The sequence below is a fragment of the Rhinopithecus roxellana genome, chromosome 5 (genome assembly GCF_007565055.1).
Source record: "Rhinopithecus roxellana isolate Shanxi Qingling chromosome 5, ASM756505v1, whole genome shotgun sequence".
NCBI lineage: Eukaryota > Metazoa > Chordata > Mammalia > Primates > Cercopithecidae > Rhinopithecus > Rhinopithecus roxellana.
The window spans coordinates 143,896,453-144,040,631 of record NC_044553.1 but is presented as its reverse complement, the minus strand read 5'-3'; the positions used below and the strand labels follow the sequence as shown (position 1 = coordinate 144,040,631).

General features: G+C 39.4%; 1 protein-coding gene across 2 annotated transcripts; it reads right to left on the bottom strand.

Moving 5' to 3' along the window:
• Positions 1–23,270: 23,270 nt before the first annotated feature.
• Positions 23,271–121,283, bottom strand: FLRT2 (fibronectin leucine rich transmembrane protein 2). 2 transcript variants are annotated; one of them, XR_004057455.1, is made up of 3 exons: positions 117,437–118,098; positions 27,291–30,042; positions 23,271–25,313 (listed from the first exon to the last, which is right to left on the bottom strand). XR_004057455.1 is itself a non-coding variant. In XM_010378214.2 (2 exons), exon 2 carries the CDS (start codon positions 29,677–29,679, stop codon positions 27,697–27,699), a length of 1,983 nt encoding a protein of 660 aa, XP_010376516.1. In that variant the 5' UTR covers positions 29,680–30,042; positions 120,894–121,283; the 3' UTR covers positions 23,271–27,696. The 2 variants fall into 2 exon arrangements, 1 of the variants encoding a protein (XP_010376516.1); XM_010378214.2 differs by lacking the exon at positions 117,437–118,098 and adding an exon at positions 120,894–121,283 and having other exon boundaries at positions 23,271–30,042.
• Between the last annotated feature and the right edge of the window lie 22,896 nt (positions 121,284–144,179).

Sequence of the window (144,179 nt, the reverse complement as noted above, 5' to 3'; positions counted from 1 at the left end):
AACTTTGAGACATTTTCCTAAACAATTGATTAATCAACAAAGATAATTGAATTACAAGAGTTTAAAGCTGAATATTAACTTAAAATTACATATAAAAGAATAAGGGAGGCAACTAAATCAGTTCTTAGAGGGAAATCTATAGCCTTATATTAAGAAAAACAAAACAGGCCAGTAGCTCAGGCCTATAATCCTAGCATCTTAAGAAACCAAGGCAAGAGAGTATCACTTGAGCCCAGGAGTTGGAGGCTACAGTGAGCTATGATGGTACTACTGCATCCTAGACTGGATGACACAGTAAGACCTTGTCTCTTAAAAAAAGAAAAGAAAAAGAAAATTTTAATAATTATTCCAAAGAATATAGCTAGCTAACACTATTCAGCATGTATAGAGAACATGAACCAATAAGAGAAAAAATGAAGAAAATCATGAACAGATAATAAACAAATAAAAAAGAAATTTAAACACAACAGGATCTGGGGAAGTACAAATTAAAATCAAAATGAGACTCCATTTTTATCACTCACATAAATACTTAAATGTTTTGCAATAGGAAATGGCAAGCATGTGAAAGTGGAAACTCATATTTTCCCAGTAGTAAAGAAAATTGGTACACATTAGAGAACAATTTTACAATATTTAGTAAAGTTCAAAATGAAAATTGGATGTTCAATTTTAGCAATTCAAATTCTAGATATACTGTGTGTGTTTAGGAACGCTCATACCTGACACCAGAAGACATTAAAAGAGTGTTCATTGAAGGATAGTTTATGATACTAAAAAATGTAAAACAGTGGGAAATGTTCATCAATATAATACAGTAAAATTAAAATACCTATATATTTTAAATATATATGTATTTATACAATAACATATTATAATGTATTGAAAATGAATGAATTAAAGGAGCATGGAAACATTTCAACAACAGGATATTGAGCATAAAATAGCAAAATGTAGAATGATTCATTAAGTTTGAAATTGTATGAATACATTTAAAACATGTAAAATAAGACTATACTGTACATAATACATTTGAACGTAGTAAGTATTTGACAAAGCAAAGAGGATAGTGTGACAGGTGAGGGGCTCAAGGGCTTCAATTGTATTTGTATTTTTTAATGAATAAAAGCAATGAAGCAAATTTAGGATGATATTAAGTTCAGACAAGGCTGGTTAATGTGTACATGAGTGTTCCTTTTATTACTTTGTTTACTTTCTTGTGTTATTAAAATATTTTTAACAAAAAAGAAAATAATGAAATAATATAGCAACAAACTTTATAATCATCTAGGACAGAAATGTTTCATTCTTCTTCAGAATATGAAAAAGTATTTTATGTGTATAAGATGTACATTAAAAAACACAAGTAATTTATTGCCTTTACCCAAAACACTCTCTCTCCTTTGAAATTAGTTGATACAACTCAGGTAAAGAAAAAAGAAGAACTCACCATTGACACAAAAATATTAATGATATACGGTTCATTAAATTTTACAGTGAAAAAAAGTGTGGATAGTAACACAAATTCCAATATGAAAGAATTTATCTTACAATCCTTTGCCTAAAATCAATACAATCAAAACAACATTCTCGTTTTGATTCTGAACTTTGTGTTTGTTAGGATCAATCTGGCATCATCTTTGCTCATCATTGAAAAACTTAATCCAATATATTGTATGCTACTGATAACAAATATGGTTAAGGAGTTCATCTGAAAAAACACTCTGAACAATTTTGAATTAAATTCTGCCCCAAGACACACATATCCATCTTGGTTCCTGATTATCTTCTTGTTTTTCAAACTATTAAAGCACACAAACCAAAAGACCAATGGATGCAAATAAGAGTTACAGCATCTGCAACAGATTTTATCTGCTTCAGGCTAGTTCTTTCAATGAGCTATCACATCATCAAAATTTGAGTCAAGTGATTTCTACTCAAGTAAATTGTTACCTGGAATAAATACATAGGGGCTTTCTGGAGGAAACCGTAGAAAAGAAAATTAATAGTTTGTAAATTTCCAGAGAAATACCATTTGACCCAGCCATCCCCTTACGGGGTATATACCCAAAGGATTATAAATCATGCTGCTATAAAGACACATGCATACGTATGTTTATTGCGGCACTGTTCACAATAGCAAAGACTTGGAACTAACCCAAATGTCCATCAGTGACAGAATGGATTAAGAAAATCATTTCTAAAAGGTATATTTTTACATGTATGCTTCTGCAATCAGACTACAGAAAACTGATGCTCTCCCTGTTGATCTTAAATTATATTGAGGTAATAGGCATATTGACAGGGAGAGTATCAAAACTGGAGCATTGCCTGTAGCCAAAATATTTTGCATGGGTGTTATGATGCAAAGGAATTGGTAAATTATAATAGATCAGTGAATTCTGTGACTGCTCACACATGGTTTAAAGTCTATTCATTCAGAAAAATGTTATTAAATTCCTCTTATGTGCCAAGCATTGTGCTAAGTACTTATCAAAATAAATTCTTAAATTCCTGGATCTTATCACTTAATGGGAGACAGGCATTAAAAACACAATCACAGAGGTAAATGGCCACTTAGAGTTGACATCATTGGTGGAGTCCTGTGGGCGGTTAGGGTGGCAGACAGGACATCTCATCTGTGTTTGGTAAGAGGTCCAGTTCAGGAAATAAAACCTACCTAGTTATTTAGGGAAAATGGGCAATTATATACTTAGAAAAGTATGGAAGAACTAAAGGAGAAAGAAAAGGGACTGCCAGTGGAAGTGTTAAGTTCAATAGCACATCTGAGTGATTTCTCTCTGGGAATCAGGAAAACACAGCTGCACCGTATAGCCACCATCTCCACCTCAACTTCCCTTGACACTCATGTCTTAGTAAACTTGCTAACCAAACCAGCAACACAGAGATGGCCTCTGCCTCATTTTTGCCTTTCAAAATATATATTTAATGGGAAACCTCATTACTATTCCGACCTCTACCAACAAGGGACTCTGGGAAATGCACTTGTGGGCTTATAGCTTCTTTAGTACAAGATGACCCCTAGAAGGATATGAAAATAGATGCCAAATACTAAATCCAGTACAGTGCACACTTTGTACCTAGAACTTAGACTTGAAAAAAGTAGCAATAACAGCATTCACCTGCCTAACATACAGTAACTATTCCTTATGCAATTAGAATTAGACTTACACTGTCCCCAAATTTTGTTAGTCACTGAATTCATAGCTGGGTTTTCTTTAACCTTCAATTCCAATCATAGTTTCAAGCTGACAGTCTGTAACTTGAGGGACAAATTACAAATGTATCCCAATTTTTATAAAATTGTAGGGAAAAAGAAAGAGGTGAAAAGTCAGTACATGCATAACAAGACAAGGAAGAGAACAGGAGTAGTTATTAATTTCTTATTCTACAACTGGCCGTGAGATCACAGTTGTTTATGACACTGTCCTCTTCCCATTTCATAGAACTTTTGACATCAGCTAGCACTGTGACTAATTAGAGCTCTGCCCAGCAGGGTGACCCGAATCCTAATTCCTGAGGGGTTTTTATCCTTAGTGGTTCTGCCTGTATGTGATTGTGATAGTTGTCCATTTAACTTTTGACAGAAAAGCATGGAAGTTCTTAGAGATGCTTCTGTAAAATTCCCTGGGTCCCATACATACATCTCCTTGTCTGTAGGAACAACTTACTCTCCTTAATAATCAGGACCAATTGTTCCAGTTAATACAGATAACTTCTTTGCTTATAGGCATAGAAAGACCAAATTATTCAGTGGTAATCATGGAGTTCAAAGGAATCATTGTTGTGTCCTCTTGGAAGAGAAACATTCTTCCTTTGACTAATAAGATTTCTAAGCCATCATATCCCAACATCATGTGGATAGAGAGCTAAATATTGTGAGTGATGCACAGGTGAAAAATGAGTGTTATCTCTCCCAGTTCCATCCCTTGAGTTTTAAACACATATAATTTGGTATAATTTACATATATTGTACTGCTGGGCAACATTCAATTCTGCTATAGAAAACAAGAAAACAAAACTCATACATTAAGTAAGTTAATAAACTATAAGGCATATTAAGCAAAGGTAAAATGTATGTCTTGTGCATACTAAACATAGATAGAAAGGAAAGACCAAAAGATGCCTAACATTCATAATATACTATGTATACATGGGGTACCTCAGGTACCTTCATACACTACATGTACACGAAGCATAAGGGATACTAAAATTCTATAAGGTTGTGGATCAGTTGCACATTAGTGACATCCATCCTGAACTGACATGCACTTTGTCTAAGAAAGAGAAACAAAATTCATAGCTGTTCATCAAGTAATTGGGAAGCTATAGCTTTGGCCAGCTGTGCATGTATGTGTCACTGTGTTTCTTGGACAGAGTATGTTGATCCCAGGCAACTTCCATATCTTAAGGCCCTTCCTTAAACTTCAGTTCTAGTCCACATAACCATGCCATCAGAGAGGAAGCATGATAAAGTCAAGAGACAGAACCAACCTGGCCAACATGGTGAAACCCCATCTCTATTAAAAATACAAAAATTAGCTGGGCGTGGTGGTGGGCACCTGCAATCTCAGCTACTCAAGAGGCTAGGGCAGGAGAATTCCTTGAACCTGGGAGGCGGAGGTTGCAGTGAGCCAAGATTGTGCCACTGCACTCCAGCCTGAGCGATATAGCAAGACTCCATCTCAAAAAAGAAAAAAAAAAAAATCAAGAAGCCCTGAAAGAGAAAGGCCAAGGAGGAAGATTATCTGATTCTGAACTCAAGATTCAAGTACTATGGTTCATTCTACCCACTTTTACCTTCTTCTAAGAGGATTGCAAACCTACCTCATCCTTTCCTCCCTTCCTTCTCGTGATTTGTTTTAAACTGATTCATAAACCATCTGATTTCAGTATCTTAATTTGGTCTGGGAGCTTCTCTGTCCAATGACATCTGAGATTACCATGAGCTTAGGTAATTCCTCACATCATATTTAACTACAGACAAAAAGGGCCAGGTATTGGCCACTAATTCAGATCATACCTCTTATTCTGAATGACAGTGTCCTCAACTTCCAATGACAGCTTCACCCACGTGGCACTCTAACTGATTTTTTCACAGTCCATTATAGTATTTTTAAAGGCTGGTTGCTTCAGGCCACTTGTGGTGCGTGGTAACAGTGACTCTTATTGGCTTGAGTTCATTTTCTTAACCTCCGTGCCATAAACAAATCCACTGTTTAAAAGCAATATTGTATGGTTCACCATAATAATGTCCCATTAAGTAAGTAAACAGATGCAAAGGCATGGTTACAAGGCAGGTAAATCTATATACAGAGTAATTTTCTATTTCAATATGGATAGTTGTCCTTTGCATAAGGGAAGAAGTCCACTGTCATCACCTGCCATTAAATAGATTGCTGAACCTCCTAGTGAATGGTGCAATATGAGGGTATCAGAAATTTGGCTCTTAGGTACTCAGTATTGACTCTACCAGATGAACTATGTTGTTGAATGTATATGTTACCAACGTCTTTGCTATCATAAACTTCTCATTCATGAAGTCATTGAGCAAGACATGGGGAGGGTGGCTGGGAAAAGAGACAGCTGACATTCATATGATAGATGACCTTATCTACTGAATCACTGAAAGATTCCTCAACTAGGGAGGTCTTCTGAAAAGAAATTACATGTGGCATGAATATTCTCATAGGTTCTGCCACTCATAAACAATCCTTAACATATATTTCTTCCCTAAGTCTCCTTATTACCAATCATCCAAATTGTATCCATGCTTAGTGAAACTTTTGTTTCCAAGCAGAGTGAACAAATAGATGTACCATTCAAAGACCTGCTTACTTGGAAGTTTCTTCTTCTCTATTCTCTGAAAAGCAGGTATAGGTTGAAGAAAAGGTGGCAATTCAGCAGTATAAATTTATGTGGGAGGGTGAACACCTGCTCAAGCAACAAATGGAGCACTCAGTGAATCATATATATATATACACACACACACGCATATATACATATATACATATATGTATACACATATATACACATGCATACATATATACATATGTATACATATATAATTTTTACTTGATGTAGGAGTTCTTCTGCCCAAGCTCAACTTTATGGTTGATCAAAACACATGATTATAATTGCAGTTGCATGACTACCCGGGATCCAGTGGCCAATAGTTTAGCCTCTTTCAGCATCATTTCTATTAGTATAAGACAAGAACTGTCCCTGACAAGGAGATTAATAATCTAAGAAACAAGATGTGATTTTGCTTCAGAACCACAGAGGTCTACACTCTTAATTTCCTACCAGATTGGCAAGGTTTTTACAAACTGCATGACCATCTGCCTGAAACACTTTATGCACCGTTGAATTTGCTGAATCATTGTAACCAAGTAGCAAAGACAGCAGCTTGGATCACAGCCTGTAAAAGCTAGAGAGTCTACTCTTCCTCAGGAACAAACCAAATTCACAGTTTTAGGGATTACTAAGTATTGAATCAAAAGTATCAAAGCAGCACATCTAAAACTAGTATATGTTGTCTGCAAACATCCAGGGAGCCCATCAAGAACAGGCCCAATTTCTTTGGAAAGGATTTCCAGACATGCCTGACTAAACTCCCAGAAATTTACAAAAGGTGGCATGTCCCTGAGTTTTATTGAAAAATTTATCTTACCTTCTTGAATGCATGTGAATTACTGAGCTTTCTAGGATATCTTTTGCTTCCAGTTCTTCCGCTTCAGTCACATGATGTTATTAAGCTGTGGACTTGTGTGACAACCTCTGGTATAAGACAATCAAGGTCACTGGGAGTAATTTGTGATATCTCCATGGGCCATGTTAATGAAAGTGAAAGCAGACTATTATAATGTTCTTTGCCTACTGAGATAAAAAGAAAGAAATTTCTAAATTGATAGTTGCATTGGAGATACCACAGCTCAGTCGAATTTGTTTCAGTAGAAACCATATCTTCCACAACAGTAGCAATTGGAATTACCACCTGAGTAAACTTACATCAATTGTATATTCTCCAAAACATAGCCAACTTCTTCAGAGATTTTTAAAAAAGCAAGTTAAATGAGGATATCTTAGAAATATCCCCTGCTGCACCTTGAATCTGGGAATTGTGTGAGTGTTAATGATACTATATTGTGCTAATTAGTCTGGCTTCAATTGCCCAAACCTGCGTCTTTCCTTCATTTGTACAATTCAGGTACAACTTAAGTTGGCTGAACATCTATATTATTCATGAAGCTATAATGAGCAATTATCCATTCTTGAAAACAGGTTAAACCCAGTTTCCTACTACTATACCTTGGATGCTTATAATAAAAACCACATCCACTCTGCTGCAACTGGAGTAAATGTTGTCATTTGTTCTCTGTCACTCCAGGATTCCATCATCCCTACTTAAACAGGGAGCAGATTGTGTGGGCAGCATCTATACTTTCATCTCTATCTAAGAGAGGAGTGTCCTCATCAATGCATTAATAAATGCCTTAGTTAAAGAAACACCCTCTGGCCGGGTGCGATTGCTCACACCTGTAATCCAGCACTTTGGGAGACTGAGGCGGGTGGATCACCTGAAGTCAGGAGTTTGAGAGCAGCTTGGCCAGCATGGTGAAACTCCATCTCTACTAAAAATACAAAAATTAGCCAGGCGTGTTGGCCCACACCTGTAGTCCCAGCTACTTGGGAGACTGAGGCAGGAGAATCGCTCGAACCCAGGAGGCGGAGGTTGCAGTGAGCTGAGATCATGCCACTGCACTCCAGACTGGGTGACAGAGAGAGACCCTGTACCCTCTGAACTCTCTGATGAGATGTTTTTAGACATTAAAGTGAATCACATCATGGGTCACTCCAATGTCCATATCTCCCAGTTATGGACTGTATACTTATGTGCCCCTAAATTTCGTATGTTTATTTTATTTTATTTTTGAGACAGAGTCTCTCTCTGTCACCCAGGCTGGAGTGCAGTGGCCGGATCTCAGCTCACTGCACGCTCCACCTCCTGGGTTCACGCCATTCTCCTGCCTTAGCCTCCCGAGTAGCTGGGACTACAGGGGCCCGCCACCTCGCCCGGCTAGTTTTTTGTATTTTTTAGTAGAGACGGGGTTTCACCGTGTTAGCCAGGATGGTCTCGACTCCTGACCTCATGATCCTCCCGTCTCAGCCTCCCAAAGTGCTGAGATTACAGGCTTGAGACACTGTGCCCGGCAATTTCATATGTTGACATCCCAGCCTCGAGTGGAATAGTGTTTGAAGATGAGGCCTACAGGAGGCAATTAATCCATAAGCATGGAGTCCTCATGATGAGATTAATGACCTAATAAAAAGAGACAGGAGAGAGCCTTCGGAAGGCAGTTGTTTACAACTCAAGAAGAGGAGCATCACCAGACACCAGATCTGGAGGCACCTTGATCTTCGACTTCACAGCCTCAAGAATTGGAAGTAATAAATGTTTATTGTTTAAGCCACTCATTCTACGGTATTTTTGTCACAGCAGTCCAAACTGACTAATATACACCCTATATTTCAGATTCTACAATATGGCAAGGCTCTGGTATATGTACCCATATTGACTAATATGGCCCAATCTGCTTATGATTTTTCCTACCTGGGGTACCTCCTTTTGAGTCTGCTGCCATACATAGTCCGCAGATTTCTCCTGATTAAAAAAAAAACAAACCATTGCCATTTGTTGTTGTTATTTTAGCCTTTACTTCCCAGTTTATACTTCATATTTAAGCCCTACTGAGACACTGGGAACCAACTCTAACTCCAGACCTGGAGGCAGTGAGGTGATCAGAACAAGCTATTTTACATTAGTTAGCTCAGGTGAGTTAGTTCTCCCCACAAAGGCAGAATCAACCTTATATAACAAAGATGAAGGAGTTCTATGGCAAGGAAGGCTCACCGGACTTACTTGGGGGTTCAGTATAGTCAGAATACTTTAAACCTACCTAACATTCCCATTATAATGCTCTTGGTTTCTGATATTTCCCACTCAATGCCCTAATTTTCACAGGGAAGACCTGGTGCGGGGGTGATTCAACTGAAATTATATTTCAGCAACAAACAAGATGAGACACTGTGTGCCATTTTCTCTTTTTTTTTTTTTTTGGTCAACAGCAACCTTAAAACTATAAGAAATAAAATAATGTGGGACATAATCATAGATGCTCCTTGGACCTCTGACTTGCTTTGAGCCAAGTATTTAAAACTCTGAATTTGTTTTTTTTCTTTCTATACATGCTTCAGCCTGCCTCACAATTATCATTCTCATCATAAAATTCTGAAGCAATCACATTGGCCGCCAAAGCCTTGGCTTTAATGGGCTCTTCATTCCAGGTGATCTCAGGTAATAATTTCAGTTGCTGATTTTTTTCTCGTTGTAAGTCAAAAGATTATCGGTGACCCATTAGGCATGAATAGGACTGTCTCTTCTTTCAAATTCAGCCAGTTTAGGTAACCAATATCAAATGTATACCCTTAGGTAAGTAGACTCTACCATCAGTTTTAGTATCAAATACTTAATCCAACAAGATAAAGTGCAGGAAACAGAAATTATTCCAGTTATTCAAAGCAGGAGAGGTATTTAATATAGTATTAGGTATGCACAAAATCAGTGAACGAATTGGACAGGGGAGGGGGATAAAATCAGGAACTACCTCTTAAACTGTTGCATCCAAGGACATACTACAGTAGCCCTTATCCAGAAACCAGGTCTCTCCTGCTACTATTAATATCACCCCTGACTTCACTGAAGGTAGTGACCAGACACTAAAACACTGATTATGGGCACCGTGCCTGACTGTTTCTTGGGCCCACGACTGACATTAGTAAGAAGAGAGCCTCCACTTCACTTTCACCTTGAAAATTTTGCATACGTGCCTGTAATTGGTAGAACCTAATTTATACGTAGAATTCAAACATAAAGGAGTCCAGCAAATGTGATCGATTCTGTCCAGAAAGGAAGATATATAGAAGGAACTGGGAATAATGAATACCATTAAGCCATATCCAGGGAAAAAGCTGGCCCTCACAGCTTTCCACCCTGGCATTAAATACCATGCTCTCTTTTTTAGCCTTTAGAGGCCATTAGGTTTTAAAGTCCTTCCCTATTGTTAGTTTTCACTTTCGTGGGTTTTAGCAGAAATAAGTCATAGACTAAATACTTTGTGGATGGGATTAGAATAATTGCCACCCACATTATGGAGAACTGCACTAGATGTAGTACATGCTTTCTATGCATTTTAACTCATTAAGTACTCATACCAGATCTACAAGGAAATTATGGCTACAGTTTAAGCAACTTGCCCAAGGTCACAGGGAGGAAAGGCCAGAAGAAAGTGAGGTCAGGATTTTCATGTAGGCAATTCAGCTGTGCTGCTGAAAAGCCTAAGGTGGGATCTGTATTTTAGAAATGTTTGTGTACACCAATTCTCTCAAGCGATTTAAGAGAGGAATAGGAGGCAGTTTCTAATGATGTGTTTGCCACACTATGTGGCCTCTGTTCTACTCAGGGAGATCAAATCTCTTTGCAGAGATGCTTGACTCTAATAGCAAAGACTGAGCCTGACCAGTGAGAATCTGGCACCTGTATGGAATACTCACAAAGCATATTTATTCAATAGTAAAAAATTTATGACAGCAAGTGGTTCTATCATGGCAGAGACCTTGATGAGAGAACGTAGTCATTATTATTATTATTAAATAATTCTGTGTCTCCTAATTTGCTTCTGGCTCCCAGAAGTCTCCCAGTGGCTTTCCTATGAATTAAACAATTAAAGAAAACCTCTCAAGATAGTTAATACTTGCTATGTATATTGTAGTGACCAAACTTTACTTCCCAAGGAAAGCTTGGTCACAATCTGCATTAAAAACTAATAACTGCATGATTCTAAATGTAGTCAGCAGTTTGGAAGGGTCATTACTCCACTGATTGCCTTACTGTCCTGATAAAATATACAGTTTTGGAAATAAAGTATTCAGGTTGGCCATTTCCAGATTTCCTTTGCTTTATCTGCAGAAGGAACCACTATAAGCTCACAGCAGAGTCCACACTAGTCAAGCAGTTAGATTATAACAACTGTTAAGAATTTCTGCTAGTGAAGCACTATGGTGAGTTGAGGGAAAACAGCCTGATTTGAAATCCTAATCCCGGTGTTTCAAAGCTCATTCCACCACTTATTGTAAGAGCTTAGCCAGTCCTTTCTGGGGGCTTCACTGTTTCCATCTTTAAAATGGGCGATGCATATAATAATAGCAATAGTCTATAAATATAAATTCTACTAACACACACTCTAATTTTAGCCAAACTCATGAGAGGAAATTCAGCAGCTATCCAAGAAGATTGAGACAAATCAATCATTGCTACCATCATTTGGGCTCGTTAAAAAGTAGCAGAAGGCCGGGCGCGGTGGCTTAAGCCTGTAATCCCAGCACTTTGGGAGGCCGAGGCGGGCGGATCACGAGGTCAGGAGGTCGAGACCATCCTGGCTAACACAGTGAAACCCCGTCTCCACTAAAAAACACACAAAAAATTAGCCGGGGGAGATGGCGGGCGCCTGTAGTCCCAGCTACTCGGGAGGCTGAGGCAGGAGAATGGCGTGAACCCGAGAGGCGGAGCTTGCAGTGAGCTGAGATCTGGCCACTGCACTCCAGCCGGGGCGGCAGAGCGAGACTCCGTCTCAAAAAAAAAAAAAAAAGAAAAGAAAAGAAAAAAAAAGGTAGCAGAAAATGGACACAAGTCTCAGAATGACCGGTGGGGCCCCTTCTACTTGCATTATAGAAAGTAAATGTGGTTCTTTGAATGCCTAACGGCCTTTAATACTCATCCGCTTTTTGCGCATCCCGGTAAACTACTTTCAAGAAAAGCTGCTTATTTTAAAATCATAAATCACTTCACAAAGAGAATTCAATTCTCTTTTACTCCTGTCAAGATTTTGTCAAGTTAACGAGAAGGCATGCTCATAAACAACTTGCCATCTGGTTAACTGAATTTGTCAAGGAGAAGGAAACAGGACCACAGTGAATGAGAGTCATCACTTCCCCAGCTTCCAGTCAATCACTGAGAAAATCTGTGGGATCCCGCAGGTACCCTTAAAATAACCGGATCATGAGAAAACATTGTTACAGAATAGAGACTGCCTGCTCCAGAAATTCTTTTGGTTTCAGTTTAGTTTTTATCTATCTACGAGAGACGATACTTATCCTAATGCACCAGTCGTTGTGATTGTCATTTTCTTGGACATTTTTATTTTCAGATAGAGTTGATAAACTTGGTTTCACTGGGCTTCATTCAAAGAATTGATTGTTAGCTAACTTTTGTTTGCTTTTTTGCACTGTATGTTTTTTAATCTTTTATTTTTAGCATATACCAAGGTTATTTGACAGTCATAAGAGAAGGGGAAAAAATTCAGCACTGGTTAATCAAAATAGATTTGCAGACATGCAGCAAACTCTGGGCCTCATATATGTTCAGGTGCATCATTTAAATTCATGGAATTAGAACAGTCGGTGGTTATAACACGAATTAATGTTACTGTGCTCTGCTCAATAAGTACAGAAATCCCTTGGGCCCAGCCTCACACCTTCACATAATTACAGTTCTATTGTTGGAGGAATTCAAGACAGCCTCAAGAAGAAGTGTGAAGTAGGCTGTAGCAGGTTGGGTTCCCAGGGAAACGGACTCTGAGACAGAACAGCATACGAGAGGCTTACTTGGGAGGGTTTTTGCAACTGACACCTGTGGAAGGCTAGGAAGAACCAGGACTGGTAGAGGGAGAAGTAAAGCCATGATGAAATCTCAAGGGAAAACTAAACTGAGCCTGCAGCCCATCAGAGCAGATCTGAGCTGGAGTAAGATGTCTAAGACTTCCTACCCCAATATCTATCAGTCATCAGGAAGTGTTGCCTGGAGAAAAAGACAGAACCATGGGAAATCACTCTCTTCAGCCTGGACAACAGGCAAGGGGCTAACAGCAAGGCTCTCTGCCAATAGAACCAGACCACTTCCAAGAATGCCAACCACACAGGCAAACCTTGCTCTCCCCAGTGGCATCTGTCCATCGTAATGGCCCATGCTCCAAAGTCTTCCATTTCTCCTTTCTCTGTCCACACTCAGTTGTCCTTTATCCCATTCTCTACTGGCAATTGTTACATTTAGCATAAGCCATCTAGTCCCAGCTTCCATCATAATGGTTACTAAACATTTCGTGTCTTGAAAATCTAGGTAATGTGTATACATTTTGGTAGTGATGCCTGGTATCAAAAGAATGAGGATAATGGTAGGCATTTCAAGCGTAGTGGAGGATGGTGGAGCGGAGTAAGGACAAGAGAGAATTTAAATTCCCTTTAAATGACATCACTATATAGTTTCATATAATTAACCCTATTATTACCACCGGTGGGTGATTACAACGTGAAAAATTATCAAGAGTATGTCCCCTGCCAGCTATTCCAGAGACATCCACAGAAGCTCCAGAGGAAACTATTGTGTTTCAAATCTTCCTTCAAGACAAGTGATAGATGGACCTACCCAAAGAATATGACAGGAATGTTGGGTCCACCCTCAAAGCTACATCACTCCTGATCACACGAGAAGGCACCCTTCTCTGTCTGAGATACTCATGGAAGAACAGACCGGAGAATGTTTGCTGTCAGTGCAGGAGCATGGAAAATCACTTACTTCTACCAGGAGTGACAGACAATTGTGGAAAGAAAGAATATTGAATGGAATTAATGTAACAAAGCAACTGTATATACTAGACACTGTGCTAGTAACTTTAAATGAGTCCTCATACCAACACTATGGTGGGTGTTTTTCTTATACCTTTTAAAAAACATGAAACCAAACATTAAAGAGGTGAAGTTGGTTGACTAGAGAACACAGCTGGTAAGTGAATGAATCAATATTTAAACGCCAAAGCTACTGCTTTTCCTACCATGTGTATGCCATGGTGATTCTTAAATGAGTTTTAATTACTGCAGTTTAACTTTCTAATACTTACGGAGATAATATTTTCAACTACTTGTTAATGTTTTTAATAACTTCTTGGTCTAGATGAAAATTTTTTATAGTTTATAAATTACACGTGATTAGTTAAATTTGTACCCATGCCAGAAATGATTTGTACATGTAAAATGTGTTTACATTTATCTCCAAAAAACATGTTTGTTTTTCCCTAAAAATGTATGTTACACCACTATTTACTTGCCCACTTTGACTACCGTTTTGTAAAACGTGTTTTTTTTGTTTTTGTTTTTGTTTTGTTTTGCGTGTTAGAATGTTAGTCTTCTTTTTTTTTTTTTTTTTTTTTTTTTTGACACGAACTCTTGCTCTGTTGCACAGGCTGGAATTCAGTGGCGTGATCTCAGCTCACTGCAACCTCCGCCTCCTACATTCAAGCAATTCTGCTGCCACAGCCTCCCAAGTACTGGGATTACAGGCGCCTGCCACCATGCCCAGCTAATTTTTGTATTTTTAGTAAAGGCCGGCTTTCACCATGTTGGCCAGGCTAGTCTCAAACTCCTGATCTCAAACAATTCACCCACCTCAGCCTCCAAAAGTGCTGGGATTACAGGCGTGAGCCACCGCACCCGGCCAAGAATGTTCATAATTTCGTATAAATATTTTATTTGCCTTTCTTTTTCTTTTCCTGAAGATGGTTTGTGGCTTACTTTTCAGTTTATACTGGCTTTTTAAAACAGATTTCCTTTGGAGTAATTCTTTCAATGGTGACAGCTGTATTTACTGAAATAAAATGTTTCAAACATGTCTCTGGAAGTTTGAAGTTCTGTCACTATAGAAAATTAGTTAAGGTTAATAAGAATATGATTTTTTTCCCCCACAGGTGACTTCACCTTTGATTTTCCTACATTTAAGCAATGTTAGTGATGTTCTTTAAACTGCCAGGTAGATTTTCAATGTTTGCGATACAAATACCGTTAAATACTTTTATTATATTTACTTTGATAAATTCTTTTAAAAATACTATTTTAGTCCTTTATAGAGGTAGCATAATATTTAATACTAATTTTATAAAAATAATTATTTTACTAATTTGGTTGCATTTTATTAAATTCCCTTTACAGAATTAATGAACTTTTAAAGATTTCATAACAAACTAATTGATGAGAATCATAAATAACAGCTTATGAAAGAATAGATAATGATACCTCAATCTGAGTCCCAAGGACCACTTTCCAATTACACAATTACAAGTCATTAATTTAAAATACCAATCATTAGACTATTATCAATTATTGGAAATGTGTACTATATAAACATTACATAAACATCTTTAATAAAGCCATGTTGATTATATTCAGGTGTATGATGTGATGAAACAAAGCTAGTGTTCAGTGGCAGATATTCTTAGGAAACCACTTTAAAAACTAAACATTTTGAAATTAACATTCCATTGCTACCTGCTAAGTAGTGGTTTTATAAAAGTATTGAAGGTCCGGGAAAGAATAATTTCCTAATTATTCTAAAAACTTGTCATCTTTCTTTTTTTAAACCATAATTGTACATTTGTTCAAGATTCAGATAAAAGTGGCAGGGGTCAGGGTTAAAATCTGTTCTACTCCATCAAAAATAAACCACATTTATTATTTAATATTTTCTAGCTATTCTTATAATTCCTTTTCTGTCAAATATTAGGGTTTAATAGCTATTACATAAAGGCTTGAAAAGATAAAATATTTAATATTTTAAGAAACTTTTTTATACAATTTGTATTGTAGGACACTATATCTTTGATAATTTTTACTGAAATAGAGTATTTTATAAAGAGTCTATTCAGTAATATAGTTTGCATTTCCTTGTTTTGAGGGAGAAGTGATTGAACTAATGAGTTTTGTTTTCACTCCCTTCTCTTTCTATTCATTTGTAATTTTTCAGTCATAATGCATTTTAATATATGCCAACCACTGAAGTGAAGACGACATAAATTATCTCATCAAATCCTTAAAAGTATTAGTACCTCATTTTATATATGAGGAAACTGAGGCTTAGGGACATGAAATAATATCACACAGATACAAAGTCGCAGTTCTTTGTGATTCTATAACTCCTGCTTTTAATGGTTACGCAGGTTGCTTCCCAAACGTAACAAGTTTAAGTTTATTTTAACTAATAGAAACATGTTAGTCTTTATATTCAAGTCAATGAAACTGAGTGTTTATGTTTGCTCTATCTATCCTATACACATCTTCCTGAATTTTAAAAGAACGCAGAACACAAATCAGTCCAATAAACTAAATCTAAACTACATAGAAAATGAACAAGCATAAAACAGAATTTAAGGTCCAAAATAACTTGGGAGATCAACTAAATTTCTGTGCTTTTGACTATAAGAAACAAGCCAGAGAGAGAAGTGGTCTTACCCAAGATATAAAGGGGATTTGAGTTATGTAGCCCAACTGTTTGCACACTAATTCCATATATTTTCAGAAAGCAGCTGACATTCATTGAGCATTTTATATGTGTCTGGCACTGTGCAGTATGGTTACTGTTGAGGTGAGTATTGTTATTAACCCCTGTACAGATGAGAAAATTGAAGCACAAACATGTCCAAGAACCAAGGTTAGTATGAGCCAGGGTTTGAGTTTAGCTGTAGACAGCACTGGACGCAGAATTTAAAAGATTCATCATGTTTGCATAATATAACTTCCCATCCAATACGCTACGGTCTTAAGAGACACTGTTGCTCTCTATTAGATATAACTGGCCTCCATTACAAAACAGCTCACTTCCTGCTTCTTCCTTACTTCGGATACACTAGTAAAGCATGCTGTATTCCAACTAATGAGGGCAGATAATTGTAAAATATTTAACAATAGGATAGCTGAGGCCTACCAATCAAAACAGACACTGGTCCAAACAGAATAGAGATTAGCAGTAGACCACAGGAATGCCAGTACCCATTGATACTTGCCAAATAACTGTCCTGAAACCAATTAAATCATGCAGTCAACGACTGAGAAAGTATACTTCCCCCATCATCAAATATCTGAACTTCTGCATTTATTGAGCAAGGAAAGACATAAATAGAAAGGAAAACAATGCTAATACAGACCACAGTGAGTGAATTGCTTTGAGACTATTAACTACTACAAAGTGTACAGAAAGAAAACAACATGACCCAGCTGAAGAGGATGCATGCCTGTTAATAACAAACAGATTACAAACTTAATAACGATATCGATTGTGAAAAGTAACTGCTTGACAGGTGGTAGACTATTGCATCTGCATTGCAGAGACATTAAAATGTTCTTCCATTTGACTGCTACCATCCCCACTATCAGCAAACCAAGTGTGGATTTAGATGCCGTAATTGGTGGTGTACTAGAATCAGATAAAACTGTGTCTTACTTAAAATTATAGATTTCTGAAACAGAACATCAGAAATTTATTACTTTTTTTTTTTTTTTTTTTTTTTTTTTTTTTTTTTTGAGACAGGGTCTTGCTCAGTTGCCTAAGCTAGAGTGCAGTGGCACAATCAGAGCTCAATGTAACCTTGATCTCCGGGGCTCAAGTGACCCTCCTGCTTCAGCCTCCCAAGTAGCTGGGATTATACGCACATGCCACCACACCTGGGCTAATTTTAGTTTATTTTATTTTTATAGAGATGGGTTGTCACTGCATTGCCCAGGCTGGTATGGAAATCCTGACCTCAAGCAATCCTCCCATCTTGGCCTCCCAAAGTGCTGCGATTATAGGCATGAGCCACTGTGCTCAGCTTATCTTGATTTTTAGTATTTTGATTTCCAATGCCTTCTGAATGCTTGTTCCTGGGGCTCTTTTGACACCCACATATTCTGAATTAATTTTCAGCAATAACCATACCTACGTGTACTCTACCAGATAGAATATAACTACATCATAAAGAAGTCTGTTCTCTTTCTGTTCAACAATGTTGTTCAATGATCCCACTCACCACGAGAAAAAAGGCCTGCCATGGTTGCGCGTTAGCCCATGGCACCTCATCTTCTCTACTATTTCCCCCAGAAAGAATAGAAAATAATGAAAACCTTCCTGACAGACTCATCTTTATAATGGCTGTGCAAATTATTGAGTGTAATGAGGAATTCTGTGTGCTAATTACCTTTAAATAGATCATCTCTACATGTAATTCTGACCTTAATACATGAGAAATTTGGTTTTCATCATAAAAAGGTGGCAATCTGTCACCATGTGCTTGTGAATTACATCTGCATGAAAATAACATGTCAATAATATGTCATTTATTCAATGTATACTCAGTCCCAGATACTGTGTCAACTACTATACATGCCTTTAATTCTGACAACCACCATATGTGTTAGACACCATTGTCTCCATTTTAGGAAAATTACACTGATAACCATAAAGTGTAAGTTATTGCCAAGGCCAATTGGCAGGTCAGTGGTTGAAGCTGGATTCCAAAATAAGTCAGCTTGATTTCAAACTGATTTCTTAATAACTACCACTCTCCACTCCCTTCTTCTTTAGGAGCATATCATTTCTAGGAAAGATTATTTATTCTCATGGCAATAACCAAGAGAACACGACATGAACCTTTAAATGATATATGCTATATTTTTATATGGGATATGACATAGTGAATAATGACTGTCTCTTTTGATTTTGCTGATGAAAAAAAATCTCTCTGCTTTTCACATGCAAAGAATTCATTTTGACTAGCAAACTGTCAAAATGTTTAACTGTGTGTCTACTTGTGCTTTGTGGACTTTTCATGATGGTGATATTTTGTTGCAAGGTGATTTTTTTTTTTTTTTTTTTTTTAATGAGTCTCACTCTGTATCCAGGCTGCAGTGCAATGGCATGATCTCGGCTCACTGCAACCTCCACCACCTGGGTTCAAGCAGTTCTCCTGCCTTAGCCTCCTGAGTAGCTGGGACTACAGGCATACACCACTAAGCTCAGCTAATTTTTTGTAGTTTTAGTAGAGATGGGGTTTCACCATGTTCGCCAAGATGGTCTCGATTTCTTGACATCGTGATCTCCCGCCTCGGCCTCCCAAAGTGCTGGGATTACAAGCATGAGCCACTGTGCCTGGCCTTAAGGTGATTTTTAAAGACACCTTTTTGTATGCTTTTCTGTAAGTTGATTCAGTTTTGAGTTTGTCTGCAATATATAAAAAGGATGTTCTTACCTGGCGCAGTGGCTCACGCCTGTAATCCCAGCACTTTGGAAGGCTTAGATGGGCGGATCACCTGAGGTCAGGAGTTCGAGGCCAGCCTGGCCAACGTGGCAAAACCCGTCTTTACTAAAAGTACAAAAAATTAGCCTGGCATGGTGGCGCATGCCTATAGTCCCAGTTACTCAGGAGGCTGAGGCAGGAGAATCGCTTGAACCCGGGAGGCGGAGGGTGCAGTGAGCCGAGCTTGTGCCACTGCACTCCTGCCTGGTGACAGAGTGAGACTTCAACTCAAAAAAAGAAAAAATAAAAAGATGTTATTCAAGTCATTTTAATTGTTCTCTCAGCATACCCTATGAATGTAGACATATACTGATTTCATCTAAAGCTTTCAAATCACATGCATGGCTACCAATCATAAAAACATTTCTTTTAAAAATGTTAATGAGTAATCAAGAGATTTTAAAGAAAATATATTTGTTTGTTTTTTTCTTGTAAAATGCATACTGTGGTGTTTGAGCAAGGCTAATGTTGCATAAGTCAGAACTCTGCAGCTCTTTCTGGGGCTTAAAAAAAAAAAAAGCCATCTGGCCATAAGCAACTGACAGAGTGGCTCTTCCCCTGTAGCTGAGCACCTACCAGGGCCTGGGCATGGCTCTCAATACTGGATGAGGTACAACAATTTACAGAATACGTTCTCTCTCTCTCCAGGGACCCCAGTGTATAGGCATGAAGCAGACTCACAAAAAATTACAATATATAGATGCTAAAAATAAAAGTATTTTAAAGTTGTATTAACTGCACAAAGGAGTCAGATAATTGGCAGGTGTGATTCCAGCAGCTTTGGAAGATAGGAATTTGACTTGCATCTTAAAGGATAAATATGTCATCAGGCAAAGGGGAATGTCATAGGATGAAATACCTTCAGCAAATATACAGTGGTCTGAAGGAGCTTGAGATCCCAGGAAGATAAACTGAAAGCATTTTGTTTGTTCATGTCATATATATATATATATGGACACACATATATACACACACACATATATGTATATATACACACACACATATATATATAATCTAGAGCATGTAATGGAGGAGACAATATTGGTAAGGAATGTCGGAGCAACGTGCAGTAGGACACATATGGCACACAAAGAATTTGAATTCTATCTTGCAAGCAATAAAAATGCATATTTTGCAAGCACTACAGTACCATTCCTTATAGATTATGATTACCACTTGTCCTTCAATGTGTTGGAAAGGCTAAATTAGAAAAAGACTAAAGGAAGGGTGTTAACCAAGTCAAGCGTCAGGGAACCGAGAGGAGAAAACACAGTTGAGAGACCACACTAGTGCTGGAACTAGCAGAATCCTAGGCTGATTATTTAAATACAGCGGTGTGAGTGCTCAAAGAAAGCAAAGAGGAAGAAAGAGTCCAGGCCCAGAAAGAGTGTTAAAAACCAGCAGCTTCCAAGAAAGACTTTTGATGTGCAAAATTTAACTCTCCTGGAAAACATTCTTATTCAGTACCAGAACGTACCAGGCCTCAGTAAATATTTGCTGAATAAAATCAAAACCAAACCAACAAAGGCCCATCCTATCCCAACTAGGGAGTTTAGAAGACTTTCTGAGCCAGCATAGTTTTATATTAAGAAAAGAGTGACCCAATACGGAGGTTTATTATGTCATTGAAATAATAAGAATTCCCCTAAGGATATATTGAGGTTTTCGTCTAGTTTAGACTTCATACCAAAACAAACAAACAAACAAAAATATGATCACCAGTTGGTGTATGTGTGCTAAAATGACATATAGTTTGGGGTATTACCGTTAAAAACTTTTGTATCCTTAACTTTCAGTAGAGCCAATGAAAATAAAGCTTATATAATATCCCCTAAAGCACACATTTTTATCTATGTTATGGAAAAAAAATAAGAGCATAAATTTAGAAGCCAGCTTACCAATGCCCTAATAGATTGTGACATATGTGCTTTTTCAGCGGAATCTACAAAATACTTAGAGCAACATCTCAAGTATGAAACAAATTCATTACTAAAAATAACCCAACTCAAGACCTTTTAATGGCTCTTTGAGCTCACCCTATGGGTATAGACATATCTTGATTCCATCTGAAACTTTCAAATCAGATAAGTGTGCAGCCATCAAATAATCACAAACAGAATTTTTTATAAAAAGTAGGAATGGATGACCAAGGGCTTTAAAAGACAGGAATTTTGAGGTTTCTAAAATTTTCCCTTGATTTGCCATAATAATATATGCATCCACTGAGAAGTTGTGATAGCTCCATCATGAAAAATCTGAAGGCTAGTCAGTCTCAAGGATGGTCAATTTATTAAGAGGCAGGAAAACAATTAAAAGTCCATGGAGTTATGCTCAGGGGTAATTCCTCACTCTGCCATTTATAGGATTTGTAGCTATAGACTAATCACTTAATTTCTCTTGAAGCTAAGTTTTAAGATCTAAAAATTAAAATAATGCACCTTACAGGGTTATTTTAAAGACAAAATGCAAACATATGTTATCACAGTTTGCACAAGGTCTTATATAAACAAAGGTTGTTAGTAATTCTCAGGTGTCATTATTACTCCTTTAGATTGATTTCCATTGAGATGCTCAATAAAAATTTGCATGTGTAATTACCAAATACAATTTCAAAGTTTTCAAATACTTGGAGGAAACTTGAAAATTTAATTCAAAGTAAGTTCTGACTTTATCAATGTACTCTCTCATTGCTGCATCTATTAAAAACCAAGAACATCTGACATATGACAGGTGCATCAACCTTACCAACAGGTAGAAACATTTCTTTTGTCACTTTAGATGTTCTGTCAGTTTAACGAAGTAGTATAAAGTAATTACACAGGCTCTGAGACACTGGAATGCATTAGAAAAAGTGTTTATTACCTAATCTGTGAGTTCCTTAATGGCTCCCAGACATTTTTCTCTGAATCCCCAGAAGACCCTAACATAGTGCTATACAAAGTAGATGAATAGTAAATATATCAGATGAAGAGATTTCTTCAGGGACATAGTGAGGGAGATTTGCCTGATTTGGCTAAGAACGCATTTCATTATTCTGTGAGGCCTCTGAACTCAGCCTGGTGTTTGGAACAGAGTAGGAAGACACTAACAAATTATTTTTGAATGAACGGTATTTTTTGACTAATGGTTTAGTCTGCACAGAAAAAGGTCTGTAACTCTTGGCAAACCAAGAATAGCATGGATGTTACTTTACATTAATTCTCCAAACGTAATATGAATTACCTGTTAGCACTGTCTTTCATAGTCGATGTTCCAACAGAGATTCTACAAACAGGTAATACTAGTTAATTGAAATGTCATAGATTTGTTTCCTGATTCAATCTCTGTCAAATACATTATGAATACAATGGCCAAGAGGGGTTAGCAAAAGGGGTTCTGAAAAATCATGAGACTAATCAGAACAGAACTTGAGCATGGACATACATTTCCATGAGTGCCTATTGAAAGGATGGATGGATGTGCTATAAACTCAGAAGCAGAAAAGTACTATGAGAATTCTTAAAGAAAACTGACATTTAAAAACAACAATGTGGCTGGGCATGGTGTCCTATGCCTGTAATCCCAGCACTTTGGGTGATCGAGGCGAGATGATTGCTTGCATCCAGGAGTTTGAGACCAGCCTGGGGAACATGGTGACACCTTGTTTAAACAAAATTTAAAAATAAAAAATAAAGCCAATAGCATCTATTTTGAATAGGGGAAAAGACTATTCTGATAAGTACAATGTCATTTTCTATATCCTAAACAACATAGATTTCACTAATATGAAATAAGATGCTCTGTGTATGTGTGTATACCTAAAAGGTATTCATAAGAACACACAATTTAGTTAGGAAATTTAAAAGAACATGAGGATTTCATATAAACTCCTCACACAAAAAGGATCAAATGGCCTTTAGAAATGGAAGTCATCTTCATGACAGGAGAACACAAAAATCCTATTACCTCCTTTATTCCTGCCCTCCTGCATCATTTATTCTACATTAACAGCACAAGTATTGACTGTATCCCAATGAACTTACTCAGATAAACACAATGTGGTTTTCTTTTAAAATAAGACTTTACTGAATATATCAACAAGGTACTGTATAGTGTAGAGTGAAGTTTGTCATTAACAAAGTGTGCGACATGGTAGGTCTCAGAGGATGTGTGATGCAGAATCTTCCAGCCCGTTGTCAGAGAGAACACACTAAACAGAAACCAGAAGCAAATCAGCATATGGTTCAAACAATGACAAATCATCAGGTTAACTTTCAGTGAATATACACTAGTCCTATGAGGGACACACAGTTGGCAATGCCTTCACCTTGCCTTAAACGGTTATAAATCTTACATTCCAGGGACACCTTTACAAATGCCCCCGTGTATGTGTGTGTGTGTGTGTACATGCATGTGCATGTTTGATATTAATTTTAAAATACTTGTTGTGATGGCCTTCCTTTGTGCTCTTCTGGTGGGTGTGCAGCTAGAAAACAAAAAACTATAGTAAGAAAATTTGATATGTTATAACAATGGTACCAGACATGTACAAAACTCTTTCTCCACAGTGACAAGCATTCCCCATTGCTGGTAACTGTCTTTTGACCCTGCTGAAGAAATCAGAGAAGGATGTAGTTATGCTTTCTTAGCATTTGTATTTTGACTTTAGAAAGAGCATCAGGCAAGGTTTGACAAGACCAAGAAAAAGACCAAGAACTGTTTTGTTCTGTGTAAGTATCTTTTTTCCGTTTGGGGCACTGTTTTCTGCTTTGCTTTCCCCTGCAGCTGGAATGGTAAATCGTGAGCAAAACTGCTATTCTCATGTTCTAAAGTAAAACGTAATGTCTCCTTGTTATAGGTTAGAGAAAAATGCTGTAAGCAAAGATGCCAATGGAAATTAACCACTTCACTTTTCAAAAGCTGCAATGGCCTCTGCAGCTGAGGTCCAGCGATCAAGTGAAGCATCCATTCCCTGTGGACTACAATATTGCCTCGTGTTCTGAATAGATGCTTCAATCATGGTATGAAGTTGTCCTCCCTGGTGGGGAAGGAAGTTCTGATTTGTGTGAAATGACTAAGATTATTATGATAGGTGCTGGTAGAAAACGAAGTTGTAATATGAGCTACTTCATTAATACTTTTTACCAGACAGGTCACATTATAGTTTTTGTTTGTAACCTCAGGGAGAATGTCTAATATATTTTCAATGAACATCCAGATAATTAGAAACTGCATTATTTCTCACAGGGGAGAATGTTTTCCATTTGATACACAAGGAAAATAGGCAGGGGATACAATCCTCGTATCTGCCTGCGATTATCCCATGCAGTGGGCTGCTAATGCATCTGATGGTGTTTGAAGGTAGCCCAGAGTCTCTCTATAATCAAACGTATCTCCCCAAACAAGCAGGTACTAACAACTACCCTGGCTATAGATAACTGTCAATATATCCTTGTGATCGTGACTATGCCACTTCCTTTTCAGTGTCTTCTGTACAGTGACAGTTACCGGGCTCTGAACGGGATGAGATTCTATCTGAATCACCTTATTTGGCCAGGCAGCATCAAGCTCTTTATTGGCCAGTGAACATGGATTTTTTTCCATGGTCTTGGCCTATACTCTCAACCTTGACTCTTGACTAATCATCTCAAAATACATGATAATGACAGCAAGAGAGGCCCAAACACAAAGCAGGTATTTCTGCAAAAATACATTCCCATGACTAAAAATGCCAATCAAAGCAGAATCCCCAGGGACAGTTGTTTGGCTATTTTCGTAAGACACATTAGACATCACAGATTCCATCATGTGCTTTCTATCCTGGTGCAGGTGAGGCTGTAACAAATGGGAGACGGATTTTAATCTTAGCAGTCTTTGTCGTGTTGTACACAAGATGAAAATAAAGCCTGTTACTAGGTTCAATCTCTTCAGGAACACCTCCAGCAAAAGGGACCCCGTCAGACCACCTGAAGCATTGCACATGACTGTCTCCATTGTACTACTTAAGCCCCAAATAATTCTGTGAACTCCGTAAGAAATGACAGGAACCTCTTCATCCTTGTTTTTCCTAGCCCAAAGCGATTTCAGCAGCCAGAAATCCCACTGGGGGTGAAACATACAATATACATAAATGAGAATGATTATTTTGTGAATAACAGAAATAAAAACCCTCAAAAGTCAAAGTACCATCATTTGAATGCACAATTTTATCTACACAGCCAAGGGGAAGAGGACAGTAGAAGGAAATTATCCAGCTAAGTACACAAAGCCCCCAGGTCATTGTCTTGATTTTAGATGTCTTACTGCTACACTGATCACCTTCACAGACTCTTTTCCCTTCACTGTGCGGACCTAACTTTAAAAAAAGCAACAGCCAAAACCCTCTAGCTAATAGACTAAAATGGAAACCAGAGTCACTTTAGAATTAATTTAAATTAATTCATAGCTAAGTTCAGCTCTACTGACTGCACAGTTTCAATTCTTGTGTCTAACATACAGCTGCAGTTATATTTTTCTGCTTATTCTGCGGGAGACGGGAGATTAAAACATATAAGTTGGGCTATATTATTAAAGAAAATAAAGCTCTTACTATAAAGAAAAAGTTGCATAGCATTTTATACCTAAACTTTTACAAAGAAGACACATCACAGTTTTATTTTGCTGAGAGAGAGAGAGCAAGTAAGATGATGGTGACATTTACTTCATGGGTCCTTATAATAATGGCCAGTGGTAAAAGAAATATGCATCACAGAGTGAAATGTTTAAATTTGATTTTAAAAAGATTTTTTTTCCAAGGGAGTAGTTTTTGATAATGTATGTGATCCATAGCCCTTCTCTAAGGACGGCAAAGATTAAACTATGTGTTTTATGAAGATGTTGCCTCAAAAGTATCTAGAATTAAGCAAGGACATCCCTCTCTTTTCTATGCCCTGCTCTGCCAGGATTAGGGGAACAAGCCTTCACTCTCTGACTTGTTTGCTTTTCATGCGTTGTCCTGCTAACAGAAGATTGATGATCCCTCCGCATTTGCCAAACTAGAGGAACATCCACGACGGAAAAGGAACAAATAAAATTTCAAAAGTGGAACAGGATCAAAGTCAGTACAAGGTGGAAACCAGGTATCGCTTTTTTAAAAATTAATTATTTTGGCCAGCTTTGATGTGTCCTTACAGAATTATTAGCAGTGAAAATTAGTATGCATTTAAAAATGTATAAGTACATATGGATATTTTGTGCAGCCAAGACTGGCATCCATAATTGTCCTTGAAATACTGAGCAGAGGGAGAAAAACGAAAGTGTTATAAACAACTAATTATGAAAATATATGGGAGATGATTGGAAGACAAGAATTTGCAAGGGGATAAAAGATATTACTTCAAGCTATTTCAACATGATACTAACAAAGTCAGCTGACATAACAGAACCAGTGACCAGTTGTTTTTGTCTAAATAGCAGTAAGGGTAATTTTTAAATAAGTCATTGTTGTATTTTCAAAACATTGATCACCTGTTGGTCTAAATATCATGTTGACATAGCCTCAGTGAATCTACCCAAATAATTCTCATTATCAAAAATAATTCCATTCAATATAATTCTTCCCTTAATTTTATTAGCCTCTTCTAAAAAATTATTCTAGAATATATCTCTGTTGAATGTGATTCAACCTGACATATGATTTGAACAGTAACACTTTTAAAGGGAGTTTTCTTGCTACAACATCAGACCGGTCCCTGAAGATGACTGAAATCAGACTCAAGTCTCTAACTCTGTTATCACTTAGGACCAGGGAAGCATGAAGAGTGATTTTGAAGTTCCCAGTCAGAAAGCCAACCCCTGAATTTTTAGGTCTTTTCAAATCTCATCTCAATTTTCTTGATTCTGTCAGGCCGGGTTAATTTATCTCACGGGAACTAGCTTCCTCCTGGTGCTTTCAGCATTTCCTGCACTGGGTCAAATCAGGGTAACTACCTCCATTATTACATTATAGAATCTTTTTACCTGTCTTCCAGACCTGGAGGTATAGGAATAGTGTGAAACTATCTGGGCCATTTCTTGTTTCACCCATATTATTCCTCTTACCCTGATGAGTCCATTTAATCTGCCCTTTCATCTGACCACCAGGAATTTATTCTGACAGCTTCAACAGCGAAGTGGTTGATGTGTATCCTAAGGAAGAATCACTCGTTCTTTTTGCCTTGGCATTGGGTTCTCATTGTACGACCCTGTACAGTACTTCAGCAACTATTTTTTTTAAGTTTTAAAAAGCAAAGAGTTACAAAACTGTTTGTAATTAACTTGAAATAGAAAAGATAGCACTTTTTTAAAATCCCATTATATAGTACACCGTATAAATTACAGAGTATTCAAATGCACAAATGCATCTGTGTAACATTTATCAAATGTAATCTGCGTGTCTTTACGTGCACACACGAGTGTGTTCTCAAGAGTCTAACTGTCCGCCTTGATAACGCTGGGCCTCTGGCTGTCACGTATGGCAGTGCTCTAGGTCTGGCACGCTGCTGTTGCAGTATCGCATGTTGTTGGGGATATGGCAGTCTGTGTAATTAATGCCCCCATTTGGGGTGTAAATGGGCTGCAGTCTGAAATCTCCTTTAAGGAGTTGATCGTTATTTAAGGAGACGATCTGAAAACTGGTTTCTGTCATCTCCAGGATGGAATTGTCCTTCTTGGTGCCTGCCTCGCAATAATCATCTTTCCGCCGGCCCCGGTTGTATTTCCACTTCTGGGAGGTGTAGCGCCCCTTTTTGTGCATGTGCCAGCAAAAGACGCTGAGCAAGACCACGAGCACAAATATCACCGCACCCCCGATTAAGCCCGCCAGCAGAAAGGGGGAGCCCATGCTGTGGGACGTCGTCTGCTCATGACTGGATGCTGTGTTGCTGCCGTTGTTCAGATAGGAGGCGTGAGTGGTGGCCTCTGAACAAATGGTGTCTTCTACCACGCGGTAGTTAAAAGCATCCAGTGGCACCAAACAAATCCGATAGGTGGATCGGGGCTCTAGGTTAACCAGGCTCAGGTGTTGCTTCTCACCGCTGACTATGCGCTCCTGAACGATGCCCCCTACTAAACTGTGGCCCATTTTCACCCATGTGAGTTTGTATGCCATCACGGTGAAGAGAGAGAGCCAGCTGACTTGAATGGAAGTATCATTCACAAAATGGATAGAGAGCTGGATCCGTTCAGAAATAGGTGGGGTCACTCTTTCTCTGCCATCCCAGTCAGGAATCGTGGGAAGTTTCGATGTGGTAGGAGTTGGAGGCGTGTGGCTTCTGCTAGGGTTTGGAACAGAGAGGGTGGGAGGCTGAGTGGTCGGAGAAGCTGTACTCGGGGCTGGGGTGAAGAGAGGCAGGCCGGGGGTCGTGGTGGGACAGGACAAAAGATTCATATTTAATTCCCTGACGGCCATCCCCCGGACTTGTTCAGGACCTTGGCACATGAAACCCCGCACGTTGAGAGATGAAGGGATGTATTTGAGCCATTCCGTGACCCATTTGATACTGCAGTCACAAAACCAAGGGTTATTCCGCGCAGTGAGCTGCTTCAGGTTGGAGAGATTATCAAAAACCCCTTGAGTCAGCATCCGCAGTTGGTTGTTGGATATATCCAGCCGTTCCAGCTTACGCAGATTTGAGAAGGCTGTCAAAGGAATGTGGTTTATCTGGTTGTCCTGCAAATAGAGCCTGATCAGATGTGTACCTGGGAGATCGGGAGGAGGGTGGGACAGCGAATTACGGACGATTGAAAATTCCTTGAGCTTGGTGAGATGGCTGAAGGTGCCGTCGGCGATACCCTTGTTGGTCAGGAGGTTCCCGTCCACAATAAGACGCTCCAAGCTCGTGAGATTCTGGAATGCCATGTCGGATATGACAGCAATTCGATTTTCATCCACCCTTAGCTCTTGCAAGTCCACAGGAAGCCCCACAGGCACACTGCTCAGGTGATTCTTAGACAAAAACAACAATTTGAGGCTAATAGCCTCCCGGAAGGCCCCGTCTTCCACCCCCACTGTGGATATGGAGTTGTCATCCAGGTGCAGCTCTTCAAGCTTCAAGAGCTGGGCAAGAGCAGCCCGTGAAATGGTCTGAATATTGTTTTCCTGCAAATGGAGAACTCTGACATTCTTGGGAAGGTTCATGGGGAATTCGTCCAGTTGGTTGCCGTACAGGTAGACCGTGTGCACCGACTGTACATTGTGCAGTTCTGCAGGAAATCCAGCATTATTAATTTGGTTGTTGTGGAGGTAGAGTACGGTTACGCCCTCCGGGATCCCAAGAGGCACTGAGGTCAAGCTTCGCTCATTACAGTAGACAAAGTTCCTGTCGCAGCGGCACACACTAGGGCAGGCCAGGAGTTTGGACACCTGTGAGTAGAGCCCCAGGGAAATGATAAGCCAAGACTTCAGGAAAAAAGCCCCATGGCTGGGCCACTTTGTGGTCTGTAGGCCCATTTCTGAAGTACGGAAATAAAATACAATGTAGTGGGAAAAAGAAAAAGAAAAAAAAATAAACAGATAGCAAAATCAAAATGACTGGACCGGGTTCTGCGGAAGTCCAGAACTCTAGCTAGAGGGAACGTCCTGAAGGCGTATGGTAAAATAATCTCCCTGCTGTCCTGGGTTTTATCAGCCTGTGTTGCCCTCTTTGCTGCTGTCCTCCATGTGCAAAAAATTCAACAGGGAGAATTTTTCCACACTGGCAAGAGGTGATGGCAAGTTATCAGCCGTGTCAACACAAGGCAGAATTCTCTTCTTTTGTAGGTCAAGCCAGCCTTGATTAGCCTACGAACTTCTTGGTTAAGCTCAATCTGCAATCTGTTGTAGGAAAGAAAAGAGGAAATGGTCAGTTAAGGGCAGTAATGAAAGAAGTGCCAATATGACCCTGAGCCTTTCAAAAACAATGAGATTGGAATGAAATGTTGAGAGGCCAGGGCTGGCATTAAGTGGAATTTCAAATAACAGTAACTTAGTTGAAAAGGTATTCAAGAAATAATTAACATAGTATCTTCAAAAGGACATCATGCTGTTACTTGTCACTATCAACCATCGTATTGTGAATTTATCAGTACCTTCTCTTTTATCTATTCTTCATCTATTTGCATATCCAAACACTTAATTACAACAGGCACACTGCTGAATCCACTCAATCAGTTAATGATAATTATCTACAAATCCTACTGGTCATAGACTTGTTTCAAGGTAGAGGTGATGACTGACAGCTAGCAAAAGTGAAGGGGAAACTGTGAAGCCCTGCATAGTTATATATTTAAAAATGCAAAATAGAGACTAATAAAGTCACTTAAAAAGATGCATCCTTACTGAAAAATTATTCCAAATGCATTGTATTTCCAAATACATTTACTATATATGAACTTTCATATACAATGTTATAAAAAAGCTGTAGCTGAATTAGTTGCCATTTCCTTTTAAAATGTATTTTAAAACTCTGATACAAAAACTTATTCATGCTTAACGGAAAATTTTAGAGAATAAAATATAAAGAATATAGTATGAAGGTGATAAAGATTATTCATTGTATTATCACCCAGAGATAATTGATCGATTTGCTTACTTTCCTTTTTTCTATACATATACTTAACAAAATTGGAATCATTATTTATTTTTCTTTTTGTTACCTAACATATGTCATGACCACATGACCACGTAATTTAAAAAAATCAAATCATTCAAAGAAAAAAAATTCAAAGAAAAAATTTTTCAAAGAAAAAAAAAGTAGTATAAACGTAGTGAACAGAGGCATGTATGAAGGCAGAGAGACTTTTTTCTTTTCCACTTCTTGTCTCCCTTCCTCTTTATCTTCCTCCAAAATAGCTTGCACTCGAGTCACCGAGGAGAATGACTAAGCTCCAGCCCACAAAACATCTCCACTTATCTCCTCCTTCGGGACCTCTAGGTCCAGATGAGATACACCATTGTGATCCCTTGAAGAGTTGCCAAGCTCACGACTAGGGGTAAATTATTTTTCAATAGCACCACCTTCTTTCCGTCTGTGCTTTCCTGCTTTTATTAGAGGTCTTTTAGTAAATTTTGAAATGACAGAAGACACAGTTGAGGAAGTCAAGGCAATCCACAGATAGTAATCATGCCTTCTTGCTCCAGAAAGTATTTCATCTGTTTTTAGATTAGAGAGGTAAAGAAGTTAATTGAAAGGTGCCAGATTTGATTTCCCTACAAAATAAGCTAACATGATAGGACGCGGCAAACTGCGAGTCTCTTAATTCTCAGGAATATGAGGAGATTGAAACAACTTACATCTGAAAGCACAGAGGAACTACTTGAAATTGTTCCCTTAGCTATCTTTAGAAATATAATTAAAAAAGAAAAAAAGAACACTGGAAATGTTATTTAAGTGTCGAGGATGTTGTAAATATGTTCTATAATTTAAAAGATTGTAAGCCATCTAAAAAAATGCCTTTGATGACCAGAAATGGTAAAATTCATTTTTTATTGTTTAGGAAATATAAAGTGGGTGGGAGGGGATCTTTTTCCAGGTAAAAGGAGAGAGATATGATGCTTTATTAAAAATCAAGCATGCCAGGGCTTGATTTCACGTGGTGGCTTACACCTGTAATCCTAGCACCTTGGGAGGCCGAGGCAGGCATATAGCCTGAGCCCAGGAGCTCAAGACCAGCTTGGGCAACAGAGTGAAATCCCATTTCTATTAAAAATTAGATAAATTAGCCAGGTGTGGTGGTGTGAGCCTGTAGTCTCTGCCACTCTGAAGGCCGAGGTGGGAGGATCGCCAGAGCCCAGGAGGCAAAGGTGAGTCAAGATCATGCTGCTGCAGTCCAACCTGGGTGACAGAGCAAGACCCTGTCTCAAAAAAAAAAAAAAAAAAAAAAAAAAAAAAGTCAAGCATTATTTAATTTTTTACAAAACCTAATATACATTTTGGTGCTGAAAAGGATGCCATTCCTTCCAAAAGAAACTTCTCTATAGACTTAAAGAATAATTTATGTAACTGAGGAGGCATAGGAAAAATGAGTTTAATGCAATCAGCCTGATGGCATCCTTAGCTCAAGTTTCAAACTATCTTAATGTTCCCTAGCATCTTGGTACTCAAGTGTGGTCCTTGGTCCAGCAGCATGAGCCTAACCTGGGGAGATGGTAGAAAAGCTAAACCTCAGGCCCAGAATCTGCATGTTAGCGAGAGCCGGGGGTGGGTGCATTCAAATTTGTGAAGCACCATGAACATCTTATTTAATCATTCATGTTTTAATTTATTAGATTTAAAATAGATGCAAGAGCATGTCACATGACTCTTTTGAGAAGAGTTAAGGCATAAGGCATACTAATCACTTTTGTCCCCGGGAGACAGTCTCAAATAACATCTTATATGTAAATTACATCTTTTGGGTGGAGCAGTGCGATGACTATGTATGACACTTGGCCTTAACAGAGAATGTTTCTCTGGATGACAAGTACTAACGTCTAGTAGGACCTTAAAGAGCTACTTGTCATCACAGTAGCCCACTTCTGTAAAACATTTAAGAATAAAAAACTGTTCAGTTCTATTAATAATTACTTCCGCAAGAGCTAGGAAAGTGAGACTAAAGAATCAAATGTAATGTTTTTGAGTATTCTACTGGAATCTTCAAAGTGTGATAGAAACAACCACGGAAAAGAATGTCCTAAGGTAGAAAAACAGCAACACCAGGGTCTTTAAGTTCCTATATGAAAAGAATAGATGCTTCTACGTTGTCTTATAGGCCAAGTATTAGGGGCTAAGAAACAATCAATACTTGAAGATGATGGTGTTTGCTTCGAGTTCATCAGCTAACAGCCTCAAGGACATTAACACTGGGAGTCAACCAAACACTCAGGGATGGGCCTAGAAACTATTATTATGCATCCAAACTGTAAATTTTCCATTTCCTGAACTGTGTCCTCTGCAAGGAGAGAATAGGTCCCCATCAGCCAAGACTTTGCCCCAGGGCCTTGCTCTCTTGCAGGCATATTTTACTCATGAGTGGTTCTTTTATAATTATATAAGAAGATGATGAGGTTCTGAAGAAAGCTCCTAATAAGATTACATGGGGCAAACTGTCATGTTCATACACCTTAATAGGAGAAACGTCCCAGCTACACCACAATGTGTTGATCGGCTATGACAAGTTCAATTTTGAATGAAAACAAACTCTCGGAGCTTTCTTTGACCTTCTTGGGAATCCCACAAAGTAACAGCATATAGCAGATTTGTTCTATTCCGCGTATCAACAACAGCTTACACCTATCAGTGAATGCACTGTATTTTTCTTTCAATCAGTACAAATATTAGTAAAATTGCAACCACCTAGGCCATAATGATTCCTTTAAATTAAAATTTTTAAATTTAAATTTTCTTTGCATTTCCAGCTGTGGTTCCTACTGAATAATGAAGATAGAGATCCTTTTAGACTTTAAGTTGGGGGCCATATTTACAGAGAAAGAAAGTATAATGGTCAACAAGTATAGATCCTGAGTTCTCATCCTACTTCTATCACCAAGTAGCAGCAGGATCTTGAGTACACATTTCTCTTTTCAAGTCTTAGTCTCCTTATCTGAAAAATGATAATAATGGTTCCTAATTCACAGCACAGTTGACAGGGTTAAATAAAATAATACTTGTAAAAAATTTACGTCTGTACATGGCAAATGCGTAATAATGCTGATTATTCTCTATGTAATTGTTATTATTAATGATATCCAAAGAGGTGAACTCCACTGTTTAGAACAAAATAAAATCAGCCTTGACCTGCCAAGCTTTATGCACTTGCAACCACCCCAGTTTCTCAGCCTAAGCACTACTACATTTTGCAGCTGATAATTCTGTGCGATGGGGCTGTGGTGTGCATCCCAAAATGTCTCCTGATGTTGCCACATATATGTCCCCTGGAGTGGGAAAATCATCCTCTGTTGAGAATCGATGATCTACACACACCTTCTTACAAGTGCTTTAGAAAGTTAGCATTATTGTCATAATTTTCTAGAGAAAACTAAGATAAATTTCTAATAAACATAACCTAAAAATGCTTCTCCCATGGACATCAAAAAGCATGAAAATGTAATATACTTTCCACGAATTTATTGAACCAATATTTATTGAGCACTAGAACGAGGATACAGCTGTATACAGAGCTGATGTAGTTTTTGGCTCATGAGTTAAGTGAGGGGAGAACAATGAGTAGGCAGGGAATTAGGGTTCTATGTAAAGAGTTCTTAACCCTAGAGCACCAGGTAATCCTGGTCCTGTGTAAAGAGTTCTACCCTAGCCCATGAGCTATCAGGAAAAACACTGCAGGGAAAGGATGGCTCTGTGAAAATCAGAAGGATAGAGAGGCCCAAGCCGGGAAGAAGTGTAAGTTCTGCATACAGATCCAAGCTGCTTGAAATGTGAAGCCAGAGATGAATCCCAGCTCAGCTGAGAGGAGGAACAAAACATTAACTGCACAATACTTTCTCCCGGCTGTCTGTCTGCTTCTCACTGAGGTAGTCGTGCTTCTAGAAGACGATAAACAAACTCATGTTTCAAAATCACTGGGCATTTCACCTGTAAGCCTAAATGTTGGTGATAAAAAGAATTGCTTTACAAGATAAATTTCAAATTCAAAGGGAAAAGAGTATTTTTTGATTTTTAAATACTTCCCTGTTTATGTGAATACTGTATTGAATATGTTGCTTCCTCTCCAGGAAACTAGAATTATAAAGAATGGCTTAATCGCAGGTGCTAGGTAAAAACAGAAATTTTCGTTTAAGGGAGATCACAGTTTCAAAAACCTGAGTATAAATCAACACGCAAAAAAAAAAAAAAAAAAAAAAATGCTCTTTGCGGGCAGCAAGAATCCAGCCTTGCCAGTCTCTTAAAGATGACAGTAAAAGCAGCAGCTATGCCAGGCTACTTTATTGTAATTTAACTCTTTTCATAGGAACTGAGACTCAAAGCACAGAAGTCATGCAAAAGCTTTCTGCACAGTGTTTCTCTGCTAATGCTGCCTAAACAGGTTTTTTCCTTTTCTAATTAATTCCAGGAGTCTGTATTCCAGGATCGCTTAATAAACTAAGACGACAAAAATCATAGGACAGAAAATAAGAATTGTCAATAAGCATTGCCAATCACATAATAGAATGACAAGGACAAACCTAATAAAATCTTAATGGTTTCAGCACTGGCTGAATTGTGACAAGGCCGCGCGGCGCATGAAGTGATACAAATGAGAAAGCTATACTGAAGAGGAATTCTCTTAGAAAAGTTTCCCAGGGTCATATCTGACTTATAGCTTCTGGAGTTAAGCAGTTCATGCCGAAAATCAGACACAGGCAGGTGCATAATCCACAGGCCTGACTGCACTACAAATCTGGAAACACTAAGGCAATTTATAGATTTTATGCACATTTCCATATTCTTGACTATAGGTTATAAATACTGTTTGCACAATAATCAGGAGAGTCCTATAGTTAGCTGACCGAGGTGTGGGGATTAGCAAAGGAATTTAAGGAAACATATATCAATAGCCACCCTGTAGCCTGAAACCATTTTTCTATCTCGTTCACTAAACTTCAACCAAGCCTCTGGAAGTTGCTCATTAGGCAAATATTTATCTTTACTGAGACAAAGAGAAAGAAAAAAGGGAAAAGAGAAAGAAGGAGAGAGGGAGGGAAGGAGGGAAGAAAAGAAAAGCAACACTTTGTTTAAACAGTTGACCATCTCCAGCCTCCAGTCAATCTCAAATTGAAAACATTAAAATCAGACCAAAAAGGAAAAACTACGCTCTTGGCAAACGCGAAATACTCTAATACATTTGAAGCGTTGTTCTCACATGGTTTCCAATTGGTTCGAGTAATGGGGGTAATTTGAGAACAAATAACCAGTGTTATAAATTCAAATGTATGAACTTGAGGACACTTTCACTACTGCTACATGCCTCTCTCAGCCCACTAGGAGGGTGATCCCACTGATCATCCCTGGCTCCCTTTAAAATCTGGAACTGCAGGATTGGGTGTCCTCTTTCCACGTCAACTACTGCCTGCATGGTGGTTAGATCCAGAAGAATAGCCAACTGTCTTGACGCTCTGAAAGCTATTCCTGACAGCAATGGCTGGGTAGTTGGTCCTCAGTAGTGAAGGGAAGCTGGTAGAGCAGGATTTCAGGAGGCAAATAAATTGAGAGAGTACTAATAATATATAAAAGTCTATGGCCCATAACAGATGGATCTTCTATAGTGGATGTCTATATACTTTCAATTCATTTCAAAGGAATATAATTCAGTTCATTCATAACATTAATTCATTTGTTCAAATAGATTCCAGCCATCTTATGTTTCACAGAAAATAATTGATTTCTTAGACTCTTACCTTTGGGAAAAATTTTTCCCCCTCATCACTTGGTACACTGTTTCCCCAAACCTGAGGGTCATCAAAAACACTAGGGGAAAGTGATGAGAAATGAAGGTTTCTGGGCCCCACCCCTGCAGATTGTGGTTTAATAGGTCTGCAAAGGAGGTGGGTCAGGTGCAATTTGTCAACTTTCCCAAGTGAGGCTGATGATCAGTCACTTTAAGGTTTGACCACCCAGCCACTCCCTATCAGGAATTGCTTTCAGGGAACTGAAACAACTGGTCCTTCTCTCTTCTGGGTCTGATTTTGTGTTGTGGAAAGAGTTGAGGGTTTGGAGTCAGTCCGAATTTATTTTCTTATCTCAGTGCTTCCACTCCCTAACAGCATGACAAAGGGCACCTGACTTAATTGACTTAACCTCTCTGAATTTTACTGTTTTTTATCTCAAAGAGGATAATCAGCTGTGCTTAGGAAATTGTTGGGAAGATTAGACATAAATCACATCAAGTGACTAACAGTACCAATCAGGCACTCAATAAACTGGTTTAAGAGAGGTAGAAAAGGTGTTATGAGAAAGAGCTGGGCTCTGGAGACAGAGGACCTGAACAGCTTTTCCACTTACCATTTGTGTTAACTTGGGCATACTATGTCACTTCTCTATGTCCCAGTTAATTCATATAAAATGGAGAAAATAATAGTATTAATAGTTCACGGTTGTTAGAGGAATGTAAATCACTTAGAACATTACCTAACGTGTGGAAAACACACACTCATTATCTTGGTCATTCCTAAGATTAACTTTAAATAACAACAAAAGCTCCTGTGCCAGGGAGCATTTGTCCCTAATTTGGTAGAGAACTGGTTGTAGTGAATCCATCAACTTTTACTTTCCTTGTTCATTCATTGATCACAGTTCTTTCCTTTGGTAATATACATATACATCTTCCATTCATCAATCCTGAAAATATGTTCAGACATTTATGAAGTTGGTCAGTGAGTAAGTGACAGGGCTAGGACTTGAACTCAGGGATGGGCTGCAGGGCCTGCTCCTAACCTCTGTTCTGCCTCTCTGTAAGCTCTAGGTAGACCGGCTGGTCTTCTTTCGCTCACCATTATTTCCCCAGAGCCTACAGCGGCACGTGGCAGGCATTCAAGAACTGTTTGTAGTATAAATGAACGAGTCAAAGAACTACCTTCAGATGATTACTTTGTTTGAAAAGGCAGTCTGCAAAAACTCTTTGACATCTTCAATCTGAGGTCCCACAAGGAATCAGTGAGATAATATTTCAGAATAGCTTTCAAGAGTTTTAAGCTACCTAAAGCTATCTGGAAAGATTGAGGGATACATAGAGCGATGGATGAATAGTCCCTGGGCTTAAAGAAACTAGATGTCCTTTGTAAAAGGCATAGAACATGCAACTAGGAAATAGTTGCAATTACTACAGCACTATATTTGTTTTAGCAAATAACATCAAATTCCATGCTCTAATTGACTTATAGTACTGCAGAAATAGGGTCACTCAGAAACATTATAACATACTTGGTTTGTCGAGAGGCATGTCTGTACCTAATAGCTCACCTCTATGATGGTTGTGACCTGAAATCAAGTAAGTATTTGTGATCTACCACAAAAAAATTTGAATTTCTATTTATATAATAACAATATATTCTAAATATTTACATAAATTCAATGTGACAGTTCAACCGAACTTTAATTGCATACTACTTTACCATTCCACAGTTGGAATCAACATAAAATAGTCCAGTATCTTTGAGAACTTATAAAAAGGCTTATAAAAAAATAAACTGAATCCAAAAATGTAAACATGGCCTACTTCCCTACCCTAATATTGCACACATGTAATATACATAACAAAACAGACAATCGTATGCCTCCTTCACAAGAGGAATACAGATTTTGGTCAAAGATATTGATTAGGTGCATGAAATGAAATTACATACTGTGTATTTCCAGGTGAGTTATCTGGTTTTGAGTCTAAAAAATGAAAAATTCATTGCTTAAGCCTATTTTGGTATCATAGAGATGACTCTGAATGTCAATGGTATAAAATTTCCTCACTGAATAAATAGGTTTTTACAATGCGCCTTCTCATCTTCAGAACACCTGTCATGCTGAGGTGTCAGGCTATGTTCAGGAGACTATTTCTGGATTTGAGGAACAAGAGGGGATAAGAAACAGAGGAAAAATTAGTATTGCTTATTATCCTTGACCCTCTTCTTCTCTCAAGGACATTTCCCCCATCCCTACCCCAAGAACATGACTAGAAATGGCTTAAGATCAAATCAAGTCATTCTAAAGCTTAAAATAAAACCCAGATAAGCTGCCTCAGTATCATATCCAGTGTGGCTGCACAATACTCATAAGGAATAATTTGAAGGAGAATATTGAAAATACACAGCAGGTTTTAAAAGCTACCTTTAAAATAATCTATACTGGTGGCCTTGATCATGTGAATGAATTCTGAGATGTGTTCTCCAAACACAGAAGAATTTAAACATACAGGCAGATCCTTTTACAGGTTTATACACAATCAGAATGCTGCTTTCATTGAGGGCCATGGCAGCTTTCAAACTCTACCCCAAAGGCAAAAAGCTCGTATTTTCTTAGTGCTAATCGATTTCAACCACTTAACTGTTTTTTTTTTTTAAAAAGAACTCCCACCAATAATAATTTTAAAAACTCAGAAGCATACAATGACTTAGGTTTTTTTTCTTTTTTTTTTTTTTTTTGAAAAGTTAAGTTACGTTCTGACTCAGTCCCTGTCACTCAGGCTATGTGCATATAATGGCCACCAGAGGGAGGCAACACAGCTGAAAGATGGTCCCAATATACACACACACACACACACACACACACACACACACACACACACGAGTGCTCTCTCTCTCTCTCGGCCCCCTCCCCCCACACATGAAAAGTTAGTTTTGATTGACTTTTCATCCTTGACTCAACCATGTGATGTTTTTCCAGAAAAAGGTTTCAATCTTCTATGGTCAATAAAAAGAACATTCATACATAAGGGAATAATGTAAAGTCTGTGATGATAATGAAGATTTAAAACAGTGAGAGTGATGAGAGAATCCTATGCTTGAAATGAGAGTGGGTTATTCATTCCTTCTTTAGTTACACTCCCACGCTTGACTAGACTGCAGGCCCTTGTCCTTGGGGAGATCATACTTGGTTCCTCTTATAAAGTACTACATCTCCAAGACAGGTCAGCTGTCTGAGACAATACATTCTAGAAACAGGTCAAGGAAAAAAACATGTGAGTGGGCAACAACATATGTTGTGCTTTCCTGATGAGCCTCCATTTCCTCAAAAATCTTTCCTTGTTGGTTCTCTGACGCTTTTTAAAATTTCATAATAATAAACCAATTCTTTTGCATCAGCCTGCAACCCTCTCTAGAAAAGCAAAAGTTTTTGGTAAACATTCCAAACCAAGTGAGGTGTATCAGACCTTTCTTTAAGGCTAGTATTTCTCACACATTTATTCATCAGACAATTGAGTGGCTGCTGTGTGTCTGATGCAGCAGGAGGCCCGTGTGATGCACAGGTGAGCAAGACAGATAAAGTCCCTACATTCCGGAAGGTGCTATGTTTAGAAAGCAAGATCGCCTGTAATCCCAGCAATTTGGGAGGCCAAGGCGGGTGGACCACCTGAGGTCAGGAGTTCAAGACCAGCCTGGCCAACATGGTGAAATCCCGTCTCTACTAAAAATACAAAAACTAGCTGGGTGTGGTGCCAGGTGCCTGTAATCCCAGCTACTTTGGAGGCTGAGGCAGGAGAATCACTTGAACCCAGTGGTGGAGCATGTAGTGAGCCGAGACTGCACCACTGCACTCCAGCCTAGGCAACAAAGGGACACTCTGTCTCAAAAAAAAAAAATTAATTAATCAAAACTACAAAACTTGAGATTAGAAATGATAAAATTGTAAGCAATGTCATGAAGGAAATAAAGAAGGTCACAGAGGATGGTAATGGTGGGTGTCAGGTAGATTTGAATATGGCAGTCACAGATGGCATCTTAGACAATGGCATTCCTAAAGAATGAGGAGTGGCTAAGGATGGGGGATCCAGGGTGACGAATGATACTGCTCGGGAGAAGAGTGGCCAATAAGTAAGTCCAGGTAAAGGCAAGAGCTGGCACAAGGATATAAGAAAGAGAGCCTTAGCTCTGGCAGGAACTGAAAGACCAGTGTGTCTGGGAAATTTTATGAGAAATGAGGAGAAGGCAAAGTGCAGAAATAGGGTCAAGAGTTTTAATGGACTTAAACAGGCAAATCTTCATGGCTTTGGTAAACCATTTAGAATCTATTCTCATGGCAATGAAAAGCCCACAGGGAAGGTATAGTGAGAAGGTAAAGATCAAAGAGGCTACCTGGATCTACCCAGTAAAGAGCTGAAAGAAGTTCTTGAGAAGTAATGATGAAGTAGAACAGGAAATTTCATCAAGAACAAGAGCCTGGAGAAGAAAAGTATGCTCTAAATTTCTGTCAGAATTCTCTTTCCAAATGTCCCATTTCAGAGAGTCTCTTCTCGCAAATATCCCCACATATTTTTTTCCAGCTGTCTCAAATTCTCTTTAGAAAGAGAGGAAGTATAAATAATAAATAAATAAAAGAAATACAGCTTTGACTAAACAAGGGCTTTGATGAGAAAGTGAGGAACCCACGCTGGGTAAAGACAGTCATGTAATTAATTAGAAGGGTCTCCTGAATCCTATCATGAGCACTGAAGCCTGCCACCCTGTTTAGCATAATGTCCCTTCCACTGGGGAAGGCACAGGCCACCCGCTGTTCCCTAGCGAGTAAATTGGTCCCTACCTATAAATTATTCTATGTGTGGTGAAGAAAAACATTGGCTTTTTTCCTTCTTCTGAAGTTCTGTGCACAGCCTGGCAAACAACCTCCAATAATTTGAAAAAGTGGCTTTTAGTGACCCTAGCAATAAAAAAGTTACTAGTGCAATAGAGTTTGACACACTTCTAGAAGGCTGCCTGGGCTGTGTCATGCATGAGAGGTGACCCTGTCTCACCTGAGAATAGAGCTCCGGGGCTGCTCCCCAGTTCATGGCTTACTGCAGAGGGCGGGCCACATTTTAAGGAGTGCAGGTGCTCACTCATGCTCTGGTTCTTCCTGAAATCTGCTCATATGTTTCTAGAACTCAGTCTCCTAAAGGAGTTACTTTGTCTTTTGGGGGGACTCACAGGTGCAAAAACTAGGTTATTTAGGGTCAAGACTAAATGAAGCAAATTTGCAGTGAAACAGCCACCTCCATTAACTACCTTTGCATGTGGCTAAGCTCTGACTCTAGTGTTTTCTCCAAATGTTCTATCTCCCCAACTCTCTTGACCATTCTGCAGGGAATTCAGAAGATGGGAATAATCTCAAAACCAGTGAGAGTTCCTGAAAAAGCTGAAATTGACCACAATACCAACATTACACCTACCACCCACGCCCCTCCTCTCAGGGTAAGGAACGCACAGGGTCAAAGGGATACAACCATCCAAAGCCTGTATTACTCCTTCAGGGCTCTGTCTTGGGTACCCAGATTCCAGAATTTCCTGGCTCCAACTTTCTCACAGGGTCCTGGAGAACCTCTCCACTGGGTCTGTCCTCTTGAGGTTATGACACTTCTAAGCTTGTTCGGATTAGGGAGGAGGAGTGCAGAGCTGGGGTGTGTGTGCAAAGCCTCCTGGGTTTCAGGACGGAGCTTCAGTGGGAAAGGAAGAGACCTGGGACCAGTTATCCCTGCACTGCCACTTTCTGTTCTGTATTTGGTAGAGTTTGAGAATTCTTAGGTCAAATCTGCCTGGACTTCCAGGACATTCTCAAAGCCAGATGGGTCACAATAAGCAAAGTTACTATACTTTTTAAACAACTTGCTAATGAGATTTGTAACTTTTGAACAATTAGATCTAAAGCAGGCCTCTCCCCATGTTCTTGCTCAGGACCCTGATAAATGTTTGCGTGGGCCTGTTGAGGGCAGTGGCTCTTCACATAATGAGCAGACCTGCCTCCAAGAAGAGAAGGGTCGTGCATACTTCCTGAATAAACAGAAACACTGCTGAAGAAAGTCATATTTTAAGCATATCATCAGGGTGGAAGAAACACAAAACCTTTAGGAAACACTATGGCTTAACTCATGAATATTGCTAGATTACAGATTCACCACAATTAAATAAAAATCCATCCATCCATTCATCTGTTCATTCACTCATTCAATAATCATTTATCAGCTGGGCAAGGTGATGCTCGCCTGTAATCCCAGCACTTTGGGAGGCCGAGGCGGGTGGATCACTACAGGTCAGGAGTTCGAGACCAACCTTGTCAACATGGCAAAACCCAGTCTCTACTAAAAATACAAAAATTAGCCAGACATGATGGCAGGCTCGCTCTTGTAATCCCAGTTGCTTGGGAGGCTGAGGCAGGAGAATTGCTTGAACCCGGGAGGTGGAGGCTGCAGTAAGCCGAGATCACACCACTGCACTCCAGCCTGGGCAACAGAGCGAGACTCTGTCTCAAAAAAAAAAAAAAAAAAAATCACTTATTAAATAAACACATGATAGACAGTGTACTGTTATGGACCAAACTGTTCCCGCCCAAAACTCGTATGTTGAAGTCCTAACCCCCAGTATCTCAGAATGTGACTATATTTGGAGATAGAGTCTTTAAGGAGCTAGTTAAAATAAAGTACTTAGGGTGGGGCCTAGTCCAATATGACTGGTGTCTGCATAGAAGGAGGAGATTAGGACACAAACATACACAGAGCGAAGACCATGTGAGGATCCAAGAGAAGGGAAGACGGCTATCTATCAATACAATCTAAGGAGAAGAGCCTAAGAAGAAACCAGCCCTGCTGAGAGCTTGAACTCCTAGCCCCCAGAATTGCGAGAAAATACATTTCTGTTGTTCAAGTCATCCGCGAAGACCATGTGAGGATCCAAGAGAGGAGGACAGGAGAGGAGGGGAGGGGAAGGGAGGGGAGGGAAGGGGAGGGGAGGGGAGGGGAGGGGAGGGGAGGGGAGGAGAGGAGAGGAGAGGAGAGGAGAGGAGAGGAGAGGAGAGGAGAGGAGAGGAGAGGAGAGGAGAGGAGAGGAGAGGAGAGGAGAGGAGAGGAGAGGAGAGTAGGAGAGAAGAGAGAAGAGAAGATAGCTATCTATCAATACAATCTAAGGAGAAAAGCCTAAGAAGAAACCAGCCCTGCTGACAACTTGAACTCCTAGCACCCAGAATTGCGAGAAAATACATTTCTGTTGTTGAAGTCATCCAGTCTGTGCAGTCTGTGGTACTTTGTTCGGGCAGTCTGAGCTGACTCATACAGAGACGCTTGATTTCTTAATACAGTAGAAAGCACATAAAATGCATAATACATAAGACAAGCATGCCACAACTAATTACAACACAAGGTGATTAAGAAACAGCTCACTTACGCCCAACTCTCATAGCAGGACTGCAAAGCAAAAACTTGTTTGTAAACTGAAGGCAAGTCCTTCTTCTAGACATTCACATTGAATTCAATCTCAGCTTCCAGGCCTCCCCAAAAGCATTTCTTCTTCTTGGAGCTGAAAACTTTCTTTTCCCAGGTGCTGTGATCCCACTCCTAGCTGCTGCAAGAATCCACTCACTCCCTACTTTTCTGTTCAATGAATAATGACTTTGAATCTTCAATGACAATCCATTAACAAAAATGAAAACTGCTGCTAAATGGTTATTAGGAAAAGTAATATTGCCTAACTCTAATTGCTTTCTCAGACTCTAAAAATCACTGATATGCATCAACCTTTACTGTATACCCTCTGCACCAATGGCTCGCAAGTCTAAGCTTCCATCTTGGCAGGAAAACTTACAGGGGCGGAGGGAGCATGACTCTCGGGTCAAAACTTGCTCAATCCCACATTAGAAAGTCGGCCAGGCGCGGTGGCTCAACCCTGTAATCCCAGCACTTTGGGAGGCCGAGACGGGCGGATCACGAGGTCAGGAGATCGAGACCATCCTGGCTAACATGGTGAAACCCCGTCTCTACTAAAAATACAAAAAACTAGCCGGGCGAGGTGGCGGGCGCCTGTAGTCCCAGCTACTCAGGAGGCTGAGGCAGGAGAATGGCGTGAACCCGGGAGGCGGAGCTTGCAGTGAGCTGAGATCTGGCCAGTGCACTCCAGCTTGGGTGACAGAGAGAGACTCCGTCTCAAAAAAAAAAAAAAAAAAAAAGAAAGTCAACCCTCCTCTAACACAGTGCTCTGATGCCTTGGGTTGAGGAGGAACACAATAATCTATAACCCAATAGATCACACATTTCCAATGAGCATATGGAGTCTTCCCCAGCAGGATAAAAGCTGGTTCTTGGGGAAAGGAGATTTTTAAAAAAAATCTCAGCTGTTATGAGAATTTGTGTCCCTCCAGGTGGCTACAGTACATCCACAGGTATACAGTAGATCTGTAGTATTAAAATGTCATGAGGGAATGCAACCTTTAGAAAAAAAAAATCTACACAATCTCCTTTGGATGGTGGCAGAGGGCTGGGGGGTGCGATAATGCAAAAAGTTTGAGAGACACTGTCATAGACTACCAAGCATGGAAATAAGAACAGGCCGGGAGGGGCGGCTCATGCCTGTAATCCCCGCACTTTGAGAGGCTGAGGCGAGCAGATCACAAGTCAGGAGATTGAGACCATCCTGGCCAACATGGTGAAACCCCATCTCTACTAAAAATACAAAAATTAGCTGGGCGTGGTGGTGCGTGCCTGTAATCCTAGCTACTCAGGAGGCTGAGGCAGGAGAATCACTTGAACTAGGGAGTCGGAGGCTGCTGTGAGCTGAGATCGTGCCACTGCACTCCAGTCTGGCAACAGAGCGAGACGTCCTCTCAAAAAAATAAAAATAAAATAAAATAAAAAAACAGCTAACATGTAATATGTAACATGTAACGTGTAATGCACCATTCCATGTGCTTGAAATTTGCTACCTAATTTAATTCTGGTGGCCACACTGTGTAGTAAATATTACATTGCTGGGACATGGAGTATTTAAGTGACTTTCCCAAGATTACAGGTGGGTGGGATATATGTAGCAGAAAATTTCCTACCAATATTCTACTTAATCATAGAAAACGCTGTGTTCTCACACCCTCAGCAAAATACACCAGCCCATGACATACTGAGGGTTAGCGGGTTGTTACGATATTCTTCTAATACCTCCACACAGTACTCTTAACCACTGAACTGTGCTCACCAAGAGTCCCTAAGTATATGATGCCACTTATACCTTTTAACTGTAATTATATAATAAAAAGAAATATTTGGTCCAGCAGTATTAGAAGTACAAAAAGGAGTTACTCATGGTATGAAAAGTTACTTGAATGGTTCAGAAAAATTCACGAATGCAAGCTACAGTTGCTGGCATATGGGGGGGGGTGGGAGGGAGAAGTAGGGAAAACAGAATCTTACGAATCTTTCCTCTCAATATAAGAAAGCAAACTGGAAGTCAGAGTTGACATATTTGGGGGAGAAAATATACGAATTCAATCGGTGCTGTGGAAATATGCAGAGGAAAACTGAGCTCTACGTCAAAAGATTGGCCAATTAATGTCCAATTTGATGTTTCTGTGTACAAGTTATTATTAAGTATCTTTGTGATTTCCTAATTCAACGGATGTAACTGTCCCAATTATGTCTGATCTTAGGTAACTTGTACACTCTATACGTTTTCAAATGTGTATCATGGTTCTATCAGCCTTAAAATCTGGAAAATCTGTGACTTTTTGAGGCAAAGACTCAAGCGAAAGTGTTGAGCGCCATTCACAGGAGAGAGCTGCCAGTACCGGCTTAATGATGTTCCCAGTCTGCAACTCTATTTCCGAGTTATCGAACGCACAATGTAGCTGAGAGAAAACAAAACTCTGGGCCCCCTAAATGGTCTTTCTTGAAATAGAGAGGGGGTGTGGGGAAATGTAGGTTTTAATCAAATTAGCTGGAAAGGCCTGAGATGATATTAAAAGAAAAGATAAAATGCTCAGTTAAAGTCTTCCATACCCAGGCACTTCTGACTGCCTGAATTATTTATCAGGTTCACTGCAGTTAGGCCCCAAAAGGGCTATGAATTCTTACTGGCATCTTCTCTGTGACCTGTGATGATTCTGAACTGTCTGTGTCAAAGAATCATGTTGGCACTAACAGGAGGCCAGACTAGGCTGGGAGGACTAAATGTCTTCCTATTTTCCTTCCTAACCTCCACCCACTTCACCCCTCTGCCAACACACGCAGCAGGAAAGACTAATTTCTTTCCCATTTTCTAAGCGCTCTTTGAAGGTATTTCTTTAGCACTGCTCTGAACTACAGCTATTTAAAGCAATTTAGTTTATCTGCATCCTTTTATTCCCTCTACCATTAGTCCAATTTCAAAAACAATAAGAACAACAACAAAAAAAATTGTCTCCGTTTTAAAAACAGTCCTAGGCTTATTTATTTTGTTTCCGATTTTTTTTTTTTTTCTTTTTTGGTGAAGTTTTCCAACTCTCTGAATTTCTTCACCCAGAGCAATTTATGAAAACAAATGCAGCCCACAGCAATCATTAACCCTTAAAGTGAACAATACTACTGTGAATTATAACGTTCAAAGACTTGGGCTAGATGGTGGGAGCTCAAAAGAAGTCAAAGATATGATTTGAGTGCTTAGTAAATTTACAATCTAGTCACGTCAATAAAATGAGCACATTGGAGATTACCAGGCAATATATAAATGTTGAAAACGGAGGAAATAGGTATAAGTAAAGGAAGATCTGGATAAGAGTCAGGAAGTCATGATTTTACTCCTGAATATTCCACTAAGGCAGACACATCACTTACCTTTCCTAGGCATCATGCCACTCACCAGCATGAAAGGAGACAGAGCGGATGATAGTTAAGCTCCTTTCTAATCTTAAAATACGTGACCATTTCCAATCCATCTCACCCTCAAGAAGTAACAACACTCCACGAAAATGTTTTTACTAACTAGTAAGACAGGTTGGGATAGGTTTAGGTACGACGGCTTCCTGAAGTTCTTCAGCGCATCAAAGTGATATTGAAGAAAGCAACAGAAATGGGTTTGCATGAAAGCAGCCATGTTTTAACACAGTAAAAATGGCACCCTCAAGACACAAGGAAAAGTTACCTTGTGTTGTCCAGAAATATGTATACATTTGATTTCTGATCTGTTCTCCATTCTCAATACGGTTTTTTTTTTTTTTTTTTTTTTGAAATTGAGTCTTGGTCTGTTGCCGAGGCTGGAGTGCAGTGGCAAGAGACCTCTGCTCGCTGCAATCTCTGCCTCCTAGGTTCAACTGATTCTTGTGCCTCAGTCTCCCAAGTAGCAGGGACTACAGGTACATGCCACTATGCCTGGCTGATTTTTGTATTTTTGGTAGAGATGGGGTTTCACCATGTTGGACAGGCTGGTCTCAAACTCCTGGCCTCAGGTGATCTGGCCATCCCAGCCTCCCAAAGTGCTGGGATTACAGGGGTGAGCCACCGTGCCTGGCCAGGTCTTAATTACCTAACAAGATGTGACAGAGAGACAGAGACAGAGACAGAGACAGAGAGAGAAAGAGAGAGAGAGAGAGAAGGAAGGAAGGAAGGAAGGAAGGAAGGAAGGAAGGAAGGAAGGAAGGAAGGAAGGAAGGAAGGAAGGAAGGAAGGAAAGAAAGAGAAAGAAAGAAAGAAAGAAAGAAAGAAAGAAAGAAAGAAAGAAAGAAAGAAAGAAAGAAAGAAAGAAAGAAAGAAAGAAAAAAGAATGAAAAGAAAATCCCATCATCTATTATCAGAAGTTATTTATCTGACCTTATCTCGTCCTCATCAGAAAGTCTCAGCAATGAGCAGTGAGACACAGCTATTCTTTATATGCTGGTTTTGAGGCTATCAGTTATTCAATCAATCCCATTATTCTAGAAAGCATCATGACACATCTTTTTTTTCTCTTTCATAATCGATGCCCAGAACCTCAACTTTCCTCTTTCCCATAGACACAAAGGGGCCTCTATCTACTGTTCTCTGTAGATAGCTCTATAGGCATTGTTCTCTGTCGCAGCTTGTACCAAGTACCTTCAGGGAATTCAGAAATAAATCAGTTCAAGTCCTGGCTTGAACATTATTTAGGAGAGAGGAAGACAAGGATGATGGCTCAATTAATAATTAAAGGCAGATGGTCATAAATGCCATAGAGGTATCAACAAAACTATACCCAGGCACAAAAGAGAGATCCTATTTAACTGAAATATTTGAAAAACTTGAAGAGAACAGGGCATTTAAGATAAACTTCATTTGTACTTTTCACATTCCCCATCAGATGTAAAGAAGGAAGTTATGCTCAAATGCCTCCATTCTCCAAAAACAAAACACAACAAAACAAAACAAAAAAAAACCTGAAATCCTAAAACAGAAGTAATCATTATTCTGGGGTTATGGTAGATTTCTCTGCAATACCTCCTCCAAATGGGTTATTTGTTCCACTGTAAACAGAAATGAAGGGTCTCCTACACGAAGAATTCACATACATCAAAGCAGACACCATCCGTTTGTGACACTCCAGCAACTTGTTTCCTAATAAGTTGCCAGATCCATTCAGTTAACAGGGCAAAAGTCACTAATGTGAAGGTGCATTTTCCTAAAGCAAAATTACACCCACTCTTTCCATTTCACTCTTCATAATTGGAACTTTTGCCAAATCATAATTCCTTGTGCTGAGCGTAGAACTCCATTCAGCTACTCTGGCTTTGAAAGCTTAAACTTGGCTTTGAACAACCCGGAGGAAGACAAAGAGAGCACATAATGTAATCAATCCTGATTTCTCCAATTTGTTCTTTGAGCTCCAGGGTGCTTTAATAAAATCGGAAGTGCCATCTCGCCTTCCAATTGAGAAGCTGAGCACGGAGCAAAGCCAGTAGTGTCCCAGGAATAATTCTGCAGTGACAACTCCAAGTCAGAGCAAACAGACTATTCTAAGGTTGTGTTAGCAAAAAGGTTACTTTGAGAGACTGAAATCTGAATAGATTGCTTTGTCAGGAACCAGTAAAGAAAACCAAGTAGTTATGTATGTATTTTTGTGTAATATACATGCATATTTATGTATGCATTTACAGGGTGTACGTATGTATAAGAGTGTACATGTAAATACACATGTGCAAATGCATTTATAAGCCACTATATATCTAAGCAGACACTTTACTACCCCTCATTACAAATAAATAATAACAAATTGCATTCACAGGCTTAGATATGGTTAAAATTCTCTATTTCTCTATCCTCTATTGTGAAAAGGGCTGCTCCTTCATACAGATCAATAATCATTGTTGGTGGTAGACAATGAACTCTTCCAACCTGACTTCCAGGAACAACTGGTTCTAGAACCTGATATTCAAAATATTCCACGGTGACCTCAAGGGAAAATTTCCCATTTTTGAGCAGAGTATGTCAGACACAGGGAAATCCTGCTACTAGTACTCTTTCTTAGCCATTCACATCTCTGTGACTTTACCAGTAATAAGTCTAATTATTTAAAAAACTAAGATTTGCACAGAAGGTACAAAGTTTTCTCTGATGCATCTCATTTGATCCTCACATCTCTCTAAAGCAAGCATTATCATTGGTCTCAGTTTATAAGTGACCAAACTGAGGCTCAGGGAGTAGCAGGGCTTTGCTCAAACTTGTCTAGTTAGCAAGTAGCAAAGATGGGGTTCAAACCCACGTGTTCTGACTCTAGGGTTGTGCTTTTTCCTATGGGCTGGAAAGGTCTTCAGGGCTTTGCTCCCTAAGCCATTAATCCATTGCAGCTTGCCATTCACCAGCTGCTAGGACTGCCTGCTGTCTTGCATTATCCAGAGGCTTGTGGTCTCCCCAGGGAATTGGTGATGTTGGGCATAATTTTAGTCCTGGAAGTCTGGCTGTGTTCCAGAACCTCTTTATTAGGATCATGCTGTGTCATTTAAAGTTCAAAGAAGCTTGTAAGTAATGCTTAAAAAATGGCTCAACAATGGTCCATGAGTCCATGGTGAGTTCAACCTGGCCCTGATGGCTTGGCCTAACAATTTATTGCCTGCCCATGGCAAAATTATTTCACTTGGTTTCTTCCACATTGCATCTCCTTTCTATCTCATCCTACACTACCTACAGCACTTCAGCTTCCATCTCTACATCTTCACTGCTTCCTGTACCTTAGTCCCTCCCTGGTCATTAGCTGAACATTTTCCTTTCTGAGGCGAAGCTTGTGGCCCTCAACCAATCTCCCTCTCACCATCGTGTTATTGTAGGACACGACTTCCATTTGCTTATTTATTTCTACGATTTTTTACAAGATATAAAATGAAAGTAATATCTATCTCCTGGCTTGATAAAGACTAAACTTGTCATTCAACAAACATCTATTAAATAGTTAGAATGGATAACACTCTGTGCAGCATAACGCATAAGTCACAGACTTGACCCCCAGCCAGGTTTTCTCTCATGAGAAAGAGGATTAGGTCTTCACTGTTCCAAAAACTCTTTCCCAGCACTGGAAGTTCCCCAAGCTCCCACTCCATCTTTATTTTTGCTTCCACGTAAATTATATTGTCTCTATTTCTTCCTCTCGGGCTCCTTATAATCCAGCTTACACTATCCTGAAATACTTTTGAAATTGCAAAAAAAGTCCACAATATGATTTCATAATACAAAATCTAATAGTCTCTTTCAATTTTCCTTTGCCTTGACTTCTCTGCAAGGATTGATACTCTTGACCACATTTCCTTTCCCCAAGCTCTAACCTCCATCAGTTTCTCTGATGTCCTGTCAGAGTCTTCCTTTGTCTGACCACACCTGTTTTCTTCCCTGCACATAAACGTGGACAGTCCTCATAGTTCTATTTCCAAGCACCTCTTCCTCAGTACACAGATTAAATGTACATGATTAAATGCTACCACTTTTATCTTATAAATCTGGATCCCAAATCTTTAACCCAATTAGAACATTCTGATCAGAAATTTAGCCCTACATTTCCAAATCCATGGATACTGACAGCCACACATCCATCTGGAACTTCAAACCAAATCTTTCAAGCTCTTTTTCTGACTTCTCCATTTTGACCAATGGCATCAACATCTTTTGTTACAGTAAAGAGGCCTGTGCTGCCGCCTACTACTTCCTTTTATGCCTACTACTTCCTCTTATCGCCCAAATGAATCATTAGTGAGGTCAATTCTTCTTTTACAACATCGCTCACATGCCTCTCCTCCTTTATTTATAGCTATCCCCATAAATGAGCTGAACTGCACTTGCCTCACATCTCTGTCTCCAGTCTCTAAATCACCATCAATTACTTACAGATGATATTCTGAAAGCATCATTGTGCCCATCATATACTGTCCTATTAACAACTTTTATTTCTACTGCCTGTGACAATAATATTTAACATTTCCATGGCTGTATACAGCCTTTTTATTTGTATCTTGGATTTAAATCCCAGAGCTAACACTTCCTAGCTATGTGACCTTGGGGAAGTTACTTAATCTTCCTGTGGCCTGGTTTCTTCACCTGTAAAATACATGTATAATTTGTTAATCAACTGATAAAGGCAAGAAAGAAAGAAAAGGGGGAAAGAAAGAAGGAGGGAGGGAGGAAAGAAAGAGAGAAGGAGGAAGATTAATTGAACTGATTAAAGATTAATTAATGGCGAAGGTACGACTTAAGTTTGTTTAGTTGTACATGGCATTATCAGACTAACTTAAAACTTCTTCCTTAAATCCAATGCGGTATAGAGGGAAATACATTAGAGAAACCAGTGTTCAATGCCTGAATATTCTAGTGAGTGGCTCTGTGATACTGTGGAAAGTAATTTAACTTCACTAGGTCACAGTTTTCTCCTGGTAAATATGAATAACAATATCTACTTTACAGGGTTGCTTTAAGAATTAGGAAGAGAAATGTGTTGTATCTTTGGTAGCCCCCTACTTATAAGATTGTTCTTCAGAGTGGTTTCGAGAGGCAGCAGCCAAAATTGACCATTTCTGCACCTTGCAAATACTTTTAGCTTATTAAGAGTGTTTCATAGGACCAAAAGCTGTTTGCAGTACTTGCCATCTTTAAAAAAAATTAAACAAACTCACTTCTCTTATTTCATCTTAATGCATAGCTATCTAAAATAAGTTGCATATCATTAAACCTATCACACAACACAGGCTTTTAAAGAGAGGCTGTCTGAATAGTAGTAGAAAGAGTTAAACCATTGAATTCCAAAGACCTACATCATTTACTTTGTTCTGTCACTATCGGGAAGTGTCGTCACTTCATTTATCTAGCAGATTAAAACTGTAACAGGAAGAGGAATTTTATAATGTTAAGGTTTCCTTCAGCTTGAAAATCCTATGAGATCCAACTGAGAAGAAGCTTTATGATCACACAAACTTCTAAAGAACTTCTGAGAGCATCAGAACATCACCATCAGAAGCCAAGCCCTGTGATGAATTCAGTGGACATAAAGTGCTAATAAGGATGATAAAAAAGACTTGGTTTTCTGAATCTGCCCCCAGTATCTGGTATCACTTGTGCACTGCACCCCAAAATCACTTGAAAATCTAAGTTTAGAATTCCAATATAATGCCTTTATTCAGTTACGAAATCTGTTCAATTCCAGGATGAATGAAACACAATACACCCAAGTCCCACTCCATCGTTCCCTTTTCTCTGAAATGCAGTCAGACAGACTTGCATGTCCAAACACTTCCTCTGTCATTAACAAGCAGTGGGCAAATATGCAGCAGATCATGTAACTATTTTGATCCCAAATCTCCTTGCAACAAGGTTATAAAGATTAAATGAGGCTACTTATGCAAAGTTTTTATTTAGTAAATGGCCTGAATAGAGTAAGTGCTCAATAAATGGCAATCATTATTTTCATCATTAGACGTAAGATGTGTCTATATGAAGTGACTAGATTGACAGTTTTGAGTGAAACAACTGAAGGAACTAGTGACAAGTGTAGGCAAGCCATAAGAAAAAGAGTTTGAAACTGACATCAGCTCAGATCAGTTCCCAACTGCAGACAATTATGTTTCTGACTGTAAATAAATCACTTTGTGGGTATAAAGGAATGCCAACAGAATATATCATCTCAGCAGTCCCACTCAGCTGTAACATCTATCAATATACAATTTTAAGCCACACGATTCCACGTAATTCACTCATGTTTTTAGATTTCCACAGAAGTAGAAATAATTGTGTCTCTCAACAGACTGGACTCCTCACAAGTTGTTTAAACCCAACAAATATCTTAAAGTTGGCCGCATCCTTAGTGGGGCATGGTGGCACATGCCTGTAATCCCAGCTACTCAGGAGGCTGACACAGGAGAATTGCTTGAACCTGGCAGGCAGAGATTGCAGTGAGCCGAGATTGTGCCATTGCACTCCAGCTTGGGCAACAAGAGCAAAACTCCATCTCAAGTAAGTAAGTAAGTAAGTAAGTAAATAAATAAATAAATAAAGTTGACCACATCTTGTTACTTCCAGTATCAGGCTTCTAATTAAGAAAATAGAACAACTTCAGAAAAAAATAAACTCACAGACTTTGCCATTTAGCTGGTAATGGCAGCCAGCAAAATCAGGTAGAACAAATAAAAAGACAAACTTACAATGACCTATATGATTTATTTTCTCATAAAGAAATCAACATTCTCTAAATCGCCCATCTCCTTTTCTCACATACCTCTCTTAGTTAATAAAAGAACATGTATGGAGTATTGTGTATATAAATGTAGTTCATGCCCTAACAGCTTATATTTCTCTTCACCTTTCTCTCATGGCCTGATATATATTCTCTCATTTTCCAGCTCCTTGAGCTACATTTTTCCTTATTATATTTTAATTGACTTTTTCATATTACATTTTGCTTGAAAGGATGATTTGAGTTCAAAAGCACCAAAGTTGTCATACCTTTTGAGCAAAGCTTTATGTCATATTTAATTTGATCCAAACTTGGATAGCAAACGCTGGTGTTCCTCTTCATTTTTTTCATCTCAATGCAATAAAATATAATAAAGGCATAGCTAAAAATAAGAAAGAAGAAATCATTTCTGTCATTCAAACACCCAGCTTTCACCTTGACGTTGACACTCAGAAAACTCTATCATTTTTAAATGTTTGCTTGTTTTCTGACAATCAAATCGTTAAGGCCATATGCTCTCTCCCAGCTCAGTATTCTCATTACCATTTCAAGTGTGCTTAAAATCAATTGAAAGTCAACACACCCCATAACAAGGCATGTTCTTATCTGTACCAGTTGCATGGTAACTGCTCACCTGTGAAAAATCTGAATTCTCCCAGGTACCATCATGATAGGCAAAGAGAATTTAAACAATGAAAATGTTTTTAAAAAAAGCTTTAGCAAGGTGATGGGTTCAATTACTTTGGAATCTCTACCTCTGAAATAATTTTATCTATTTTTATATTGGACAATTCCAGAAAATAAATTCCCACATTAAAATCCTTTTTCCACATTAAAAAAAAAAAAAAAAGTCTGTTTTACGTTACTGTCTAATCTCTGGTTTGGTCCATGATTGTAGAAGGCGTAACACGACAAATAGCTAACAAATGTGCTGGAGCTCCTCAGAAAAGAAAACAGAGCGACATGAAAAGTGTGTGTCCAGTTGTTTTAATATTTACAGAAATGCCTGATTCTATTTAAGATTCTTGTGAAGATGAGTCTTGGTGGTAATTTAACGGACCGCACCTAAATCCGCGAGGACAGTTTCTATGTCAGTCTCCAGATCTGGAAGAGAAGATAACGTGTGAAAACAAACAACGGTAAAGGTTCAGGGAAGCCTGTTTCCTGGCCCCTGGGTGAGATGCGGCCTCCTTGCCCTGTGTAGGGAGTCATTGTTTGTTTTTTGGGCATCAATATTTTAAAAGGCTCTTCCTGGACAGTCAAAAAATGAACTGTAATTTCCTGAGAGATGCTGCCATAGCCTGTCTGAATCGGAATGAAAACCAGTCCAATCCCAATTGCAGAAATCTCAAAGACCTCCGAACCTGCCCCAGGGGACTTGCTCAGCTCAACTTGAAGTAACAGACCAAGAAACACAATCACTTCTTGCCCACCAACTGAACCCTTCCAAATCTTCACAGAACCAAGAAAATATATGTGTGAAGTCAAGAAAACATAGCAAACCAGAAATAGCCCAGTTTTCCCACTGGGTCTATTACTTGATATTGAGAACTTATCCCCCTATAGAAATAGCTATGGATTTTTTCCAGGTCCTTCTGTATCAGAGCTTCAAAGAAAATTCTGAATATTAATCCTATCGATGCCCTTTGAACATGGTAGGCAGTTATACCTTGGATAAAAGCAGGACATTAATTCCTAAGCTCTTTTCATATAGACTTCAAAGGGTTCTTCTATATTTTCGAAAGGAATCCATGATTTCTCATAGCTGTGTGCGTATACAGATAGGTAACAAACAAGCACACGTGTATACTTGAAATGTATGCAAATCAGTTACTGAGCACCTTCTCAATGCCAACCACCTTGTTGGGCATTTTTTTTTTATTTTTACATCTTATTGCTAATCGTCACAAAATTCTTGTAGGTCATTATTACCAGCCCATTAGTGAGATTTATTTTAAAACTAAAGTTAAGAAAAGTAAATTCATTTGCTTAAATTTACAAAGACTGTAAACATCAGTAGTTGATCCTAGGATCATGTGACTCCCAAAGCCAGGGTCTTTCTAACTTATAACACATATCTCTTATTAGTTAATGACTTCAAGCATTATGGAAGTATAGTTGGCACTAGAACAACATGGGTTTGAACCATGCAGGCCTACTTAGATATGGATTTCTTTGAATAATAGTAGCACCAAGTGTACCTGCCTCTCCTGCTTCCCCTTCACCCTTCATCTCTTCCACCTCTGCCACCCTGAGACAGCAAGACCAACCCCTCCTCTTCCTCATCCTACCAATGTGAAGATGATGAGGATGAAGAACTTTATCATGATCCATTTCCTCTTAATGGATAGTAAATGTATTCTCCTTACAATTTCCTTGATAACATTTTCTTTTCTCTAGTTTATTGTAAGAATACTGTCAATAATACATATAAAATACAAAGTATGTGTTAATCGACTATGTTATTGGTGAGGCTTCCACTCAACAATAGGCTATTAGTAGTTACATTTTTGGGGAGTCAGAAGGTAACGGCAGATTTTTCAACTGTGCAGAGGGTCTGTGTTCCTAATTCCAGCATTTTTCAAGAGTCAACTACATTAAGTAAACTTTAGTTTTTATGAGGATTATAGGAAAATGGAATAGGAGATGGGTTTAGATTCAAAAGTACCACAACATGTGTTTCTCAACTGCAAATAAGTGAGATTAAAACAACTCCAAAGACCCTCATTCTTTCAGAGCTCACGGAGAAAGTTCTCAACTGTTTATTGAGCACCTACTGGGGTAAGAGAAATTTAGAGTGTGTGGTAAAGGGCCAAGGTTTAAATAGTCATGGTCAAGCTAAGCTGCACCTAGGGTATGTGAGTTGAGACTTACAGGCATGAGGGAGCGGTACACACACATTTCTGGGAGGAGCTATTTGATGAAGTTCTACTCACTCACACAAAACCAAACTCAAAGACATGTGCACACACGCCACACACAACGCAAATCCCCAGGCCTTCCCAGCCATACTGATCAAGGCCTACATAACATTTTCCTCTTGTCTCTTAACTAAGAGTATTTAATATTTAAGCAATAACAGTTAAATGTTATATGCTTAGTGTATGTTTAATATTATTAAACAATACTTATTTTAATGAAATTAAAAACAAATTATTAACAAATACTGGGACCTGAATATTCTAAGTACATAGACAAATGATGGGATACACAATATGTAAGGTGACTAGGAATTTTAAATACACACACACACAGGCACACACATACATATATATACATTTTATTTGAGATGGTGTCTCACTCTGTCTCCTAGACTGGAGTGCTGTGGCATGATCTTGGCGCACTGCAACTGCTGCCTCCTGGATTCAAGCGATTCTCCTGCCTCAGCCTCTGGAGTAGCTAGAATTACAGGCATGTACCACCATGCCTGGCTAATTTATATATTTTTAGTAGAGATGGGGTTTCACCATGTTGGTCAGGCTGGTCTCAAACTCCTGACCTCAAGTGATCCACCTGCCTTGGCCTCCCAAAGCGCTGGGATTACACAAAAATATAATTTAAAAAAATCAGATGCTAAGTACCTTTAATGCTCAGAGCCAGGTATAAGATTGTTTCAATTAAAGGGAAAAAAATGCCCAGGTAACTAAGAGTCACATGAACAATGCTAAATCGCCAAAAGAAATCGTTGAAGGTTGGCAATGATGCAAAGAGTCAACAATTTGTAAAACATTATTCACTGGCTCTGAGGTAGACTATAAATACCAAACAATACTTTGGTTCTTATCCTCAGAAAGTACATGACATTCAAAACCCGACTGGCACTTACAGATTCGGGCGCAACACATTTTCAGTCTTACCGAATCAACAGAATTTCAATCATATGTAAGGAAGAGTTGTATGAAAGGTGTGACAAGCTCTAAATTAACCCTACTAGCCCTGCAGCCAGGAGGTGAGGTCTGAGAAAAAGAGTTTGAACATTATGTGCAAGAGATAGTGGTTAATTTCATGGAATTTCAAAAGTCACATAGAATGGGGTACACAGACGTTGTAGGAAAATCTGAAAATTTTAGGAGAAGTCTAAAATTAACCATTTGAAAGCAGCTTCAAAAAAAATAAAAGCTAATCTAGGAAAATTATATAAACATCTAGCAAAATGTCCATTTCCTTTTCCCTTTTGTAGTTAACCTCAATGTTCTTAAAGAAACAGTATAACCTGGTGGCAATTACTTAGCCTAAGAAAAAAAAGGAAAGATTACCCATATCCAAATGTGAATTGACATTTAGTGTACAATTGATGAAGATATCTTTTCTGCATTTTCAATTCACTGATTTGAAAGTATTACTTGAAAATACTGTGTTAAACATTTATGTAATTTGAAAATATTATAGAATGACTACAAAGAAAGCCCTGTGCACAAGGAGCCAACGATGTAGAATGTCCTCCAGCTATGACTATTCCATTATACTCTGCATGGTATAATGTATGAACAGGTACAGAATTTATGTGATTCCAGGTTTTCTTTTCTTTTCTTTTCTTTTTTTTGAGATGGAGTTTTGCTCTTGTCGCCCAGGCTGGAGTGCAGTGGCATAATCTCGGCTCACTGCAACCTTCACCTCCTGGGTTCAGGCGATTCTCCTGAGTAGCTGGGATTACAGGCAACCAATCCAATGCCTGACTAAAATTTTTGTATTTTTAGTAGAGATGGGGTTTCACCATGTTGGCCAGGCTGGTCTCAAACTCCTGACCTCAGGTGATCTGCTCACCTCGGCCTCCCAAAGTGCTGGTATTACAGCCGTGAGCCACTGCATCCGGCTGATTCCAGATTTTCACCTGGCAAGTAATGGTGATACTGCTTTGCACATTCCAGACCTCATTTGGTCTTAGAGTTGATGTACATTTATCACCAAACAGGATGGTCTACCAGTTCTACCTATCCGAACCAGTTCTATCTATCTGATAGAAAAAGAAGGGAGAGTGGAGGTTCCCATTTACTTGTCGCACAATTTGCAGCCCATTTGCTACCAGATTAGGAGAGGAACCAGGATGTGGTTTTTGGGATGTAATGAGCAGAGGAAAGAGGAGCTACCACCTTCTTTCTCTGGGAACATTTTCTTCTTTTTCTATTTTCTCTTCTATCATCACAAGAAAACCATCTTTATCCTATCACTTGTTTTTAAAAAAAATCTTATAAAATTTTTTTTGTTTTCTTTTTGTCACATCTGTTTTAATGACCCACTGCAGGCAGAGTAAAATCAGTGACTATGTAAAAAAATATTTAATATGACACTTTTTTTTTTTTTTTTTTGAGACAGAGTCTTGCTCTGTCGCCCGGGCTGGAGTGCAGTGGCCGGATCTCAGCTCACTGCAAGCTCCGCCTCCCCGTTTACACCATTCTCCTGCCTCAGCCTCCCGTGTAGCTGGGACTACAGGCACCCGCCACCTCGCCCAGCTAGTTTTTTGTATTTTTTAGTAGAGACGGGGTTTCACCGTGTTAGCCAGGATGGTCTCGATCTTCTGACCTCGTGATCCGCCCTTCTCGGCCTCGCAAAGTGCTGGGATTACAGGCTTGAGCCACAGCGCCCGGCCTAATGTGACACTTTTAAAGTCAATTTGTAATTTACTTTGTTAATTTCAACTTCATGGAGGGAGTTATTCATTTCTTGACTGCTTATGTGTTTAAAACAATGACATAAATGCATACTAAAACTATATAGCATTCTATATAAGCATAATGCCTCTGTATTCCCCACATGTATAAGAGTCAGGGCTTAGCTCATGAAATATTTATTAAGCAATAAAAATGCTATATATTCACCAGACAAAACACCACTTCATTTATAAATTAGGTAGCCATGTACACCTGTCACTCAATAAATCAAGAGCAGTTAAGAAGAAACATTTACTTGACTACTGCCCTAGATACATGGAGATCTGTTATATTCTCAGCTGTTTCACATACTAATTGGCAAAAGCAATTTGATGGTTATTTTGCAGGGTTGAGGTGTTGCGATTCTCAGTCACCTAAGGATTCACCTAAGTTACATTTGAAGTGCTTAATTACAACCTGCTCTGTAACTTCCTCGAGCAAGAGGCAGGGCTGTGGTGTGTCCCCTGTCTATGCATCTTCAGAACTTCGGAGGCCAGATCTTTTTTTCCACTGCAGAATTTCTAACTGGGAAAGGCATTCCCACAGGACAATGTACTTCAAACATATCTATACTGGAAAAGGTCAAGATGTGTCCTCAGCTTCTATGAAATGAATGGGTGATACCAACATCCAGTCACTACTGATGTGTGCTTTCATTCAGTTTTTCTACAATGGTTTTGTATTTACCCAATTCTCAGTGATTCCAAGGCTTGAGAAAGGGTCTATCCCTGAGAAAATGGCTTGGAAAGGGGTTGTGTTACTACCTCCTCGCTTTCTTCTTATCGTATTTTAAATATTGATGGCTGACAAATGAACTATTTCATCTCCAAAATTAATTCCAATGAACAATGCTTTCTTTTTCCAAAACCTGTATTTGCTTTTCAATGAATTGGATGTCTTGGAATTCCTTTCAAAGAGTTTTGCAGTTACTATCATGCTACCTTCCAAAGTCAAAAGTAAAAGATATTACAGTAGAAGATAGTGTTTGCTTCCCAAAAAAGATAAAGAAGAAGCACAAATGATTTAATGACTCATTCAAGGCCACACAGCAATTCAGAGGAAATATTGATTAGGAGTCTGACTCAGTGAACATGGAACTACTGCATATCCCAAGCACACAATTAGGAAAGAGAGGTGAGCAATTTTAAAAATGCTATGGCTCAAGCCTGTAATCCTAGCACATCAGGAGGCCGAGGCAGGTGGATCACCTGAGGTCAGGAGTTTGAGGCCAGCCTGACCAATATGGTGAAACCCTGTCTCTAATAAAAATACAAAAATTAGCCAGGCATGGTGGTGGGTGCCTGTAGTCCCAGCTACTCGGGAGGCTGAGACAGAGAAATGCTTGAACCTAGGAGGTAGAGGTTGCAGTGAGCTGAGACAGCACCACTGCACTCCAGTCTGGGCAACAGAGCGAGACTCTGTCTCAAAAAATAAAATAAAAATAAAAATAAAATGAAATAAAAAATGCTTACTCTCTCCCTTCTCCATATGCATGATACTGTGCAAATGTTACTGCCTTCACAATACATGGATCTCTGCACAACTTTTAATTTACTATACCCACAAAGAGAGAAGGAAGTATTTATCAGTGCACTTCACCCATCATTGAAATGAAGAAGCAGACATTAGTGATTTGCTTTTCAAGTTCTAAACTCTTATGTTCAGATGAAAAAACAGAAGGGCAAGAAGACAGGTATTATACAGCACATGGGTTAAGGGGAAGGAAATTCATCTAGGGCACTCCCAGGCTCTGTCACATGACTAGCAAAGGCATTCTAACGGGGGCAGTTTTGCCTCACTGCCCCCACCCCAAGGAAATTTGGCAATGTTGGAGACATTTTTGATAGTCTTGACTGGGGATGCTACTGGCATTTGGTGGGTAGAGGCCATGAATGCTGCAAAATCCCATAGGATGCACAGCTCAGCATCCTACAACAAAGAGCTCAAAAGGTCCATACTGTTATGTTTAAAAAAAAAAAAAAAAAAAAAAACCCTGAGCAAAAACAAGAAAATTAGAGGAATCACAGTATCCTCAGATTATACTACAGAGCTACAGTAACCAAAACAGCATGGCACTGGCATAAAAACGGACACACAGGCAATGGAACAGAATAGAGAATCCACACACCTACAGTGTGTTCATTTTTGACAAAAGTGCCAAGAACATATGCTGGGGAAAAGACAGTCTCTTCAATAAATGGTACTGGGAAAACTGGATATTCATATGAAGAAGAGTGAAAATAGACCTGTATCTCTTGCCATATACAAAAATAAAATCAAAATGTATCAAAACACTTAAATGTTAGACTTCAAACAATTAAAGTACTACAAGAAAACCTAGGGGAAAATCTCCAGGACATTGGTATGGGCAAAAATTTCTTGATCAATACCCCACAAGCACAGGCAGTCAAAGCAAAAATGGACAAATGGCATCACAGGTTAAAAAGCTTCTGCACAGCAAAGAAAACTATCAATAAAGTGAAGAGACATACCCACAGAATAGGAGAAAAGATTTGCAAACTGTCTATCTGACCAGGGCTTAACAACAAGAAGATATAAAGAGATCAAATGACTATAGGAAAAAAGCTAATAATCCAATCAAAACATGGGCAAAAGATTTGGATAGACATTTCTCAAAAGAAGACATACAAATGGCAAACAGGCATATGAAAAGGTGCTCAATACTACTGATCAATAGAGAAATGCAAATTAAAACCACATTTCGATATCATCATACCCCAGTTAAAATACCTTATAGGCCGGGCGCACAGTGGCTCACGCCTATAATCCCAGCACTTTGGGAGGTCGAGGCGGATGGATCACGAGGCCAGAAGATCGAGATCATCCTAACTAACACAGTGAAACCCCATCTCTACTGAAAATATAAAAAATTAGCCAGGCGTGGTGGCAGGCGCCTGTCATCCCAGCTACTCGGGAGGCTGAGGCAGGAGAATGGCGTAAGCCTGGAAGGTGAAGCTTGCAGTGAGCCGAGATCGTGCCACTGCCCTCCAGTTTGGGTGACAGAGTGAGGCTCCGTCTCAAAAAATAAATAAATAAATAAATAAAAACCTTACATGCAGAAGAGACGCAATAAAAAATGCTGGCAAGGATGCGGAGAAAAGGGAACCCTTGTACTCTGTTGGTGAGAATGTAGATTAGTACACACACTATGGAGAATAGTCTGGAGGTTCCTCAAAATACTAAATATTAAGTTACCATATAATCCAGCAATTGTACTAGTGTATATACTCCAAAGAACGAAAATGTTTGTCATTTGTATATCAAAGAGATATCTGCACCCCCATGTTTGTTGCAGCACTATTCACAATAGCCAAGATTTGGAAAGAACCTAAGTGTCCATCAACAGATGAATGGATAAAGAAAATGGAGCACTATTCAGTCACAAAAAAGAATGAGATCCTGTCATCCATCCAACATGAATGGAACAGGAGACCACTATGTTAAGTGAAATAAAGCACGCACCGAAAGACAAACATCACATGTTCTCGTTTGTGAAATCTAAAAATCTAAACAATTGAATTCATGGACATATAGAATAGAAAGACGACCAGAGGCTTGGAAGGGCAGTAGGGGGCTGGGGTGAAGGAAGGGTGAGTGTGGTTAATGGGTAGAAAAAAAATAGAAAGAAGGAATAAGACCTATTTGACAGCACAACGGGGTGACTATGATGAATAATAACTTAATTGTACATTTTAAAGTAACTCAAAGAGTATAACTGGATTGTTTGTAACACAAAAGATAAATTGTTAAGAGGATGGATATCCTATTCTCATGATGTGCTTATTTCACATTGTATGCCGGTATCAAAACATCTCCTGTACCTCACAAATATATACACTTGCTATGGACTCACAAAAAGTAAAAATTAAAAAAAAAAAAAAAAAAAAAATGAGCTAGTGATAGGACCTGGATCAAGTCATTTAATTTCTAGAAGGCCAAGTCTTATTTGAGTAATACTATCAATAACCTTGAAGGGTAGATGAGGGTACCACAAGAGACAATTCAAGCAAAGCCCTTCACCCAGTTACTGAAATGTTTATTGAATTGGAAGCATTTTTATTATTTTTAGTAATATTAACGCACGTCTGTCTTTCACTTAACAAGATAGGAGGAGAAGAAAGAAACTATATGAGGCCACAAAAATAGGCACTAATTTTAAGTGTATAATAGTATTAAGAAAATAAAATTCAGGACTCAAATAGTCATACTTGGTTCGTTCTACAATATTTTTGTCAAATCCCATCATCATCAATAAGAAAGAAGCTGAAATAAAAGCAGTCCCCCAGAACATTTCCTCATCATTCACCATGCCAAAGTTCCAGACATCTTACTAACCAGGTGATTAGACAATACAGCATTGTGGCTAATATTTAATCATGAGAAATTTATGCTAAAAGAGGATGTTAAAAAATATTCTCGTATTAGTATCATCTTTGAAATACGAGCTCTTCTTCCAAGGATGAGTTTTTATGTAAAGTCTTCAGGGTTTTGATTTTGTTCTTTTGAGCTGTCAACGGTGACCACATCTAAAGAGGCCACTTGCATGTGTCTGCTGAACCTGCGGTAGGGTTTGAGGAATGGCAAAGTGTTCACTTAGAAAAAAAAAAAAAAATTCATGGTCAAGTCCTTTAATTTGTTGACATAGTTGGAACTTGAAGAGCAAGTTCCAGTTAAAACGACCTAGAAACTGAATATGTTTTTTCTGTTTTAGGCGGTGAGGAGGGCCAAACCACAAGATTATACATCAAATGCACAAACAAAACAAATCAGGAAAATCTCGGACAGCTGAAGTAGCTTTTGCGTGGGAATTCTTTGAAGCTATTGGCACACTGGTGTCTGCTGTCGGTGCCAATTACAATGATCAAGATGAGCTCTGCTTTCTTTTTTTTTTTTTTTTTTTCCATTCCTTAGCCAGTTACAAACTGGACGACAAAGCAGTTTCAAGGCTAAAACCTACGCATGCCCACTTCCTGAAATACTAAAAGAATGTAAGTGCTGGTGTGTGTACGTGTGTGTGCGTTCAAGTATCATTTTGAAAGCAAAGTAAAACAAAGCTTCCTCGTTTGATGGTAAAACGGGCAATTGCAATACCTTTGTCTTAGATACAGCCAAGGGCTAAATATCAAGTTAGATACTGGTTGTAGAAAGTAATATATAATTGTGTATAAAATAGCATATAATTTCCCTATGGCCAAGCAGGAGAATGTATAGTGGTCTATAAAGGAAAACCAGCTCCACCTAAGCTCAATGAGAACTAGCTTATCTTCCCGCGTCAACCTTTTGGATGTGAACTTCTTTCTTCTGACTTTGAGAAATAGCATGACCCCACTGTACAAATGACTGGGTCATGACTAAACTGATTCCATATCTACCATGCCCATGAGAATCTGCCTGATTGGCGTTAAAATTTCAGTTGCTAAAACAAAAATCTAAACGAAGACCTTTTTAATTTTTTCCTTTTTACTTTGAGATGTATGTGTGTGTGTACATATATATTTACATATATATATAATACCATATTTTCAATTTCTAAACTGTGTGATAATTGGCACATAAATATGAGTGAGTTGTATCATGATTATAAAACACCAATTTTAAGTATCCTTTCTTAAGTATTCATTTTATTATAGTAAGAACATTAATATGCTGTCTACCATCTTAACAAATCAGGTGTTCAATATAATACTGTCAACTACAGGCACAATGTCATACAGCAAATCTCTGGAACTTACTCATTTTCCACAAATGAAACTGTATGTTATTGATTGAGCATTGTTTCTTATTATCAGTATTGTCAGTGCAGTAAGCAGAGTAGATAAGAAAGCTCAGGCTCCAGAGTGCCCTGGAATTGAAGCCTGACTCCAGTGTCTACTGCTGTGTGACTTATGGGCAAGTTACTTCACTAACCTCTCTGTGGCTTCTCTTCCTCTTCTGCAAAATGAAGATAAAATAATTATGTATCATGGAGTTGTTAGAATTAATCATATTTATATTAACATGTAATATATATACATATATGTGTATGTGTATGGGTGTATATATGTATTACATATACACTGATTATATAAAAATATAATATATATACACTGACTATATAAAAATTATATAGCTTATATAACTTAAGTATAATATATATATTTTAATGAAATATATATTTACTAAATGAAATATGTATTTCATACTTTTAATTAAGTATATATACTTTTAGTTAAATGTGTATATATAATGAAAAGCATATATTTTAATGCTTATTTTATTTATATTTATTTTATTTAAATATATATTTATTTTATTTAAATATATATTTCATTAAAACATATGCTTTTCATTATATATACACATTTAACTAAAAATATACATACTTAATTAAAAGTATGTAGAATGAATACCGAAGAAGTAAAGTATCAAAATATCTTCTATCATTATCCTCTGGTGCATCACTACTTCCGCAGAACATCAAGAACAGAAAATTCTGCTGCTCATCTTTGGTTACCTGGCTGTTCACCTAGACAGACCTCATGGCAGTTGCCACAAGGGCCCTTGTAGCTTTATATCTCCTTTTACCAAATATCCTGTCATTTAGATTTAGTTAAATATGAGCAAAACAAGGTTCACCCATCTTCATTCTCAAAAAAAAACCCTTTATTTTACAGTATCAACAACCCTAAATAATAAAGAAATATAATACAAATAGAATGTCCTCTATGCACACACACATGCATATAATACACACACACATACACACAATTCTTTCTATGTGTTGAGATTACAATTAATAGTAATTGTAGCCTTTAACTTTGGAATTTCCAAATTATCAACAATAAACTTACTTTACATTAATGATCAGAAATAAAAAGGTATACATTTTCAAAAATGAAGATAATTTTGGTATTATCAGTATAACTGAACACTGCCGGGCCCCGAGAAATGGGGTACGCAGCCTGAACACGGTGACCATATAGATACTGCCCTGAAAAATAAGTCTGGGATGAACCAAACCGGCAAGAGATTTATAAGGGAAATAAAATATTTGAGCCAACTATCTTGCCCTTTCAACCCAGAGGGCAGATCCTCACTTCCGTCAAACCTGAAGATGGATGGTCACGAAAGGAAAAGGCTTATCGAGTGATGACGACAGATGACTGGACACGCATTAGGTCCCTTATTCCCACCTCCAACCTTGTAGGTAGTCATCAGGGCCACCATTTTACAAAGAGGGAAACTGGACCTCAAGGTCACACAGTAGGTCAGGGACAGCATTAGAATGCCACCCCATTTCTTGGTGCCAAGTTAAATAGCCTTTCCTCATGCCACAAAAGCCCTCGACTGCTTCTGGTCTCCCCTTATCCTTCTTACATCTTTATCCATCATCCCTACCTTCCCCCCACCCAGCCACCTGCCTCCACCCCCATTCTATGCCTTTTAGATACAGCCCCATTTGCAATGAAAAGTAAGCAGGAGTACAAAAGCCTCATATAGCTCCCACACAGAAGGCCTGGCTAAGGTAGGGCCAGCGTTGCCTGAACCCAACAGTATTCTCGCAGATGTGCAGCTGCACACATGCACACCGCCTCTGCAAGGCTCATAAAGCAGCTTTCAGCACCACTTAGAACCCTGTGTCAGCCAGCATCTGCAGGGGCAGCCAGCAACTGCACAGGAAGTGATCCTCTGCTCAGCCCGGGCAGGACCTGCCCTGTTTGCAGAGGAGCAGGCATGGAGGCCCAGAGAAAGATGTCTGTCCTCTGTGGCTCTGTGGGGCATACTGTCATGTCCTGAAAGACAGCAAGGGGAGAAAGAACTGCAGAATGTCTAAGGAAAAACCTTAAAATCTGACTTTATTGAGCCACTCCATCTAGGCATTCAATGCCTACTGCTTTACAGAAATACAGGATTAAGACACAGCATAAGAAAGGCCATTCACAGCTTTGATTGGCCATCACATTTTTGTCTTTATACCTTTCAGCATTTTTTATGTGATTTCTTTTGCTAATTATTTAAACAAGGAAATAAGTGCAATGTACTGAGTCAATACTATGCAGCCATATGTGCACATCTCATTCAGAAAAGGCATTTTCTACTACTGTGCAAATATTAATCAACTTGTTCATTTTGCTAGGCAAGTAGCTAAGGAGCCCTAGTTCACCAGTGCTTAAACAGAGAGGTTAAAACAATAGAGAGCTTTAATTGTAGAGCTTTCCTGAGCCTGCAAACTCACTGGTGAGGAAGTGAGGCAGCCTATGTTCTCTGAGGGATAAATAAATCAATCCTATTGCAAGAATAAAGACGGTCCACTGCATCACAAAGGCAGATCAAAACACTAATGCCAATCACTACCTATTCTTTTTTTTCTTTCTTCTTCTTTTTAAGAAACAGTATCTTGCTACATTGCCCAGGCTGGCTTCAAACTCCTGGGCTCAAGGGATTCTCCCAGCTCGGGCTCCCAAGTCGCTGGGAGTATAGGTGCACCTTTGCATTCAGCCACCACCTATTCTTAAAACATCCATATATCCATTGTCAGATTCTGATTAGTTTAAGAAAAGTCCATTTTTTCTTCCTTCTGCCTGATATTCAGGAGGCTCCTGCCTCTGCTCTTTCTAGGGCATGGCAATCAACATGCAGCACTCCACGTTATATAAAGTAAGTTATATCTCCTTCCGTGCACAATGCCTTGAGGGAATATTCTTCAAGCAGACCAGGAGCTCTGATCCTGACTTCATCCTGCAGGAGTCCAGGGCTGTGCTAGGAGCATCTCTCTCTCCACAGCATCTACTGCTTAATTCTGGAAGTACTTGGAGCTTAAGTAACTGTTGCCAAAATAGGAGCGTTCTGCTCCTAAAATTCATTGCTTTAATCCACATTTGAATTCTGTTCATGGGACAGAGTGCTCGTCAGTGGCTCAATGGATTAACTCCTTGACAGCTACAACTAGGGGAAATCTGGCCACTTCAGCACACCAGCTGCAAGGCTTCTGAGTGGGTTAAGAGTGTTTCTCTAATTTCTGATTTAACAAAATGAATGAACTTTACCTATTCTTTTCCATTATCTTTATTTCTCTGAGTATTACAACACAGTATACAAAAATGAAGGTGGACATTATAAATAAATAAATCTCCCTTGTATTTCCTATTAGAAGCGCTGGGAGAGACAATTTAACCTTCAGAGTTGATCCCTGCCAGTAATTTTCAGCATCCTATAAAGATTATCTTTCAACGATTTTCTGCACACAGTTCCTAGAGCCCTAACTCTTCACAAGGACAATTTCATTTCTCACATGGGAATTTTCCCTAGGTTCTTTTCTTTCAGATGGCTTTCTATTTTAGATAAGGACAGGGAGAGGAGAGTGGGGAGGTAGCTTAGCTTTAACCTCCAGAGCTGTGAAATCAAACAATGGGGCAGAAAATTACAGAAATATATAGTAAAAAAAAAAATATATATATATACATATATATCCAACATACACAGATTCCTATAAAATGAGGTCCTTTTTGCTAGCCACTACTTAACAACTCTCAAAATTAGGTGCTGTCATCCTAAATTAATAATAAAAACAGCTAGACATGTAATCCACACAAGGACTATATTAGTCCATAAGATGGACTAATTATTATTCCCATTATACATATTATAGTAATGATTATAATGGCAATAGCTATGGTTTACTGAGTGCCTAAGTACGTACCAGGCACCTTATTTGAGATGTCTTCGTTTAATTCACACAGTAGCATTACAAAGTCGATGCTCCAGTTACTCCCATTACACAGATGAAGAAACCGATCCCAGAGAGGATAAATAATGCACCCAAAATCTATGCTAATAAATTCGAGGATTTAAACTTTGATTGGCCTAATTCTAGACTTCTTGACCACTTTGCTACAATGCCTCAAACAAACACTAAGTACACATAGCAATCAATGAGTAGTATTCAAAAAGAACTTTAAGAGTTACTGAACAAGTAATTTCTACCTCTTCCTTAGGGTCTCCATTCAAGCTTTTTGTCACTTTCATAGAGGTTCGTAAATTGAAACAAACCACAACTACACCTTGCATGCATACACAAACATACATCATATAATCACAAGGTTGTGTTTCATATGTATCAAAATAATGCTCATATGGCTAACTCAACAGAATTCTATCAACACTCCATTTGTTTTTGCCTTACCACCAATCTACAGGATCTAAGAGCAGGATCTGCATATGGATTCAACCTCCTATATCACACAGATTGTAGAGTGGTATTTAACATTCTGTAAGCACCTCCCATTGTTAGTGGTACTGTTCCATCCCCTTCACTGTATGGAAAGATAAAAGTTAATACCAGACTGCACCCATGTTTACAGACACAGCTGTCAAGCACAGTCAAGATTTCATCCTTTCAAAGGCTAAGTAAGACCCAAGTTGAAATGAAATGACATAGACTCACATGTGTCACACTTCCTAACTGTGGGTGGAAAGATCTTAAGAAATAACACTACAAAATGATTGCAAACATCACACCAAGTTTTATTCAAATGAAACATGGGTCAAGAACTTTGGGGCACCAACCTCATAAGCCCTATAAATAAGTACACGCTTTCCCTGAATAAAAATAAATAATTTCATTATATAAAATCCATTGCTGTAAGTTTAAAATAATACTGTAAAACAAACTTTGTAAGAATGTATATAATGTTACTACTTTATAGATATAATTTAATCTTTTATTCCAGAAGAAAATGGAAGTCTTCATTCTGGAGTCAACTTCTAACATTAATATTCTTTTACTTGTGCTATGAAGGCCCATGAAGACTCAGACCGTGAACCTAGGGGAAGGGAGCCACCGCCATACTGCTCCAAGAAGTGGAGATGTGGTAGTTTTCTAAACGGTTTGAACTAGGACTCAATGGTACCATCAAACAATTATTTTCCTTTCTTTGACCACTAAATATAGAGGTCAGTCTTCTCTGGGGATAAGTGGTATCCTGTTATGAGCCATGTGGAACCACGGGCTTGTCATTCAGAGCGCTGCTTGCTCTGTTCCAAAATCTGGAAGACTCAAGGACTGCTGCTACCCTCGACCATCTCCAAACAAATGGGAAGCTAATTTGCATAAGCCTCATTTCCATTTTATTCATCCTCTGCCCAAATCTAGATCAGGATGCTTTAATACCGTCCCACTGTGGGAGGTGGTGCAAATTTCAAGGGTATCCGTGGTCAACAATTAGAAGGCACGGGTTTCAGAGTTGAGTTTATGTTAGAAATTAAAAGCCGAAATAACAGAATGCCTGTTGCAAGATAGAGAATAAGAAAAACAAAAAGGCCAGCTAATACACAAAACATGACGGAGACCCAAATCATCACTATGGTCTTCTAATCTAATCTCTTCGGATTAGCCAGAATGCCACTATTTTTGGAATGCCTAGGACGTACACCAGGTACTTTACTTGCATTTCCACATTTATTCTTTAAAAGTACCCAGATAAATGAAGACTTTCTTTTTTTACTCCTTGATATATAAGTAAAACCCCAGAGGAAAAAGAAAATCAAAAGGCAGGCATTTTTCTCAATCCTCTAAATAGCAGAAGCAAGATTGAAATACAGGAATGTCTGGCTGTACACCCATTTCCTTTACTCACCAGCCCACGTGACCTGGCTTTCTGCTGACTGATTGTTTTCTGATGATAGCTCTTCATATAGCAGGAGTATGTCCTAATAAGTGTACACAAGAAACTTCAGCAATTCACTCCACTTTTGAGTGTTTTCTTCTCTTTGAACATTAAACAGAGTAAGACAAACCGTTAACTTTAACGAAACCCTATTAAGGTTAATGAACCAGATTTTTAGGTATGTGTGAATATTATTTTCTAAAAATAAATTGGCTCAATGCCATCATAAAGGTATTATAATAAAGGAGCATGCGTGCACTCGCACATATATGAACACAAACTTGTTTTGCAAATGTAATCCCATTAAAAGGGAAAAACAAAATTACTTCTGAAAACTTCTGAAAATCCCATTCAAAGGGAAAAACAAAATTACTTCTGAAAACTGCAAAAATCTTGCAACACCAACAGTACCTTTCCTGGCTCATTAGTTCTGGCCTAAATTTGCTACTGTCAGGCAAACCAGGCACACTGTCCAGCAGACACCCACCTGCTATTAGGCTGAATGTGCCTGGCATCTTGACATTCTATTGATTCCAATCCAAAGCTTATGTAAAAAAGGCAGCTCAGAGTCCAAAAGGAATTTCAGCCACAAATACTTTGGGAGAAATCCAAACAACTAAAAACAGAAAGAAAGACAAGATGCAAATCTGAGTGACAAAACTGAGACAACCCAAGCCAGACTGGAGAAACGTTCAAGGACAAATCTCCAAATGACCCAGGCATCAACTCCTTTGGATAACCACTTATTTCAAAAAAAAAAAAAAAAAAATTCCAATACCCTACCCTGTGCATGGAATGGCCACCCCTGACACAATCTAGAGTATTGGTGGGCATATTCACAAAGAAGTATTCACTGGTATCCCAGTGGCATTGCTTTTAAAGACAGCCCTGTCATTTTTGCCCTTTAAGCCCTGATTACATATTCAGTGGAAACTTGCCATCTCATAAATACAGGCTTGATAATGATAAAGAATTCAAATTATTAAGCAGTTAAAATGAACCAGAAACTATGCAAAGTGCTTAAGAATATCAGACTTTGCATCTTCAAAACAACCCCGTGGACTAAGAATTTTATTTCCATTTTACAGATGAGGAAAATTGGGGTTCTGAGAGGCAAATTAATTTGCTCCAAGTGGCTGGAAAACGAGATACTAGAAATGAGAGGACAGCAGGATTCATTTATAAAGTTTCTGACACTTTCCAGCCCTTCCCCACCTCACCCAAATAACCTAAGCATAAATGAAATGGGTCTATGTCCAGTTTTCAACTTCTGGTACTCGTGGCTTTGTTGGTGGCTGCTTGTCACAGTCAACTCTGTATAAATACACTGGCTCCAGTGGGTTCTTTAAAGCCAGACCAATTCCCCTGGTCTTTATTTTAGCCAAGAGAAGACACACATTTCAAAATAAAAATAAATATCTAAAAAGGAAGAAGGAGAAACCCATAATCCCACTAAGCAGCATGGATTGCATCTGGTCCCGGTTCCCCCACTCCAGCCTCCTACTCTCACCAGCCCACTGCACAGCTCCCACTGACTTCAAAGGCAGCTCCCGGGGAAAGGAGAAACAAAGGTCCAACAGGGCCGGCAGAAAGGAGGACCTTATCCATAGGGGAGGGTGGGAGATGAACAGAGATTCACTGCAGACACCAGTCGTCTCAAAACAAGAATTCAAAGTGTTTTCCCAAAGCTGATTTCTATCAGGGGTGCTGAAGTGGATCAGAAGGTTGAGATTCCAACTGGGAGAGATGTGTTTCTGCTGCTCAAATATTTCCCAGGTTTGCAAGACATCTTTAGCCTTTGGAGTGCCTTCCGGTTTGAGAAGCAGGGATGGCCATCCAGGTCTCAATGAGACTCAATTAACTCCTCCCACGACCAGGCAGCCGTATTTCACCATCCAGTAGAGCTGCCTGTGATTTGTGTGTGTGTGTGCATTGATTCAATTTGAAGCATTACTCCTTTTGTGAAAAAATGCCCCCTGGGTTGAGGTACATAAAGTAAATATGTGAAAAAATCAGAAAGTTCCTTAAAAGAGGTTTATTACATCCCTCAACCCGTATCTCCCCACGATGCTACGATGACTATTTTCTTTGCCTGTGTCGGGAGTTGAAAGCTTTGTCCTGAAGTCAGGCCTGTCCTCCTTCCCTCCGCTCTGCCTCTGATTTATAAGCTGACTTCTCCAAGACAGCCACTTAGCCATCCGTCCTTGGTTTATCACCCATCGGTTACCGTTGTTATTGCTGCCATTAGTATTCAAAATGATTATAGACTTATAAAGTTGTTCTCTTCTGATAATAATGTTTGCAATATGGTTTTACACTGCCTAGTTAATATAGTGAGCCTGTGATTTTTTGCTCTGGCACGAGTCACACAAAAACTGTTGCAGGAGAATATTGAGCAGCTTTCCAAATGGCTACATGGAGAACTAGGGGCTAAAACACAGGTGCCAATGTATTTTTTTTTTAAACAACAAACTGGGTGTCCTTTTGTGCACAGGTGACAACAAAAAGGTGGCACTGGATGCAACATTAAAAACATTGGGCCTCTTCCTGCTCAATTCAGTTTGACACAATCTCTACAGACAGTGATAGCCATTTGCTGAATAAAGGTCAAACTCTGTTCACAACCTTCTCGCACAAGTCCTATTGACAGTTAAAAAAAAAAGTAAATCAGGCCCTAGTGCGGTAGCTCACACCTGTAATCCCAGTGCTTTGGGAGACCAAGGTCAGAGGATCGCTTGAGACCAAGAGTTTGTGGCCAGCCAGGGCAACACTATGAAACTCCATATCTACAAACAAATTTAAAAATTAAAAATTAGCCAGGTGCAGTGTTGCACTTCTGTAGTCCTAGCTACTTGAGAGACTGAGGCAGGAGGACCACTTGTGCCCAGGAGCTCCAGATTACAACAGGCTATGATTGTACCACTGTACTCTGGTCTGGGCAACACACTGAAACCCTGTCTCAAAAAAAAAAAAAAAAAAACCAGCAACAACAAAAAAGGAAAACATACAATGAAGGTAGGGCATAGTCCTCAGAGGCTAATAGCCAGACTGAAAGAGAGGAGACTGCCTAGAAAACAAGAGTCTTGAAAGGGAGCATGGCTGCAGGGAATTAACAAAAATCCATGCATCTCCTTTTAGAGACAGCAGCAGTGAGTCTGTGACTAGAATTCTCCTCTTCATGCCTGTGCTTAACTTTAATGTCAACAGGAATTTTGTAAGAGCACTGCAGGGGAAAATGGATTCATTTGTCATCTAAAATGAATCATTTCGGTTCCTCTCCTCCATTTTTATATATATTGACAAAATATAAAAATACATTTTTGAAAAATCAATCCAGCTTTGTAGTTTTCTACTCAAATGCAAAAGTAGCCACCAGAAATACAAGATTCAAAAGCCTTTCACTGCATTATTTAAATAGGGTTCCCCCACAATGGGATTCCATGGACCTCAGATTTACCAACCCCAAGTGAAAACCGCAAGTGGTAATGCATTACAAATCGGTCTTCGTTTATTTTGAGGTTTGAATTTCCATTTTATTTTTAACAATAGCTTCACAGTTCACTGACAAATGTCCCGAACTATATTTAGAAGAATAACAGTATTTAAGATCAGGAGCACACATGGGCAGAACTGGCTTTCCACTTTTTCTAAATAAAAATACAAAACATGTGCGCATTTTGTGAATTTCATGTCAAAGATACATGTGTGCATTTTGTGAATTTCATGTCAAAGATTTGGGTCTGCTAGCAGAATTTCTGCTCCCCTCTGATGGCTGAATGTCAGCGCTCTTTCAGGTAGACTTGGAATACTTTCAAGGTGTGTCTACAATACCTTTTCTCCAATGCAATAGAATATTTCCACCACCAAGCAAGCAACTAGTTTTAATATGGAGAGCTGCAAATCTGAAATGGTTTGAAAACAAATAGGACAGACAGCTTGTTAACCTACCCCTAAAAGGTCCAACCAGTGTGTAATGCTATTGCATCTGGAATTAGATTTTCAGAAATTGAAAAGCACTGTCTTTGGCTTTCCTTAAAAGAATGCTGGAGGCAAGCAATATGCTGATTATTTTTCAAAGGAAGAAAAGAAGGCGTTGAAAGCTTTTAATAACATGTAAATCTCCCAGTTTGCAAGCACCAAACACAAAACAATGGTAATGTTTTAGCACTTCATAAATGTATGCCATTCTGTCTACTGTTTGGAGACAGCAAATACTTTTGGACAAATTATAATGTCTCTGCCTTTACGCCTAAATAAAGGAAAACAGTCAAATACTTTGAGGCATCAGAGGATAACTATAGTGATGGAAATACACAGCTCTTGCCACGACAGGAAAAAAAAAAAAAAGTAAATACTTAAAATTAAAACAGCACCAGAGCTGAAAGAAACCCGGATAACTGAGGTCATGAGTTTTTGAGGCTGCCACTGTCAGTTAGAATTTCAAATACGGCACACAGTTTGAGTAAAGGAAGATCATTTTACCTCATGTTTGGTCACAGTGAGCTCCAAAGTAGGTTATTAATCAGAGGAAACACAGCATATAAATAAACAAGTCCATGAATAATCTCTTAACGAGTTAGTGCAATAAGCACCCTTTCTAATTCTAGAATATACCCTCACAAATGGAGTTTTAAAGGCAGGAGGGAATTAAGGTTTCTTGAACTCCTTAAAAGCTATACCCCTCCCAGGCATTGTGCTAGGCACTTAACATATATTACTTGCTTTAATCTACTCCACAGCCCAGCCAAGTAAGTGGCATTATCACTTCTTTAAAGATGAATATTTGACGCACAGACGTGAAGGCATTTAGCTGTAGACTAGGGCTTCAGGAGCTGGCTGAAGGGCAACAAAGCTAGGCCCATTCTGTCTTCCCTCCTAAACTCTTCCACTCTCTGCAGCAGGTTGAAATTGCTGCCCATTGTTCTTTATTCATTAGTCCATTTGACCTATGGAAAAAAAAGTGCAGTTGAGGGAAGGATTTCCAATGCTCCTTGCAGAAACAGTGGTTTGGGGCCTCAGGGAAGCAAACAGTTCATCTCAGTTCCCCGCTGACTACCCTCTGCCTGGGATTTCCACGGTGCCTGAGCCAACACAGAGAACGGTTTTATTTCCCCAGATCCGACCTAACATGTGCTGACCAAAAAGGTAAGTAAATTTGGGAACACTTCATTTTTGAGCTGCAGAACCCCTTAATTTCTTCGACAACAATATTTTAAGGTGGAAAATCAGAAATATTAGTGGATATTTTTGAGTATGAGAAAAATAGTTTAAGAACTAATCAAACTGTCCTCAGCTGCAGACACAGAGGAATGTGGTTTTCAGTCACCGAAGCCATTATTCCATCCACCCACATTCCACCCCAAAGTACCCAAAGTACCGCCACTGCAGGCTCTGTGCTGGTATGTGCCATATTCACAAGATAAGTGTGCCTATTAGAGGCCTAGAAAATCACATTTGAAAACGTATTAAATAAAAGCCAAAGCAAAAATATTTGCTTATCGAATGGCCCCAGGCCTTTTTTGCCGAGTCAGTTTGTAATAACTGTGGGTGGTACCCGGAGATCAATTTCAGTGGAAATGAATCCCGGCTTTGCTGGTTCTGACCTGGTTTGCTCTTGAACAATGGCCAACGCCTTGGTTTTCTACCTTGTCTGGTATGTCCTGGGTAAATTTTTTTCCAAAGGAGCCCAAAGAAGTACAATTTAAAGCCAGTAAGAAATATTCTATTTGAAAGAATAACTATTTGTGAAGACAACAAATTGGCCACTGAAGAGGTCTTAGATTTCTTACACGCCTCACATCAAGATACTTTGCAATCCAGAAGGTGGCGGTATCCACAAGAAAATTTGTAACAAATTTCTGTATGAAATGATGACTTAATAGGAGCATGTGGTTAAATTCCTCGGCACTCTAAAAAAAAAAATCCTCTATTTATTTAAGAAATAAAAGTGAATGCTGCACTGGCAAAATCCAACAGAAAGAGAAGAAATGGAACCAAAAAATTAAAAAAGGCATCTCCAAATGTCCAGTGTAATGGTTCTCAAAAGGACACAGAATACATTTTAATGGGCAGTACCAAAGCCTCCACAAACCCTCTGTCTCAAGGTCCTTTGTGACCTCTCAGCATTAGTTTTTGTTAAAGAATTGAGATTTTCCTGGCTGTATGGCATGAAGCATTGCTAAATAAGATAAAATAAGATTTGAATATTGCGTGGGACATATGTATGCAAGAATACATGTTATCAGAAATTCAAATATAACTATTTTTATTTATTATTTATCTTCTATTCTTATGTATTAATGTACTATTATCTATACTATATATTTTACTTATATATAAAATATTATTATTTATCCTCTATTTTTATGTATTAAAACTATCAACTCTAATAACAAAATAATGAAATAGTCATGAGGAAATTTTGAATGAACTATTTTTGAGCTGGTTAATGGTGCAACCCAGATGCCCTTATCACTAGTATGCGTCATGGTTTCCTGGGAAGAACTCTAAAAATCTGAACTACTGGGGCCTTCCCCTGTGGATCCGGCCTCTTATGGGTCAAGCACCACTATGTTTACAAGCTCCCAGGTGAGCCTTGACACACAGCCATTTGAAAATGATCTGGTAACTCAGACTAATCAAAATAAATGAGGAAGACACAACAAACCAGATATCTCCGATGGCTCAACTCACTCCATTGTGCCTTCAGATGTGGTATAAAAGTCTTAAATCTTAAAGCAGTGTTTACTTGAGAATGTCAAAAGGAGATCATGTAAATCCAAATAATGGCTGCAAAAATACTGTCCTGGACTACTTCTTCATTACCCAGATGAGGACACTGAGGGGAAAATAATCCTCACCCTAAATTAGGAGTCCAGAAACAAAACCAAGAATAGAACCCCTGACACCTGATGTCAGAATTTACCCCATGCTGTAACTGTTAAACAATTCCTCCTCACATCCTGTGTCTCGAACAGCTGAAAGGGTTGGCACACCCAGCAGAAGGAGCGGAGACATTTTTCTAGGCTTAGATGAAGCGCAAACTCCTTCACTACAAAGCAACTGGCCAATCACGATGGAGCATAAAGAAACCCACATCTGATTCAGAAATTATCTCAACAGGTGTAAACTGCTTCTTCATTTTATCAGAGAAAGCTAATATAACATTGAAAGTGAGTAAAGAAAAATCTTATTGCACTGCACTAAAAGTAAAACTCAATTACTTTTTGCTCCCAGAGATGTGTGTGTGTGTGTGTGTGTGTGTGTGTGTGAGAGAGAGAGAGAGATGTGTGAATGTGATGTATGTGATGTGTGTGATGTGTGAGTGTGATGTGTGGCGTAGGAGTGAAGGGGTGGGAGAGGGAGGGTCTCCTTCTCTTATCAGCAGGATTTTTTTCTCTGTGATATATCAGCCTTTTAAAATAACTCGCCACCCACCCCTATTTACATTGATAGGAACTTTCCCCTGATGGAGAATATGATAGACAAATCTGGGTTGCTGATTTCCATAGAGTTCCAACCCAGTTCTATGCCCAAAATGATGACTCACTCAGAAAGAAAGGTATGCACACAAAACTGTGGCTAATCAGCGAAAGGAATGACTAAAAAACTGAAGCATGGCATAGATGTAGTAAGAATTCAGTAGAGTGGAAAGCAGTGACTGATAAAAACTCTCTCTTGAGAGAGTCACTCAGACGTGTGTTCAAATCCAGGTTCCATGGGCCATGAGATCTGGGCAGGCTACTCAAACCCTCTAAGTCCCTTAGCTATCTGTAAAATATAAATAACAGCAGTTAACTGAGAGGGCTACTGTGATGAGTAAGTCAATTAATATGTTTGAAGTATCTTCCACAAGCAGGGCACAAGGCACACTAAATATATAGAATGAGAAGCATAAATGTGTGTTTCTGGGGACCCGGGGGGTCAGCCAGTCATCGTGTACTTACAGGGACTAAAGCACGAAACTTACTCTGTGCCTAGCAACATGCAGGACAAACGAGCTATAACAGAATAGTGAGGCCTACTGTCTGCACATAACTGTCTTATAATCAGTTAACCAACACATGCTTAATAACAACCCCTGCCATGAATATGGGACGTGAATAATTATGCAGACAACACTGTCTTATAATCAGTTAACCAACACATGCTTAATAACAACCCCTGCCATGAATATGGGACGTGAATAATTATGCAGACAACACAAAATATGATTGGATATACTGTCCTGCTCCCCATGTCTGGGTTGAGGAGATAACGCATACCTGCTTGAGACGTTAATGAAATTGACAGTCAAATAACACTACAAAAGAACATAAAAGTACACATGGCAGTTCCTGATGAATAGCCTAAAGTGGTATAATTGATAATGACTATGAGCTCCAAGAAAACGGGAACCACCATGAGTTCAAACAGTCTGGGAATTCTTCGTGGAAGATAAGCCACTTAAGATTGGCCTTGAAAGAGGAGTAGGATTTAGATAAGCAGAGAAGAGGAAATCCTAGGTATATGATCTGAGTAAAGACACAGAAATGAGAAAACACAGGGCTGAGTGATGACTTTCAAGATATAAAATACATGATTTGTGTTGTTTGTAGCAGTGAATGCCAGACACAACAGTGAGGCTATAGCTGTCTAGGCCCAGGGTTCTCAACATTGTATTTGTTTTGTTTGTCTCACCCCTATGCAGCTGTCAGATAACAATAATGATCATTCTCAAGACTCTGGACCCCAAAATATTTGGGGTTGCATAGATAAGACTGGTTGCAGATTATAGGAAATTGCTAGTAAACTGGCACTATCGTATCCTTCCAGAACAAATACACACATACTCACCTTTCTGCTTCACTGAATGCAAAACAATGGTGTCTCCTGACAAATGGTTTAGGTTACCGTAGTGAGAAATAAGAGCCACTGAGAACTCTGACACACCACATCATGAGACACTTGATAAGGAAAAAAGGTCCTAACTGTGTTCTTCGGACATCAAATACACAAGAAGTCAGAGAAGTTGTGCCTCCCTATGGCTCTGTCCCTATGCTGACCCACCACAGCCCACCTCAATAAGATTCCTTGCACTCCACCATGGTAAGGAAGTCAAGGAAATATTTAATACTGGACTAACAATGATTACATTTGATTCTAATTCTTGGAATCAATCTTTGGTATAGCCAGCCTTTGAGCATGTCAACAGAAGAGAAGAGCAGAGATTATACAACCCATTTCTTCTTCCTTATGCCTACATCAATCACCCCTTCCACTGGTTACACTCTTCATGCTGCCAATTGTCAACAGTTAAGTGAAAATGTCATATTATACACTATTTGACCACCTAATAATTCAATATTCTCTCTACGCCCCAACTTTTTTTATGGTTTGTCAAAATTTCTGAAACTATTACATAAGAAGGTGATAATTTCTATTCTGAAAGAAATTCCAGACTATAAAAACATGATAGCAGACCCTAAGTTAACATTGATGGGATTCTTAAAATGACATTTTCTACAGAAACACATTCACAGATATAATCCAGGGCTGAAGTAAAGTAGAGCCATTGAAACCATCTCAGTCTTGAGCAAAGCAGATGAAGAAAAGCCTTGAGTTGCAAATCTTCAGGATGTTACCAGGACCCTAGATCTACTGTCACCATCTACCATCATCCAAATGCAACACTACTGAAAACCATAAACTTTAAGTAACAGAGGCTTTAAAATCTAAGCTCTTGACTCAGTACAGTGCAAAGAAAAGGAAAGTATAATGGAATACATTAAGCCACCAGAGCTGTTTTTTAAAAAAATTAAGGAGAATTTAAAGGGAAACACAAACATAAAACATTCTGTAAAGCTATGCACTTCACTCTTTACTCCTTCATTAACTATACAAATTGAAGCACACCTATGCAATGTTTAAAACAAAGAAATAATTGATAGCTACATGTAAAGTCATTTGGATACTTCTAATACAGTAATCAGATTAAGGTAAGAAAGTAAGACTACGAATTCTAATGCCTAAAATGAAAAGGAAGTTGAACTGTTACATGTTCAATTTTCATACGTGTTTACTGAGTTATTTACAATAACCTCACATAGAATCTAATCTGGAGTTGGAATATGACACCTATAAAAACCAAGGTCTTCCATCTTCAATATTCAATGCAAACTTGACAAGGAACAAGAGAACATTTTCGAAGGAGCCCAACGTACAATTTATGTGTCAAAATAACAGCTCTACCCTCTTGGGTGATGGCTGTAAATATCAGAAGCTAGAGAACGGGATGGTGGAGATACACAGTCTTACTTGGTGTGAATGCTTGTCACTTTCTGTTTTTGATTTCTGTAAGGCTGAAAGACGATATGCCCATTTGGAGAAAGGCTGTTTAAAGAACACTGTGGTAGACAAAATGGCCATACCAACATCTTACAAATACTACTAAGACCCACTGTCACGTTAATATGATCCTACCACACAATCTGGCCAAAACTCCGAAAAGAAAACAACTTGGTCATGACAACACTTGTCATCATTTTTTTTGGCTAATGCAAAATCCCTCCAAAAGCACAGAAAAAGAAAATGCTCTAATAACATGATTTCAGGATCAGTATTCTGCTGTTGTCCCTTCACTGTGTAGCAAGATAAATGTATTTTTTATTAGCTCTGCTAAAACCAAAACAAACCGTGGTAACCAAAGGGCTAGGGGACAAAATAAACCTCATCAGAAATTCTTACAGCACATTCCTCATGGTGACTGTCTGCCGACTTTATGAGAACTCTAAAGTACACGTCCAATGTCCTGGTTCCTAAGGGTGCTTTTGTCTCTCTAACATTTATCTCTAAGGACCGAGTTGAATGCATCCAGTGTGGGCGGTGTTTGCTGCACGAGCTGATCTTTCCTTCCTGCTGCCCTTGCCCTGTCCCAGTCCCACAGTCCCAGCACAGAGGACTCCACTGAACTCTGCCCTCCCTGCTGCTCCTGGTACGGTTTCCTGGTCAGCTGAGGGAACCAGAGGAGCACAAACTTCCCCTTCACTCCATGCCACGCTGGCAAAAGGAAACCTGCATTGCCCATGGTAGGTTTGACAATCGGTGTTCAACTGCCAAGGATGTGGGGGGATGGCAGAGCTGCTTCAGGCAGATTCGTTTCCTCTTTTCTTTCTAGGAGAAATCCAAGAACAATGCTCAAAGGCAAAAATGGTAATCTGGAGTAGCTAAAATGTCCTCCTCTGTCCCCACAGAGCCCTCACAAGTTTGTCACAAAGCCTAAAAATCCACCACCTGTGAAGTCTTTTGTTTCAGTGAAGAGTTGCAGTCACTAGAAAACTGCTACTATGTATCATGAAAGGGTTTTACTGATCCATCAGTACCACCATTGGGATTTCTACAGTAACAGATAGATCGGCAGGCAAATCCTTAAGAGAAGGGAGACGAAGGAAAAGGGGAGACGGAATGAGTGAGAGGCGGAGAGAGGCAGCTGATATACACCAGGCATTGAAGGCCGGGTGCGGTGGCTCAGGCCTGTAATCCCAGTACTTTGGGAGGCCGAGGCGGGAAGATCACGAGGTCAGGAGTTCCACACCAGCCTGGCCAATATGGTGGAACTCCATCTCTACCAAAAATACAAAAAGTAGCTGGCCACGGTGGTACGTGCCTGCAATCCCAGCTACTTGGGAGGCTGAGGTGGAAGAATTGCTTGAACCCGGAAGGCAGAGGTTGCAGTGAGCAGAGATAGCGCCACTGCACTCCAGCCTGGGTGACACAGCGAGACTCTGTCTCAAAAAAAAAAAAAGAAATCACATAAGTCACTTCCTGGGTGCTAGTCCCTCTTCTAAGCCTTTCACAGATACTAACTCTTTCAATCCTCACAAACACCCTAAGAGTAGATACTCTAACTATGCGCATTGTACAGAAAGATACTGAGGCAGGATGGTGCAGTAACTTACTCATGCTCCTGAAGAAGTGGCAGAGCTAAGATATGAGCTAACGCAGTCTGGCTCCAGAATCCATGCTCTTAACCAGCATAATGTGGCAACTGGGCACACACACACATTGCAAACACAGGGTGTATGCTTTTCTAGAAAGCCTCAAGTTGGTCTAATAAAGGAAGATGCTGAAGGAAGCTTCGAGATTCCAGGTATCTTTGGAGCTTCTATTACATGCAGACACCCACCAGGAATGGGGAAACCACAGCATTCAGGAAACTGTCCAGGGTCCAGGGGATTCTGAGGGGACATGTCAAACGTGGCAGCTCAAATACGACGCTTTCACCCACTTTTGCGAAGCCCAAACTTTATGCACGTGTTTGCAGGTACCTTCCCCAAACCCAGCCCCTCTGATAAAACTACCATGAAGTGAAAGCATAAACATATTTTTCATTTAAATAGATTCTAACAGATGTGTCCTGCCTCCAACTTTCAATGACACTGTTTCAATCATGAGAAATTTTGTGTGACCCGTGGAAACTATGTTGATTACTTTTTAGTCACAATAGAAATATTAATACTGCCTCAAAGTTCTTTTTTTTTTTTTTTTTTTTTTTTTTTTTTGAGACGGAGTCTCGCTCTGTCACCCAGGCTGGAGTGCAGTGGCCGGATCTCAGCTCACTGCAAGCTCCGCCTCCCGGGTTCACGCCATTCTCCTGCCTCAGCCTCCTGAGTAGCTGGGACTACAGGCGCCCGCCACCTCGCCCGGCTAGTTTTTTGTATTTTTAGTAGAGACGGGGTTTCACCATGTTAGCCAGGATGGTCTCGATCTCCTGACCTCGTGATCCGCCCGTCTCGGCCTCCCAAAGTGCTGGGATTACAGGGTTGAGCCACCGCGCCCGGCCAACTACTGAACAATACTAAATATTGCATTTTCCAAAGTGCTTTCACCAAAATAGCTGCAGAAATTTCCATCTTGCACACACACACACACACACACACACACACCATGGAAGTTAAAAGGACTGAGTATTTCTTTAGGATTCAACTTGAGAATTTACCTTTGATTATCTTACAGGCTGAACATCAAGATAATTTTCTTGATTCCTTTATGAAGTCATTTTATTCTCAGAAAACAGTCCCTGATTTCAGTCTAAAGCAGAATAATACTTTGCTATGTTTGTTTGCTTGTTTGTTGGTTTGTTTTTTCTCAATAAAACCCTCTCCTGAATGTCTCTACAATCAGACTCAACAGACATCTAGTGAAAATCACCTTCCCTGACCCATGCATGCATGGCTCATCAGGGTACAACAGTTTGACTGCTTCCCCCAACTCATCCGGGCACTATTATTTGTCAGATTGTGTGCATTCTCTGAAGCCCTCAACCAAAATGAATTAGGCCAAGTATCATTGTGAAAGTGGGTCTCTATCCAGGTAGAATCTATTTTGTCTCTTGATCTCCAGTGTATGAATCATCAGATTACTTCATGGAAAAAACTACTGCTGGCGTAATACCACTTGCAAATGTCCTTAATTGTGTCATTTTCCGATACGGGTTTACCTGTTAGCATGGTTTAGATTTGGCAGAAGACAAAGACTACTCTTTCTTATTCTAATGATTGTTGGGAGCACTGATGTGGGTTGGGGGGCATTTACAAAAAATTGGTGTATTTTGCTTATTCGTCCTTTCATCCTGGACTGAAATCATTCCCCAAACAGGAAAGTTTCTGTCTTCAGGACTAACAGAGCAATGTGTTTTCTCCCTTAAGATAAGACCTCAAGGTAGGTATTTTACAATGAATTCCATTTCAGGTTCCAAGGGCCCATGGATTCAATTTGTATGAAGTTATCAGTGTCATATCAAGCACATTTTCCCTCATGACCTAAAATAGCTTTCAATCTAGGAGTCTTTTAATGCTACTTCCAAGTGTCTTTCAAGCATGACAACTCGAAATACCAACTTTGATTTTAAAAGCTAACAATGTGTATTTTAAAACCAATAAACTCACCACAAGAAGCATATGTATCTTAATACATCTCCATGCATATGATTTGCAAAATCATTCAAAAATTTAAATAAATAAATAAATGAATAGATTTGATCACTAATCATGCATGTAATGGAGAGGTAGTAATATCACTATCAGTAAGACTGGGAAACTATCGGGGTTCCAGATGCCACATAATATTCTGAATAGCAACATCAAGGTCATTATTTCTATATCCAGTCCCATAAAACAATTGTAGATCCCACCTGTCACTTATCCACACTTTAACTTAAAATGAATGTGACAGATTACTTATGAGACAAGTAGCACACAAGTGATGTTATGACAACAGCTATTTTTATGACTCCATACTTACTGAGGTTATTAATATCACTCCTAGGCAAAAAAATATATGACACTACAGACTGCATACTATTTGGGTCAGGAAGGCTTTCATTCACAAAAAAAAACAAAAACTATTTTTTAAAGTAAAGTAGTTTGTTCCCTTTCCCAAGGTCCCTGAAAGGAATGGAGGTGACAAAAAATGGAAATCTGGTTTAAAATAAAACTTTAGGATTCCTGTGGCTTTGTACCACTGACTGTTACACATACTATCTTACAAATTGCATACCAAGACTGGCAGAGTTCATAACTTTGCTACTCTTTTCTTGCCATCATAGAAATGGTAAGACAGCCAGCCAAGATAACTAGTGATCATCTGATGAGTCTCTTATCTCCTTCACTTGATACAACTAGTGATCACATGATAAATATCTTATTTATCTCACATCACAATCAAAAACCCCTTTGAGATCAGTGCTATTAGAATTCTCATCATCCAGATGTAAGAGCTGATTTGCAGAGGATGGGAAGCTGCACAGTTTAAGAACTATTACATGAAATTACGTATCGTTTGTTTCAATCATGCTAGGTATAATAGTATTTTTCTGTAATAGTGTTACCACGACTTCAAAAGACACAGAAAAAAGTGTGCATGACAGAATCTTACTTTCAAAGCCTTTTGATGTTATTTGAGTCTCATAAAATATCCTTGAATGAATCTTCCACAAATACATTTGGAACAATCTTGGTTGGTCCAATGGAAATGTAATGACTTAGGTTTTTAATTACCTAAATACATTTTTAACCCAGGTTACTGGTGATTGTATTTACTTGTTTAATTTTTGATTACTTTCTATTTCTCTAAGACGATTCATTTGTATTAAAATGAAGGAAACCAGTGTTTTCTTTTAATACTCCCAAATTGCTACTCGACATATGGGTTCAACATTGTTAAAGCTTCTAAATTGATATAGGCAATTGAAGCCAATCCAAGCAATACATATTCGAGTAATCCATAGTCACTGGCCAAATCAATTCGTGGGTTATGAGAAAATAATGCCATTTGGCTGAAATATTCCCTATGTACAGGCAGAGAAGAGCAGGTAGCCAAGTGCCACTTTGGTGTTCTGCCATGTCAACATTGAAAACAGAGCCACAGAAAGGCAAAACCCTCTGTCCACCCTCTCCTTCCCTTAATAAGGTCACCTATGTAGGAAGAAGACAAGTGCCCTGACTTCTGGCTGTCCATTTAAGTGTCAAATGTAAGGGCCCTTTCGCGCTAGGGCTTCTACATGAGCCTCTCCCTTTAAACTCTCATATCTTCACTGGAATTTAGATCAACCATCATTCACTGAGTTATGCACAAATAGCAGACATACTTATGGTCTCCACCTAAGAGCAAATAGAACATTTCACTTTTCTTGAGAAAGAAGTCAACTGTATCTGTTTTTTGTTTGTTTGTCTGTCTGTTTTTCTTTTTTAAGATTACCTAAAGTACTAGGGTTTGGAGATAAGAGATCTGAGCCAAGTCATGGTTTCACTCCGTGTCCCCACCCAAATCTCATGTCTAATTGTAATCCCCACATTGGAGAAAGGGCCTGGAGGGAGGTGACTGAATCATGGCGGTAGACTTTCCCCTTGCTGTGCACATGACAGTGACTGAGGAGATCTGGTTTTTTAAAAGTATGTGGCACTTACCCCTTTCTCTCTTCCTCCTGCTCCACCATGTGAAGAAAGTGCCTGCTTCCCCTTGGCCCTTCTTCCATAACTGTAAGTTTCCTGAGGCCTCCCCAGCGATGCTTTCTGTGCAGCCTGAGGAACTGTGAGTCAATTAAACCTCTTTTATTCATAAATTACCCAGTTTCAGGCAGCTCGTCACAGCAGTATGAGAACAAACTAACACAAGGTGTGTGGGACTCAATGTATCTGGCATTTGTTAAACAACATAGACCACGGAGTCAGACACATATCCAGTCTCATTCCAATCTCACCATTAGGAAGTGGTGGTAAGGCCCTGGTGATAGGGGTAACTGCTGTCATATTACCTGGGAACAACTGTGATAAACCCTACTTCCCTATGCTTCTGTAATCATGTCAGGCAGTAATGCCCCGAGAGCCATAATTCTCAAACTGACTATGCGTTCCGTTTAAGGAGTGGAGGTCCAACAGATGCTTTTGGGTGTCTAACTTTGCATAAGTTTAAAAAAAAAATTTAAAATCATGCTGCTTTACTATTTATTTACATGTATAACACTGTGGAAAGGGCGGTAGGTAAGGTGAACAAGAAGCCCAGTTTCTGGGACATCCTGCTTCTCAATCACCTCTAGGTATCTGGGATTTCAAAGCTATGTCTCTTCTTACAGGGTTCTGTTACAATCCATTGATTTTCCCTCACAGTATAAAATTCCCTTTGCTTAGTTTCACTGGGCTATTTCCCCCAGGTCATTCTGACCAATGATGTTCTTTGTTGTTTATATTGTTCAATAGATTTCATTTTGAAGAACACGATGCAATCATGTGACGACATTCTTTCCTGTTATTGAACTGTGTGGCCTGAATACTGCCCTAAAAGACAAGAAAGAATTGATGCCCATGATCATAGTTTTTAAGGCAATGATAAAATAAACTAGGTATCTTCAGTCTGAATTTAAAAAAAAAAAAAAGAAAGAAAGGTGGGTTAAGAGGAGATTTAGGAACTAGCTTCAAGTAACTAACATTATAAACCTACCTACTCTTTCTGATCTTTCTATTATCTCATCTGATCCTTAGAATGAGTTCATGAGTTGGTATTACTAACCTCAATTCTCAGAGGAGGAGACTGTTCCCGAAAGTCAAATAACCTGCAGTTGGTCTTCACAGCCAAAATGTGGTAGCGATTGTACTGAAACGTGGGTATTATTGATGCCAAATGCCACACACCCAAGAAACACACAAACCAATATAAAAATTTTATGTAACATTTGAGCTACTTTGAGTTTAACTTTCAGAAATGTCTATGTCTGTGTGGAAATGAAATATTCTCTTGGAAACGGAAGTGAGTCTGATGGACTAAAGAAGGTGACCAGATATGTACTGAACAAGTGATGCCTTTCCTTCCATGAGCATTGTTACTTACTTTCTCAGATACTTGAATTTAGTCAAAGGTTTTACTCATAGTTTTAAAGTGTAAAAGCTGTCAGAAAACTAACACTAAGCATTAGTGTTAGTCATATTCCCTGTAGCGGGAAAGAGTCTTCAACTTATCTTGAGACCAGTTTCATTGGTAAGAAAGCTTAAGGACAGAAAAGAAATGAGTGAATGTGTCCATGGAAATGACGGAAGTGTCACATAGATGTAAGGATGAGAAGCTCTGGAATTTTAGGGGCACTAAAACCAAACAACAACCATAGCAACAACAAAATACAAAGACAATGACAGCAACAGAATTTCATAATTTTGCCGAAGGCTGAGGATGTCTAAAGAACTAATGATTTTCAATGCTACTTTACTATACATTTTCAAATAAGGCAATTTGACATTCTAGTTGGAAAGGCTTCTGGTAGGATTCTATTTTGTCTCGTTCCTACTTTATCACTGTATTCTAGGCAGTCATTCTGTAACTGTTGGTTGTCAACAGTATCATCTGCTGTAATAGTGGAGGGAGAATTTCCACAATAGCAGGAGCTATGCATCAGGGTGTTTTGCCATCTACCTGCCAGGGTGCTGTGAGTGTTCTAGTACATTTCCAACATTCATACAATTCATGACCTAACAGATGGCACCATTAAGCAAGTGTCCCCAGTAGTCAGTCTCTTTGAAAATGAGGGCAAAGAAATGCAGAATAAAATTAAGTTGACTAGAATAATACACATGCTTACTCCTTACAGTATGTTGACAATGGCTGACAAATTTCTAGCGGATATAATCTCAGTGAACATGCACAGTAACGTTTTACAACAACATAAACTGAGATTGTAAGATACCTTGATAAATAGCTACTTTCTTACCCCAGGCTGGTTCTCCTCTCTCCAGATACATGTACAGCTCCCATTACCATCAAACAGCCAGGGGAGAATTACAAACTGCTCAAGAGATAGCTTCTGAAACTGCGAGATGTTAAAAAGCTGTATTCAAATCACGGGGTTGTGCAACACAAACATGTTGTACAGAATGTATTATCATTTTCTGAGGCAAAGAAATATAGACTGTGCAATAGAAAGGTAATGGGAAAAAATTTAGTGCTCTATGTACTGACAGTGAGCCGTTAACAAGGTAAAATTACCAAATATTGGTGCAATTTAGAGATGCATTTTTCTGTTTGGGGAATTATGATAATGTGACAAGGTTATCGTTATAATTAGGAGAGTAATTAAAGTAACAGAGTAATTGCCCATCTGCATTTTTTCTTAGTCAAGAAGATGTAATTGTACAAAAAGAAGAAAAGAAAATTCTTCATATTTTTTTTTAAGTTTCGCATCAGCATCACACAGACCCTAAAGCAGGCAGGCTAGTCGCACGGGCATATTGTGCCTTTTAATTTTGTTTTCTTATGAACAACATTGGTTTCTCAGCTGCTACAATTTCCTGGTCATATAGCATGCATTCTATGTGTGAAGACTGCCTTATGAGGAGCCAGCCCTTTTTTGTGTTGTCATTTTTTTTTTTTTTTTTTTTTGAGATGGAGTCTTGCTCTGTAGCCCAGGCTGGAGTGCAGTGGTGCGATCTTGGCTCACTGCAAGCTCCGCCTCCCGGGTCCCAATTCAAGCAATTCTCCTCTCTCAGCCTTCCAAGTAGCTGGGATTATAGCCACGCACCACCTTGCCCTGATAATTTTTGTATTTTTAGTAGAGACTGGGTTTCACCATGTTGGCCAGGCTGGTCTTGAACTCCTGACCTCATGATCCACCCCCCTCGGCCGCCCAAAGTGCTGGGATTACAGGCATGAGCCACCGCACCCGGCCTGTGATATCATTTCTAATTCTGATGTGTTTCTCCTTCGGGCTTCATGATTCTAGACTTAGTTTCAATTAATTGTATGTTCACATCTTCTCACCTATAGACACAAGGAAAAACAAAACTTCACCCAATAGGATGTAAATCCACATGGAGTTGGAGACAAGTTAAGAACCAAAAAATAAACAAGTAAACCTACTCAGCCCCAAAGAGTCAGAGCTGGGACAGACAAGGTATGCCTGGCAGAAACACTTTGAAGTACAGAAATGACAAAACAGCATTAAGAGATTTGTTGAAATTCCTGAGGGGAGTGAGGTGGAGGACTCAGCAAAGCCTCCAGGAAGTCTGCATTTTTGCTCAAATTCTATGGCTTCCTGAGACAGATCATCATACATGAAGTGAGAGTGATCCAAGTCACTGACTAAATGCTGCTAATGCCATCAGGAGATCTGGATATCAGAGATCTAACTTGTAACCTGTGATCTAACCTCAGGGAGGTAATGGGTAGCACAGACCGGAGTAAGAGCAGTGAGTCCCAGAACATCATTGGAGGGAAACTGGGTCATGTATCTCTGTAAGCCTCCCTTTCCTTAGGTGAAAAATAATGATCATATTAAACTGACCTGCTGAGCTGCTATGAGGTTAAAAAAAAAAAGTGTTAAGGGGCTTTATAGACAACGTATACTCATGGGTAGATATATTACATATAGATATACATATATGACATAGATAGAATCTTTACTACAAGCACCTCTTGCTCAGCTCACTCCCTTTCCTCTCGGCAGTAAGAAGAGTGCCTTTAAAGAACATCTGAACCCTTTGGAACGAAAGGACCTAATACTCATTTTGGTGTAAATTTAGTCCCAAAGTGGTGTGGTTACTTACTGCATCCAGTATTCCTTCTTCTTTTCTGCTCAGCTAATCCATGTTCCTTCACCAAGGACCAACTCAAAGGTCATCCATCACCTCCTGGAGTCTTCCCAGGGGCCCGCAAGAGAAAGGGCCCCTCTTCTACTCTGTTCCTGGGCTGCACTGTACACACCCTCTCCCATCATAGCATCTCTGCTCCCAAGTCTGTTCCCACAAGACTTTGAAGAAGTTGAAAATGGGGTCTGAGTCCTTTGTATGCTTGCACCCCTCTGCTGAGCACATTTTCAAAAAGTATGTCTTGATGGGGCTGAATAGCAAAGTATTCTGCATGAAGAGCTATGACAGTGATGTACGTGTACATAAGCACGTGCACCTATCTATGTGTACACATGTGCTTCTATGTGCGCGTATCGGTCCATGTTGATGTATTTAAATACAAGTTTATTTGATTAGAATACTAAACCTTTAGGAAGCCACTAGCCACCTGTACACACTATCCAATCCAGAGAAAACTATGCAAATAGCTAGTTCCTTTATTTCAGAATACATTATTTCCCGAAGGTTATTATCTGCTCTGGCAATAGCAGTATCACAGCAATCACTCTAAAGACAAACCGTGTCAAATATGCATGATACAAAAGCATTCCAAAAACAAAATGTTGATCTAGAAAAGAATCATGTAGCAGGAACTCCCTGGGTGAATAAATACCTCAATGCTGCTGTGATGGCTGCCCTTCATCTGAGCAATTGCATCTTCCCCTCTCTTTTGTGATGTGATTTTAAACTGAAAGTATTAGGTAGCAAGGAGCGCTGTAATTAAAGCTTCAAACAAAAAAATGATTGAAAAAACACCAAACGAGACTTCTCCTTTGAAACTGCATTTCAATTCTCCTCATGTCTCTGGAAGAAAAATGCTGCTGACGGTCTATATTTTACCACTGTTTCATTTAATAATGCATATCGACATTTATCTAGGAATATCAGCCGTTGCTTTACTTCTCATTTTAAATCAGCTGAACACCTGCCTGTTCCCATGACTCTGAATTCCTCCTTCCCTCCCACCTACTCAGTTTTTCTTTTATCCTTATTTACGTTTATAAAAAATTTACTTTTGATGCAAAGATAAATGTTGAAGGATTAAAAAAAAAAAATTCCTGAAAAGCCTGACTACATAACTCTGGGGGCATAGGAGAGCTCCTTTGCCTCTTGTTCAGCTTACAAAATAAAAATAGGGCATAAACCCAAATGAAAATAAACACACAAGCACATGTACATGCACATATATTCCCAGGGCAAACAGAATACATGGAGGGCTTCATTCTCCTTGTGATCTGTTCATACAACATCATAAGTGCTTTCTACGGAAGTCCATGGATGCTTTCTATGGAAGTCCACGGATGCTTTCTACGGAAGTCCATGGATGCTTTCTACGGAAGTCTACAGATGCTTTCCACATAAGTCTATAGATGCTTTCCACGGAAGTCTACATTATGTGTTTCATTTCCTGAAAAAGATCCCAGTTTGACTATTCCTACAGTCACCATTTTCCTTCTACCATAAACTAGTAGCATAAGCAAAGTAGCTCTGAGAAGTGTCTTTTTAGTTTGCTTTTGTTTATTTATTTATTTATTTATTGAAATGGAGTTTTACTCTTGTTGCCCAGGCTGGAGTGCAATGGTGCAATCTCGGCTCACTGCAACCTCTGCCTCCCAGCTTCAAGCAATTCTCCTGTCTCAGTCTCCCAAGTAGCTGGGATTACAGGTGCATGCCACCACACCAGGCTAATTTTTGTGTTTTTAGTAGAGACGGGGTTTCATCATATTGGTCACGCTGGTCTCGAACTCCCGACCTCAGGTGATTCACCTGCCTTAGCCTCCCAAAGTGCTGGGATTACAGGCATGAGCCACCGCGCCCTGCCGTGCTTTTGTTTCTATACTCTGTCTGGGCCTAGTGGAGATACCACCTATTCTATCTCCTTTTTGAAAACCTAGGTGCCCTGCTCATGATACTTCATATTCCTAATGTAACCTGAAGAAAAAAGAAATTCCAGAAGATTCATTTATTCAACACTTCAATACTCGGTTAGGTGTGGCAGAGGTATTACAAGATGAATATGATATGAACCTTGCTCTTAAGGCATTTGCAAACTAGTAAGGTAGCTGGCTAATAAAAAAATGCTTCAAAAAAAAAAAAAAGGACAGTGGAAATTAGTCATGGTTTTTAAGCTTCTACCTTAGTAAGAGGGTCTCTGTGTTTTGCAGGTTTATTCATAACATCTGATACGGTCTGACTCTGTGTCCCCACCCAGATCTCATCTTGAATTGTACTCCCATAAGTCCCACGTGTTGTGGGAGGGACCCAGTGGAAGATAGTTTCAATCATGGGGGCAGTTTCCCCCATACTGTTCTTGTGGTAGTGAATAAGTCTCACGAGATCTGATGGTTTTATCAGGGGTTTCCGCTTTTGCAACTTCCTCATTTTCTCTTGCTGCTGCCATGGAAGAAGGGCCTTTTGCCTCCCATCATGATTCTGAGGCCTTCCCTGCCATGGAACTGTAAGTCCAATTAAACCTCTTTTTCTTCCCAGTCTTGGGTATGTCTTTATCAGCGGCATGAAAACAGACTAATACAACATGGTTTACCAGATCAATCACAAAAGGTACAGAAATTGTGCTAGTACGGCATTACTTACAACTAATAGCAACAACTAATACTTACTGTGTATACACCATGTGTCAAGCACTATTCTATGTAGCAACTCATTTAATTTCTCAACAACTTTATAAAGTTGGTCTTATCTCCAGGCTCTACATGAGAAAACTATGGTACAGAGAAATAAGTAACTTATCTGCAGTTAACCAGTGTGTAGAAAAATGAGACTTTGAACCCAGGAAGTCTGGCTCCACAACCAGCTTAACCATTTTCTCCAACTGCCTCTTGGCATAGGTGCACCCTGCAGAGTAGCATATACACAACATTACAGGGTTGAATGTGGCTTCTCTCCCAGAAACGTGTCCTCCCCAGATCAAGCTCAGGCAAGCTGAAATACTTTTAGCAACAGCATTTTATCACTAGCATTTTGAAATTAGCAGATCACCACTTGTATGTGAAATGGGAGGAAAAGAAAAGAAGGTATTTGGGATACAGGATAGAGCTCATTGAAGGCAAGCTAAAAATCTAAAAGAAATATCCTACCAATGAAATTACTGTGCCACGCATACACCCCTATAAGCTTATTTTTCAACGACATAGTGGGCATTTTCTCGCAAAATCTATATAGCTGTCTCTAGGATACCAAATTTTTAAAAAAGTTTTAAATGTCCAGACAGCACTGCTTATTATCATTGCATTGATTATATTCCATGTAGTTTTATGCAAGCCTAAAACATCTGTATTCATGGGACAGGATTCACCAACTTAATGGTAAATTTCTTAATTACATGCCTTCCATCTATATTATACTAACATATCATTGCTAGAAATTAGAAACGTGTATGTCTTAATGCTTACTTCTTCCTCAAGTCCTTAAAAGTGTTTTCGAGTTTTTAATAATTGGCTTTCTTCCAATTTTCTTCTTTCCTCAGCAGATTCATTTTAAGATGTCAGATAGAGGCCAGGCACAGGGGCTCACACCTGTATTCCCAACTACTTGGGAGGCTGAGGCAAGAGGATCACTTGAGGCCAGGAGTTTGAGACCAGCCTGGGCAACAGGTGAGACCTCGTCTCTAAAAAAATAAAATACAATACAATAAAATAAAAAAGATTTCAGATAAGGGAGAAATAGTTAAACTGCTTGATATGATTAGGCTGTGGCCCCACCCAAACCTCATCTTGAATTGCAGCTCCCATAATTCCCACCAGTTATGGGAGGGACCTGGTGGGAGATAATTGAATCATGGGGCGGTTTCCCCCACATTGTTCTCATGGGAGTGAATAAGTAAGTCTCATGGGATCGGATGGTTTTATAAGGCGAAACCCCTTTTGCTTAGTTCTTATTCTCTCTTGTCTGTTGCCATGTAGGCTGTGCTTTTCGCCTTCCACTATGATTGGGAGGCTTCCCCAGCCACATGGAACTGAAAGTCCATTAAGCCTCTTTTTCTTTATAAATGACCCAGTCTCAGGCATGTCTTTATCAGCAGTGTGAAAACAGACTAATACACTGCTGATCTGCTGATGTGTAACATCTTCTAGGAATCTATGCATATTCTCACATACTGACTAAGTCATTTCTAAATGTACAGCAAGATTACCAGGACTGCTAACTTTTTTGGCCCATAAGTCAGGATCTGAATCTACTGTGATATTTAAAGTAAGAAACTAAGCATTAGTATACTACCACTTTAGATTTTAGCTCTTTCTTTTCCATTAAAGAGACAGCTTTTATACAAATAGTACAATCAAATTTCTAACTTGCATACCACATCTCTAAGGCCCACAGTTATACTATCAAAGTGATGCCTATCTCCAATAGGTAGGCATTATTAGATGATGTTATAGATCTTTACTACACATCAGTGCATTCTGCACAAGTGGCATGTGACAGATGCCACCACTGACTCTGCAGGACAGCAAACTACCACCTTCAGCCACAGGGAAAAGGGACCTTAGAGTCAACCCTTAGAGGGCATCCTGTAATGATACAGACAGAATTGCTCTTCCAACCAGGCCGTTTATTGAAATTCATGCCAGCAACCCTCTATTTTTATCATCAGAAAGGAAAAACTAAAGAGAAGTAACCATTCCTTGGATTAGGTTAAAACCTAGACTAATATTCACAACCCTAATTATTCAGATCAAAGTCAGTGAATTCAGTTTTACAGATAAGGGATCAAGTAGAAATACCACAGTTTGAGAAGAAAATATTCTCCACCCTGTCAGGTGAGCTGAATTTCTACGCAATTTTAATCGGAATGTGAGGTTTCAATTCAGGAAAAGACTAGAGGATTCAAAATGGGTACACAAACCACACAGAAGTGATCCAAGGGGATCTGAGAGCCATCTGCAGTCCGCTGGCACTTAAGGACAATGAAAATACTGTACATTTTATACATCCTGGACAATATTTCTCAGATTTACTAATACGTCAGAAAATGAAGAACTTAAGTCCGCTCTGTTGTAAGGGCACCTGTGGCCTGTGATGGCTCACTGATAAATGTTTATCTTCCACAATGTATTTTGTGACAAGATTTTGTTAAATCCCTTAGGAAGACCACTTAAAGTAGCACTTTGAACTTTCTGGTATGTCTTCAATAAATACTTGTTGATTGCTGGCTCACTCATGAACCTTTTTTTTTACTTAAATATGGGTGGTGTCCTGCAGAGTGTAACAAAGCCTTCAAGTAAGTTATGCTCTTTAAAAAATAATACAATAAGATGTTCTCCCCTTTCTTCCAAATGAGAACGAAAAGAGAAGGGAGGCCTTGCTTCCTATTTTTGATGAGATTTTTCTTTCCAATGTAAACCCTCAAAACCACATTTGACAAGTATCTATCCTACCCTGTAAGCAAATTAATATAAAACTGAATCTACTGTTTTTAAAGTACTTCGGACAACTGTGTCCATCTCATAGGCAGAGTTCAGTTTTAAGACACCCGGAAACTCATCTGTTAATGCTATTTCTTCAACAGCACGAAAACACTCTATCAACCCCAAAGTGACAATGCAGAATGAAAACTAAAAGCAACAACAACAAAATATTTATAACCAACTATTGGAGGTAGGCTCTAATCTTTTTCCCTTTCTCCTTCTCTCTCAATCTTTCCTTTCCATCCTCACCCTTTCCTTCCACAAACATTTGTTAACTCCTGACTTGGTGACTAATCAGTGCTTGGATCTGGGGACAAAAGTGTGAAGCTAATGTCTGTAGTCCCCACAGGATTCAACGAGAAAAAATAACCCTTAGATCAAGCATGTCCAACCCATAGCCCATGGGCCATTTATGGCCCAGGACACCTTTGAATGAAGGCCTAACAAAATTCATAAATTTTGTTAAAACATAATTTTTGTGATTTTTTTTTTCTAGCTCATTAGCTATCATTGTATTTTATATATGGCCCCAGACAATTCTTCTTCTTCTAATATGGCCCCAGGAAGCCAAGGACGCCCTTACCTTAGATGGTCCCAGTAGCACAGCCTCACTAAGTGAGAGAGCACATGGATTACTGGACACAGGCATTTAAAAGGTGGCCACTACTAAACTCCCTGTCTGCATTCTAAGATTTTATCATCACATCTTGTCCTTATTTGTGTTTCTTGGCCAATAAACCTTAATGCTGCACTATACTAAATTATTTTGTTCTTTCTGAAGGCTACAAAGAAGAGCTGCGTATGCATTTCATAACAATAACTAGTGCAGATATTCACAGAATCTTAACCAAATCAACAGAAAAGGGCCAATGGGTGAAAGGCAGCTGCTCTCTTATCCCTGCCTCATTCACTGTATCTATTTTACCTGAAAGTCTTTAATTCATAAAAATCCCATAGTTAAAATTCAGTGTAGGCGTTGTATGTTGAGCACCATGTGAAAAAATACCATTACTCCTGCAGTGTTCTACAACTAGATCCCGGGTGTCAGGCTGGCAAATTTTTCAGAGACTTAACACAATGGCAGAAGCATCAGATACATAAGCAAGACTCATAACTTACAGCAGCATAGGTGTCTCGGAAGGATTGCGGGAATACCTCCTCACATCAAAGGTGCCACAATCAGCCCTCAAAATCTTGCCATCAACCCAAAGGTCTCCGTGTCTTACCTGTCTGCACCAGAAAACCCAATGCTGCGACGGAATTATCAACATTATCATCCTCAAACAATTGCTGAGCTCCTAGAGGGGCCATTTTTCTCTTTGAAGAGGCCTGTGGGACATTGTGGGATTAGTTATGATGGCTCTGCCCTTTAGAGAGCTTTAATGATTTGGGCATGATTCAGACAGTTGGATCAGTCATATAGTAACCTGTTAATATCAACTGCTTTCTAAAAACATCAGGGATACTCACCTTAACTTTTTCTGAAAAAGCCACAGTAGAAGATCTGCTAATCTATTAAGCACTTAATTGCATCAGGCACTATGCAAAATGCCTCCTGTGGATTATCTTATTTAATCCTCCTGGCAGTTCTTCAAGGGGTTTTATTACTGCGATCCCCACTATGCAAATGAGAAAAGTGAGGCTTATATAGGTTAAGTACTTTGCCAAGGTAACAAAGCTATGAAGCAATGAAGGCAGCTACAAACCCAAGTAAACTAAATCCAGAGCCAATCTCTAACCAATAAGACAAGCTCCCTAGATTCTGAGAATCAGAGAATTACTAGAACTGCCCAGCCTTGTATAGATGAAGAAACTGTGCCCCCAAGGTTAGGTAAATTGACAGAGGTCACAGATTTTTTTTAGGGGCAACATAAAACCTAGAATTTAATGCTCCCACTCACTATCCTATTGATATTTTGAGTATCCCTCATTGCTTGACAATCCAATTCATGGCAAGAATTGTTGATAAGATGTCCATCTGCTACACAGATGCACAAAACAGAAAGGGACATGACCTTCGGTAGTTCATTTTCCTCTCTGGAAATCTAGAAACAGGGATAAATACATATGCCTTACCTACCACAGGAGATAAAGAAGTGAAATGATAACCAAAATGGAAACTTTATAAGAAATAAAAAATATGTGAGTTACAAAAATAGAAAAGATTACGGAAAATGGTTCTCACTTTCAAGTTTCTCATCACATGGCTACCTTTTCTCACTGGCAATAATTGAATTAAGTCATCAGTAATCTCAGTCAGGTCCACTAAAATCTAAAATACCATAAATCTTAAGGTATTTCAGGGCAAAACCCCTATATATAGTCATCCATTCCATGTGTCCATCCACCCATGTATGCATGCATTCATCCACTCATTTAGTAAAGAACTTAGGATACAATGATAATGAGCCAAAAACATCATAGCCACAACAATAAACAGGACAAATGGAGGTAACACTGGAGCCATTTTACTTTTTTCATGAATACTCAATACATATGCCTTGGAGAAGGGTAAGAGCTAGTGTAAACAGAAAAGGAGATACTAGAAGGTAATTTCCACCAGTGGCATGCCTGTGCCTTTCTCAAATTTCTCTCCCGCCCCTCCCATTTCCTAATTTTTCCAGACAACCCCATTCCTTTCATCACATCAGTTATGATCAAATGGCCCCATATACCACCTTGCACAGATACCAACCACTACTCTTCCATCAGCAAGGTGCTTTTAATTTCAAAAAGAAAAGGAAATGGGATTTGAAGTTTAAATTCCTTCATTTTCTCTTTAGGAGTTCTGGTAAACAGGTGGAATCAGAATCACTTCTAAGCTACTAGCTAAATGATATTAAAGATTTCTCACTAGATTTCATTATTTACAAATCTCTGTCACTGAAGGATGATGAATTATGTGAAGAGCAATTTTTTCAGGAACCCATTTGCTATATATTTTCATAGAAATTCCATTCATGATTTCACAAGACAGAATCATGGAGGAGGATAGGGTAATGACAAGCCAGCTTGTGTGCATGCCTGTCATAAGACCAAATTTAAGCTAAACCAGCAAATTATTCTTGTTATTTTAAGGGTAGCTAATAAAGGAAATGCTATAATTTTCCCATGAAACTCCCTCCAGATTTTCAATCTGGAGGAGATCAATCCTTCAGCACAAAGAAGACAAGGAGATTGCGTATTATCTGCCACACTTCAAGTACTAGTATGCATTAAAATCCCTATCCCTTTGCCCTCCAATGTAAAATAATATGAATTCTGTGGCTTATACATAGCTATTTTTTTTTTTTTTGTCCTGCATAGATAAGGCAATTCTGTAAGGCCAGTGTTACCATTCTCCCAAAGGGCCTCCCTGTGGGGCCACAGGACATCTTGCGTAATTTCTTTTTAACAATATTTATTTCTGTGGTCAAGAAGAAGATAAGGTACCTTAGAAGTAGGCACTGTCTCCTTCAGACAAGGAGATCAATCCTTCAGCACAAAGAAAAACATAATCAAATATAATTTCTAATATCCATGTTTTAAGTTAAAAAAAATGTGTTCTATAGATCCTTCTTTATCTTTTAACATTGAGTTTCTAGACTGTGGATAAGCCTTAAACTGAAATGTAGGTAAAGGCTAAAACAACCCTAACTTCTCTCCAAGCATCAGGAAAAAAGTCCACATAATTTTATATGACTTTAGGTTTTCATCTGAAAAAAATACCTTCTTAACTTTGGATGATGTTAATATTATGCAGAAAAAGAAAAAAAATACTCATTAGCTGATTGTAATTACATTGGTCATTCAAGGTAAATGAAATGTGTTTCATATCACATCACATTTTCCACAATGTGGTTTATAGTGAATTCATTTACTTGATCTGCCTTTTTTTTTTTTTTTTTTTTTTTTTTTTTTTTTTTGCTTCCCTGTTTGAAAGGGCTCTCATTGCATTATTTACCTGATTCCTAATAGCTATTCCCTAGGCTTTTCTAAGAGTAAATGCTCATTCTTAGAACCTCTTACTTGAGAATTCCACCTAGTGGAAACACTCACAGCACTGTTCCCATAGATTATACTACAAATGTGGCTATTTTCTCGTTTATAGCAATAAGCTAAAATTTACTAGAAAAAAATCTCCTTTTTTGCTTGTTGATAAGCCAACCTCCTCTACATGCAGTTGTTTTTAAGAGCACTTGCTCTGGGTAATTCCCTTCCAACAATCCATGATGCCTGCTGTTTTTGAGGTGATGAGATGTCTGAAAATATTTCTTTTTTTCCCAGAAATAAGTGGTTTAAGAGTTCTTCAAAAAGCATATCCAAATTGAGACAGAACAGTGCCTACTTCTAAGGTACCTGATCTTCTTCTTGACCACAGAAATAAATATTGTTAAAAAGAAATTACGCAAGATGTCCTGTGGGCCCACAGGGAGGCCCTTTGGGAGAATGGTAACACTGGCCTTACAGAATTGCCTTATCTATGCAGGACAAAAAAAAAATAGCTATGTATAAGCCACAGAATTCATATTATTTTACATTGGAGGGCAAAGGGATAGGGATTTTAATGCATACTAGTACTTGAAGTGTGGCAGATAATACGCAATCTATTCAACAATTCACCAGAGTGGTCCTATGAGTATTATTTTTTCTCTACTGAAAAACTGAGGAAGTAAACACAAACACATGCACCAAGAAACATGCTGAAGTCATCCTAGCTGCTTGAGACAGAACCAGGATTCAAATCTCGTCTGTCTGATTCCAAACTCCATGATATTCTCTCTATGTTCACTCTCTATCTTTATGAAATGGGATATTCCCCTTGGACCCTTTGTAAGACTTGTGAAGCGGTTGGCTCATTTACTCAGCCCATAGCTCTCGACCCCTCATGGGGTAAGCAGGTACAGAGGCCGGGACAAGAGCTTCTGGGCAACTGGCAGAAGCAGAACTCTGTACAGGCCCATGGCAGCATCTACGGGTTGCCCACAAGCCTCCGGAGCCCCAGAGGGCCTGTGTTACAGTGTGCTCTTTTAGTTTTGCCATCCATGGATGGCTTAAGTGTTAGACAGCTCAGTGGAGGGTCTTGCACCTGCACCTGGGTCGTTGTCTGTCATCCAGGAGGAATCAGGTCACACAAACGAATGGAAGATGGCAAACCCAGAAGATTGTACTGCCAGTGGAAGCGGATCTCAGTGGAATGGGGAGCTGGAAAGGGGATGGAGTGGGAAGGTGGTCTTCCCCTGGAGTTTGGCCATCCCCGGTCAAACTCTTCTCCAAGGTCCTACTGCCAAGCTGTCCCTCTGAAGTCAAGTTGCTTCTTTCCAACATCCAGCTACTTCTTCTCTTCTCTCTTTCTCATCTGCTCTGTTGCTCTGTCGGTGGGGCCTGTGGTTTTTATGGGTACAGGAAGGGGGACAGGACAGGCCAGTATGGTTTCGGAAAAGGCAACATTCGGACAGGGAGAACAGAAATGCATGTTCTCACTTTGGGCCACAGGTCCAGGCTTGAGGGTGTGGCCCTCACCAGGGACCACCTTCTTCTACCCACTATTTCCCTGCCTCCTGTTTGTATCATTTACACAGCTCCTTTTTAAAAAGAATACAATTATAGAGATAATAAAAAGCATGTGATTGTTGTATTTTCCAAAACATCCAGATGTCTTCGAAGATTGCAGCAAGCTAGTCTATGATTTTGCAATATCACAAGCATCTCTTTCAATATAAACTGTAGCACAATTAATTTTGGCTATCAAGCCTCAGTTATAAGAATCCAATTCAACACAATCAAGTTCTAAGGCCTCTGATTATTTCTATTTGTTCTTGCCTAGAGGCTTGGAAAGAGCACAGGTTTTACAAATATAAACAGAGGACTCATGATGTTGTTGGAATGTGCTACCTTCCTGTTTTCAAGGCAAGAGGCTGCACTGCTTTGGAAAAGATTCCATGGAGGGAACAAAGGAAGCTTCTTCTATGAGATAATTTTAAAATTCATATATATCAGAGTTATTTGTGTATACCTGGTAAATATTAATTTACCCAATATTTAAATCTAATGGGAAGTAGCATACACGAGGTAGACAGAGTGGTACTCTACGTAAATTTCACAGAGGTGGTTTGAGGCCACACACCTGAGTTCAACTCAACTCCTCAAACATTTATTCAGCATTATTTTTGCCCTTGTGAAAGGAAAATAAATCCTGGGGCCCCAAAATCACTAAGCTAAAGGGAAATGTCAAGCTGGGAACTGCTTGGGCAAACCTGGCTCTCATTCTATTCAGTCACCCCTCTGCTCACTGAGAAAATGCACATCTGGTTGCTTCATTTGGAGAAGGTAATCAGAAACTCAAACGAATGCAGCTATTTTTCTCTCTTCTACCTACTATCTGAAAGCCCCCTCCCTGCTTCAAGTTGTCCCACCTTTTCGGACAGAACCAATGGACATCTTACACGTATTGACTGATGTCTCACACCTCCCTAAAATGTATAAAAACCAAGCTGTGCCCCTACCACCCTGGCATATGTCATCAGGACCTCCTGAGGCTGTGTCACAGGTGCACATCCGCAACCCTGGCAAAATAAACTTTCTAAATTATCTAAGACCTGTCTCAGATTTTTTGGGGTTCATACCCTAGATGAGCTTACCCTCAGAAAATAAAGACAAAGCAGCCGGGCAAGGTGGCTCAAGCCTATAATCCCAGCACTTTGGGAGGCCAAGGCGGGCTGATCACAAGGTCAGGAGTTCGAGACCAGCCTGACCAGCATGGTGAAACCCCGTCTCTACTAAAAATACAAAAATTAGCCGCGTGTGGTGGCAGGCACCTGTAATCCCAGCTACTCGGGAAGTTGAGGCAGGAGAATTGCTTGAAACTGGAAGGCAGAGGGTGTAGCGAGCCAAGATCACGCCAGTGCACTCCAGTCTGGGTGAAAGAGCGAAACTCCGTCAAAAAAAAAAAAAAAAAAAGAAAAGAAAAGACAAAGTATTTGGTGAAATTTTATATCACATTGGAGCTACTATGCAGATAAAAATGGGGGCACATCCTAAATTTAGGTCAGAAGGGAATAACAACTTTCTCTGGAAAGATTAGGGGAAAGTTTAAGAAAGAGAGGCCTTGAAAGTCAAACTGGGGAGTTTAGACTTGATCTTCTAAACAATGGAGAGTAATATTGTCACCACAAGAATGAGGAAGAGTAATGTAATTGGTGTGCAGGTCAGGAAAGGAAAGATGAAAGGGAGGGAGAAACATAGGCTTAATTACAATGACCCCAGTATAACCAAAACAGAAATTTGTTTTAAGTGCCTAAGACTAGTGACAGAACACAGGACGATGAATAAAAGACAGTAATCAAAGAAAACTCAAACTACTGATTCTAGGCAGCATATTTTGTTTAATAAAGAAATGTTAATTCAGCACAAGTAGGACTTTATTGGGAATGGTTCATTCTAAAACACACTGACACTGAAGTCCAGTGGAAAATTCTAGTGAGTTCAGCACTTGGAGGGAAGGAAGAGCGACACTAGGCCATAGGCTGATTCTTGACAGATGCATGCAGTCCAGACAAACCAGGAAGCCATTTCTAGCAGCAGAGACACTGGTATGTTAAGGTTTCCTTTATAGGGCCTGACCATTTTTCAGTAGCAAATTGCAGAGGGCAAGCATTTTGGTTCCACCCAATTCAGCTAAATTTGCACTTCCATAGACAGAGGAAGCACCGCAGAATTCACCAGGAAGCCAAATGGTGGGGTGCTTTCATGTGGTAATGGAGCTGGCTAGCTGTGGAGCCATTCACCTAACTGCTACCACACCTAGGTCGTACCTACTTCCCTAAACAGCCCCATTAAGGATTCCATTAGACTGGCCCAGGGCAAAAACAATTCACAGTTGCCTCCTGACAGATAATGAGCAGATGGTGACAAAAGAACACAGAAGTGACAGAAGCCACAGTCTAGCTGCTTAAAGGGAAGTGAAGGAATTAAGGAATGGATCACAAAATTTAGACAGTATTAATAATATTTACATAGAAATACCATGGACAAATAACTGAAGGGTCTTAATTACAACCCTAGAATTCAAAAAACACAACTTTCGTACATGTGGAGATTAGTGCAACCACAGAAAGTGCAAAAAGCGAGGGATGGTCAAAAATCTAACTGAATAGTGTAAAAATTTGCAAGCACAAACTGTGCTTATTTTCCATTCATCAATGTGGAATAAGTCTTTCCCAGCCCATCTCTGGTCATTTCTTCACCCAATAAAAGTCTACCACCTGAGCAATTACAAAGATTTCGAAAACCAGTGAAGCTGATCTATTAATAACACAGTCAATTCTCCATTTTTCGCAGGCCCTCTCAGAGGACACACACTTTATGCCATTATCTTCCCCCTGGTCATTCCATTGTCCATTATCACCTCCACAGGGAAAAAGAGGTGAATCTCAAATCAATCCATTTAACTATTTATTAGCAGTGCTGGTAAAAGGGTAAGGGGAAAAAATGGAGAGCGTTCTCTACAATAAATATAGCCCCTAATCATTAGGCATGTATCCGCAAGCTTTCCTTAGTACTGAAAATGTGCTAGAAGTTGTCATGCTTTGTTTTCAAATTAATGATTCTTCACTATTTCCATGTTACAGAAATACATTGAGAGACTCATGACTCTCTTTCACTCAAAAGTGGCAAAGACTAACTAACGATTTCTTAGGCAGTTGTCTATTAGAAAAGTCAAATATAGAAAGTTGGACCACTGGTTAGCAGCTCATCATTTATATCCACTGGACAGTGAGTAATCACCTCTGAATTTGATTTTTAAGCCATGGACAAATAAATTTTGAGTGGATTTTGGAAATTATCCAGTGTTCATCTACCCTATTAAGACAATTCATAGTAACTCTAAAGTAAGATAAGCAATCTAAGACAACTCTCTCTACTTCAGTTTCCCTTTGTGTGAAATGAGGCTATTCACAACTTAAATCAACAGAACCTACTTTACAAGGTTTAAAAGAGATAATACACATGAACTGCATAAGCAGCACTCTCAATAAACCTTATGATCAATATCACTATTAATATTGTTGTTATTGTTGTTGTATTACTGGACTTCTGGATAAGAAATTGGCCTTGCCAATACTCGTTGTAATTCAAGAAATCAGGAGAGCACGTTGTTTCTAAACACTTTCATAAATTAACATGAAAAGATCTGGGGTGGTGTTGCAAGCCTCCAGTATTAAGGGGCAGTGTCTGATCAAAAATCATCTCAGGTGTTTTTTCACGTGTTTCCCACTGGCTTGGGAAGTATTCCCAACATGCAGATAGCCCAGATGGAACCAAAAGCTAGAAAGGGGCATATCAAATTATGTTCTATCCTCTTCTACTCTTTTCGGCCACTGAAAAGTTTTGTTGAAAAAAGGGGAGGAAGGGATTAGAGTGTGTTTGATGTGTGTTTGCAAATACACCACTTGCATGCAAGTCAACTTTGTCCATCAAATGACAATCTACTGCAAAACTCAGCAAAGTATTGTTAGAATTTTCTATTGGCCAACAAGAAGAACCTAAAGTCCAACTTCCTGTAACCATCAACACATTAAACCATATAAATTTAGAATTTATTGTAACTTTCCCAAGCTTTGTGCTGTACTCAATGTGCAAATCATGAAGACTAAGGATGGATCCTGTTTTCTGGAGCCAAATTAAGGCGTTGTGATTTCTAGTCTTTTCCCTTCTCTGGAGAGCCCTGGGTCCTCAGAGGCCTCCATCAGGAAATAATGGGCCTAAGATGAAATAAACAAAATAATGAAAAGCAAAAAATAAAGAAGAGAGCAAATGCACAAAATTTCACAAGACCTTTGCTTTGCTCTTGTTAATTATGCCAAGACAGATACACAAAGTTAATGCTATGAGTTAAATTTCTCATTGTATGGAAAACCACATCTGTGTGAACATCTACTTAACTGACAGTTCTACTCAGTTCCAAGAAAGATGTATCATCAAGTGGAATTATTATTTATTTAAACAGACCTATCCAGTGTGGCATATGAATTGCCTCATGTGTGGTTTGGAAAGCTTGCTCCTTATCAAGTTTGGGTTAACCAGCCAACATTTGTCTGACAAACCTGCTCAGAGTAAGGCAGAAAGGTGGTGGTTGCATTGCCCATAGATAGATTGGGCAATCGATCTATGGGAATAAAAATGTACTTCTGAGGAAGCAGTCCTTCTCACTGGATTATGAAGATCTTCTTGTGTTCCAGGTCTGGCCGGTGCTATGCCATTTACTAACTCAATTACATTTTTGCAGAATGTGGTACACTGGGCAACTTTGTTAGCACCACGGAGATGAAATGAATGGGCCAATGTTCCTAAAGTCTAATGAGAGAGATAGACATGTAAGCAGACACATTTTATAATACAACATAAACAGGGAACGAATCAAGGTTCAAACAAAACGCTGTAGAAGCCCAGAAAAAGGAGTGACCGGGAGGGAAAATGTCATCCACGTGCCTCTTAAAGGAAGAGTTTACCAAATGGACACTATGTGATAATGTTCTAGGTAAATGGTAAAGAGCACGGGAAAGGCAAAGTATTTGGGGGCATGTCTCACCATGTTTGGCATGAGGGTACAGGAAATGTGTGCTGAACAATGAGGTCTGAGTAGTGGTTTGAGAGCTGGATTGTCACAGATCTCACATGGCATGATAACAAGTTTTGATGGGCTTTATCCAGAGGTATAGGGGATACAAGAGGTAGGTTTCTAAAGGAATGTGATGTGGTTTCTTTATTTTGTTTTTAGGAAATTAACTCTGGGGACACCAAGAACAGTACAATGGTTTAGGGGATACTGATGGTAGGAAGAACATACAGGAGACTGCTGCTACCAAGAGGGAAGCCAGCCCTAATATCTGGCCTCTCTGAAGATAGTTTTCTAGAAGATGGAGTTAAATTGAGCAATATTTTCTATGTAGCAAAACACACAGAAAAACTTTCAGAGAGTCACAAGTGACTACAAGTCAGACAACTATAAAAACCACTGATTCTCCAGGTCAGAAAAAAAATTCTACAAACTATCCTGCTCAGTGATTTCCAATAACAGGAGTTTTCAAGAACTCACATTCCCAGGTTTCATCACAGAGTTAACACATCAGGATCAACACTAAAACAGGATCCACTTTAGTCTTCACGATTTGCACACTGAGTACAGCAAAGGGCATGAGAAGTTTACAATAAACTCTAAACTTATAGGGTTTAATGTGTTGATGGTTACAGGAAGTTGGACTTCCGGTTCTTCTTACTGGCCCAGGAATCTGTATTTCTAACCAGTTCCTTCGGTTAATTTGGGTAGATAGGTCAAGTTTAGAAAAGAGTGACTACAGGCCAACCTATCAGATTTCTCTGTGCGCAGCGACAAAGTCTTGTCTGAAAAGAGTCTCCCAAGGGCCTAGCACAAAATTTAGCATGGTGCCTGGCACACAGTGAGGACTCAACCTTTGTCAAATCCTCAGTTACAAGCTCGTGACTCAAACGGATGTCTGCGTGGCATTCCTTCGGGACTCAGAGATTATCAGAATCAAGTTTTAAATTCCATTGCTGCCAGCATCACTGGACTTGTTCTTTACCTATCTGAGTAAAAAAATACTTTTTAAAACCATTTCCCAAAGAATTTTAATCTCTCTTACATTTCCTAAAGTAGCAAAACAAGGTCTTTTTGTTTTATGTTGGGTTGAATGTTGGTTCAAAAGCAACTTACTAAGATGTTAACAGCTTACAAAACACACTCTAGTGACTGCTTCTCTCAGGTCCAATTTGATTAATTATATGTATATATTACATTATATATTATGTGATCTTAACAGAAAAAGCCTATGTGTTTCCTAGCTTGGAGGTCTGGGGCATGCCTAACATCTTGTTAAATATAGCTTTCCTACATCAATAAATTTACAGATTCATAGTGTTGAAAAAAACAAGGGCAAACCTCAAATGTTGAGTGCAACACAGAAATTATACTATACATACATGCAATTATAATGATAAATGAAAAATAACGCAGTACCATGTATTTTTAGCAGGATATCTGAGCACTGCTATTTGTTCAGAAGTATCTGCAGTAGAAACAGTAAGAAGTTCCTTTACTTAATTGAAAATTATCTTCTGAAAGAAATAGTTCCACACTGAACTCATAGCCCAAGAGTATCATTCTGATTCTAACATCCACAGCAAGGTATAATCATTCTATAAAGATGGAATAAGCCTTAAGCAAGCATAACGATAATTTACATGCTAATCTTCTACAATAAAATATTTTCATGACTCTGCCAAGAGTCATGTATAAAGTGAATTGTATGAGGAAAGTTGTTAAAATTCATTTTGATAAAAATCTTTGTACTTTGGCAAATATATAACCATGGCTCACTGAGCTCAGTGTCACAGTCTAGACATGGAACTCCTTGGAAGCTGCAGGCACTGGTGTCATTGGTAGAAGGACACATGGCTGTGAGGCAGAAGGCATGGGGGTGGGTATAAACCCGTCAATTGTCACAAAGGCTATGCTTTCAACGAACAAATAAAGTCCAAGTTAGGACCCAGTTCATTCCTCAAACTGAGACAAGTCAGTAGAAAGTAAGGGAACACAATGAAATCATTACCATTTTGGAGACAGAAGGACCTACAGTCGTCATTCATTAGTCCTCTACAGGTAGACATTTTAAGAATTACCTCGATCCTAAGATAATAGCTCTAGGAGTAGAAAGTATTTTCCTCCATTTTCTACTTGAGGAGACAAGGAGTAAAAGACATTTAAAAATTTGGCCAAGTTTACAAAATTAACAAGTCACAGAGCTAGCACTAGAGCCCAGGACTGTCCATCTCCCAATGAAGAGCTCTTTTCACTAACACTATGTGTTTCTGGCACACTTAGTGTTCACTGCATTCCCTTCAATCTTGTATAAAACTGCAGTGCAATTAGGTTTTGTGTCTACCTCTCTGCTTACCAGCCTAGCTGGCCTCAAGTGGAGGGATCACGCCTTACCTACTTTTGGCCTGTCCCATCTTACTCTATGCCCAGTACATTGTTAGTGCTAAAAATCATCTCCTGACTCAATGAGCAAGCTTTCTTCATTTGGTGAAACCTCCATAAGAATATCTCCTTCATGAAGATCAGGCCAGACTTAAATATATTTTCTGATTTCATTTTGTACTTTTCTTCATTCACAGTTTCCCTAAGACCTATTTGGAAAAGAAAAGCACCAATTAAAATCTATTTGGGTTATATCATTATTTTTATCATATTAAGGACATATGGGCTAAACTGGCACCACCTAGCTTCAGGGTATAACAGTACTTCCTCCCCATGGTACATAAGACTTATATTTGTCGGTGCATTTCAGAAATATAAATACATAGTAACTCCCCACATATATACCTACAGATGATTCTCATTTTATCAGTAGACCTCTTTAAAGTAGTAGCAAATATTTTGTCTCTTCAAATATCATATCATTCAACACTGCCAGTACAAAAGGAATTCAGATTAATTCTGCCAAACTATGCAAGCAATTTTTCATGTTAAAATACAGTTCTGTGGCCACATATTTTACAATGTACTGCTAAACTACTAATCAACCTAAAAAAAAAAAAAAAAAAACCTTAAAAAAGCAAGTGTCAGAACTCCCACAATAGCAAATCATAGATTGAAAAGAATGTTGTGGGATACAGACTTCGTACCTCAAATCACTGAAAGAAATATTCATTTTGGCCAAGAATCAGGATCCAACTATATATTTTATAAATATAGATTTCACCAAGGCATTTGTTTTCTGAAGGCTTCAACTATGCAACACAAAAACAATTAAGAATTAACCTTTACAAAGGCCTAAATGTAAACAATTTAGCAGAAAGAAATAAACATGCTCACTCTTGGAACGTTTAAAATTAAGTGTCTCAGATTTGACAATAGTAAAAACAGAACTGAACAAAACATGCAGAAATACACTGTCAAGAACTGTTCCACAGGGTTTAATGACACTAACATCAAAATAAAGCCAAGCTTTGGAATATATGCTGGCTTCACAATAAATTATCTTTCTATTCACCGGTAATGGGCTGAGGAGGTTTGCTAATGTACTAAAACGACTCTTTTGTACTAGCCTGCCTTATTTTGCAAATCAAAATTTAAAAAAATCGTATTTCTATTGGTGTGTGTTTGCAAAAGGTAACCTGGATGGTTAAACTGTAAATCCGGTCAAAAAGAGAAACAACCTCATTTCAGAAAACATTGATGATTTCTTTTTCCAAAAAAAATCCTCAAAATTCTATTTCTAGAATCAAGCCAAGCTGTCAAAGGAAAAGTTTGACCCTAGAACTCAACTCACCCTAATTATCCTTTATCCTTAAAATGGATACTTTCATCAAAATAACACAAACTCAGAAAAGGAGATAATCCATTATTAACTGAATGGAAGAAATGATGCAGGGGCTACCAGACACTGTATTGGTTAGGCGATATCCCTTGAACCCGTAAGAGCGAAAGCTCCTGAATGGCAGGACACTGTCTTGGTTACCATCTTATTTATATAAAACCGAGTCTGTCATAGCACAAGACAGGCATACAGTAATAAATGTTATCAATTTGAATAATGCCTCTTTATAGGAATATAACACTGTATTGTTATCAAGGTATTTTCACACACATTAACCTTATGTGACCTCTCAACAACTCTGTTGAACTCTGTAGAGAGGAAATTAAGTCTCCAGGAGATTAAGTAATTCATACAAGGTTGACTATAGAAAGAAGTACGCTGACATGAGAATGCAGATTTTCTGTTCTTTCCCCCAAGGCAACCTCATTTATTTCCCTCTCCCCTCCACAGTCAAAGTGCCAAATACCTACATCATAGGATTATACTCATTCAGAACAGGCAAACTTGTCATCTAATCTAATGCAGAAGAGTGAAATGCTATTATTTTAAATCTAAATATTTCTAGGTTTGTGATTTTTCTTACTGTTCTAACTAAAACAAACAACTCTCATTATTTTGGGTGGGTTCATAAAGAATGGAACTTCTCAATTCTATCTGCAGAATTCTACATCTGTATAATAAAATGCCCCGCCTTAGTAGCCCTTAACTTCTTTCTGGCTCCAGTTACCCAATCAGAAGTGAGGCAGGTAGGACTTTCTTGTATAAATTCAGAAGCAGTTGTGAGAAATAAATGAAATCCTGGATGTGAGAACTGGAAAACGTAAGGGCCGGGAGTGATGAGGGTGGATACGAATGTGCTTTCAAAATCAATCTTAAAAAGAGATTCCTCGAACCTCTATGGCCCATACGTCTATTAGATATGATGAATTTTTGTCTATTAGATACGCTGAATATTACAATTCCTTGCATTATTTCCTTTGTCTAAGTACTTGAGTCCAATTTTGGGGCCAAAGTGAGAGAGGAAATCATTACAGAGGCTGTTTAGATGCTGGATTCTGATGAAAGTGACATGTAGAGGCAGCTGGGGCTAAGAGTGACACCAGCATGTGAACCTATTTCAGGACTGATATGCGTCTAATGCTTTCCATTCAGTCATATGACCTCTGTTGACTTCAATGGATAGTATATTTGTGAACCAATTTTAGAAGCCACTGTTCTTTTGCTCCCTGCTGAAGGTGGTTTCAATTGTTCTGAGGCCTAATATCATCTATAAACTTTGGGACCTGGTATTTTTTCAGTGGGTTTAAATCCAAAAGCCCTCAAGTTCTTAAGGGGTTCAGATGGAAGATTCTTTTATCTGTGTCATGAAAGCTCTAATAAAGAGAACTGAAATATAACAGTATGACATGTGAACCGAAGGGAAGAGAAGACCTTTTTCCAAGTTTCTTGCACATTCCCTTAAAAGCAACCTGGGAACAAAGTAGGGGGAAAAACTGCTCAGTTTCTAATGATCATCTAATGGTTAGTAGTTTCAGAGAGTTATTTTGTGAATGCTTCAAAAATGGCTGAGGTCTGTAACCATTAAACTGCCAGAAAAAGTATGTCCTTATTAAGTATTAGTAGAATAACTGACCAGTGTTTGAGAATCACCAACGTGCCCTTTTGACTTTCCAAATTATATAAGAATATTTTCTTTGACCTTCCCTGATTAACAGATCCGGACATAACAATGACACTGCTTTGTTTGGGTGACTCAAGACACATGGCACTGCACACTTTTGCAGGAACACATCCTACATTAAATTAAGTTAGAGGTGGTATTTGAAAAATAAATAAATAACGGAGTTCCAATTCACTGCAAATGGTACAGGAGGCCAGTAAGTAGGAAGCTTGCAAGAGAAGGACTTCTTTTAGAAAGATGTTTTACAGGACTTTTTCTGCATCATTAACTCTTCTGGAATCCTGAACATAACATGATGAATTCCCCTGAAAAAGTAGCTACTGTTTAATTTTGAATCACTTCAAAGAGCCACAGTAGAAGGAATCAAAGAAAACCAAAAAGACCAGTAGATGTGAAATTCGCCAAGGAAGGGAAAAAAAAAAAAAAAAAAAAAAAAAAAAACATGAAGGTTCTAACAGATTTTGACCATGTACTCAAAATACCACTGATTATTTTACTAATACAGTGTTTTACTGTTCCATGAGACTGAAATAAGTCTCTGTATTCATCAGAACACAGGAAATTTTTATTACAATATTTGTGTCATAGCCTTTAAAAAAGGAACATACTTAAAACCTTTAAAAGAATCTCTGTCTTAAAATGTTTCTTCGTGCGTGTGTGTGTGTGTGTCTGTGTGTGCGTATGTTTTACTATAAACACATACGTAATTGGAGGTCCTTTATTACTGAAAGGAGTAAAAGTATACTGATACTTCAATTCGCAACATGTAGTTCTAGAAGAAGGATATAACTGCACAAAAGCAATTTGGAGAGTAGAAAAGGTAAGAAAGTTGGCTAAAGTACGATAATGGTTGTTTAATAATAATAATAGATAGTCTTAAAAAAGTCTTTTGTGTAAAAATTGCCCAAGGGAAAAGAAAGAAAACCTCCTAAAAATTCCATATCCCCAAATACCTCTAGATCCAAAACCATCTGGAAAATGTCAGATAATGGTATCCACCCACCTAAGAAATTCAGTAAACTTTGTCTTCAATTAGCATTTGAAATAATAGGCTAAAATTGAAATTTCTATCTGAAAACCCTCAAAAGACAAACCTGGATTAGGAATCAGATTTTTACAGTCTCCCTAAAAGGACCATCTGTTTATAAATACTCTTCTCACACTCTTTGATCTGTACCATAAGTTCACAGTAGAAGCACAGCTGAATTTAAAGACATATACACACAGCTACCATGAAGTCTAGTTACCACATACATATTCTGAGCTCGTCTCAAGTTTCCCTTGTTATGTAAGCACTTAGGAGCAATAAAATTTCACTTACATTCAGCAGCATTGTGAGTCCCAAAACAATAGTCAGCCTGACCGTACAATCCCTTCATTGGCAGTAGATAGCTCTGGTGTTTTATTTATGTTGATCACATTGTCAATGATATATGGAATAACCATTTAGTTGCCTGTTAGTCCATAACATTTTTATTACTGTAATTGTCATTATCCATATTGAACTCTGTATTAGAAAAATCAAATTAGGTAAACTGAAATATCCAGAAAGAACTACAGAGCTGTTGGGATTCACCCCCAACACCCCCAACATTATCTTCAGACCTTGTTGAGAAGGAAAAAAAAAACAATGAGTATTCACTTCTCACAGATAGAGGTCACTAATGGACTGAATTTGAATCACTGTAGCAGAAACCACAAAGTTATTAAAGTAATCTAGTGAAAAAGGAACTTGAATTGAAATTAAAGATATCAAAAGATGATTATCCGGAAAAGTCTGACCTGAATACAAATATTACAACACCTTGACCTTTTTTGAATCTTCTAAAGAGAGAGCAAAACCAAAAGCCGCTTGGCACCCTTGCTGTTTTTTAACTTCAGATGCTTCAGATCCCAGAAGCAGGAATTCTTTCTTGTAAAGTACAAAGCTCAAGAGTCAAACTAGATCAGATGTTCACACTGGGTCTCTACAGAATAAAGCTTCTGGACTTGTACATACTTGAGCCTTTCTTAAAACCACAGCTTCAAACTGGGAAAATATAAAGTTGTCTAAATCCTAAATCAAACTCACCAGCAGGCCAGAATATAAATGTAACGGGCATCAGAGAACGTTCAAATTAGATCCAGCCGGTCAAAGTCAAACTCGGATATGATCACATCATCTGAAACCTAGCATACAGGAAAAGCCAGGACTGCTTTGGGGACTCCAGGGTAACCCAGCATGGTGTCATTTGGAAATCTACTTTATTCTGCTAAAAGCATCCCCTGGAATTTCTAAAACTGCAATGAAACTACTGAAGGGTTAAGACATGGGCTTTTTCTTAAAAAAAAAAAAAAAAAAAAACAGCATTCCTTCCATGCTAGGTTTGTAATAGGTTCTGCTAAAGTACAGCTAGCCCAATTCTTTTCACAATTTCTTGCATCTACTGGCAGAGACATGGAATAATGTTTGAAATTTCATCTTCCAACCTCCTCCAGTCAAAGATATTTGCAACTCAACATGACAGTATGGTGTTGCGCTGTCTTCAGTGATTATTAAAAATCCCTAAATGGTTTAACCCTATCCTGTTTCGGGCTTTCAAGGAGGGGAGGAAGAGAAGTAGTATTCTCAGATGCAATAAAGCTGTGGAGAAAAAAGCAACTTTTCGTGGTATGCGTATTATCCACAGATTGATTCTCTGCTAATATGGTGGCTGGTGGCCTGCCCATCGTAAGTAGCTGGCCCATGTTGTTCAGTAATGAAAACAAGTAAGAATCTAGTTCTAACATTTCAAATACTGACCTAAAATTTTACACTCACACTGAACAACCTAATATATCCCTGGACAAATGCCAATCTGCATTCTATTTACCTCAAAAAAAAATTTTTTGGTGGGGGCCTTTTCGTTGGATATTTATTAAGGTCATACCGGTTAAGTCTACAGACAATATCGGTCCGATATGGAAGCTAGCTTTCGTGTTAGCTTTTGGCTGTGAGAAGTTAGACATAATAAATTTAGCAATAAGTCTGTGGGCGAGTGGACATGCTCCAAAGCGCCCCGTAACCCTCTGTGATTAAAGAGCCTCCCAGCTAAGTGGGGAGCAATAGCTCCCATTTAGAAGAGGCTTTGCATAGCAAATGCAGCATGTAAAGAAATCTAATCAGCACCTTGCACTCTTGAGCGAGCGTTTACACGGATTTGTGCCTTGCACTTGGTTAGCTAACTGTAAGCTTTACAAGAGATTCCCTTACTAAAATTAATCAAAAGCTCTTGAAGACTGATTCCCATTCACAGGAGAAGACAGGATGAGTTTCCAGGCGAATAAATAATGATCATAATAAAGATAGCAGCAGCAAACGCTGAGTTGCTTTGAAACTAAAAACTCAGTTGGGGGAAAGGGGGCGTCGGGGAGTTGGGGCTGGAATCTTTTTGCTTTTGGAGTGAGCTGCAGCTATTTTCTTAGCCTAAGTAAAGCTGTCGTTCGGGAAACGTGACCGTCTTCTCTCCGTTGCTGCCGCCGCCTCAATGCGCACACGCGGCCACTCACTACCTTGGGACCACTGCGTTTCAAGCCACCGAGAAAAATTCAGCCTCTCTGCAACACCACTAACCCCCTCCCCCAAACACGCACACACACAAACACACATACGCACAGTCGTGGCAAATTCACATCACCATAGCTAACACGTTTCACCTCACCCCTGAATGAAAATGTAACTTCTAAAGTTCCTATTTTATGACGCCAGAAGGTGAAGGGAGGGAAGGAGGACTCCAGGGATGTCAAAAGGGGAAAGGATTTTTTTTTCGCCTTTGCTTGCAGTATTTCACCCCTGAAATTTGCTGTCCAGCGAAACGAAGCAGGCGAGTAGGGAGTGGGCTCAAATCATTTTTTTAAAATGGTAAATGGGTGAGAGTGTGAAGGGGGGTGCATGCGGTAAGTGAAATCCATGAACCATTTCTCTGGACTGAAGAATACTTTAAAAGCCCATAAATTCACATTCCAAATTTCCAAAGAGATACAAGATGAGGAGCCAGCTGGGGCTGAGGGTTCTCATCCACTCCTGGGGGCATTAGCCTCGCCGCACAGCTGCCCCCCTAACGTGACTAGTGATCTGCCGGCGCTCGGTGCCCATCCCCGGGACCTTGAACTTCGCCTCCCTCTTACTTCCTGCCAGACCCGCGAGGGCCAGGAAAGGCTCTGGGAGGCAGCGGGAGCGCAACGGAGGGGCATGGAAGAAGAGGCTTGGGGGCGCGCGTTACCTGCAAAGGTTCTCGAGGTCTCCTTCCAGCCCTGGTGGTAATCCCGCTCAGCGCCGCGCCCTCCCCCAGATCCAAACTTTTGCTGGGTCCTCCGGGTGGTAGCGGAGGAGACGGCGGCGGCTGCTGGAGCCAAGCCCTGTCGCCTGCAGCGTCGGGGCGCGGGGGTGCGGAGGCCGGAGCCTCAGAGCGGCGCGCGCCTCCCCGCAGCCGGCCGGGGCCGGGGCGCCCAGCTCGCCTCGCTCGCTCTCGCCTACGTCCCCTACGGAGCTGCGGCATCGTCTTCCCCAGTCCTCCGCCACCTCCGCTTCCAGGGTTCGGGCATGCCACTTTCTCTTGGCTCCGGCCGCCGCGGCCCCCGCCTTCTCTCCTCCTCCGCCTCCCCCTCTCCGCTTCGTCAAGCCAACGAACCCCAAAAGAAGTACAGCGAGCGGGGAAGGCGGCAGAAAGCGGCCCCGCAGCACCCGAGCTCCTCGGATTTGGAGGATCCCGGGACTCGGCGGGAGAGCGAGGCGGGCGCTCCTCCGACGCGTGTGTGCGGACAGCTCCGAGCCGGGCGTGAGGCGCTGCGCGGGGGCGGGCGCAGGGCTCGCTCCAAGTGCTGCGCCCGCCCGGCGTGGGTCTGGAGGCTGCTCAGACCACACTACTGCCTCAATCCGACGCGGCCGGGCTAATGTAGGCGCCGCGGCCCCCACCCCCACCCCTCCTGACACTCCCGGAGATGTTTACAGTAATGAATTCGCAGGATCGTCTCCGCAGCTCCCGCGCGCCTCCTCTCCCTCCGTCCCTCGCGCTCTGGCGCGCTCCGCTCCTGGAGCCCTCTTTCTCTCCCTGCCTCGTTCCCTCCCTCTCTCCCGGAGTCCCTCCCACTTTTCTGGTTTAAAGAATGCTTGGGAGGCGCGGCTGCTACCCAGCGATTTCCAAGAGGCAAAGTCGGACTTGGCTTTTAACCCTGTCCTCTCTGGAAAGAGTTTCAGAGCGCCTGGCTAACCCGGCAGATGCCAACCTGACCTTCTCTCTGTCTTCCCGGCACATACCGTCCCTACCAGCAGCCCTTAGGGATAATGCCACCATCTGAACCCTGAAAGGAGATTTTCCCCATGCCTGCTTAGTGGTGTACTGCCAAGAGGAAGGATCTATTACTTAGACATTGAGAAATGATCGAAACGTGAGATTAGAGGGTAAAATACAGCAAACCTCTCAACCAAAATGGCGTTATTTCAAATGCCGACAACCTTGGTGATGTGCCCCCCACTCCTCACCCCATCACTAGTTCCCTCATCTTCGACCACCTTAAATGACTTTAACTGGGGGAGTGATCAAAAAATTAACGGGATTAATTTAAAAGCCCCCACTTTCTTCCTTCACGCTGGCTGCTTCTGGCAAGAGCGTTGTTAAATTTCCCCACAGATTGCAGCGGACAACGAGAGATTCAGCCTAAAGATTAGCAAACAGTCTTGACAGCTAAGAAGCCTGATTTCTGTACAGGCAACGTTTCCACTTCGCAATCTCTTTCCAAAGGTTAAAGAGTAATGTAAAAAACAAACAAGCAAAAAAACTAGGTGCACGTCTCCATGTCGGAAGGAGGAGATGTTTTTTGGTTTTCTCATCTCATTTCGTGCTGCTCCTCCTGCCTCCAGCAAGTTGCAGTCATGTTGTAACAAGTCCGGTGAGGCTGAATCTGAACAGAAGAGGGAGAACGAGCCCGCTCCAAGAGCTACGCCGAGACGCGCCGTCGGTGTGGCCACGCGAGATGCAAACGGAGAGTTTGAAACTAGCCCAGGACCAACCCCCCAGGGATCCGCTCAGCTCTCCCAGCAGAAGAGTTGAACTGGGGCGGTGGCCGCCACAGGCAGAGGATGATTACCGGACGCGCCCCAGGCGCGACCGCACTCCTCGTACTCAGTTCAAAGCATGAGTGACTTGGCACCACTTCCTCAATTGTTTTTTATTTCCTTCGCATCCCTGTTGTGTCTACCGCCTTCACGTATTTGAGAGCCTAAATCATGTTAAGACGACTTGGAGAAAAGCCCGATTTGCCACGCAAGGATCCACCCAGACGCACGCCCGCGCGGAGACGCACGCTGGCACACGCGCTCACACACGCGCACACACACACGCGCACACTACCCGGTTCGTGCGCGCGGGTCTCTGTTACTGTTGCATTATGCAAAGGTGGCTAGGAAGGCGCGTTGACTTAGATTTACATAGCCCGTCTTCTCCCCACAGTGTGTGACTAATAAGTATCCCGGGGAGGAGGGGGCGCGGCTGGGGGTGCTAATAGGAAGGGAACAGACAGTGAGTGCCATCTTGCTGGGAGGTTCCAGGAGCAAAGCGCCAACGACGACAGTGGCAGTGGCCTCAGCTCCACCAGTAACTACCGCTGGCAGGAGCCACACACGCTCTAGGAGTTTTCCGGGTGTCAAATATGGATCCAGACCGTCCCAGTCACCCTCTTCCACTGTGGCTTCCTTTCCCTAGTCAGTACCCCGACTTCAACTTACAGCCTTGATCTAGGGCTTGATGACAAACGAGAAAAGACCGCGGCAGCGCTCAAAGTGCGGGGGCGAGCCCGGTACTGGTCAGCGCGGCGGAGGGATCTTTCCAGGAGGCTGCAAGCCCCCAAGCCTGTGCAGAGACTGGGTAACAGCTGGCAAGGCCCTGCTCCAGTCACCCTCGCTGGCTCCTTGCCCCTGCATTCAGCACCTGGGGGCTTTATTCGCCCTCTCCCTGCGTCCCACTCACGCAGCTCAAGGAACTCGGTCCCGATTCCGCCTGCTGTGCTCCCCGAGCCTTTGCCACCTCCGCAGGCGCTCTAGAAAGGCTAGATGGCCCCAGCTCAGTGCCCGCCAGCCCGAAGAGGACAAGCAGGGCTGGAAGGGACTTGGTTTTGGAAAAAGCACCCCCCATCCCCACTCTCACTCCCACCAACTCTAAGGAAAAGGAATTAGTATCCACTGCGTCTGTTTAACTGCTAATCGATCCCAGATTATGGGCAGGTAGCATGCTGGTGTCTTTAGATACAACCGCTTGATAACAACGCTGGTGACATTAAAAACAGCTTGTGGAGGGGAGACGGTTGTTACTGGTGAAAGAAGAGATTCAATCTACGGAAGTAGGAGGGTGAACTCTGGCAAGGTTAGGGGCACTGAGAACCCCAATTTAGCATCGATGCATCTACTAGACAAGCAAATTTGCGTTTTGACCCAGAACTCAGTTATGAAGCTCCTTAGAGGAGGTGGATTTGACCAGCAGACAGATGTCCCCAAAGTCGAGAGAAAGCTAAGCTGCCTATTTTCTCTCCAGGTAAAAGACAAAGCTTAGAACAACCCACTTAAGATGACCACCCCAACTCTTTCAAAAAAAAAAAAGAAATTCCCCAAAGAAACAGCGTGGTGCCAGCGTAGCAGCAGCTCGGCCTGTTACTAGAAACTTCACCTGGCACCGCAGCCCCTTTTACCTGACGGCTGCGTCTTCTCCTCGCAATGGGCTCATCCAAATCCGACAGGGTCAGGGAGGTGGAAAGGGAAGACGCTGGCGCGGCAGCAGCGGGGCTCCCGGGGCATGGTATTGTTTTAGGGGTCGCCGCCGAGGTCCCTCCTGCCCATCGTTGAGAACTGCCACCCTGATCCCGGGGCTCGGTGGACACGGTGGTGGGAGCGGAGATGCCGCCTCGCCGCTGCTAGGCACCCGGGACGGAGGACCAGAGGCGCACCTCGAAAGGAGTAGCGCAGCGTCTTGGCGCGGAGATTTGCGGGCGCTGATGTTATCTCAAGCGCTCGTTCCTCCGCGGTGACAATGGATAATGCCAAAAGCGCAAGTGACGGCGACAGGTTTCGAACGTACAACTAACTACAAGGTACCCAGCCTGAGACAGTATGCTGCTTTTCCCCTCCCCCTCCTCTCCCTCCTACCAGGGAGGGAACTAACTTAACCCTGTGAGCGCCTGACACTCCCTAGAGAAGCTGGGATCGACTAGGAAACCGCAGGCGGCGGCTCCCGGGGGCGAGAGCTTTGTTCACGTGCGTTTCCAGTGGGTGTGTTGCTGTCTAGGGGCACTCGCGTGGCAAGACGCCCGTGGCTGGCTTCCAGCGCCCAGATTCAAGGATGGGAAGGAGCCCTAGCGTTTCATCCGGACCAGACCCAGCCCTCGGAGTCTATTTTTTGCCTCCAGTTACCGGATTTACTGAAGTTGCCAGCGAAGTTGGTTTTATTCCTTTACTTCTCTACTCTCCGCCCCCGTCCACGCCCCCCAACCCTGTATTATTTCCTGTCCTAGCTGCGCTTTGAAGATTCGGAACTCTTCGCTGGTTCTAGCTATAGATTTTAACTGTGTTCCGTATGAACACAGTTCATACGGAGGGTACCCAGCCACCCATGCCAAGTGTAAATGAAACCGCAAGAAAAGCTGCCTCCCACTCACCCATCCAGTGTCCGAGTAAGCCTAATGACACACATTCACATAACTAAGACGAAGACACAGGAAGATAGGGGTGCGGAGGACGGAGTTTGATGTGTGAATGGGAAATGGAAAGAGAGGGGAGAGCGCACGCGAGAGAGACAGCTGGAGCCTGAGCCTTAAAATGGAATTAACGGGAAACACACACAAGAATGACGATGCAAAAATGTATCTAAGTCCCAACATTGACAGCAGCGGGTCAGCTTTAAGCGCCTACGTTTTGATCCGCGAAATTTCCCAGCTTTTTTGGAGGCGGTTACATAGAGAATACAGGAGCCTCTGCCTTAGCCGCCCAGATGCTTTGCATTTTGTACACAGCTTTGACTAAGTGCTCTGGACTTCCAAGAAGTTAACCGGACTGGAAGGCAAGTCATATTGTGGATGCGGAAAGGAAGCTTAGACAAGAAAAAACTGTCAGCAGAGCGCCTCTGCTGTCACCGTCACACCCAAATGAGCCAGGACGTCTCTCAGAGCGCAAACTCAGATCCACACACGGACATCTTCAACCGACTCCTTCTTCTGTCTCTATTCCGGACTAAGGAAAGAAAGAAAGAAATACGGAACCTTTATAGAGCATTCAGAGGCTACACACATGGATCTTGCTGAAACGGAGTTACTTAAAAACAGAGAAAGTATGTTTTCCCACCAGATAGATGTTATAATTCCTCTCTGAAGCATGCCCAAGTCTATGGGTATCAATCACAGCCATTTCAAATGCCTCTCTGAGCCGTGCCAGCCCCATGAGAGGCTGTGGGGATGCTGCTTCCAGCTTTCCCTGTGCAGAACTCCGGTGTAAATCCTTCTGAGTTGCCAAGGTGGCAGCAGAGCATAGGGATAGCTCCTCAAGCTCCAGCATCAACAAGGAAGATCACATTTTAGGACAAATACTCATCTACCTGCATTTAAACATCCATTTTCGTATGTAAGTGTACATAAGTATCCGCAGGAGGTTCTTCCTTTGAAATCTTGATCCAAGAAAGCAGCATAATTATTTCATCTTTAAGAACACATTTTAAAAAGGCAAAGCAGGACTTTTAAAGCAACAAAGGTTTTGCTTTCTGATTTATGCTGCTAGAAAATGAATGAGATCGAAAATGGGGGAGGGAGTTGTTGCAGATGTACAGAATTCATATTTTAAATTATTGCTGTTTCTAAACCATGAGCAAACCTTGTTATGAGTATGTGCCACCTATTAAAAGCTATTGGTTGCAGCTATTATAATCAGGACAAAGAAAATTAAGGAAAAATATCACACCAAAGTACAAGCAGAATTGCTGTAACAAATTTCTTATGCACATGACCTATGAGTCGGCTTTAGAAATGTGTGATGATGGGGCTAGAGGAAGCAAAAGAATAGGAAATGTGGCTCAGGGACTCCAAAGAGCAATAATTTTGCAGACTCACAAAACTATAATAATTATGTTCCTTTATTTTTATTAGGAAACTCACTGATCCACAAGAGAAGTGGGTGAAAGAAAAACGAAAAGCAAATCTGCAAGCTTCAAAAAACAGAGGGTCAGCCCACTATCCTTAAGACTTCAGTCCTCAATAGTTTTCCTTTCAATTGAAACTGACTGTCATCTCAAATTCTTTAATCTCCCACCCCCATGTTTCTTACATCATTCCCCATCTATACACATATATGTACATTGGCCTTTCTTTTCTAATACTTTGTGAAAGTAAAAATAACACAGTATAATAAAATCATGATTTCGGCTCAGTTTTGATCTTGGGTAAATTCGACGCTGAGGTGCCTCTTCATTTATAAAATGAATATGAAAAAAAATCCCTGTTCTGCCAGCCTTATAACATTGTCCCACCATGAGTCAGCGCATATGAGAAAGTGCTTTAGAAATTTGACTTGTTACTGCTAATGATATTATCATTCCATCACACCATATCAGCCTTCAAAATATTGACAAATTATATTAGTGTAAACATTGTCAGTTTCCCCTGATGTTATCATCTTACATTACCTTAGAACATTTATCAAAACTAAGAAATCAACTACATTGCTATTAACTAAATCTTAAACTTTGTTCATAGTTCATCAGTTTTCCCACTAAGTCTTTTTCCTGTTTTAGGATCTCATCTAGGATACCACATTGCCTTTAAACATCCTATCTCCTGTATTCTGTATAGTTCTTCAGTCTTTTCTTGTTTTGTATGATCCTGTAAGTTTTGAGAAGTGATAGTCAGGCATTTTGTAGAATATCTATCACTTTTGGCTCATCTAAAGTTTTCTCATGATTAGGCTCTAGCTATAGTTCTTGGTAAAAAGTATCCGAGGTGGAATGCTTTACTGGTCACATCATGTCAGCTGGCACATGATATCAGCATGATGCCACTGATAACATTCTCCAAGATATTTCATATCAGGGTTCTCTACTATAAAGTTATTCGCCCTTTCAACACTTGGTTCTTTGAAAGTGAGTCACTGAATCTGGCCCACCCTCATGAATTTAAAATTTTTAAGTGAGCAGAATAAGCATTTATGACTTGTAAATATCTCAAATATCAAATTTACTCAGGAATAGTCTCTCACAAAATTTTTCCTGTATACAATTTAGAGAAGTCCTCCTGTATTTCCTTAGGAAAATGCTGAGCAGGCCAGGTGCAGTGGCTCATGCCTATAATCCCAGCACTTTGGGAGGCCAGGGCGGGTGGATCACGAAGTCAGGATTTCAAGACCAGCCTGGCCAAGATGGTGAAACCCTGTCTCTACTAAAGATACAAAAAATCATCCAGGCATGATAGTGCGCATCTGTAATCTCAGCTACTCTGGAGGCTGAGGCAGGAGAATCGCTTGAACCCGGGAGGCAGAGGTTGCAGTGAGCCAAGATCCCGCCATTGCACTCCCGCCTGGGCAACAGGGCAAGACTCTGTTAAAAAAAAAAAAAAAAAAAAAAAGGAAGAAAGAAAGAAAGAAGGAAGGAAGGAAGAGAGGGAGGGAGGGAGGGAGGGAGGGAGACAGAAAAGAAAAGAAAAGAAGGAAAGGAAAGGAAAGGAAAGGAAAGGAAAGGAAAGGAAAGGAAAGGAAAGGAAAGGAAAGGAAAGGAAAGGAAAGGAAAGGAAAGGAAAGGAAAGGAAAGGAAAGGAAAGGAGAAAGTGCTCAACAATCTCCTTTGGCTACACATTTTGAAGCAATTTTCAATTAGTCTGTGTTTTACAATTCCCAAACCCAGTCATTCTCCAAATCTTGGTGAAGTTTTTTTGTTTGTTTTGTGTTTGTTTTGTTTTGTTTTTTATTCTCCCTTTTGTCCAGTCCCATTGCCATATTTCTGGATGACTCAAAACTCCAACTTCTCTATGAAAAGATAATATCCATTACATCCTAACCTTTTCTCTTACATTTTCCCACCATTATGGTACTCATTTCATTCTCTCTTAAAGTAATATTAGCAATCTACATGTTTAATATCGTGACTAGATCTCATTGACTCCGAGAATTAAGTTGGTTTCACTTTTCTATTCTCTTAGTGTTCCGTATAGAACTTTCACCTGATTGATGCTCAAAACATGGTTGCTGAGTTCACAAATAAGCTCCTCTGTCAGGTAGAGAGCATCTTGTTCTCCAAGATGTGGACCAGTGTAAGGAAACCCATGCCTACCACACTATGGAGAAGTGGGTTTCTTTTCTCCCATGAGTATAAAATACTCAGTCTATGACATCCTTTAGTGAGTGTGACTTGATTCACGTGAATCTGTGACATTGAAATGCATACCCTTCTGATTTTGAAACACCACTCTACAGTGAATGGCTCATCCATTTATCCAACACACATCTGTAGAAAACACAAAACATGTAGCAGGCCCTTGAGGAATAGATTCAGTCCCTGTCTGTCAAAACTCAAAGTCTAGAGGAGACCCATAGAAAAATAATTATCCTCTCTTTAGGGAAATATAACAATTTAGATATGTGCAAAGTACTTTTGTGCCCTGAAACAGGTTCTTTCTAGAGAAAAGGCCCATTCAAATGATGATGAGGCTCTTTTGACAATGTACTGATTTTACCGGGGACTTTGTGGCATTATTTTATATCCAGCCTTCTGCATACAGCAGCCCCAGCTACTGGCGTCCCCAGTCTCAAGGAAATTCCTTTGGGCCAAGAATTGGAAAATCAGCGTGAAAGTAATTGCTTGAATATCCATTTCCTCAAGCCTTGGTTTCTTTGCCTTTCTGTGCAGGTTACAAGATGATTATGCGTGAACAAAAACAGAAGGTACATACTGGCAGGAAACAAAAGCACGTTAAACCATGGAGATTTCCTCTTACATAAACCTGCCATTTGTTAAGCAGTTGCTCTCTGTTCCACAGGGAAGCTGGCAAAAACTTGATACAAACATTCTCCAACTGCACTGGGAGGAATAAGTGAAGGTAACACCTTTTTAAAAAAGGCATACAAACAGATAAAAGATCTACCTAGGGACTTATTCAAACTTAGATGCTACCATTGTACAAAATGTTACCGAGTCAGCACACCAACATGGCACATGTATACATATGTAACAAACCTGCACGTTGTGCACATGTACCCTAGAACACAAAGTATAATAAAATAATAATAATAATAAAATAATCAGTATGGAAAAAAAAGTTACCGAGTCTACCTATATCTAACTATAGTTCTGATAAAGAGGGAAGTGATGTTTTAATCTGGGAAAACACACTTAATCAAACACATATAAGAGATTCTGAGTTAAAATTGATATGTACTTTCTCTCACTATCTATCAACATGCTAGAAAAATAAAATTGCCTTCTTTGGAAGGATAGAGGCAATTTTCAAGAGTGCTTATTCACAGAAAAAAAAGAATATTTGCACTCAAACTTTGTACAGTTACAAAGAGCTCTGAGCTTGGTCTTGGAAGATCTTATTTCATGACTCCATCTTATCAGGGAAATCACGTAACTGCTCGGGGCCTCAGCATCCCTTCTATCAAATAAAAAAAGTATAATAAAGATCATCTTTCAGAGTAGATATGAAAAGATCAAGTAAAGTGAGGTGTTTCAAAGCTCAAAATAAGAATAAGCTGTCATTATTTATATAATTAATGTGTTTATATAATATATAAATATATACAATGTATATAATTAATATGAACACAATTTAGTGTGAGATATATTTAGTCCATCTAACCTTCAGCCATTTCATGGAGTTTTAATTACATTGCTAGTTCCTGCTTTGTTGGTAACCTTGTTCCATATAACCTCTGAGAGCTTCAAAGGTGTAGAGCTGCTTAGTTCTTGCACAGTTAACTCTGCAGTGCTTTCAGGTTCCACCATCTGCTACCGTAGAAATAAACTTGACCTACCCTAGAAATAAACTTCCTCAAACCAGAGAATTCTGAGCTTGCCTTTTCACTATATATATTATTTAAAAATTTGTATAAATTGCTTAGCCAATTTTCTTTCACCCTTCTTTTCCTTAGCTAATAGAGGTAACTGTAAAGTTTTTCAAGTGAGTCTTTTATTTTGCTTTTTAATTTTATTCCTGAATTATTTTAGTGCTTGAGTTTTCTGGATTTAGTCATCTCATTTACTTACTCGGTTGGACCACTTGGATTTTATGTTTCCTTTTTCTCTACATAAAACATCTTTGAAAAATAAAATTAACACTAAAAACTTGATAAGAAAGTTAAAGAAACAGTTCCTCACAAATAGTGTCTGCTTCTCTGTCTCTGTCTTATCTTTTGAAGCTTCCTTTAGTACAATATTTTATAAATAGGCTGGACAATCACTTACTGTGAATACAAGTGAGTTTATTAGAATTAGATTTTTGCTTTTTATTAATCGTATAGGGAAAGGAGTTAAATTTGTCCAAGATGTACTCAAGAGACCACATATTGTATGATTTAATTTATAGAAATCTACAGAAAAGTCAAAGCTGTGGAGACAGGATGCAGATTATTGGTTGCCAGAAGAGTGGGATTTGGGGGATAGAAGAGGGAAGAGGGGTTAACAGTAAATATGCATGTGGGATCATAATGCCGTGAAGAAAAGGTTCTAAAATTGATTCATGATGATGGATGTATAACTTGGTAAATTTACTAAGAAGAGGCTGGGCACAAGAGCTTGCACCTGTAATCCCAGCACTTTGGGAGGCCAAGGTGGGTGGATCACCTGAGGTCAGTAGTTCGAGACCAGCCTGGACTACATGGTGAAATCCCATCCTACTAAAAATACAAAAATTAGCTGGGTATGGTGACACGCACCTGTAATCCCAGCTAATCAGGAGACTGAGGCAAGAGAATCACTTGAACCCAGGAGGTGGAGGCTACAGTGAGCTGAGATTGTGCCACTAAACTCCAGCCTGGGTGACAGAGCAAGACTCCACCTAAAAAAAAAAATTACTAAAAAGATGTATGGAGAGCTATACACACAAAAAGAACAAATCATATGATATGCAAAATATATCTAAATAAAATTGTTTTTTAAAAAGCTAGGAAGGAAGAAGTCAATACCTATATCTTGGTCAAATTCTTGTTAGATCCTCATACATCATCAATAAATAGGACTTGAATTATCTTAAGAGGATAAATAAAGAATATGAAATGTATCAAAATAGTAAACAAATATGCAAGTCTAAACAATTTTTCCTGTAGTTCCCTAACTTTTCAAAACAGCAGGTAATTTCCAATCTAATTAAATACACTTTTTGATCTGTAAAATTTAGAAATAAAATAAACAAAATACAAAGTGACATATCTCTTTCACTCTATTTTCCTTCTAAAAAAGTTTACATTTTTAAAAAGCTTATGAATCACCAAGAGTAAACAAATTTTCTGTATTTGTATTAAGTTCTCTGCTCACGAGGCTCTTCTGCCAAAAGATTCTTCTATTTTTACAACCCAAGGTACGTTTATTTACTATGGCCCACGTTAACATGATTGTTTATTAATAAAAATCTATCTTTCATAATCTAGTTAAGAAGTATTTTTACATATTCAAGAATGGTTTAATTCCTTCAGATATTCATCAGGTACGTATTTTTTACTCTGTCCAGTTAGGGCAATATAAATACCATTTTGTGAGGATGTCAAATTTTTCTTTTTTTTGGCAAAACAAGAAAGCATAAGACAGATGGGTTAAGAAGAAAGTCAGACACAGTATCAGTTGCCAAAGGGGGGAAAACAAGTAAAGACAACATCCTGTCCATCAAGGAACTCAGATAAAGGCTCTTTCTTCTCTCAAATGATGACAGCTCCAGAGCTGTGAGCAACGAGAAAATAAATAAGCACAACCACCAAAAGTGTTTCTCCATGGTTTCCACTGTAATATCTGGAATAGACAAATATGTTATTTTACTGGGAAGACTACCTGAAAAAAAAGTAACCAAACTAGAAAAGGAAAAAAGAGGAAAACTGAATAGGGTCGTATCATGTCTATTACATCTGGGTAGATGGTTATCATGCTTTTCCAGATGCAGCTGATGAAAACATCCAGGAAGAATAATCCACATCTCTTTCAACAATAGAGAGGGATCCAAAGCGCTGATGTGTGATTCTGATGCAAGAAGCTTCAGGATAACTGACATAGTTGCTCTCAGTTGAAAACGGACCCTAGTTGGTATTCTGAGTTTATTTTTCTCAAATAGAAGTTTGCCCACAAGACGTGGTAAAATTGAGTTTGTATGCTCTTAAATGGCCTTTTTACAGGCAGGAAGATCTTGTTTGTCAGGCCTCAGGAAACTGTTGATAGAATGAAGGAGGTTAGAATTGTTACTGGATCTGGTGAACCTGTGAGCCATCCATCACCCATTTACAACAGTATCCCGAATGGAAGAGAGATGAGGGTGAGCACATTTAATGAGGTGTGAGCTTTGAATGGCGGAAAAACACAATTCTGACGGTTTTGAGATCAACTTCTTGAATTAACACAATGGAAAATATTTTATTGTGGATATATATTATCTTTTTAAGAATTCTTTACATTACTCAGACTTTAGGAAAAGAATAGAAAGTAGATTCAAAGATACTAAGAAAATTTGCTAATTGCCCGAGTTCTTTTGCTAATCTCTTGTAGGGTGTGCTTAAGCATAATAGCATGTTGCAGTCTATTTGGAATAGACTCAGGCTGAGTTTTGGTGTCAAATATGTTTCAAACTAGCTGGGTATTTAGGAAAGTCACTTAATCTCTTTATGCCCCAGATGTCTCATCTGTCACAGGTGATAATAATTTCTGGCAAACATGCTTTACATCATTTTGGAAGTATAGGATAAAATGATAAATGTAAAAACATTTAAGGGAAAAGCACTTCCCAAAGCAGAGGTGCCATTCTTATTAAAAAATGAGAACGTCTCCTCTTTAACCCCTAAGTTTACTTGAGAATAAAAGCCAAGGTAACTCCTTTAGGAAATGATTAGGTTCTGGTTTACATTTCTTACGTTATGGGGGTGATAAAGGCTGATCTTTAGACATGACAAGTACAAAGTCCTATGCTTGTGCTGGAGTTTGAAGAGTCTCATTAATCATGCTCCATTGTGCTACAGGTTCTGTAAACATTGCAAAAGCATAAAGTACAGCCCTACTCTTAGTGACATCTTTCCAACCTAACTCCAGGAAGCCTTTGAGATTTCTTTAAATGACTGGATTTCATTTCAGTCATTAGTTAACCCTGCCTGGTGGGTGACTATGAATCCCACCAGGCAGAAGTAAGGGGATATGTATTCAAACAGTTCAAACATGGTTTGTCCTGTCACATAACCATTAAGAACAGTAGGAGGGCTTTCCTTTCTTCGGGTAAGTCAAGTCATTTATGTGAATCAGATAATATTCCACATTTATTTGCCTTTAGAAAGCAATGCTACAAAGTTATAGTTAGAAAAGAATGCTGACAGTCTTTTCCATGGATATTTTAAGATTAAAAGGCAAGTGTCATTGCTAAGTGATTCATAAATTCTACTGGCAAAGACTTTTGTGTAGGAAGAGGCTACTTTGGGACAAGCAAGAAGCCAGACCACCTTAGGGACTATGGGTGAGAGTACATTCTTTGTTCACTAGGACTCATTTACCTAAGGTTCCTTTTTATATTTTGGTTATACCTAGCTTTCCAAACCCTCTAAAATTCTTTTATTTGTAAATGTTTTATTATTTATTTTCTGATATTCTATTCATATTTTCCTTCTTAGAACTGTTTTAAAGCACATCTATTAGTTGGAACATACTTTCGTTTTGTAGTTATACAAGCCAAGATTCCAACAGGATTAAGGCTAACAAGACCATTTAAATAATTGTGTGGGGGAAATTTGTACAGAGCATATAAAAGTATATTTTAATATAATTAATTTTGCAATATTTTTGAAGAAGACTATATTCAGTCCCAATTTCCAAGTCGTTTTGGGAGGGCCAGATACTCTAAGGTGAATTAAAACATTAATTTCCTGGCTGCTTTTCTTGCCTGTGAACCCCTCCATTCATTTTACTCCAGGTAAACCGTTGGCTACGTGGTTAGGGATTGTTCTAATGAGGTAAATGGAGTTAATGTGATAGGCAAGCTATCTTCCTTCCATTTAGGTAACATAGAAAACTTCAGGCCCAGCATAGTGGGTCATACTTGTAAACCCAGCACTTTGGGAGGCTGAGGCGGGTGGATCCCCTGAGGTCAGGAGTTCGAGACCCCCCTGACTAATATGGTGAAACTCCGTCTCTACTAAAAATACAAAAATTAGCAGATGTGGTGGCGCAAGCCTGTAATCCCAGCTACTCCAGGAACTGAGGCAGGAGAATCGCTTGAACCTGGGAGGCTGAGGTTTCAGTGAGCTGAGATCGCACCATTGCACTCCAGCCTGGGTGACACAGTGAGATTCTGTCTCAAGAAAAAAAAAAAAAGAAGGAAAGAAAGAAAGAAAACTTCATATGTCTCACAGGATGATATTCATACATGTGGAAAATGAATACAGCTGTATCTGAGACAATTCATTATCAACTATGGATAAACTAGTTAAGATATAGGATATGCTGACAATCGGTCACTATCTGTAAAATGTGTTTATGGAAAATAAAGCATGTATTTCCTATGCCTATACCTGCAAACTTCTTCAGATTCATCAGGAACCCTAATGTCTCTTCTTCTACCTTCTAGAAGTTTACCACTTTCATGCTACTACTTTTAGCATATTTTAAAACAGTGAGATTCAAACTATGCAATTATTTAGAAGAAGAAGAATTAATCAAAATGCATATCTAAATAATTGCATTGGGTACGTTGGAATCATTAATAACAAGAAAATGTGGATGTGGAGACATCCACATGCTTATAATGATGGCCAAAGCTGTGTGAAATACAGCTATAGAATTGTTTCCTGCTCGTTGTGTATCATAATCCATAAATGTCTAGTTATTACATCATTATCTCTCATAGCTATATCATCACTTTCTCAGATTTCCCTAACATCCCGACAAAAATTCATGTTCATTCTACCACTCTTGGACCTTGTGTACTTCTCCTTAATGGTTGTTTTCTTTGCACTTTTCCATATTAAACTTCATCTTGATATTATAGATTCTTTTTCTTTTTGTTCTTTAGTATATGAATGGTATCTGCATTTTATTACTCATGTTATTAAATATTTCTGAAACTCTACTATGTGTTAGGTGCTGTATTTGATTCAGTGAAATGTGGCAGCAAGGATGTTAGCCCTGCAGCAGATTATTGCAGAGGATTCAGACAAATAAGTAAAATTACAGTTCAATTCTAGTAAGGACTAGATTAGCAGAAACATACGTTCTATGTAAGGGCATGGAAGAGGCATCTAACATATTCTTTTGGAGCCAGGAGCTTTTTCTGGTCTGGCATGGAATACTGCAGAAACTGATTTAATGTCATTCACACTTTGCACGAAATGTCTATGTGGAGGAAGGGGATAAAAGAAGAGTCAGAGGTAGAAACAGGCTCTGCAGGTTGAATTTAGAAGGGTGAGCTTTATATTGAGAGAAATAAGGAGCATTGAAAGTTTTTAAACAGGAGGGTAATAACATCCAATTTATAATTTTGCTACTTAACTCTGTCATAGACAATATGTAAACAAATGAGTGTGTTCCAGTAAAACTTTATTTACAAAGCAAGATGGGTGGCTGGAACTGACCCACAGGTCAGAATTTGCAAAACCTAAAAAGCTGCTGATAAAGTCAATTGCAAGGGTTTGGTCACCTGCTAGAAGTAAGGGAGACAGAGATGGTAAGTTTCTGGCTTAGTCAATGTGAAGCAGATAATTACCAGTGAATAATTCTAAGGCATGTGTGTTAATATACCATGTAGAATGTTATAGAAAAGGGCAATGATGCAATAAAAGAAGTTATTATAATTTGGAGTATATCTTGAAATGCTCCACAAAAACACAGTTAGAGTAAGCATTGTAGTATGAGAGTGTGAGCTGGCCATTCTATCATTTAAAAAATTATGATGTAACTTTACACCTATAAAATGTATAGGCATTTTTAACACAGTAGTTAGACAGTATTTGTTTAAACACCAAGTTCTAAAAATAAAAGGTGCTAGATACAAGCAAAGTATTACAACCCAGTAACATGTAATATTTTGAAATGCTTAACAAAGAGTCATACATAAGCAGCAGAGACAGGGGGAAATATGGAAACATTTAGAGAAAGGATGTGACTCACAGGAAGAGAGCCAATCTGAAAATTCAGAGAACACAGGGAGGAGACCGAGGAGAAATCCAGAGTGAAATGAAATAACGGTTTGGGGAGCAGATGGTGCAATATCTCATTCTTAAAAGATAAGATGAGTGAAGAATCTGCCTTTTCTCCTTTGAAAGTTACATACCTTATAGATTCTATTCCATTTCTTTCTTTTTAAAAAAAAAAAAAAAAAAAAAAAAAACCACTGGTTTCATCTGTAATTTATCTTTATCCACAATTGGATTTCTTCCAGTTTCCCAGATAATATCACTACTGTTGCCTTGATGACCTGGTGTTCTTACGCTATTTTTTCTCATTCGTTCCATCTCCATTTTTGCTTCCATCCTTCATTTTCTGCAGATGAACATGAAGTCAGTGAGGTTGTGCCCTACTGTGCCAAATGTGATGTTAAAATGTTTTGGCAACTCCTAATTACTGGGTTCTGCAAGACATTTGGGAGATATTATTCTCTTACAAGGAAAGGAAATTTCTTTGCTCCTCCTTTTTGGCATGCCTCTATTGTGGGCCATCAGAGCCCATCAAATGGAGAAGATGCAGCTTTTAAATTCCTGGCAAATGTAACTTGGGGCCTCAAGCTTTCATTGGTTTTAGCATCCAAAATCTGGAGATTCTGCCCATATCCCCACTCCCTGCCATTCTACCAGTTCCTATTCTCTGAAACTTTGCTGTCAATATCTTCAGTGTCTGGAAACTTTTGGCATGGAAACCACTACCAAACAATGAAACATTTCCTTCTCATGTAGATGGAGTCACATTCATGTGCTTCAGATCTCCAGAACCCCTCCAGGAACTGTCTAAATGCCCCTATTTTAAAGAGAGGACACTGATACAAATGTCAAAACCCAATGACAGCAGGGTCATTGCCATCCTGAGTTCTTAATTTCAACATGACAAGCCCTGAGTATGTCCAGATGTGGGAGAATAAGGTTTCATTTAGTGTGCTCAGAAAATAACGTGGAGGCATAGAGTTGAAGGCTATTTATTTGGAGTGTGTGTGTGTGTATGTGTGTGTGTGTGTGTGTGTGTGTAGTGATGTGTGTGTGTGTGTGTATGTAGTGATTTACATCTTCAGAGGGATCCATTGTCCAGAGAGCAAAATGCATGGTTTCTCTATGTTCCAAAAGGCAGAACCTAGGGTTCACTACTTTTAAAAATTGTTTTAACAGCTTTAAAAGATCCTGTTAGCTATACTGTCTGTCATGTAGACACGACTACACAGGTCTAACAACATATCCTTGAGTTTTCTTCTATAATGATGGGGTTCACGTTAATGAAACAGGACATACATACATATACACACAAAGGAAAGAAAAAGTGCCTGCTTCTTACCAAGTATATTGTTAGAATAAAGCTGGGTCTATCCAGGTTCAAGCCCAAATGTCCCCGTAGATATTTCATCTTATTCAAAGTATAAGGAATAATCCCATCTATTGCATCTGAAATATAACTGTAAAGAATATCAGATGTTTCTTTCAAAAATTATGAAGATTCATATATAACATTGTTTTATTGTCTTAAGTTATACAAATATATACCTACTTTGACATAGTAATGAGGGGTTAATATGGTTTCAGTCTTGTTTAATTTTCTCATAGCTAAGTGTTTGTACAGAGCAGACAAATTGCCATATCTTTTTATTAGGTTCATTAAAACCCCCGAAAGGTGATATTTACAATTAGTTGAAAAAAAAAAAAAAAGTATTGCTTTGGCTGAAACAAATCCAGAGTAAGTGATCAAGATTGTACCTCTTCAAAATTTCATAGTCACAGTGTACAGAATGCATTTTAGATAATTCAAAACACAAAATTAATGCTTTAAAAAAACCCACTTAAAAAAGTCATATCTCACCAAATAACTACCTCAGTCATGTGGAAAATGTTCAAAGATTCACTGCTTAAAATATACTTACTAATCTGTCTTATAATAAACTGGAGTTTGTAACTTAGCAAAAATTACCCCATCTTCTTTGTTAATCACTTCAATCTATGGATGAAAAATGCATTGTTAGGAACTTTTTTAGCCCCATTGCTCAAAAATTGTCAGAAGGCAGAGTCTGCATGCTTTCTGGACTTTACAGCTACCTGGGCACAGATTTTGTACTCTCAGACATATCTACAACGCCTCCAAGAAGAGGGCTAGAGGTTTTCATCCTCCTTATCGTTTAAATCTCTCAGAAGTAAGGTAGCTGTTGCACATTATCTAGATACTCAGAAAACAATAACCTTACATCAGCAAATAATACCTGAGAACCTACTACACGTGTGCTGAGCATATATGCTAGGTGTGGGAGACGCAAAGCTGAAGAGGAAGCTGTCCTAGCTGCGAGCCTTCAGAATTTGTTTGGTTGTAACTAGAGAAGAGAACATCAAGTTGCTTTACTTGACAAGAATGTATCCGGTAAAACCTGTCAATTATTGTCCTACTCCAAATTATTGACTTGCTTTTGTTCTAGATCTAATCTTTTTAAAAAACCAGATATCTGCTACTTTCATTAGCTATTCAAAGCTTATCAAAGTGACAAATTATTCTTGTAGTACTTCTACTACAAGACAAAATATGATTTTAAAACATGTTGAGCCTGTGCTTTGCACTTCATTGTGAGTTTACTGGACAGACGATTAAGTTAAGAAATCCTTTGCTAGTAATTAAATACATCTCAAAACCTCTAACGTTCAGCAAGGGTAATTGCCAGAGAGAGAGAGAGAGGAGATCACTGACTCCACTTACCACAGATAATGTCTTCCTCTTAGGGTTTTCCTACTGTCAGTGACTGCAGCCAATCTACTCCTCAACTTCACCTGGGTCCCTGAGCTGTACATGCCAATCTTTTATTTTGATGTCCACATGTGAAACCAAAATCCCTCCCTTTAATTGTCTGTTGGTAAAACTGAATTACTCTGGAAGTTCCCCAAGTCTTTACTGAATATTCATAATATTCAAATGGGAACTAAATGTTAGAAAAGAAAAGAAAAAAAGAAGTATTTCCCCTGATAAGGTAGAAATGTGTGTGTTCATCCTATCTAGCTTTCCTGAGCATCTGCTAACCTTATCTTTCTCAACTAGTGAATTAACTGCAGAAGTTATGAATAGAAATGTCAGTGGGGAGGAAGGTAGAAAGAAGTAGTAGAGCAGGTGGACATTACATAGACAGTTTTACTTTTACCTGTTATGTTTACCTTTCAAGTGAAGTTTCTTTTGAAGAAAGTTTTCATGAGCTAAGAATGTTTAAAACTACAACACAAACTATCTGAGCTGGGTACCTCTGGTCCATATGTGACAAACATATGACAGGAACACTACTTGTTATTTTCATTGCTTCCATGGAAGGTTTCTGATATGGTTTGGCTTTGTGTCCCCGGCCAAATCTCATCTCGAATTGTAATCTCCAACGTGTCAAGGGAGGGACCTATAATCCCCGCAAGTGGAGAAAAGTAGGCGATTGGATCATGGGGGTGGTTTCCTTCATGCTGTTCTAGTGATTGTGAGTGAGTTCTCACGAGATTTGATGGTTTTATAAGGGGCTCTGCGTGCTTCGCTGGCACTTCTCTCTCTCCTGCTGCCTTGTGAAGAAGGCGTCTGCTTCCCCTTCTTCCATGATTGTAAGTTTCCTGAGGCTTCACCAGCCATGGGGAATTGTGAGCCAATTAAACCTCTTTCCTTTATAAATTACCCAGTCTGGGGTATTTCTTTATAGTCGTGTGAGAACAGACGAATACAGTATAACTAGATTTATGTAAGCTCACATTGATTCCTGGTGAAATCTTAGAATCCTTCTCAACCCAGCATTTCAGACAGCTATAATAATTGGTTAGTATTGGCAAATAGGTTAAGTATCATCTTTCTTCTAACACTTTGTTAGAGTTCCCTACTTCCTACCTCCTGGCCTATCTTGAGGTGACAGGAACATCTTGATCCTTAAGGATTTTCCCTGTGTATCACTGTCTGCTCATTGTCTCAGCTGAAAGTCAGAAAGCTAATTCTGCCATCCCAATAGCTCTTAGATTAACCCATTGTCAACTCCCCCCCTGCCCCTAAATTTTACCTTACATTTCTTATGAAGTGTTCTTTGGAACACAATCCTGTAGTATAAGCCATGAAAAATTTCTGTTGGCAAATATACTTGCAACATCCTCCTTATGAAGGGTCACAATGTGCAAATAGCTAAGCAAAAATTCTGAGAAGTGCTATAGTGGAGAACTCACTTTGATTTCGTTTAACTAAGCATTGTTCAAACTTATTTGACCACAGAAGACTTTTATCCAATGACACTTTGTAACAAGTCTGAGAATTCATTTTGGGAAGTACTCCAACAACTTTACTCAAGCTTCTTTTTCCTTTAGTTCATTTTATTTTCTGACACCAGGATTATCTTTCTAAAATTACATGGCTGATAATATTGTTCCTGGCTTCAAAAACTCTAAATGGCTTCACATTAGCTATAGAATAAGTCCAACTTCTCGACCACAGTGTTCAAAGTTGGAGGCTCCCTCTACAATTCATCTTTACCAGTTGCACATATGATATGGTTTGGTTGTGTCCCTATCCATATCTCATCTTTAATTGTAGTTCCTATAATTCCCATGTGTTGTGGGAGGGACCTTGGGGGAGATAATGGAATCATGGGGGCAGTTTCCCCCATACTGTTCTTGTAGTACTGAATAAGTCTCACAAGATCTGATGATTTTATAAGGGGTTTCCTCTTTCAGTTGGCTCACATTCTCTCTTGTCTGCTGCCATGTAAGACATGCCTTTTGCCTTCCACCATGATTGTGAGGCCTTTCCAGCCATGTGAAACTATGAGTTCATAAACCTATTTTTCTTTATAAATTATTCAGTCATGGGTATATCTTTATCAGCAGCATGAAAACGGACTAATGCAACAAAGTAGGCACTTTATGAATGAATATGTCTCATGCTTCTCCCCAGCCCCATGTCTTCCTGATTGTTATTTAACAGACATTGACATTCTCACTCACTGTTATGTCTCTCTGCTTTCAGTCTTTCTTCACCTCCATCAACGAGGGAGCTCAAAGATCACTTGAGATCTGAAGTATTTCTCTTGCCTACTCTACATCCCTAAATAAACTAATCACCACCTCAGATATATTCCCATTATACTCTGAATTCTTCTCTTCCTATTTTGCTCAAAGATCATAAACTGTTGGCTCCTTAAAGGTCTAGTCTGGGGTTTCTCAGCCTCTGTTCTACTGACATTTTGAGTTGGAAGACTCTATTACAGGGAAACTTTCCCAAAACATAACAGGATGTTTAGCACCACTCTTGTGTGCCTCTATGCACAAGACACCAGTAACGCCCCCACCAGTCATGATAATCAAAGACATATCTAGATATTGTCAGAGGTCTCCTAGGAAGCAAAATTGCCTGGAGGTAAAGAACCATTATTCCAGATCAAACCTTTGCCTTTGCCTCTTCCTGGCTTTGGTCCTATGACCACCAGATAGTCACTGAATTCAATATAAATATGAATTGCCCTTATTTGCCTCTTGAAGGATTGATTGTAGTTGACAAGGAAAAGGGAAAAAAAGAAAAGAAAGAGGAAATAACATATTCTAAAATGCTGTCATTTGGGAAATCTTGTGAGCATCATTATTTTCTAATTTTAGGCTTATCAAACCTGAGAGAATGCAGGACGAATCCTGCCCCCCACCCCCCACCATTGAAAGATTCTCCAGACCTTCGAAGTCTATTACTTATTTCTAGAATTTCGTAATTCCAAAGTCATCTTTTGTTTTGTGTTCTCTCAAGTGTTCAGATTTGGTGAAGTGAATACACAATTGAGCCATTAAGACTTGTTAACTGCATTAATTTATCTTTTTCTTTCTGTTTATCTTTCATTAATGACACATAGCGATTTGTCTCCCAAGACTTTTTTCATCCTTTCAGAAAAAAAATCTCATATTTTATTTCTTACAAAGCATTGTCTTGTGGCATGAAGACTCTTCAAAGTCATAATTACATTTCATTTGTCCGCATTGAACTGTCTTTCATCTGTAAGCATTTGAGCCTGGCTTTCCTGCGTTTGTACTACATTTTGCCTGGTTACTTACCCTTCCATGATGATTCATTAGTTAGAGTAAGCTACTTTTGGCATTCTCTGCCTTTAATATTTCTGATTACATAACAAGAATGTTTATAACATTCTAGGAGTTCTCAAGCCAAGATGGTGATGCTATTTGTATTTGTATTTATAAAAATTACTGAAAAGTACTCTTTGCCAGTAATCTTGATGTTTATCTATATACTCCATCTCTACCAACAATCTCTAGGCTTTATCCACAAACACCCAACTCCCACGTTAGATGGAGATGTTGAATTAAAGAGGTTCAAAAGCATCCAAACGTTAGGATCTTTATCTGAACCTTATCTAAATGATCCGGGCTTCCTGAATCTCACATCTCAAATACTGAGCTTGAAATTGGAGAGCAAGCTCTCTCACTAGGCTTCCTGCTTTGAAGAAAAGTGGCTAATTTAGGGGGAATTTGTGTATTCATGTGAGCCTTTGATATTTAATTAAAATTACAACCTACACTTTGTCGCTTGTCTTTGTTTAGCATGACATGCTATTTTGGACCAAAAAAGAATCCTAATTTAGGAAGCATTTGAGGGCCTTCAGTCTACAAAAGCAGAAACCTTTGCTGAGGCACTTTAAGTAGTTTGCACTTTTGTTTTATTTTGTTTTGTTTTTTGGAGATGGAGTCTCGCTCTGTCGTCCAGGCTGGAGTGCAGTGGAGTGATCTCGGCTCACTGCAACCTCGGCCTCCCATATTCAAGTGATTCTCCTGCCTCAGTCTCCTGAGTAGCTGGGATTACAGGTGCCCCTGACCATGCTCAGCTAATTTTTGTATTTTTAATAGAGATGGGGTTTCACCATGTTGGCCAGGCTGGTCTCAAACTCCTGACTTCAGGTGATTCGCGTGCCTTGGCCTCCCAAAGTGCTGGGATTACAGGCGTGAACCACCGCACTTTTAAAAGAAAGATAATACTCAAGTTAAAAAAGGAAGGCTTTACAATGTTTTCTAATCCTCCAAATTGACTTTTTAAGTTCAGGCTGAGAGCTGAAGATCAGTGGTGGACACTTTTCATTTCCTCTGATTTTGCTCCGGCAATATCAGGTGTTTAATTTTAACCCCGACACAAAATAATGATAAAAGAATAGTCATAGAGTCCATCCCCTTCCTCTCATTTCTGCTTTTACCTCAATTTTTATACAGCTTGTTAATCCCACACGTAAAGGCAATCAAGTATATCTTCACAGGTACACTCAGTCATCTTGACTTTTATAGTCACTGGAAGAAGAAAGCACTAACCATAGTCACCACCTACCTCCATTCTTAATACATTTTGGGATAAATTTCATTTGTTCCGTATATTTTTCCCTGTCTTAGAATTAAAATGCAACAAATGTCTCAGGATTTTCATTAGCTTTTTCTAGTTTCACTGCATTTCTTCCATGAATGCATAAAATTTTGAAAACATCAACTCCTGTGTAGAGATCAGTGTTTCTTTGAGGGTGGTTGTGTAGACCATGTGTGCCAGAATTACCCAGCATGCCTGTCAAAAATGCAGATTCCAGAGATGGCTCATCCTGGAGCTACTGAATGCAAATCTCTGAGCACAGATACCAGCAGTCTACATTGTAACAGGGTCCCTCCAGGGAGTTCTGGTATAAACTAATATTTGAGGTAACTGCTTTAGAAAGTGACTTCTGGATTCCAAGTGTCATGCCTGGTGGCTTATGAGCACTTATCCAGGTATCTCTTTTTCTTTCACACTCTGCATTTAAATCTGTCAGCCTATTCAAAACAGACCCAGATTCTCACTCTCTATTTCTGCTCTACAAGTCTGGTCTGGTAAAGCCACTACCTTCTCTTGATGAAATCACTGCGACTGCCTCCTAGCTTTCTGCTTTTTTTTTTTTTTTTTTCTTTTTTTTGAGATAGGGTCTCACTCTGTCACCCAGGCTGGAGTGCAATGGTATGATCACAGCTCAGAGCAAGCTCGAGCTCCGGGGCTCAAGTGATCCTCCTGCCTCAGCCTGCTGGGTAGCTGGGACTACAGGCATACATCATTATGGCCAGCGAATTAAAACTTTTTATTTTTTTGTAAGGACAAGGTCTCACTTTGCTGCTCAGGCTGGTCTAGAACTCCTGAGCTCAAGCAATCCTCCTGCCTTGGCTTCCCTAAATGCTGGGATTATAGGCGTGAGTCTCTGTGCCCAGTCTAGCTTGTTTCTTTCTTCTACCTTACTCTTCTGCAGTCTAGCTCAACACAGTCACCAGAAAGTTCACTTTTCAAGTAAGGTAAGTCCTATGACCTCCATATTCAGATGGCGTCAAGGGCTTCCTGTCTCAGAGCAGAGGTCAAAAGTCAATACAATGGGCCATAAAACCCTTGTGATGTGGATGCTGAGCTCTTGCCCCTCATCCTTACTGCCTTCTCCTTTCCTCCCTCTCCTCCAATTATACTGAGTCCTTTTTCTTCTGTAGCAGAACTTCTCCCTCATGGTCACCAAGACTGATTGCCCTTTTCCCTATTATCTGCATGGCCTACTCACTCACTTTTTCCAGACCTATGTTTAAACTTCTCAGCAAGGTTTTTCTCAACAATACTATTTAAAAAAGAATTGCCCTACTTCTGGGCACTTCCCGTCCTCCTTTCTCCTTTCCTTCTTTTTTGTTTCTCCTAAATTTATCACCATCTGCCATTCTGGACATTTTACTTACCTTATTTATTGTAGTCTCTCCCCACTGCCCACTATAATCTATAAAAGCTAGGCATTTTTTTTTTTAACTTGTTTTGCTCATGCTGTATTCTGGCCCCGAGAATAGTAGAATATGACAGAGACAATAAATACTTGTAGAAGGAAATGAATAAATTATCACATTGTAACAATGCCACACTGTAAGGGCTATTGCCTCTATTGACAGATAAGGAAACCAAGGCTTATAAAACAGAAATAAATAACTCACTCAAAGTCACATGGCCTGTTGAGGGCTGGGCAGAACTTTACTCTGATACCAAAGCAGCCATTATTTCAGCGATTCCTCCATGTGCCTTACGGATTCTCTTAGTTCCATTTCTTTGTTCTCCAAATAAGAATGTGCTTTTAGCCAAAACCATCACAGCATCAGAGTGAAAGAGAGAATGTGGGACTGCATATGGTTGCAGTGAATAGAAGGCAAAACTCCTCTCTGTTTCTCTCCTTCTCAGACTTATGAGCTCTCCCAGCCCCCTCTCAGGGGTTCCTCATTGCACCAGTTCAGGTGTATTTATCTGAATCTAAAGTATACTTTCTGTTTTTCCTCTCAATCTTCAGGTGCAGAGATTTGAGATAATCGTACTTTTCCATGTATGTCAAATTATTATTGTGAGTTCAAAGTATCTCTCCTACTTACACACTTAGTTTTCTCCCTCCATCCTGAACCTCCCCTCCCATTGTTTTACCCTGTAGACATTTACTATGGTGTGTTGGGTATATGTCATTAAATATATATGTAGTTTTGCAAAATAAATTGATATGGTGCTGTTGTTGATGTGTGTGTGTTATCTTTACATGAATGGTATTGTGCTACAAATGTTATCATTATCATTTTAATGTTACCAAATCATTATGTCAAACAATGCTGAGAAAAATGTTTATATACCTGGACCATTACCGACCCCTAGGAACAAGGTGCTTGAAAGTCAAAAGTTACGTGCTGAGTTGATTTCACTAAGTATTAAAAAACTGCTTTCCAGATTGAATGCTAGTTTACACAATCAGCAGATTGTTTGGCTAAGTTTATTTCTACATGATCTCACCAAAAACTAGGTTTTACAATACTTGTGAATATAAAATAGCAACATTATAATATAAATTTATTTGATTACTAATGAGGTTGGATCTCTTTTCATAAAATTTGTATTTGAACTTTCTTTTCTGTTAACTGCTTTTTAAGTATTTTTGACCATTGAAAAAATTAGGATTTCTGTCTTTCTTTAAAATTTTGAGGTTTTTTTGTAACTAAAGAGAGTATTAGTGAGCTTATTTTAGACATTTCAAATACCTTTTTCCAGTCTCTTATCAATTAACTTTGTCTAAATTATCCATTATTAGATAAAAACCCATCCTATTAAATTTTTTTTCTTCTTCCCATCCTAAAACCCATCCTATTTAATTTTTTTTTCCTAAGTCACAAATACATTTTGGAACATTTTCTTCTATTAGTTTAATGGTATTACCTCTTGAATTTTTAAAAATAATTTTTATAGCGTATGTTTTGGCATTTTGTATACAGTAGAGAACTGTTTAAATTTTTTGTACAGAAGGATCTTGTTTTACCAACACCATATATAGAACAATCCATTCTGTCCTCTTCTCTTTGAAGTATCACTGATACAAATTTCTTTGCATAACATATGTTTCTTTGTCTAAATAGATCTATACATAATATACATAAGCTATGCATTCTGTTCCACTGACATTTTTGTTCCTGTACCCATGTCATACTCTTTGTTTTATTTTAACCATGTAATAAATATTTTTAGATGGAGTTTTGCTCTGTTGCCCAGGCTGGAGTGCAATGATACAATCTTGGCTCACTGCAACCTCCGCCTCCCAGGTTCA

Bases quoted from the DNA above. Each gene is read 5' to 3' on its own strand.
- FLRT2 (XM_010378214.2), bottom strand. From the start codon at position 29,679: ATGGGCCTACAGACCACAAAGTGGCCCAGCCATGGGGCTTTTTTCCTG.